General features: G+C 42.3%; 2 protein-coding genes across 4 annotated transcripts; both read right to left on the minus strand.

The window, feature by feature from the left end:
• Positions 1–314: 314 nt before the first annotated feature.
• ZC3H12B (zinc finger CCCH-type containing 12B) lies at positions 315–98730 on the minus strand. 3 transcript variants are annotated; one of them, XM_089685178.1, is made up of 6 exons: positions 98461–98730; positions 28833–29644; positions 25555–25694; positions 20487–20721; positions 10419–10525; positions 315–6014 (listed from the first exon to the last, which is right to left on the minus strand). In XM_089685178.1, the coding sequence occupies exons 2-6, from the start codon at positions 29477–29479 to the stop codon at positions 4582–4584; spliced, it is 2562 nt and encodes an 853-aa protein (XP_089541304.1). In that variant the 5' UTR covers positions 29480–29644; positions 98461–98730; the 3' UTR covers positions 315–4581. The 3 variants fall into 3 exon arrangements, with proteins under 3 accessions (XP_089541304.1, XP_089541305.1, XP_089541306.1); XM_089685179.1 differs by lacking the exon at positions 98461–98730 and adding an exon at positions 54116–54263; XM_089685180.1 differs by lacking the exon at positions 98461–98730 and adding an exon at positions 54056–54263.
• On the minus strand, positions 39491–41499 carry LOC149456254 (lamina-associated polypeptide 2, isoforms alpha/zeta-like). Its single transcript, XM_089685169.1, has one exon. It carries the CDS (start codon positions 41454–41456, stop codon positions 40329–40331), a length of 1128 nt encoding a protein of 375 aa, XP_089541295.1. The 5' UTR covers positions 41457–41499; the 3' UTR covers positions 39491–40328.
• Positions 98731–144179: the final 45449 nt, after the last annotated feature.

Below are 144179 nucleotides of genomic sequence, written 5' to 3' on the forward strand. Positions count from 1 at the left end.
CCACAAGAAAAGGGAACAAAGTTACAGTAACAAATCTTTAAGATGCACTAATATTCTCTTCAAATGAGAAAACACAACAGAGTAAACTCAGGTCTAACTAGTGTTAAATATCAAACCAATAGGCATATGTATATGTGGCAGAAAGTATACTGCCCACTTTCCACTCACTCAGTGCAAATACACAATGCAGAGCTAACACAAAACCCAGTAACTTACTGTACTTAAAAGTTGATTCCATGCAACAAAATCAAAAAATATAAAAATAACGCACACAGCACAGACCACGGTACAAACAACTGCAAAATACTGCTACATAAGCACTCAAGTGGAATTGAATTTAATAATGCTTTTTTTGCAGTGCACATTTTACAAAATACTACAAAAACTCCAAGTGCCTGTACTAAAATTCCTACTTAGGAACATAAAGTCAATAAAAAGTGTACCTGTCACCTGTAAACTGTAGAGGCTGCCATTTCTGGGATGTAGCAATGGTTAAGTGAATGGATTTAATGAACAAAAAAAATAAATAAAAAAAAAAGCACACAGTAGTTAGCCCACAGCAACCAAACACACTTCATTTTTCAGATATGACTTCAGTAAACTGAAATCAAGCTGGCTGCTATTGGCTACATCACTTTGATTTACATTCTGAATTAGCATTGCAAGTTTCAACAAGGTGAACAGGCTGCTTTATACCTGACTGAAGCTGCATGTTTCAGTCAATATTATATTTAAAGGCTACACCCACAATATGGCTGCTTCCACTGTATGGAGGAGATGGGTCCACTTTAATAAATACCAAGACAAGTTATGTAATGGATGCACAGGTTATCTGTGCATACTCTTAGTCATTTATATATATTTATATAATAAAGTGAATTTGAAAAGGTCTTGTTTCTTTATAAACTACATTGCCAAGTCATTAAGGAATTATTTAACCTCCTCACTGCGGCCTAATCCTGCACTTCAGGTAGAGAGCTGCAGGTACAATGGCAGTGAAGTGGCTTCCACACCATGGACTACAACAAAGTGACACATAGTGTCACAAACATAGCAGTGAAAATGCATTGCTGTAACTATTCTACACTTTTTTTTGTCTGTGTATACTTTTTTTTAGAAGGATAAATATATACATTTATTTATTTACATACACATTGTCCGCAGTTTTTTTTATACAATCAAGAAAAAAAGATACAATTTGTATCAACAAACAAAAGGTCAATTCTGGCTATGCAAGATGGATATTTCGGCTGCCCTTCGCCAATCCTGGAGAAAACTGGTACTACAAATCCTAACTTTTAAAAATACACTCACTCACTGTTGTTTTAAAGAAAATGTAAATAGAATTTAAAGCTGATCACCAATCCAAACTTTTTTTTATAGTTTAGGATATAATAGGGCTTTTAGATCATATTCATCATCTATTAGGATATTTTCATAATCCAATGCTGTTATAAAGAAGTCACTCTTTTCTCCTGTAGTAAAATTCAGAATCCAAAGAGCCTTAAAAAAGCATGTCTAGAGATCTGATTAGTTTTAATGCTGTTCATGAAACTTAAAAGATGGGGAGCAGGGTGGTTTAAATAGCACTAATTATTGGTAATTATTTCAGATATTTTAGATTTAAAATGTTTTCATGCTCTGGATGTGTTGTAAACATGTTTATTCCCATCAAAGAACAGCAAAATATATAGTTAGATATGAATAGAGGAATAAATTCACTAGGATTTGGCCTAAATTTCCATTGCAGTTACTACCTGTGTTTACTACACTTGTGCCTCCAACTGTCCAGTATAGTATGTTGCAGTGAGCACATCATTATTAAGGATCTCATTTCTGACTATTCATAAATGACAAAATTGTCTGCTTCTCACCAGCTGATTCATCCACACAGACTTGTGGAAACACAGCCTATAGATATCTGATGATTTGTGACCATTAACCAGGAATGGTAGCTTGCACAAACAGAGAAGTGAAAATCACAAGTATGAAGCACAACACTGGAGAGCAATACTGACCTCTGCACATATTAAAGTGAACATTTCAGAACATTTGCTATATGCCACAAAAAAGGCTCCTATTTAGAACTGAAGGTGCCGCTGCATTACTCTTCCAAGTTTTCACAATAAAATTGTAGGTTAGTTGTGACAGAAGAGCCATCCTGACGGGTTCACTTCAAATGCTCAGTTATATTGTTCATAAGAGGTATGCACAAAGTTCATACACTAACAGTATAGTTGTACATCAACGCCACTTTCACTTCTCAATGAGCCTCATGATTGAAAGCATCTGAAAAAGGGTGTTAAAACCACAACAAGTTTCTTAGTTCCCTCTTTACTGTGTTCCAGAGACATGAAAGGGAGCATACTTGTGGCCTTAGGCAACACAATTCTTACAGACACTTACTCAGGAGGCTCAATGTACTGTATGTACCACAGGTTCCCCTGTGAATAAAAATATGCAAAAGCTAACGCGGAGCAGCCGAAGACCCAATTCTCAAAAAGCCAGAGAAAACCCTGACGGCAGCCTGACGTTCTGTTTTGTTTCACAGTAAGAAACATTTAGGCAGTTATCACCTTCTCATGAAGAAACAAAAAGGGCAATCAGCTTGGCCCTTCTAAGCTTTCATGAAAAAAAAAAACTGAAGTCACCTAAAGCCCAAAGCAGTGGCTATGGTTTGGCTTCAAAACCTTAAAGTATTATACAATGGGGTTCATTAAAAAAATTAAATAAGGTATAGTGCTAAGGGTCAGCAACCTGAGTGCAGCAGAAGACCACCAAGAAAATGCCTGGTCTGGCAATGCTTTTTGCAGTGTTCCCCCTTACATCTATGTACATAGACCAAAAACAACCACGAAAAAGTGCAACTAATCCACTACCAAGTAGTGAATAAAGCCTGTATCTCAAACATATCCAGTACCTGCTGGAAAAGAACAGCAATGATAGTTACACCTTCCGTATATCTAACTAAAGTAAGGTCATGTACGGACACCAAATTACAATGTTGAGTGTCTCTGGTGAGTCATGTTTGACATCACTGACATTTACAAATAAATTGGTAGTAGAAAAAAAAAAAAATACCATACAAGACAAATTAACAAATGATAAAAAATATCCCTCCTATTGCAGGAATGACACCACAAGAGTTGTACTCCCTTACGGTCAGGTAAAGGACTCGTAAACCTCATAAACAGGCTTAGGTAAAAGAGCTAAACATAACATTTAAATATCATAAAAGCGTCCATATTTGTATGAACCCTCGAGAAATCCATCACTAAGTAAATTCTGTGCAACATGCTGTTAATATCTTTCATTTTAGGTTAAAGGAGGCCTACAAATGCTATTTTGTAATATTAATTAATGGGATTACCAGACATAGATCACCTGTTTCTGGGTAGTAGATAACCCAAAAACCACATTTATATATTAAAAAAACATATATTTTTCTAAAAATGTTATCAAAAGCTCTTATCCATACCAGCATTATAATTTGTTTATTAGCCATTTAACCATCTGGGTACTGGCAATAAATATCACTTGAAGCCCAGGTATGGCCAAACAAATAATAATGTGTTCAGAAATCAAAGTCTTAAGCTACATCTCCTCAGGAGCCATATCAATGGTATACTATCAGAATGGGTTTTTCTTTCAAGAAAAATGTCCAGATTTTTTCTTGCCCACAAAACGGACACATAGCTACATCAAAAAATATACAAACACATTTCTTTCTCTATTACAAAATACTACATGCATTTGGCCCATGAAATTTAAAGGCTTCCTTTGTATTTGGGCACCAAAAGCACAATTGTGATTAAGAGGCGCATGGCTATTACAAAATATTACTGAGGTACAACCGACTAGTGACCTGTCAAAAATTGTGCAAACAAAAAACACAAAACAAAGGTTCTGTTGTGCAAATATAAAATCTGTAGTACAGCTTTGTATTGCAACATGGTAATATATCTATGAACGCTAAAAGATACAAAAATATCTGAGCATTCAGCAATACATTTTCCCTGTGCAATAGCAACCTTCTTTTAAGCAAAGACAAGTTTTGTTGAACAATAAAGAAAAGGAACTACCTATGTACAAGGTTGTACTGATTGAAACTGCAAATACACATGTAAGCATGCAATATAATTGCTAACAATATGAACAGGTGTTTTTTGTGAACAGCTGAACTTAACATGATGCAAGCAACTTATGTGCTTTGATGATGTGCTGGGATCTCCAGCATTGGAGAGATTGACTGACCCTTCCATTCTCTTTATTAAGAATAGGAATCAGTGACTTAGCCTTCCAAGAAACTGAGGTTTAACCTGTCAAACAGGTCTAGCAGGGATAAATATATCTATACAGTAAAATATGCACTCCTTTTGGAATGCTGTAAAGATCATAACGTTTACGTTAAAAAAATAAATAAAAGTTTATAGTCTTTGTAAAGTTTAAGTGGTGGCAAGAAAAAGGAAAAAAAACTGGTCGATAGATTATCTGAGAAAGCTAAAATGTGAAAAACACTGCCAGGTTTTATTCAGGCAACTTGATCAATAGATACTATTGTCCAGGCTTTAAGGGATGATATTAACAGTGCTGTTGACCTGATCGTAACCTTGATACAATAATCGCTGCAAGCTGCTGGGCATCGGTCATGTGCGGGTTCTTCTCCATGACAGAGAGTACCACTGCTGGAGGAAAGATGTTACACAGGTTTTTGTAGGTCTGATACTGATGCTCTGGAATGATGTGTTGTCCTCTATGTTCACTGGCCATAACTGGCCAGTGAGGAGATCTCCAGAGCTGTTCCATCTTCTCAGGCATGCTTCTTACCATGACAGGTTCATAGCATGGCTGCATGAGACTATTACTAAGTGGGTATGAGTGGTAACCATAGGAGTCAGTGGGGCAAGGTAAAGGGTCCCAGCTAGCATGTTGTTCACGGCACAGTGGAGGTCTTCTTTGCCGCATGGGGTTACTCTCATAAAGACGGGAGTCCGATATACTATCCATTCTAGTCATGACCAGTGCTCTCCCAGGCTGAGCATTAGCGGAAGGGTGCATATTCTCTGGTGCTGGGTAATCTCCAGGACAGCTGGACCTTGCCCCAACAAGTGGATGTTGTATATGCAAAGCCAGATGTGAAGAGGACTGCTTGCGGGAATTTTGCATGGGCTCCTCTTGACCATAGCTCTGAACTCGTGTTAAAGCTTCATGGTAGCCATGTGCAAATGGCTGCAGCCTATTCTGTGGAGGTGGCCTTTGGGGTTTGATGTTGTCTTCAGGTCCAGGATCAGAGATGCCCAAATACAGGTCACTGTATGAAGAGTAGGAGTCACTGCTTGTGTGACTCATGCAGCTATCTGGACATGGGCTGGAGTTCCTTGAAAATACTGCTCTGTCCTGCTCTGTGCTGTAGTATTCAGAATTGTGCATACTGCTTATGCTCAAATTAGAGAAATCACTTAGCATTGAGTAGTAACCGTGGTCTCCCAGAGAGTCATATTTTGGATACTCTTCAGTGTAACTGACAGAATTGCCATGGCTATTAGTGACCAGTATTGGTGGATAGTGAACACTTGTCATGTGCTCCAAAGAGGATTTCTGATGGGAGAACTGTGATGATCCAGGCACAGGGCTGCTTGCTGAACGTGTGTTCAAAGCGTTGACAGCATGACTCTTAGGTGGAAGAGTTGGCACGCTCAAGGCAGATACAAGTGATGGCACAGAGTTGGCCTCTGATTTGCGGGCTGTTGAGAGCCTCTGTTCTGGCTCTACAGCTGCAGAACGAATACTAGGATCAGATTGTCTTTTAGGAGCAATTCTCTTCACTTCCATGGATCCATCTCCCTTGGAATTAGATGGCCCAGTCCCACATTTTACCAACGCACCTTCACTCATTGTCTTGACCGCTGACAGTTTTGCACTTATTCTGAGTTCATCGGCTACTGATCGCAGAGGCTGGTTTGCTCTCTCAGGGTGGTAGTATTTACATTTGTGTCCATACGTACATTTCTTCCCTGAAATAAATGAAGGGCATTACCAAGAGGCACATTGTTAAAATAACATTTGTTTTAATTCTGTTCTATTACAGTTATATACACTCACCAGCAGTAGTGTATTTATGTTTTGAGCTGCCATAGGCAACACAAAAATATACACACATACATACATATACACACACACACACACACACACACACACACACACATACACATATATTGTTCAATGATTCTATGAATTGGAAATTGTTCAATTATAAAGTGGCAATCAATGTTTGTCAGCATTCCCCCCTCTTAGCACACATTCTTCAACCCCTTCTCCAAGCACAAACATTCCTCCCAATCCCCCCTCCTGGCTCAAATCCCCCAAACCCTCCTACTAGCACATATCTCCCCCTCAAATCCCCATTACACTTCCTAGAAAAGGTGGAGAGGTAAGAGCCAGGAGGAGGTGCGCTGTGTTGTATTCTCTGGGCTTTCCCTCCTGTCAGAACAGCACTCATCCATGCAGCACATGAGACAGGATCACTGATAGATTGTTTGTGACCACCCCGTCTAACACAGTACACAAAAACACTGGTTAGGCACAAGTTAACCCCTTGATCGCCCTAGATGCTTAACCCCATCCCAGCCAGTGTCATTAATACAGTGACAGGGTATATATTTTTAGCACTGATCACTTTATTAGTGTCACTGGTTCGCACAAAGTGTCAGTTAGTGTCAGGCCATCCTCCGCAATATAGTAGTCCCACTGTAAATTGCTGATCGCTGGCATTACAAGTATTAAAAAAATAATTCCTATACACACACACACACACACCATAGTTTGTAGATGCTTATTAGGCTTTTTTCTTAGCAAAAATATGTAGAAGAATACATTCTGGCCTAAATTTATGAAGAAATTTGATTTCCTAAATTTTTTTTTATTGGATATGTTTTATAGAAGAATGTAAAAACAATTTTTTTTTTAAATTCGTCTTTTTTTTTTTTATTTATAGCGCACACCATAAAAAAACCCAGAGGTGATCATATTTATTTGTGGGGAAAAACAATATAAAATTGAATTTATGTACAGCACTGCATGACTGTGCTATTGTCAGTTAAAGTAGCACAGCGCCCTATCCCTATCGCAAAAAATGGCCTGGTCATGAAGGGGGGTAAATCTTTCGGAGGTCAAGTAGTTAAAGGGAAGCGATCATGGGCAAATATATTGAGCTGCCTTTGCACTCATTGCAGTGCTGCTCTATGCATTAGAAGAAACCATCCTGCACATACAAGAGGTGAAGAGGACCCTGTGGAGTCATGTATCTAATCAAACTTGACAAAAAGTTCTAACCCTTAACTGAGAATAAAAAAAAAAAATTGTACTTCCAGTAAAACCTTTTCTGGAACCCATTGAAGGACACGGGTTATAATAACACCTACAGTAGATTTGGAAACTGGCAATGACCACTAAAAGCCAGTACCTGTATATACCCTTCTCTGCACCTCAGTTTTATGAGATAGCAGTCCATGGGCCAAAAGCACAGCGGGACTGGACGGGACTTGTGTCCTCAATGGACACGAAGAAAAAGATTTGATAATAAGCATAAAAATCCTATCAAAACAGTAATTTACCAACAGAACATACATAAAACATGACATAACAGTTAGAAACAAAGACACAACTGAAGAGGGAATAGAACAGACCAGCAACAGTTAAATCAATACACAAGAAAATAATTCACTGGACTTAGACCCAGGATTAAAAAAAAAAAAAAAAAAAAAAATCCTAAACTTGGACAACGGGGAAAAAAAAAAAAAAAAAAGATTAACTGGTCAAAAAATGAAGTAGAGAAGGGCTAAGCATTATACTCTTAACTTTAGAAGTAGGGTAGGATGTTCGATAATGAAGAAAATGGCTGTGCTGCCACATCACCAGTCACAATGGATAGACAGAAGAAGAAACGTATCAAGCCCAGAGGGGAACCACTGCAGAAGCAATATCAAAGGGAAAAGTATACCAAGTGAACAAAACCCTTATGCAAAAAAGGGGGTTGGAAGGGCTGAGGAGACCCACCGTACAGGGAAGCACCCTCAAGGTGACACCCTATAAACAGGCAGAGACTGAGTATCTAGAACGTCTTGATCCAAAAGGTATCATCTGGATGCCTAGTCACCCTGACACAAAAAGGGGAGCCTGATGATGGATGAGATCCCCCAAAAGGGAAAAAACATAATAGAAAAGCAAAATTCTAGACACCCCACGCACTCTAAAGGAAGAAGGTGGCACACATTTTTGGGTCAGTAAAGAAGATAGCAAAAGGTCCATTGGAAGGGGACCTCTTTAGTGAGGGTCTAATCCAAACCATCTTGGTCTTTGATGAAACAAAGATGCCAGTAGAAGATCCATGAACCACTTAATTGCTCACACCTGTACACTCCCCATGAATCAGAGCAATTTTTACATTTTTGCTATGGACTGGTTTAACTTTAGTTACATCAATTAATTTTAGATAACTTTTACTCACGATTACAAAATGAATACATAAATTCGCATTTATGGCCTTGCAAAAAGTTTTTCTTTCCCCGCAATCTTTATTAAAAAAAAACAAAAAAAAAAACCCACCAGTGTTGGTTTAAAAAAACGTTACTATAGATAAAAAGTGTACATTTTATTCTGTACTTTGTCTTGTTTAAAGGATACACTTGCACTGCACTGTGTGTGATTATGCACTTAAGCACATTTGCGTTGATATGTATTTTTATGCTGCATTGAGTATTAAAATGATCCCAGAGAAGTTTCTAATGACAGTGTCAACAGAAGGTCAGAAGAGGCGACAACCCCGAATGGACAACTGAGTTAGATGTTCCTTGGACACATCAACAGCATCCCAGGCATATAGTTAAAGTGCCCTTTCCCATGTTACCGGACATTGAACGCCATGCAAGGAACAACCCTAGAATATCCAGACAGTTTCTCCATATGTCTAATAAAATTAGAACCTACGCTTTGAATGTCAGGGTCCTCTTTAAGGCACTTAATCCAAAGAGATAGTTTTTGAAATTTTTTTGAAAATTAAAATGATCAACACAGGATGCAAAGTCACCCCAGCTAAATCAAAGTGTGAATTCAACTGCCTGTCAGTGAAATCTCAAAAGCTTACACATCTGTTTGGTAGTAGGTTCATTAATGTGGATTACTAGAGCATCTATGGTGGGAAAAGACTGTTTCAAGAAGGAGAAGTTCCATAATCTTCTCTTGAGGGAGCCAGGATACTATGAGACTCCAGTCCTCAGAGAAATTAAACAGTGGGTGTAATGAAAAGATCTTTGCAGCTGTGGGAGCCTTAAAAGACCCTAGACCTGAAATAACAGGCTGATCTTCTAAATGCAAGGTAGCACATACTGCATCAATTAGGTTAAAAACAACCTCTTGTAAACCTAAGTCATCTGCAAGGTGCACAAGTACAGCCTATCTAGGAGTAGTCTGTGAAACTGGATTACAAAATGTTAACAGGGGCCTCTGGCAAGGTTTGAGTTGAAAATCCAGAAATGTCAAAGATAGGCTCTGTCAAGGATAGCACAGGAGCATGCTTAGAGCTTCTACAAGCAAAAAATCCAAAGTGGATACGGAGGTCCCTGTTTGCATGGTGGAGGCCCCGTAAAGGTGAAGAAGCTTCCAAAGAAGATGCTCCTCTAATAGGGAGCATACGTTCTAGACTGCAGACATCTGTTCCTTCCAGTCATATTTGATAAACACCCCAAAAACCAGCAAGTGAGTATAGGTTGGGGAAACATGTTGCAGCAGAACTGTTACCTGTGCTGATGAGGGTTACAGGTGGATGGAGGGGATAAAGTCACTCTAGTCTGGTAGTGGAAAGAGACTGAATGATCTATGCGGTGCTTCAGGAGCAACAGCAGGATGGTACTTCCTCAAAGCTGAATGACGGGAGAAAGAGTAGAGCTCGCACAACACTCCACCTAGCTGAGGACATTTGTGCTCTAACCCCCAGCCTTAACCAAGTTGATAGTTGAGGGCATTTTAAAATGGCATCAAACTGTGCCAACTGTAGGGCAAGCACATGATGCTTCAGCCGGACCAACTGTACTCACAAGTTTTCAGAGACTGGGTCAAACCAGAAGCTGTGCAACGGCTCTGGACCCGAAAAGCGTTCTGTGGCTAATACAGTCACTGAGATCTGAAAAGCACCACAATGAAGAGCTGGGGGCCCCAAAGGTGACATTCCAGGCTAGCCTTGACATTAATAAAAAACAAACATACATTCAGGATGGAATCCAACTTTAAAAACTCTTGGATCATCCAACTCCTAGATCAACTGCATGCATATTCTCAAATATAAGAAAACACAAATTCATGCTGTAAAAAAGCAAAAAACAGACACAAAACAACAACATATACAGTTAGCATTGTCTGCTTACCATAGGGACATGGTTGCTTCTTATGCTCAGGAACAACAGGCTTTTTACGCAGGAAATTTTCTAGACTGGGGCCATGCCTTCCTAGTGGATCATCTGGTGGCATAAACCTGGATATACAGTGGAAAGGATCACATAGTTCAAATTATACAAAGTATATACTACGCTTTGTAATGTGCAATTATTTTAGGAGGAATCAAACATAGCCTGGCACAAGGTCATGCAATAAAGTTATGCAGCCACCTTCAAGTGAATGGACACTGTAAAAAAAAAAAAAAAAAAAAAAGGCAGGAAGTCCCTCCCAGGCACAACCCCTCACAGTTAGGCAGGGTTTCAGTTTTTGTAGCAAGCCAAAAACCACAGGAGGATGAGGGGCGGGATCTCTGTGTCCCGTGATGTCTTCTAAGGAGGATTTTACAGGTAAAACCAAAATATCCCATTTTCTTTGTCATACATCATGGGACACAGATCACCTTCATATCTATTAAGATAAGGATGTCTCAAAAGCACTGAATATGATGGGAGGACAACATGGCAACTACCCCCAAACAACTAAACCAAAACTGGTTAGAACCTCACGCAGCAGCCTGCAAAACATTCCAACCAAAAAAAGGTAGAATCCTCTTACATCTACTTGGAAAAACTTTGTAAAAGTATGAAGTAAAGGGCAGGTAGCAGCTTTAAAAACTATGAGCTACCGAAGCCTGATGTCAAATAGCCCAGGAAGTATTCACACTCCTTGCAAAATGAACGGTCACCAAATATAGTAGAACGTTTCTCCTTTAGATTTTAAGCCTGAGAAATAAGCTGGCAGATTCATCAAGAAACGGTAGACTTGAAAGCTGCTTGACCCTTCCTTTGGCCTTCAGGAAGCACAAAAAGGGAATCTGATTGACAAATTGCAGTAGTCAACTTCAGGTAACACCTGACAACACAAACCACATTAAGAGTGTGACAAGCCCAGTCAACCAGTGTCTGCAGCTTAGAACAGAATGACAGAAACACAATGTCCTGGTTGAGATGGAACAGAGAAACCACCGTAGGCAGTTGCTGCTATTCAAAGATACAGTCTTGGCATGAGGATAGAGGACAGGAGGGAAAAGGAAACGCGTTGTGGACCGCCCCCCTTCAACTTATCACGTTCTTCTGTCTGTTCTACTGTCAGTGCTTACAGTGATAGGAGAGACACCGCTGATCTGTCATCTTTCAGAAGGCCCCTGACTGTTTCCATGCAGCTGCCATCAGTCCATCCAGATTGCTATGAGATGTTTTGTAGTTTCATTCTGACACTTGGAGCAGATTACAGGTTTTCTAGATGTAAGCGAGATTAGATTAAAAAGTGTTGTTTTATCTATACGCTAATCTGGCACCCTGCTTCGTTTTTGCTTGTTCATGAGGGATTTTCCAAATCCATTGGCTTGGAGCTGCCAGAGTGTGTGCTTTTCATCCACCATCCCAGCTGCCCATTTACCTGCTGTTGTAACTTTATGAACATCTTTCACTGTTTTTGGAGAGCAGATTGTGCTTAACCGTCACCCTATAGCAGAAATACTGCTACAGGGTGGCAGGGCTGCGTAAAATCACGTACAGTGAGGAACAGAAGTATTTGCGATTTTGCAATTTCTCCCACTTAGAAATCATGGAGGGGTCTGAAATTCACATTGTAGGTGCATTCCCACTCTGAGTGGGAGAACTTGCAAAATTGCAGGGTGTCAAATACTTCTGTTCCTCACTGTATATATACGTGATTTTGCATTTACGGGTAGGGGGGCGCGTGTGCCCTATCCACGCAACCATTGGCGGCTATGGCTGACAATCACTGGGTCCTGGTCAGAGATTCCCCACCGACACCCGGCGATCGCCGAGTATCATTGACTTGGGAGAGATCTGTATGTAAACAATACAGATCTCTCCAGTCAGCTCCAGCATACTGCTTTGTATTGCTCTGCCTAACAGAGCAATACTAAGCAGTGTGCTTACACTGTAATACACACAGCACACAGTTAACCCTTTGATTGCACCAAATGTTAACCCAGGGGTGTCAAACTCCATTTCATTGCGGGCTGTATCAGCATTATGATTGCTCTCAAAGGGCCAGTTGTATCTGGATGTCAAGAATCCCCACCCTCCCTAACATCACCATGCACACCCTTTAGGGGCAGAGCTGGGAAGCAGAAAGTGTAGGGTCTGGAAGAGGACCAGAGAAGGTGTGGAGCCAGTTACCAGAGTCTTCTGAATGCTGAGACCAGGGGAGGCGGAGATGAGGGAGTGCTGCAGCTGCACTGAGAGGTGCAGGATCTGGCAGAGGAGTTCTGTGCTCCTCTCTGCTGCTGACTGCTGTGGCAAAGTGGATGCAGAGACTAAGGAGGTACCATAGTTGCAGGAGAGATGCAAGAGCCACATGAAATGGCCTGGAGGGCCGGATTAGCCCGCGGGCCTTGTGTTAACCCCTTCCTGCCCAGTGCCACTAGTACAATGTCAGGGCTTTTTATTAGCACTGATCACTGTATTAGTGTCACTGGGGATGTCAGTGACAGTCATTTCCCCCCCAGTGTCAGAATGCCCACCGCAGTCCCGCTATAAGTTGCTGATCACCGACATTACTAGTATAAAAAAAACAAAAAAAAATACCAGTATCTATACCACCATTTGTAGACGCTATAACTTTAATGTAAATCAATTAATGTACACGTATTGGGATTTTTTTTAGCAAAGACATTTAGAATACATTTTGGCCTTAATTTATTGACAAAATGTGATTTTTGAAAAAGTTTTTACTGGACATGTATAATATCAAAAATTCAAAAATAGCTTTTTTCTCAAAATTGGTTGGCCTTTTTGTTTAGAGCACAAAAAAAACAAAAACAAAAAAAACAAAAAAAAAAAAAAAAACACACACAAACGATCAAATAGCACCAAAAGAAAGCTCCATTTGTGGGGAAAAAAGGACATCAATTTAATTTGCGTGCAGCGTTGCATGACCGCACAATTGTCAGTTAAAGTAACACAGCACCGCATCACAATAAATGGCCTGGTCAGGAAGGGGGGTAAATCCTCGAGTGCAAGTGGCAATATTACAAGTCTGTTTAGTTTTGGAACAATGAAAAATTTGAGTAGAAACCACAAAGTCTTTCGTCCTCTTAAACTGGAATGGTCACTCAATTATTCAAGATGATCAAGATTTTTATGAAGAGTAGATTTAAAGAAAACATTTAAAAAACAAAGCATGGAGGGGGGAAAAAACCTCTAAAACTTCCAGCTTGTAGCCACAAGCCACTATGTTGGAGGTCCACTCGTCCGCAATCTGTTGCCAAACCTCTGTGAAGGCCTGGAACGTCCCCCATCTGAGCATGTGGGGGCACCCCTTCATTGTGAAGAGGACTTCAGTTTAGCAGGCTTTGGAGGCCATGGTTTCTTATGAAACTGGAAATGGGGTTTTGACTGGAAGACAGAGGCCTAAGATTGGCAAAATGTAGTGGCAGGTTGTGGAACTTGGCTTAAGCGGCCCACAGAGATTTTCTTTCCTTCCTTCAACACAGCCCTTGTGTTCTGCCAACAGTGGAAGGGGAGCAGGGAGCCTTTCCTGCCGTCAGAACACAATGAATACAGTTAGCGGCTATAGTTGCTGGCAGTAATCAAATGTTAAAATATTGATAGAATAGACTTGGTTACAATTAGCCTGCCCATACCTGGATCGAATCTCAGCCGGTCCCTGCCGAACCAGCCAAATTTTGATCCAACTTTTGAGCATTAAAGTACTCTTGCCTAGAGCCCAGAGTCATTTCTGAATTAAACCATCCGGTAGGACCAGACAAATACGCTCCACATCAGGGATGCTGAATTTCTATCGCCTGATGCCCAGGACATGCAGTTCCGTCACTTGGCAGGTAGTTTTTCGTAACACTCAGCCCTGCTGCAGGTAAGCAGAAGGGCTTGTCAGTTCAAAGCATTCAAGCTGCTGCGCTGCCATCCAAATGCTTCCACACACCCCAGCAAAGTACCCTCTCAACGTATCCCGAGCCCTGCTTGCGCATCTGCCTGCTCAGGACCAACGTAGCGGGATGCCACTGGGTAGAGGGAAGGGAGGAGAGTAGACACACGTCTTCTCTTCTTGTTCCTGATCTGGAAGTGACATATGGCATTACTTCTGGGTCCCTGTTGACATTGCGATCTGCATTGCATTACATTCAGTGGAGCACAGGGGAGACATCCAGGGTCTTCTAGACCCTGGATGTCACTATAAAAGAGAACCTGTTACCAAAAAAAAATCATCACATAGGGGACTTTGATGGGGGAAAAAAAAAAAAAAAAGAAAAAAAAAAAAGGAAGGAATTTTTTTTTTTAAATTATAAAAAAAAAATATTTTACATCCAAGCACATAAAATCCTCCCCCCGCCCAAAAAAAAATGTTGAGACCCCCACCCGACATAATGCACGTTCAAACGTAAAATGCACACATTGGGGAGCTTGCACATGAAAACCTCAATTGTGATGCATATTACATATCGCCACGCATGCCGGAATTACAGAAATAATTCCAACACCAGACCATTTCCATAACGCTAAACTGATGCTCTATAGGGGGCTTTTAAGGCGGCTTTTTGCAGTAATATATGACAGAAAAAAAATGGAACATAATGTTTTGGGTGTTTTATGCAATGTTCATACCTAAAATAATTTTTTAAACGTGTGCAAACAAACGCAAACACAGCTCTGGCAACGAAAAGGTTAAAAAGGATAAGTTTACCTTCGGGAACATGTTACATGTTTTACCTGCTTTGTGTGACAGCAGTATGGGGAGACGTTTGCCGTAACAGCTGTCACTTTTTGAAAAAAAATCATGGCTGTATCATTCATTCACAGAGTTCTGTGAATAAATCACCTACAAGTACCAACAACATATGCAAATGACGGCTTGTAGTTCTCAATGAACTACCAGAGCGATGGTGAGGACTCTGGTACTGCATGGATTCTTCCTGTCAGTGTGAAACTGGCTGCTCGTTTGATGTACGGGCACACAGATTACACGGACAGTCTGCAGGAGTCCTACATTACACCCGTGATCTGCAGATTGCTAGTGCAATGTTTTCTAGGCTCCTATTAAAATAAATCAATAAAAATAGTAAATGCACATTTTTTTTACCTGCCAAAAGTGTGAATTTATTGTTTTTCTTTGTAAAAGGTGAACTTATCCTTTAAAGGAGAAGTACAGCCAAAGTCAACACAGTTTGTTCTGCATTTCTGTGACTTGTTGTCAGCTCACAGTGGGCTGAAGCCCACGATCAGCTGACATCACTGAGCCAGTCCAAGCTGGGGAAAGATCCCGACTTTAAAGTTGGCATTTACACCAAAGTCTGGAGTGGCACCTGGCTCAGCCTCTTAGCGAGCCGCTCCCTCCCTCTCCACAGCCCAGCACTCCAGTGAGCACAGGGGGGCTTAGAGCCGACAGAGGTCATTGGCAGTCATCGCTCTCTGCTCACGGTGGTGAGAACTCAGCGATCAGTGGTCATGTGATCGTCGAGGGAGCAACGAAGCTTGATTTGGCTACTCAGCATGCGCTTGTACTGAGCATCCAAGTGCTTCCGTGTGTGAGGGTAACCTAAAGGAATAAAGTTTTTTTTTCTTGACAGACAGGCAGGGAGGTGAGTAGGAGATAAACAGAGCAATGTCAAAAACATGAAGTTTGCAGCCATAAAGCTCCTTTCCTTTTTAAAGGCCCAGATATTCCTAAAAGCACTCCAGATTCAGGTTTGGTTAAAATCATTATTTCTTATCAGGACAAATAGATTGTTATATGGGACCCAGATTTAGTCCCTTGGATAAGTAGTTTTTTTTTTGGGGGGGGGGAGGGTTTATGTGTACGTCAAGACCTCAAGACTCAAAAGTTGCTCTATTGTTTCATGCATCCACTGAGAAGCGAACAGCAGACGGAAAATCCTCTATGTTTTGCTTGATTATTAGTAGAATTCCTCTAGTCACGTGATGAGACCAGATCTTAAAATGTTTTGTCACATGCCAACAGCTGCAATTGCTGGATGAAAAGCTGCTTCCACCAGCGCAAATGAGGCCTAGAATAAAGTCTCCATTTGTTTGTCTGAGGCATCCCTAAATACAGAGACCTTCTGGGAATGAGAGGGTCTTAATGATATAAGAGACTGCTGTATCCACTGAAGGCATATTCCATTTCTTAGTGAGCTCATTCTCCATGGTGTATTGCTGAGCAAACCTTTTTGGAGGAATGAACACATTGTCGGGGGAGCCCAGACTGCGTACAAAGAAATTCTTTAAAGGAGGATGAACAGGAAAGGACTAGGGATTTTGTGGTGCATGCCACAATCCCAATCCTGTATTTTTAGGAGTAAAGGAATCAGTAATTTAAATTAGTCTGAACAGCCACCATGAGAAAACTTGTGGACCCAACTGGACAGACCCAACTGGGAGATGGGCTTTTGGAGAGGAGAGCAGGCTAGCCTCTTGCCTACTGACCATGGGTCCTGGCATTTGAGGGGACTCTATTCTTTGGAAGGTGTGTGCCTGGGGGACCTTTGGAGTAGTTTTACTTCGGATTCAAATACATGTCTCCACGAAACACAAACTCTGAGAGCTGAAGGACCCGGATAAAGATTTAGGGTCTCTGTGCCCAAACCAGCATGGACTGCTTCAACCCCCCTCCTAGACTGCGAGCAGATGTTAATATAATCAGCTCAAAACAATCTGATGCTGAGGCATCCTACTTTAATCTGTTTATTAAGGTGTTGTGTTTACTGCTGTGTCTTTCTCCCATTGGTAATGGAGTTAAATGAATTACCTATTGTTTCTGTCTGTTGGCTAATTCTGCTGGAGGTTCCTACATGATAGGATTCGTCTTGTGCCAACCTTACCTAGTTATCTAATCATTGTGTGATGGTTATCCCAATGTGTAATATTTGTTTTTATTGTTCATGTGGGGTTCAATGTGCCCCTATTTTTGAAGTCATCTATTTTTTCGGTGCAATGCCCAGCTATACTACCTTGTTCCTGGGTCCCAGCGGCAAAGATGCAGTTCTCTGATGGAAGCACCCAGGTGGTCTGTCACACTTGGTTGGGAGCAGTGGGTCTACTTCCTCCCTATGGAGCAGTTTCAAACCATCACCAGGACGAAGTGTTCCAGGAGCCGCTCACCATGGAGGTGTAGTTCGAGTGGAGAAAGAAGTTCACCCAATATGGACAGCCTAGGTCTGCCTGGGACATACTGGAATTGAGAGACACAATCCACTGGGAGCTCTGGAGGGAGGTTGTCCAAGTGGAGCAAGACTGTTATAGAAAGGTCCTCTCTTTGACCATGGATCGGTACTGGCTGCAGCTGGACTTGTGTATATACCATTCCTAGGAGAGCATCCTCAGGAGGAATGGCTGATGGAGCTGGATAGGTTAGTGCAGGCAGAAATGGTGGTGGACGATGGGTACCAAACGCTGCAATGTTATGCCACCAAAGTGTGTCCGTGGCTGGAGAACAGCAATCCCATAAAAGGCTATGACTTTGGAGGCCTGGGATTGATATTTGAGGTCCTTCAGGAGGATCCACATTTTGGTAGTGCAGCACAGTGGAGATGGGAGGAGAACCAATATTTTAGGGAGTTTGGATTGAGTAGTGACTTGGACTTTATAGTCACACAAGAATGGGAGCTGGAACAAGCATATAAAAAGACTGTTTGACGAAACAGTATGCCCCCACATCCATAGGTGTTATAGATTATGAGTCACCAGCAGAAGAGCTGTCATCGGGGCAGAGCATTGCCAACCTCTTCTCAGTACCTTCAGCGACTCCAAGAGACTGGGGATTTGGTAAACTTTTCTGCTGAGGAGGAACAACCCAGTGAGCCTCCAGCAGAAGAGCTGACATCGAGGCTGCTGACCTCTGCCTACAACTGGTGGCCCTGGAGTATTTGTGCGAGGACACCGAATTTTCATTTTACCTCCCAACGAAAGAGCTGGCATAAGGGCAGAGCACCAATGACCTCTGCCCAGCACCACCAGCACTTTTGGAGCTCCAGGGATGGCAGCCTTTCTCCCCAGCAGCAGGCCAATACAGTGAAACTCCTAACCCCAGCTGAAGCACTGGCAGTGGGGAAGAGTACCGCCAGTCTCTGTCAATACACAGTCTCAGCAGAAGCACTGGCAACAGGACAGAGGGTCCAAGACGACTGCCCCACACCCCCAGCAGTTCCGGGGGTGCAGGGAGAGAAGGTGGCTGTTGTTCTTTCCCAGTGGCAGTTCGAGGATTCGGGAGAGGAGGTGGTCATCCTCCCCCTCAGTGGCAGACCCACAGTCTGGGAGAGGAGGTGGTCGTTCTCCCTCCCCAGCGGTAGTGTAGGAACTTGGGAGTGAAGGAAGTCATCCTTGCTCCACAGTGGGAGTCCTGGAGTCCAGAAGGACCAGTTAGTCTCCCCAGTGGCAATTCCACAGTCCAGGAGAGGAGGTGGTCATCCTCCCTTCCCAGCTGCAGATCCACAGTCTGGGAGCAAAAGAATCATCCTTTCTACCCAACAATCAGCCAGAGAATCCGTGCATCTGGAAGACAGTACCAGAGAAATGTTGTCTCAGCAGCCATATGAAGGTATAAGAGGAAGCCGTCCTTATTGCCCAGAGGCACATCCAGTCTGGGAGTGGAGGAAGCCATCCTTCCTCCCCAGCAGTCAGCAGAGGATGTGGGAGTCTTGAGCTTAAGCGCTTGCAACAGGGCAGAGTACCACTGGTCTCTGCCTAGCACCTCAGGTGTCATGTTTCCAGGGAGTCGGGGCACTTGGCCCCTCTCCCCAGCAGCAGACAGCCTTGGAACAGTAAAGGCCGTCCAGCTGGAGTTCTGGCAACTGGACAGAGGCACCTCTGCCCCACACCCACAGATGACAACTCCTCCCGGCGACAAAGAATGGAGACTGTGTTGGATTACTCTGTCCGACTAACAAACGTCCAAACCAGGTGGAGGTCTTGGACCTGGTTAGTCTACTTTTGAGGGGGGAGAAATGTGACAGACCCAACTAAAACAGGGAATTTGGAGGGGACTAGGGGCTAACCTTCAACCAACTGATTATGGCCCATGGAGGAGACTAGGGATTTTGTCTACTTCTGCCGGTCAGAGCATGGAAAAGAGCTCAGTTCAGCATCTGGAGAAAGCAGGTCATTCTCTAATGATGGACAATAACGTGATGAACACTTCGAGCAAAGCTTGGAGTAATTCTCTGAATAAAGACAATAAAGCTTCCATTCTGGAGTAAATGGAAAGGTGTAATATTAATCTTGTACAGGTTATTGGTCAGAGGAAATATGGTGGCCATCCTGCAGGCTGGGTTGGACATTCTCCTCAATTTGGGACAAATATTTATCAATAATCTCCTTTAAGAAATCTATGAAGATACATTAATTCCACTTTTTCAGACCGTTGGAATATTGTATGAGCTTTGTCTTATGATGAATTTTCTAGTGGACAGATTTAACAATTGAAAGCCAAACACCTGAAGAACAGCATGCGTAATACACTTTGTGTATTCAGGGTTGTGGTTACAGGCCTGAATCTGTTAATTAGATCACTGTTAGTACAGTACATCTAATGAAAAGCTAACAAAAACATGTCAATAAGTTCCATTATAATTAAACTCCAAATTTTGGTTACATCTTTCTGCACAATACCTTTTTACGGTCTTACTGAAAAAGTCAGATACTTTGGCAACTGGCAATATTGAATTGATTACCACACATGCATCAGAATCTCTGTATCCACATCTGTTTTGCATCCACATATAAAGCAAACTAATTGAGCTACAAATTTTGAATGATAAGCATGTGCTCATTCTATTATTTAATTTAGACGGCAAATTCCCACTCCCTTTACGCTAAATTTAAACTTTAACATACAGCTCAGAAATAACAATAATAATGTTAATAACAATGATATCAATAGTCACTGCCATCTCTTTTCATATTTCAAATATATTCCTTTTCTTTCCATATGGTATAGAAAAGCAATTAAAATTACAGACTTCAAAGTTCATGGATACAGGACAATGGCAATAATGCAGATCTGAAGATCCTTACTTGTCATTGACAAATGAATACATAAGAAGTCTCTCTTCAATAAACTTCTTCCACTCAGGCTTCTCATTTTGGAGGTCTCGGTAGTTGTCATTAGATACAATGATGCCATCAGAATCAAATGCCAGCTTGACTATGAAACGATCATCGTAGCAAACCACTCTGCGACCCTGCACCCGGCGAGATGGTGTAAACACAAGGATTTTCTCTTTCTCCAGCTTCCGGAGAACCTCCTGGTCTGTTAAGGGTGGCCCAAGAGAGATAGTTCATAATATAGAACATCCATTATTCATATACACAATAAAATGCTTATTTTTCATCACACAATCACATTTTTACCACTTTGAACTTAAAGAAAACCTGTAATTTGCCTATGCACTACACTCCACTGTGTTTGGCCACTGAAACCAAAGAAAAGATCAGAACTTCCTGGTGTTGAGAGGGACTCACTCCTCTTCCTTACTGCATTACAGTACTTGGCAAACAGCACTGTCACATGGTTGGTCCAAGCAAAGCAATGAGGAAGGGATGGGTGTGCCATTAAAGTGAACCTTTTGCTTTAACTTGCATGGCCAAAGCACAGATTTGCTTTAACTTCCTTGTATTCACATAGTTTTCAGCTATAATCTAAATAAATTAAATTTTTCCATGAACTTGCTGAACATACTTCATCCTAAATTACGTGTGAGCATTACTTTGTGCAACACATTCTGAGAAAAAAAGCAAGTTCATGACATAAAGCACTTCCAGATCACTATCATTCATATCTACAAATAGTAATAACTGCCAGTTTCCTCCTCATGATCCATTATTGTCATCTCTCTCATGTACTGGTAAATTATTTTTTTCTATTTTTAACCACTTTCCTGCTGTCCTGTAGCAGTATTTCTGCTACAGGGCAGCAGGGGTGCGCAAAATCATGTATATACATGATTTTGCATTTCCGGTTAGGGGGTGCGCCCTACCCGCACCGCCATTCTCAGTCTCGGCTGCCAATCATTGGGTCCCAGGCGGTGATTACTCGCCGGCACCCAGTGATTGCCAAGTATTACTGATGGGGGAGAGGACTGTAAACAATACAATTCTCTTCCCTGTCAGCTCCAGCACACTGAGCCATGCAAAGCAGTGTGCTTACAGTGGAAAGCACAGACACAGCCTCATATTAAAACACACACAGCACATAGTTAACCCTTTGCTCGCCCCAGATGTTAACCCCCTTCCTGCCTAGTGCCATTAGTACAGTGTAAGTGCTTTTTATTAGCACTGATCACAGTATTGGTATCACTGGGGATGTCAGCGACACAAAGTCAGTTCGCTCCAGTGTCAGAATGCCCGCCGCAGTCCCGCTATAAGTCGCTGATCGCTGCCATTACTAGTAAAAAAAAATAAAAAATATTTAAAAACAATTCCAGTATATCTACACAGCCATTTAACTTTCACGTATTGGGATTTTTTTTTTTAACAAAGACCTGTAGCAGAATACATTTTGCCCTAAATTGACAAAATTAGATTTTTAAAATCTAACACACAGGCAATCAAATGCCACCAAAAAAAAAAAAAAAAAAGCTCTATTTGTGGGGGAAAAAAAGGACATAAATTTAATTTTGATGCAGCGTTACATGACTATGCAATTGGCAGTTAAAGGAATGCAGCACCGTAACGCAAAAAATGGCCTGGTCAGGAAAGGAGGTAAATCCTCTGGAGGGAAAGTGATTAAAGAATATTTGGCAAGTCCATCTATATTTGTCAATTAAAATCTGGGTTGGGCTGGCATTTTAAACTTTGAACGCCCGCTTTGACGATTATATTCTGACCCTCACTGGCCTGCCTTCCTCCATGAAAAGCTCTGATTATTCCAAAGAAGCTTATGCACATGTCTTACAGTGCTTTTTCCCCCCCCATCATGATGTTTCATAAGTAAAATGTTAAAGTAGAACTATAGGCATTTTTTTTTTTTTTTGGATAGAGCAAGGGAGGCTTATAACCTGTCAGTGTTTTTTTTTTTTTTTTTTTTGCCATCTGTGTCCCATTGCGGAGGTTTCCCTTCACTTCCTGTCCCATAGCCAAACAGGGAGTGAGAGGAAATCCCTGCAAATTAACCTCCCTGGCGGTCTGATTATGTCAGTATTTTTGAATGTCAAAGCAGTACATTGTTTTACATGGAAATTTGTTGTTTTATATTGTAGGCTTGTAATCCTTAGGAATAACTCACTTAAATCTGTCCAAACAAGAGTCTAGTAAACAACCCAGGTATGATAATTCAATAATGTAGCCAAACCAAAAACACTTAAATTTGTCCAAACAAGGGTGCAATATTACTAGACACTGCATATTGGTTTAGTAAACCTCTCGGGTATGAAAAAGTTTGAAATATGGGACTGCACAAAGTTCAACGTTACAATCAGGACAATGGAACCTGGTTTTCTTTCCGATTTTTTTTCCACTGTCATCTCGCTTCGAGCAACAAACCACAAACATCTTTGTAGGTGCTGACTTTTTCTCGGTTGGTGCGATATAGTCCACAAAGTGACGACCAGTCAGGCGTTCTGGGTTGACAATGCCAACGATACAACAAACTCTATTCACAGCCATTGATGGTGTTTAGTGGTTCACAAAGATACGTTCGGCAATTTTCCAAATTAAGTCAGAATGAATCACAGGCTTGTCACTTTTTGTTTGTTTTTTTTTAGCAGAATGTAGGCATTCCACAAGCATTGCTCAAGAAGATGCCTGAAGATCTGCTTGTAGTACTTCATTTGCCATTTCCTCATTGCTGGGTAGAATGTCATTGCTTGGTTGGCTCTGTTGACACCTCCCATGTTGTTATTGTAGTCTATCACTACTTGTGGCTTCATGATTTCTTTCCCACCTTTTGTGCGTACCATAACAGTGGAGGGATTAAGAATTGTATTCATTAGGCACACATCATTTTTGTCACGCCATCGCAGTGCCCTCATTTTACCTTTCTGCCAGGACACCATTTCTCCAGTCTTAAGCTTCTTATTGCCAAACATTGGTGGCATGTCACGCCAGTTAGCCCTAACTATTCCATAGGCATCTGTTTTGTTTTGCAGAAAAAACTCAAAGTTCAGGAGATGTATAAAAGTTGTTGGTTGTTACCAAATAGCCCTGCTTTAGCAATGGCTCAATTAATGAAAGAACAGAAGATGTTGTTATTTCATAGTTGCTGTATTTTGGATTGAATTTTGTTCCTTTTCCAGTGTATATGACTGAATTCCAAATGTAGCCAGTTGATGATTCGCATAGCATGTAGGATTTTACGCCAAATCGTGCTCTCTTTGATGCAATGTATTGTACCCAGCTGAGCCTTCCCTTGTAGGCCATTAGACTTTCATCTATGCTGATATCTTTCTGGCACATAGCGCCATTGAAAATTCTTTACAATCATTTGAGATACTTCCCAAATTTTCTTTAGTTTTGGTCAGGGGCAGACTGACCATTTGGAAACTCGGGTACCGCCCGAGGGCCCAGAGTCAGTAGGGGGCCCCATGAGATGCCCCTGGTACCTTTATCATAGGCTTTTTTGAGTTTGGGCAAGGACACAGGGGCCCCATGATCCCCAATTGCCCAGGGGCCCCATGAGTTGTCAGTCCACCCCTGGTTTTGGTGCAGGATGAGTAGTTTCATGAAATTTTAAGTTGTTTTTGAAGTGTAAACATTTCATGATCAGGGAAAATTCGTACTCTGACATGACTGTGCCAAAGAATGGAGTGGAAAGTAATTTATTAATTGTCCAATAACACTTCTGCAGGAGTTTCTCCACCACTCCCTGAAGTATTATTAGGCCCATAAATGTCATCTTTGGTCACTGGTTCCCACTTTCTGCTTCTTGGAAACTTCCGATGAAGAGTAGTCAATTGTTGCTCTTGGTACCGGTTTGTCTCAGTAGCGATTTTTTCAATAACCTCATTGGTCAGATATAATTGTAAGTATGCCAAGATGTTGTCATGTTCAATGTCTACTTTCATACCAGATGCTCCAGTAAATGGGAATCTTGGGGGCACTGCCTGATCCATACCACAGTCAATAGAGCACCAAGTTCGCATATCACTGAGCTCAGTCGCAGAATTGTCGCTGTCCTCACTTTCAGTGTCTGATGATGAATTTCCCCATGAATCACTATCGCACAATTCTACAGGTGATTCTAATTCACTGTGTCTTCTAGCTGGTCTAAAACCACTTCTGACCTAAAAAGGGACACTTTTTGGATGCCATGGACGTTCTCAAGTTTCCAGGCAGAAAGAACGATAAAAGTGCAGGCAGGGCACTGGACAAAGCACTAGGAATAAAACTGAGGTGAAATGGTTTGATACAGTAATGTAATCCTAACAGATTACAATGTATCGTGTGTATGTCATATTTTTACTTTTTTGAATCTCCCGCCGGTTCCACCCCCCCGCGTCGTGACACTCGCAGGAAAGGAAACCCAGAAGACGAATGCCGACATCGGCCAGAGGACATGGCTGGAGGACATCGGGGGATCACAGGACAAGGTAAGAATCGGGGGAATCACACAAGAACCACTACAGTGTAATCCCGAGTGTGGCTCGGGGTTACCGCTTTTGGTACTGAAAATTAACCCCGAGCCACACTCGGGATTACTGCCAGGGAAGTTAAGGGAATTCCTTGGGGACCTCCAGGTCACCAGAACTAGTGTCCCCATTGGAAGACTTCCCCCTTATTACTTTTCTTTTTGAGACAACCCAAAATGTGGAATTTTCTTTTACTTTCAATGATAATGGTAAACAGGACAAATAAAGACGATGAATCTTGTTCTAATGCTTCTCCAATCAACCCAAAACGAAAAAAAAAAAAAAAAAAATTACTTTAAAATGTTTAATTGCTCAAAAGAGATTTTGAAACCCTAAAGTTGAGCAATCAAACCAGTAAGTCAGCTAGACTAGTTTTCAAAGTGCTCACAATTCAGTGAGTTAACATTTATTGTACATTTGTCATTTTAGCACAAACATTAGGGCATACATAAGAAGTGTTAAAATATTTAACTGGTTGGTAACTTATCCTAAAGGCAGAAATAATAAAAATAAAATACCTGTGATGGGGGCATCAGGTCGAGACTGCTCCTTCCGCCAAGCTGGTACAAAGACAGTAATGTCTTTATGGCCTTTCTCCAGAAACCATTCCACAGCCAGCTGTATTCCTCGGCATGAGAAGACCTCTTTATTGCCATGACTAAGTGAGGAGGACAGATAGAAAATGAACAAAAAAATGAAACATTCAAGAAACAAACAAACATACTCTTCTCCTTCACTCTGTGATATCAGCATTTCAGCTGTATGCGAATAGAGGTTGTTAGGTACAATTCCATCCACTACAACTGGTAAAAGGGAACCTATGGACTTGTAAATGAAAAAACAAAAAGAGGGCGCACTGACCTAGTGCATTATCGTTTAAAAATATTTATTGAGAGAAAAAGGTAAGTATCATACTCACAATGGACATAAAAAACACAGGCATATCACAGTGAACAAGGTGTTCAATCCAAACAGCATCTGAGTCCATACGATGGAACCCTGGATGACTAACTAGCTGACGCGTTTCAAGGACTCAGCCTCTTCCTCAGGGCTCTGAGGAAGAGGCTGAGTCCTCCAAAGGCATCAGCCAGTTGGTCATCCAGGGTTCCATCGTATGGACTCAGATGCTGTTTGGATTGAACACCTTGTTCACTGTGATATGCCTGTGTTTTTTATGTCCATTGTGAGTATGATACTTACCTTTTTCTCTCAATAAATATTTTTAAACGATAATGCACTAGGTCGGTGCGCCGTCTTTTTGTTTTTTCAATTGCATTTAGTGACTTTGGACCGCCCTGGTCTGTTGAGGGCAGCAAGCAGTGCATATTCCAGAACGTTCATATTGGTTCTGGCGAGTCCATTCCCAGCACAGGAGAAAAGTGTTTGCTGTGTTGGATATGGACTTGGTAAGCCAGATAAACCTGCTGCAGCTTTAGAAAACAATCAAATCCAGGTGGTTGCATGAATGCTTCATCCATATGTAAAGCTCCCCTACTAATGCATAAAGCCTGTTCACTATTACACAAATTACAATGAGCTTTAATAATCATCCCGTGGACCCCCTCACCATTTTAGCTACTGAAAAAAAAAAAAAAAAAAAAAAAAAAAAAAAAAAAAAGGATATACCAGATATGAAAAGCAGTGGTCCAAAATGCTCCCACACAGTGCTCAAACCAACAAAACTGCTCAGGGAGTGTGAAGTTTGTTGACTGGAGCACTGGGCAGAGGGATGTTGATCCACAGTGCTCTGTATTGAGCAGTGGTCTTGATCTTCAGCATGCTGCTTGCAAAAGAAATATTAGTAAAGGCTGAAGCATGCTAAAAGGTTAAAAATATAAAACCCACCAACACATCCTTTAGTGTTTTTGCAGCATGAACGGTGCTTTTAGTAGTGACCAAGTGGCTGCCTTAGTAAAATTGTTATTTACTTGTATACTTGTAGATTATCTTTTGTCCTTGGATATAAATTATAAAGAAGTCAAAACTAATAAGCTTGTAGGCTGGTAAATACTTCTGAATTTCTGTATTGTAAAATCAAAATACAGTTAACCAAATTAGCACTAACAGTAGGCAGAAATTAAATAGAACGCACAGTTTTTATATACTTAGATACACTGCAAATGTAAAAATAAGTCGGATGTAAAACTTTTTCAATGTGCTTTAAAGCCTGGTACATTAGTCATTCTGCAACAGTGTAGTAGTTAGCTTCCGGAAAGATTCCAATGGTATGACATTTTTAAAACTAATGTACATTAGAGAAAATAGCCTTTAAAAAACACAACATTTTAACTATACAAGCAAAAGAAGCCAGCTTGATATAATTCTTATTCTTTCATAAAACCGTGTTTCTAGGTTTAATTTGCAATTATAGTTGTAGATGGATGCAGCCATAAATGCTGAATAATATACAATAGCTGTGCTTCAATGCACCTTCTTACGGTGCAAGTCTATGGGAGCAGGCCAACATCTTGTTAGTTGGGTCCCATTCACATCTATGCAGGTGCATCGAATTGTGTTGAGCTTTGGGCAGCCCATTTATTTCAATAGGTTGCCCTATTTAAAAGAAAAAAAAAAAAATATGTGCATGACCCTTTTAGAAAATCATGCCATACCAAGAAGTATGGTAGTTTGTTACCATGCATTTTGGCATGTGCATTAGCAAGGGATGTGAGGGTGTCATTAAGTTCAATTTTGCACATGTTCCTACAAGGTAAAAATGTGAACCTTGCCTTTGGGGAGCAAAAATCCAAACGCACACAGTGTGAGGTATGTTCTTTTTCGTCTTCATGTTTTGATGTAGTGCAGTTTGGAGCAATGTTTACAGCATATAGAAGAGTGTTTTTTTTTTTTTTTAAATGCACATTACAGTGGTATGGTAACACAAGCAAAATGTATCGAAAATATGTGTAAATGTACATATTTGCCAGCTTGCGACAAATAATCAAATGCCTACTGAAGGGGTCCTGCACGACTCCGAAACAGTGCACTCTTTTGTGATTTGAGCATTCTTCAATAAAACTTCTCAGGCAACATTTGATGATCCGTGGTGTGCTGTGAAATATGTACATTGAACACTGGCAGGGGACCTGAGAAGAAGAAGATGGTGGCCTCTCTGTGCAAAGCCATTGTACACAGCAGGTAAGTATGTGTTTTTTTTTTCTAAATAACAAAAAAAAAACCTTTTAGAATCACTTTAAGAAAGATCCCAATAATAAAAAAATCCTTGCTTTTCCACCTGATCAGTGCTTCCAATGTAACAATCCCAAAGTTCCAGAGACAACCATACACCTCCACTATTCAGGACTAGTACAGTGTACTGAACTCCATCTGTAATATGGTAGACCTCATCCAATCACTACATGACCAAGCTTACAAATTCCAAGCCAGATTTCCTTTGTTTTGGTCTGGATAATGGAATAGTAACCAACATCTGTTGTCCATCCCCACCTTTCTAACCCCAATATAAACTGATCCACTAGGGAACCTCAGAATTTTAACCCCTTTCAGTACCCAAAGGCCTGAGAGTCTTGCTGTAAGACCTTTTGTTACCCATGTCGTCTTATACTGTAAAAACTCTCAATAAAACTTGAATTATGAAAATATAGGCGCTTGAATGTACCCTTACTCAGGAGCACAGTGACAGAATTGAGCAATTGAGGGTCCCCTCTAGTGTCTAATCAACAAATCTCTACTTTTATAAAAATAAAAAAAACTTAATTCCAAGGCAGACAAAATATTGGTGCAATTATTTAATGTTATTAGAAATTATCTTGTTGCAGTAAATAAGTATACCAACCTCATTGCTACATTACTTCCATCAATGACTATTGGTCTGAGGTTATCTGAATTGTCAACAATTTCATCTTCTAAAGAAAGTTCAGGACTTGTTATCTCTTTGGTGCAAGGACCTCTAGGTACAAGATTGCTACTCAAACTGCCTCCACTAGTCTGTGCTTCTGACTCTCCCTTATTGCCTAGCCTCACCAGCTCTGCCAGGACATCATTTATAAGAGCATCTGCCCCCAACTTGTTGAGGACAGCTTGGATTTGTTCCCCATTGTAGCCCAGCTTCAAGGCAAAGTCCATTTTTGCTTGATATTCTCTGTCTAGGCTGCTCTTAGCATCTTCTGACTTTGTTGCTTGTTCAAGGGGAACTTGAATACTGCTCTGAGAGAAGCTGGGACGGTCCAGACAAGGGGATCTGCAGAGTTGTCTATGTGGTTTACTGGAAATGTCCATGCCTTGAAAAAGGGTGTTAACGTAGCTGCTGAGGGCACTTTTTCCTCCCTGCTGTTCTGCTTCACTTTCAGAGCTGGTCCATTCATCAGATTCTCCACTGCAATCTCCCATCTCGTATTCCATCTCACTTGCAGCCGCCCGATCTTCTTTGGACGGCCTCTTCTTTTCCATTTCCAGTTTTCTGACCATGGACCAGGCCGTCATCACGTTTCCCAGATGACCAAAGATCACAAGGCTCCCCTTTTGCTTTATTAATGCAACCAGTTATGTGTATGTAAGGGCATTTTCAAGCAAGGGCACGATTATTTCCACGTCTGAAAACCAAACTGTTGCAGGATGATCTGTGATGCCAATAGATAAAATGTACTCCTGAAAAAAAATAAATAAAAAAAACCTTCATCAAAATGATCTGCAATAATCCTTATGTAACTTGAAATGCTTGACATTTAGATTTATTATGACTGAATGATGGCCAACTCAGATTTTAAAGGGAACATTTCTGTATAGAAATATGTAAGCTTTTAACAGTTTGCCCGATTTTACATTGAATTGAATTGTAAATTAATTTGAATTATGCTCCATCTATACCAGCATTACCCTGGCCTTTGCTAAGGCTGGGCAAACGAATAGAGTCACTCACCTTTCCCTCTTCTCAGCAGATTATGCTGACTTTTTGGCACTCAACTCCCCCACCAATTTTGTCATTAGACGTTAAGCAAAATACCCAGAAGTTCTGATTATTGGCAACTTGTTACTTATGCTGGCCATACACTTATTGATTTTCAGACATAAATATGTGTATGAAAATTCTTTGTATATTCGATGAATGGACGAATGTTGTTGAAAATTTCACTTGCTGTATTCAATTTTAAAATGAACGTACATTTCTGAATGAAAACCACATACATTGTCCAAAAATTTGTTCGATCCAGAAAAATTTTCTATTCTGCTCCTTCAAAATTTCCAGTCACCGTGGCAGAAAAATGAACGTCGATGTGACCTCAAGAACAATTAGAAAATTGAATGAACTTTCTTATGAAACATTTCAAATGGAAATCTGTACGTATATGGCCAGCAAAAAAAAGTCACCCTCTCCTATGTTACAGCACTGGTGACACAGCCCTCTGTACAGTCCGGAGGTTACGCTGGGCTTTTTTCCAAATCTTAGTGGACAGGTGACAAAAAAGGGAAATATATGCTGTTGTGGGTAGGGAGGACAAAGAAAAAGGTCAGTTTACGCAGGATTCAGCAAGCTATCTGCTTGTGGATCCCCTGCTGATTGGTATGGACCATGCTCTATGTGAAAGAGCTCTAAAATGGAAGAATAAAGTACCTTCAGCATACTGGAATGGTCTGACTCCCTAAACCAGGCATGTCCAAAGTCCGGCCCGCGGGCCATTTACGGCCCGGGGGTCGGTTTAATACGGCCCTCCAACAGCCCCTCCCTGCTCTGTGTAATGTGGCCCTCCCATGGCCCTCCCTTCTATGGCAGACAGTCTTCTGCTTGAGAGCAGAGGGCAGAGCGCATGCCTGACTGCGGCGCGTTCTCCCTGGTCTGTGTAAATGCGGCTGTCGCACGGCCCTCCCTTCTGTGGCAGACAGTCTTCTGCTTGAGAGCAGTGCGCATGCGTGACTGCGCCGCGCTGGGAGCGACAGAGGGCGGTGACGTCAGGGCCGGGCTTCCAGCGTGAAGTGTGTTTCTCTTCCCCTCCCGGCTGCCGAGCAGAGACTTCAGCTCCAGCTACCTTTTTCACCCTTCACATTAGTGCAGGTAAGTTTTTTTTAAATTTATTTTCAATACATTGTGAAAACTCAGCTGTCAGTTGATCTTAATGTTATGAAATAAAAAGTATGTCGTTTGCAATTAATTTGGCATAAAATAATTTATTTGCATTTAATTGTAATGGTTCAAAGAATGTTCGGAAAAATGTTCGGCCCTCCACCATGTTCACTTCATCCAATCTGGCCCTCTTTGAAAAAAGTTCGGACACCCCTGCCCTAAACTGTTCATTCATGTGTCCACTCGTTTCTTGCATACATTTCGTTTCTTACAGACACAGAAAAGAGAACTCTGTCCACACTACAAAAATTCCCCAAGCAAAAACCGCTGTAACCTCTTAAGAATTTCCCTTTTTTGCTATTCTAAACACGATATAAACCAGTTACCTGGTAACTCAATTTCCAGAAATCTTCCAGGATAGCACGAGTGTAGTTCCCCCCTTCCAAAACAGGAAACACAAGGCTCACAGACAATAAAAGAACAAGCTCAGACTCACTGCCTCAGTAATATTTAACCACCATATTTATTGGGCACTTTCACCCCCTTCCAGCCCAGGTCAAGTTTCAGAGTTCAGCACTGTCACATATTGAATGACAATTACTCAATCATGAAACACTGTACCCAAATTAAATTTTTTTTTTTTTTACTTCTACTGCTTCTGCTACTGTGTACTATTGTGATAGCTGTGATTGGCCACAGCTATCACATGGTACAGCTCCACTGTGATTGACCCAGCACCATGTGATCACTGTGACCAATCAGAGATCACAGTAGTAAACAATGGCTATGAATGACAAGCCATTGTTTGTTAAGAACCGACATGTGATTGCTGTGATTGGTACCAGCGCCATGCATAGTGGCCTAGTGGACACAGCGGGTCACAGATTGCATCGCTGCGTGGCCCCCGAGGGCGCACACGAGGTAGGACACCATACGACATCTGCCCAGGGCAACAGAACATTCACCCAGCTTTATTATTACAATAGGTTGTGTGGAAAGTGGCTAAGAACCAAAAGAAAATAGAATGTACTGTGAATAATTTTAAACCCCGAAACACTTAAATAATCAGAGGGATTTTCCTGCTGTCCTGGAAATTGAGTTACCAAGCAACCAGCTCTGTTTTCCCCAATTATCCTGTAGGATAGCATATGAGAAATAAGAAAGAAAATAACCTAACTAAAGTGGAACGTCTGTTTGCAGGACCCATTTCCCCAAGGCTTAGTCCTGAATGGACAGCATGGCAAACTTGTCATGCTGAACCAACCATATAAAAAAGAAAAAAACAAAAAAACAAAAAAAACAAACAAACAGGCAGCAGCTCTGAAGAGCTGTTCAGGCACCCCACCAGTTTTCTGTCCATGCTGAAGCCAAAGTCCTGTGAAATGACCTCTATTACCACTGGGTGGCTCGACTTTTGAAAGTTTGAACAGTATGTCCAGAAATTGTGTATCTGATCCACCTTTCTATGGTTTTCATCGACATCTTAGCAACTCTCTTGGGTCCTACAAATAGTACAAAAAGCAATTTTCAACAGTTTGGATTTCTTAAAGAGTTACTAAACCAAGGACCCTACATTCACCATACCTGGTCTCCCACAGTACACAGAACATGGAAGTGCAATTATTTTAGTAAATATAAACTGCTAAATACCTTTTCTCATCAGCAGTTAGAGCAGTCTTGTGACTTCTATCAGTGTCCAGTAGAACACTGGTTAAAGCTTGCAGGAGGAGTTTTCTTTCTACTCTAGGAGGATGCAGAACCCCTGACCTCTGTATGGGCAGTGTTGATTGGCCTTGTGCTGAGCACATGCATCTACCAAGAAAAAAAAAAACCTCTCTAGCAATACACACCAAAGTGAGCATGAGCAATGTCTCCACACGATATGCCTTATCCAGAGATAAGAGGAGGGCACTGAAAGAAGGGAAGTATCAGAGAAGTCAGGATCAAACAGTGTTTTTACAAAATGCAGAGGATTAACCCCTTCCACAGTGAGTATAAGTCCTCAGGCACACTGGACATTTTTACAGCTGCTGTTTTTGGCTTTTGACATTTTTTTCTACAGCCAGTAAACTCCCCAGCATGATATCCTATGTGTCCATGCACACAGACTGAAATCAACGTTTTTTGGCAGGGACAATTTTTGGCTGGAAAAAAAAACAAACAGGTCTAGTGGGTTTCTAGAGTTTTTTAGATGCAAAAATGCTTTAACGCTGACAAATGTGACACAACATGCTAATCGCGGCAAACCAGCATTTCTGGATGTTTGACGAAAAAAAACAAAACACTAAAAATGCGAAAAAACGTGACAAAACGCCACTAAACGCTAAAAAAACTCAGGTTTTTAACGTGACTTTACACAGTTAACGATACCGGCATTATCAAAACACCCAGTGTGCATGGATCCTAACAAACATGCTTTACTGCATATACAGACTGATTTTGCTGTTGTGAGTTTAGTAAAACTAAAATGTTCTGCAAACATCCAAGCACACCAAAGTTGCTTCCTATCCTTGGATGGGTTTGAATATAGGGAAGGAATTCCAATTTCCTTAGTCCAATGGATATGGAGCAAGTTTAAAACCCAGATCTACTAGAAGGACTATCGAATCCAAAAAAAACTGTGCAGTAGGTCTGCGAGAACTAGAATGTACCTTCCACTAAAACTCCTGATGTGGCCAAAAGCTACTAACAGTCTTAAAAACAGGGTGGATAAAAATTAATGATTTTTTGAAAAAAAGAAAAAAAAAAAAAAAATCAGATTTTTTTTTATTTAAATCTGATTTTTTAAATAAAATGCTTTTTGAGGAAAATATATTACCATCCAAAAGGTTATTCCATCATGAAATAAAGATTAGTTTTTTAATTATGTAGAATAAGGCTGTATATGTTTAATTTTTTTGGTAAATAAATTCCATTAATCCATTCACAATGACATGCTCTAACAAAAATATATCGTCATAATGACAAGAGGAAAAAACCTTATAATGTTAATAAAATACACACTAGGATCAATGGCAAAAAATTTATATATATATATATATATATATATATATATATATATATATATATATATATATATATATATATATATATATATATATATATATATATATATATATATAGGGATATCTAAATAGTCCTGATTAGCTGTTATCAATAAAACTATTGATATCCAATTCTATATTAAGTCCCTTGGGGCGCATACAGTCCATCTGGAATATCCATTTCGTTTCCATTTGCGAGACTGCTCTTTTTTTTTTTTTTTTTTTTTATTTATGCCTCTCCAATGGGCTTGTACAAGCCCATTGGAGAGGCATAAATAAAAAAAGAGCAGTCTCGCAAATGGAAACGAAATGGATATTCCAGATGGACTGTATGCGCCCCAAGGGACTTAATATAGAATTGGATATCAATAGTTTTATTGATAACAGCTAATCAGGACTATTTAGATATCCCTCTATATATATATATATATATATGAATTTTTTGCCATTGATCCTAGTGTGTATTTTATTTTATTAACATTATAAGGTTTTTTCCTCGTCATTATGACGATATATTTTTGTTATTTAGGTGATTTTAATATTAAATATTTTATCATTTTAACATTCTGCATGCACTAATGACCTATAGGTCTATAGGTGTATGTTATATTTTATATCTGTATTAATTATATATATTGTTGATTTATTCATTTATCACTGGTTTTAGATATAATTTTCATACATATGGGTACTTATGATGTGCTTATATTTATGTCTGGCAGACTTTATATATTTGCCAATATTTATGTATGCATGACCACCAGGTTTTTATATGAACTTTTTTAATTTAATTTTATTTTATGTGAATATATTTTTTATTCATATAAGGTATTTATATACTTACATTATTGTTGTCATGATAAATATGGGCTATATAACATGATTTTGGATCTGTTAATTAAGATCCATTTTTGTCTTTGCCCACAGTTATATTACCTTGGTTTGATTCCACACAGGTGATCTATAATGTTAAACTATGGATTGAATCATCCCTGGTGCTCATAGTATTTGACTGAATCATCCCTGGTGCTCACAGCATTTGTTTCTGCTGTTTGTTTCCGTGTACCCGATGAGAGGGCGTTTGCGCATGCGCCATCGGGTTGGGCTACAATAAAATGGCGCCCGTTGCGCGGACATCCAGCATAGGGAAGATGGCGCATGACGTATCGCGCATGCGCCATCGTTCGTATTTAAGCATTGTCATTTGCGTCCACCACTGTAAGCTGCACCCCTATGAGTACGAGCCTTCGCTCGAAACGCGTCAGAGAAAGCTACAGCAGGTTGGACGCCTCACCGCCGGCGCCACGAGGGGCCCCGGCGGCCATCTTTGATTTGCATCTGGGTCAGTACAATTTTTTGTATATTGGATTTCCTGCTATTCTGTGCCTATAATAAAGATACCTAAGGATATTACACTATGTGGCCCTTTCTATTTGAGTTCTGGTGGGAACCGGCCAGATCCACAGAAAAGCTGCATCTATCCGGGTACCAGGCCATGAAGGATATGCTGACCAGATCTGACCAGACCAGGATGATGACACAGGAGGTCCAGTGATATTATACACAAATGCGCATAAAGATTGCGTATCTGGTGAGTGCGCAATCTTTACATTTTTATCACCTGACGGTTCCTAATATTGGACGTCTGAGGATCATCCTGGATCTTAAGAGCACTCCTCCATTGGACTGTTTCACTTCCCTCACTTCATAGCCACCATTCAGTGGCTTTATTAGTACACAGTCACTGTTTATCATCATTGTTTATCGACTGTGTTTTATTTATTACTATTTGCTAGTTATATAGCGCTGCACCCCCCTTTTTTACATTTATGTCTTTGAAGGTTTGATACGGTGCCTTTTTTGGTGTACAGCTGCTGTTCATCATCATATTCATTCAAGCGCTCACTGATTTTTTGCTTTTCTTTAATATGAAAAGTTGTTATTGTAAAAATCTTCATCTACTTGCATATTAAAGTTATACCAGCAAGAATTAGTCTTTATGTAGAAAACTAGGATTTAAATCAAGCCTTACTGACTAGTGATTTAAATTGTGATTTAAATCAGTTTGATTTAAATCAAATCCACCCTGCTTAAAAATAATGTTTTTGTGCATGTAGTATACCAAAAGGGTGGCTGGATGCGCCCTATGATCACTATATATAAATTCTAATTTTGAAAATTGCCATTTAGTCACTGGGTCACGTGTTGGTACTTGGAAATGTAATAAATTAATGTTGACTGGAAGTTTTCTATGAGGAGCCTTGAACAGTCCATTCAGCATGACAACCCAAACAATTCTTTGGCCATAAAGTGCTGTAAGGAGTAGCCATTTTTTTTTAAGACACGGTCTACTGCATGGTAAATATAGCAATGAAAGGGAAAGAAAGGAAAGCCTATACGATGAAAGATGTCCAGTGCATGTGCTTAGGCCCTGGTGGCTGCAATATTGCACTCATGTCAAAAAATAAATAAATAAAAATAATAATATGGGGGGGGGGACCTTGAAGAATTTCACAATTAGGACTTAAAATCTCCCTGCAAGGCACTGGTAGCCTTTCCAGGGGAGCATATGTGGGGCCCTGGCTATATAACCAGGGCTTAAGAAGACAACAAAGTCAGAAACCAATGTATGAACCAAACCGTAACATACACATAAGTCCTACAGTGAGACCAAGTCACGATGCCATATCTACAGGCTGCAACGTGAACATGAACTACAGTTTAAGTATCATGTAAATGTTCTGTCTGCCACTGAAGCAAGCCTAACTGCTACCATGTTTATGTAACAAGTCATGAAAGAGGTTTATGCTATGGGTTTGGAGCACAGATGCTACAATAAGCACACAAGACTACACAACACCATATAAACTGCCTAGTGTTACATGTATTGCACTATTAACACGAAGAACATGCATGAAACCTCCACCGTAGTAATGTTGCATAAATACAACAATATGAGATGTAAAACCAGAGTTAGACTTACCGGTAACTCCTTTTCTACGAGTCTTCCAGGACAGCCATCTGAGACCTTGGGCTCCTCCCTCCGGGTCAGGAAACACACCATCCCCCATGCCTTTAAAAGGCGGGCCTCCGGGCCTCACATCCAGTTATTAAAAGAGAACTAGCGGAAGCCACTGAAAGACACAAATATAGGTAAATACAATTTTCATGCAGTCAACCTTAACTCTCTCGGTTGCACATTAGAAGGGTGGGAATTACCGGCTGTCCTGGAAGACTCGTAGAAAAGGAGTTACCGGTAACTCTAACTCTGGTTTTCTCCCTACGTCTTCCAGGACAGCCATCTGAGACGATAAACGAGAACTTACCCCCTTAGGGTGGGTCCACCGCCTGGAGGACCTTGCGTCCGAACGCCTGTTCCTTATCTGACAGGATATCCAAGCGATAATGCTTCACGAAGGTGGAAAACCTCGACCAAGTGGCTGCCTTACAGATTTCCTCCGGCGAAGCCCCGGCTCTCTCCGCCCAGGACGCTGCCAAGGATCTAGTTGAGTGGGCCTTAACAAAAGGAGGTTTAATCCCCAAAACCTTGTAAGATTCCCCAATAGCCAGCCTAAACCACCTGCCTATTGTGGCTTTAGATGCTGCTAACCCCTTTCTCTGCCCTGAAAACAAAACAAAAAGGGAATCAGATTTCCTAAATTCCCTGGACCTGTCTAAATAAATTACAAGACTCCTCTTTACATCCAGCAAACCTAGGCTGTCTTCCTCTTTACCTTCAGAGGAAGAACAAAAGGTCGGCAGAACAATATCCTGTGACCTGTGAAAAGAAGAGGATACTTTAGGAAGGAATCCCGGATCAGTCCTAAGCACCACCCTGTCCTTAAGAATGGTCAAGTAAGGCTCCCTAATTGGGAGCGCCTGAAGCTCACTCACCCTACGGGTCGATGTGATTGCTACCAAAAAAACTACCTTTAAGGTCAAAAACTTGAAAGCTGACTCCTCTAAAGGCTCAAAAGGTTCTCGAACCAAAGCCCTTAGGACCAGAGACAGATCCCAACTCGGACAACCTCCCACCTTAGCAGGCCTAGCCCTGGAGAGGGATCTAAAAAAATCAATTACAAAGGGATTTTGTTGCAAAGAGCACTGCAAAAAAATACTCAAAGCAGAAGCCTGTACTTTCAAGGTGCTGATCGAGAGTCCTCTATCTGCCCCCTCCTGAAAAAAATCCAAAACCATCGGAATGTCCAGGGGCCCTGGTCGGTCCGAAAACCACGAGGCAAATCTTTTCCAGACCTTGGAATAAATGGCTCTGGTTACCGGCTTGCGACAGCCCACCAAAGTCTTTATTACATGATCCGAGAACCCCCTGGCTCTGAGGATCTGTTCCTCAAGAACCAGGCCGTCAATCGCAACGTCTTGATTCGCGGATGCAAAAGCGGACCCTGCGCAATCAGATCTGCCCTTTCCGGCAAGGGATATGGGCAAGCTGACGCCAGCCTGTTCAGTAGGGAAAACCATGGCCTTCTCGGCCAAAAAGGAGCGATCAAGAGTAGATCCGACCTTTCCTCTAAAAATTTTTGCAGGACCACTGGAATCAGCCTGATTGGAGGGAACGCATAGGCCAGCCTGAAATCCCAGGTGGTCGACAGAGCGTCTATCCCCAAGCTCTGCTCTCGCGAGTTTAGGGTAAAGAACTGGTCGACCTTCCTGTTCTCCCGTGACGCAAAGAGATCCACTTCCGGTTTCCCCCACCTGGACACCAACTCCTGAAACACCTCTTGGTTGAGCGACCAATCGTCGTGGGAGAGTGGCCTTCGGCTCAGGAAATCCGCAAGCGAATTCTGAGAACCTTTTAAGTGTACCGCCGAAATTGAACGCAGATTCTGTTCTGCCCAGGTCAGAATATTGCCCGCGATCCTCTGCAGCGAAGGACTCCTTGTCCCCCCGTTTGTTCACATAAGCTACCGTTGCCATGTTGTCTGAACGAACCTGAACATGAAGGCCCCTCAAGCCTGCCTGAAAAACCTCCAAGGCTTTCCCGACCGCCAACAGCTCCCGCTGATTTGAGGGCTTTAAGGAGTCCTCCTGGGACCACCTCCCCTGGGCCGTTCTCCCTTGTAGATGAGCCCCCCAACCAAAACTGCTGGCGTCTGTGGTTACAATGAGTGGATCCGATGGCCTCCAATCCAGACCCCTGGTCAAGTTTCTCTCCGTTCGCCACCACCACAGAGATCTCTCGACTCTGGACAGAAGCCGGACCTGCCGCTCCAGCTCTGAGACATTTCCGTCCCATTCCTTCAACAAGAAGGCCTGGAGCGGTCTCTGGTGAAATCTTGCCCATGGAACCGCCGGAAAGCAGGATGTCATTAGACCCACTGCCCCTGCGACCTCCCTCACCGAAACCGTCAGGTTGCACTGCAACCCTAACAACACTCGATTCATCTTCTCGAACTTTTCCCGTGGCAGAAAAATCTTTTCCTCTACAGAAGAGATCTCGTACCCTAGGTAAACCACCCTCTGTGCAGGTACCAAAGACGACTTTTCCCTGTTGATAAGCCAGCCCAGACCTTGCAGGAGGTTCTGGACTACTGCTAGGTGCTCGAGCAACTGTTGCCGAGACCCGGCCACCAGAAGCAAGTCGTCCAGGTAAGGAACCACCAAGATTGATCTCAGCCTCAGAGGAACCAAAGCTTCTGCTAAAACCTTTGTAAAGATCCTGGGAGCTGACGCTAGACCGAAGGGCAAGGCCCGAAACTGCCAATGGAAGGTCTGCGACCCCATCCTTATGGCCAACCTCAGGAACTTCTGACTTGCCTGGTGGATGGGAATGTGAAAATAGGCATCTCTCAAGTCCACTGTGGCCATGAAGCACCCCCGGAACAGTATATTCTTTACCGAATATAACGACTCCATCCTGAAGCGTTTGTATGTTAGAGCCTGATTTAGGGAGCGTAGATTCAGGATTAACCTGAATTTTCCTGAAGGCTTTCCCACCACAAAGACGTGAGAGTAACACCCTGAACCCCGCTCGTTCTGAGGCACCTGCACCAGAACTTTCTGGTCCACCAATTCCCCTATAAGACCGCATAACGCCTGAGACTTCCTGCGGTCCCTGGGAAGATCTGTAACTAAGAACCTGTTTGGAGGGCAGTCCCCGAACTCTATCCGGTAGCCTCCCTGAATCAGGCTCCAAATGAAGGGGCTCGGGGATATAGAAGCCCACTGAGGGAGAAAGGACCCCAACCTTCCCCCTACCGGGCCATCCAAGTCATTGGGGCTTGGAGGATCCCTGAGGAGGATTGAATAATATCCCTCCCCGGCCTCTGTTTTTATGCCCTGTCCAATGCTTCTTTGGCTGAACTTCTCTATTCGGAAGCACTTGGGTTCTAGGCCGAAAGGGTTTCCTAGGAAAGACCTTTTTTCTGCTCTCTGGGAAGGCCCTCTTCCTATCTGCCGTACGCTCAAGAGCCTCCTCCAGGCCTGGGCCAAAAAGGTTATCCCCCGAAAATGGTAAAGCGCATAAACGCAACTTGGACGCTGAATCCCCCGCCCAGGTCTTTAGCCACAAAGCTCGCCTAGCGGAGTTAACCAGGGCTGAGGACCTGGCCGCAAGCTTGACCGATTCTGCCGAGGCGTCCGCCAAAAACCCCGCCGCTTTCAGAAGCAACGGAAGTGATTTTAGGATCTGCTGCCTCGAGGTTCCTGCCGCTAGGTGATTCTGTAGTTGGGCTAACCAGCACTCCAAATTTCTGGCCACACAAGTCGCCGACAGGGCTGGCTTCAAACTGACTGAAGAGGATTCCCAGGCTCTTCGCAACAAAACTTCCCCCCTCTTGTCCATAGGGTCCTTCAAGGCCCCCATGTCCTCAAAGGCCAGATCCGTCCTTTTCGAAATCCTGGACAAAGGGGCGTCTAATTTTGGAACCTTATTCCAGGGTTGTGAGGGGTCCTCGTCAAAGGGGAATCTCCTCTTTAGGGCACCGGAAAAGAAGGGCCTCCTCTCCGGGCTTTCCCACTCCTGTCTGATAGTTTCAACCAAGGAACTATGGACCGGAAAAACTCTGGCTTTTTTAGCATGAAGCCCCTGATACATGAGATCATGCTTCGACAAGGTCACTTCTTCCTCCTCTATCTCCAGAGTTTCATAAATAGCTTTCAAAAGCTCGTCCACCTCTTCTAGGGCCAACCTATACTTAGAGCCCGAAGAGGTGGGGGCTTCCTCCTCCTCGGACCCTGAACCTAACTGGGAGGATGTCCGAGATCGAGGAACGTCTTCCTCCTCATCCGGAACTACCTGCCGGGAGGGCATGATCCCCAATGCAGACTGCGAACCAATCTCCAAAGGAGACTGAACCCTATCCAGAAGGGACCTAAACGCCTGAAAAGTTGCCGACATATCCTCTTTAATAGAGGACAAAACTTTATGGCATGTAGTAAAAGATTCGTCTCTAACAAGACCATCAATGCAGTTGCGGCATAAAGGCTTCTCACCACCTGCGCCTAACTTGGCCGCACACACTGCACATCTCCTCTTTGGGGCCTGTACCGGGGTCCTGTCCTGTGTTTTAGTCTAAAGAAGAAATGACAAAAAACAAACAGAACTAGGCACTTGAAAGGAGCAAAATCCCAGGACCCCCACTGCATCCAGTACTGTGGAAAAATTGCAGCGTACCCCAACACCCACAACCTCGGGGACTTAAGGGACCTCCAAAAAACACCCCCCCCAGGAATATAGCATAAAGGGGAGCCTCCCCAAGCTTACCTGGGAGGAGCCGGTACCGGGACCTGGGTCAGCCTGAGAAGGTCCTGCTTCCATCATCCCCCTGGCGTGGAGACAGCGCCGCCGCTCCGCACGCCCACCGGCTTTTAATTCCCCTGGTGGTGCCTGCGCCTCTTGGAGATCGGAGCCGGCTCCGGCGCCCGGCGCTGACGTCACCGGCGGACTTCCGGCCTGTGGAGCGCATCCGCCCTGCTACTTCCGGTTGCTGGAACCGCGCCCAACCGGAAGTCCCGCCTCTCCCCTGCACATTCAACTGAATGCCGGGTCAGAGGAGAGGCCACGATCGGGGCGAGCCCCAGTGACATGCGGCAGCGCCGGTTACCCACCTGGGCCTGAAGGACACCACCAGATGCCAGCCCCACCACGTGGAAGGCACCGGGGACGGAGGTACAGACCGCACCACACCCTTCCAGGCCAGCCTTCCTGAGGGTGCGAGGATCACCCTGGCTCCTACGGCGTGCATCCTTCCGGCTCAGGAAACACAAAAAACTGGATGTGAGGCCCGGAGGCCCGCCTTTTAAAGGCATGGGGGATGGTGTGTTTCCTGACCCAGAGGGAGGAGCCCAAGGTCTCAGATGGCTGTCCTGGAAGACGTAGGGAGAAAAAACTAGTACGATTTTTTCTTTAACGAAGGTCTGCGGTGCGGTGCTTGTCAAATACCTGTAAACAAGTGAAACGTGCAATAGGTAAAGAATAGGACCAACCTCCAAAAGAGGAAGAGGTTCTGTATCCCATCTATTCCATGTAAACATTCATGAACAATGCAATATGAAAATAATCAAAATACCACATGCATTAGTGACTCCAACATAGCGAATATCAAAGACAGATAAAACATAATGCAGAAAACAAAGTTCGTGTTCAGGTGAATTCACATAAGAAAAACCCAAAAAATCATGAAGCAGCGTATGCAAATGTGGCAAAGCAGACAAGAACAAAATATCATATATACAGACTTATACTGCAGATAGTGAATTTCATATGCAAGGCCTTATCCACAGCATAGAGATAACCTAATTGAACCTCATCTAAAAGGCTTGATTCACAGCATAAAGAAAACCTTGCTAGAAGTCCTGCTACGTTTTCCTTTCCCTGTGTTTTCCTACAGCCAGTAAACTCCCCGTCATGTTATCTTATGTGTTCATGCATATATAGGCTTTTATCAGCATTTTTAGGCTTGAAAAAAAACTACTGCGCTTGAAGAGTTTTTCAGCTGTAAAAACGCCTTAAGGCTGAAAAATGCGGCTATTCAGCGTTTATGACTGTTTTTGAGAGAGTATAGTTTTGCCAAAAATGCTAATAAAACGCCAATGCAAAAACGCTAAAAATGCGGCATTCTACAGCTAACGCTACTGGTGTTTTTATAGCGTCCAGTGTGCATGAGGCCTCAGGATTAAGTGATACAATATGAATATAGACAAAGTAATATATCCATAAGTGAACTGACTCCAATATCCTGTATTTAAAGAATACAAGGAAAAAGAGCCTACTGCCGAAAGCTTGAAGTCAGGGTTTGTGGTATATTCATCCATAAAAGACCCAACAGTTAAAGTATACACGCAAGCAAGGTGGATGGGGGAATCCTCCCCACTGTGCTACTGTATTCTGATCAGTGCAGCAGACCATTTGACAGAAGATGATCTACCAAATCAACTTCATTCGAACAAGAAGGGCCACACACAGATCGAAATTCATCTGATGCCCTTTGAACATGCCAAATTTCAATCCACGTGTACCCACCTCTAGCAACATATATGTAAAATAAGTCATGCCACAAAGCAGACAATTACCACATATTATAAGTAAACCCTACCAGCTATCTACCAGCTATCTACCAGTATGTTACACATCTATCTTGTGGAGGACCTCTGGGGCTCCAGTTGATAGTAGGCAGAGGTTCAGCACACAAACTCCTAGACATGAACATAACTTAAAAGTCTTATCTGGAGCAGCAGTAAATATGAGTCACAAATATACATGTGATATAGAGATCGATCTCTCTCTCTCTCTCTCTCTCTCTCTCTCTCTTAGACAACCACTGCCTTGCTAAAGAAGCTGAGGGTAAAGGTGATGAACTGGCCAAGCATGTCTCCAAACCTAAACTCTATTGAGCATCTGTGGGGCATCCTCAAACAGGAGGTGGAGGAGCGCATGGTCTCTAACATCCACCAGCTCCATGATGTCGTCATGGAGGAGTGGAAGAGGACTCCAGTGGCAACCTGTGAAGCTTTGGTGAACTCCATGCCCAAGAGGGTTTTCAGTTAGGGGTGTACTCACTTTTGTTGCCAGTGATTTAGACATTAATGGCTCTGTGTTGAGTTATTTTGAGGGGACAGCAAATTTACACTTATACAAGCTGTACACTCACTACTTTACATTGTAGCAAAGTGTCATTTCTTCAGTGTTGGCACATGAAAAGATATAATAAAATATTTGCAAAAATGTGAGAGGTGTACTCACTTCTGGGAGGTACTGCTTGTATATATAGATTATACACACACACACACACACACACTGGATATAAAAAGTCTGCACACCCCTGGTAAAATGTCAGGTTTCTGTGATGTAAAAAAATGACAAAGAAAAATAATTTCTGAACTTTTTCCACCTTCAACGTGAACTGTATGACTCAATTGAAAAACAAAACGGAAAGTTTTTAGGAGAGGAAGTAAACATAAAAAACTAAAATAATGTGGTTGCACAAGTGTGCACACCCTCTTATAACTGGGGATGTAGTTGTGTTCAGAATTAAGGAATCACATTCAAAATCATATTAAAAATAGGAGTCATTACACACCTGCCATCATTTAAAGTGCCTCTGATTAACCCCAAATAAAGTTCAGCTGTTCTAGTAGGTCTTTCCTGACATTTTCTTAGTTGCATCCTACAGCAAAAGCCATAATACGCAAAGAGTTTCCAAAGCATCAGAGAGATCTCATTGTTAAAAGGTATCAGTCAGGAGAAGGATACAAAAGAATTTCCAAGGCATTAAAACAAGACAGTCATCATAAAGTCGTGAAGACAGTCCTCATAAAGTGGAAAAATTATGGCACAACAGTGACATTGCCAAGAACTGTACATCCCTCCAAAATTGATGAAAAGATGAGAAGAAAACTGGTCTGGGAGGCTGTCAAGAGGTCTACAGCAACATTAAAAGAGCTGAAGGAATACCTGGCAAGTACTGGCTGTGTGGTACATGTGACAACAATCTCCCGTATTCTTCATATGTCTGGGCTATGGGGTAGAGTGGCAAGCCGGAAGCCTTTTCTTACTAAGAAAAACATCAAGTAAATTTTGCAAAAACACACCTTCCCAAAAGCAAGTGGGAAAATGTGTTCTGGTCTGATGAAACCAAGGTTGAACTTTTTGGCCATAATAATTCATTCCAAAAGATATGTTTGGCGCAAAAACAACACTGCACATCACCAAAAGAACACCATACCCACAGTAAAGCATGGTGGTGGCAGCATCATGATTTGGGGTTGTTTTTCTATGGGGTGATCTGAAGAGGGCTGTGCACAGGAGATGTCCTCGCAATCTGACAGATTTGGAGTGTTTTTGCAAGGAAGAGTGGGCAAATATTGCCAAGTCAAGATGTGCCATGCTGATAAGACTCATACCCAAAAAGACTGAGTGCTGTAATAGAATCAAAAAGGCGCGTCAACAAAAGTATTAGTTTAAGGGTGTGCACACTTATGCAACCATATTATTTTTACTTGCCTCCACCTAAAAGATTTCAGTTTGTTGTTCAACTGAGTTGTACAGTTTATAGGTCACATTAAAGGTGGAAAAAGTTCTGAAATTATTTAGCTTTGTCTCATTTCTTTACATCATAGAAACCTGACATTTTTATAGGGGTGTGCAGACTTTTTATATCCCTGTACATGCACATACTAGGGCCAAATTTAGACAGAAGACAGTTAACCAGCAATTATGTTTTTGTGTGAGAGGAAATCTAAGTACCCAGAGGAACTACTGGAAAATTTGCATGAATGGGCTGTAACCCAAGTCCCAAAGCAAAAAAGAAAAGTGACGGCAGAAAGAGACAAGTGGTCCATCGAGTCTGCCCATTTATTTGTGTTTTTTTTTGTTGTGTTTTTTTTTTTTTAACTTTATACCTCTGTGTATTAAACCTATAGGTCACAAGAGTGCACTTCGTTCTGCACTCCTGTGATCCATGTTCAGCTGACAGCAAAGCTTCATTTTGCAGCCACCACTCGGTTTCCCCTCACCAACTGATCAGCTGTGTGATAGAAACAGAGCAGTTGAGAGCAATATTTTTTATTGTATTTATTTATGGATGTATTTTTTTTACACTGTACAGAGCCAGCCAGTGTCACCAAACTAGTGCAGCCAGCATCAGTGTTCCTGATCTCCCCAACACAGTTCCCAATGTCACTAGACCAACGTAACCAAGCAACAGGGTTCCTGATCTCCGCAACACTATTTCCCAGTGTTACCAGAACACTAGTGCAATCCAGCATGTGTTCCTGATCACTAGCCTCACCAGTCCCAGTGCCACCAGACCAGCATAAGACAGTAACATTCTTCCTGTTCACCACCACTCCAGTGCACCCAGAAACAGTGGTGCTGATTGTTAGTCAGTCACCAGACCACTGTGAGCCAACAGAAGTGTTCCTGATAACCAGCTACACCAGTCTTAGTGTGACGAGACCAGTGTAAACCAGCAATAGTGTTCCTAATTGCTGCTACAAGAGTCCCAGTGTCAGAAGACCAGTGTAAGCTAACAACATTGTTCCTGATTGCCGCCACACCAGTAGACCATCACTAGAGCCAGTGCAGTCAACAACATTGTCCCTAATCACTGCCACACCAGTGGAAATTTACCAGAGCCAATGCAACCAGCAACAGTGTTTAAAGTTGGTAGCCACACCTGTACCAGGAAAAGCCAGCAATGGTATTCTGAATGTCACCAGAACAGTGCAGTATCACCTTTGCCCACCACCTGAACTTACCCTGGCTTGTTTAGCAACCACATTTCTGCCTTTCACATGGAACTGACCCATCTACATGTCCCACTGACTACGTTCCTGCAAGCCTTCTTTCTTAGCCATCTTATGCAAGCAACTGCAATCCTAGAACTACTGGAGCTCTTAATGTCCAGCCTAAATCGGATGATCGATCCCTGTCCTATCCTGTCCTGTGTTGACAGTTACACAGGTACAGGAAGTGATGACATCTCTCTCTGGGACAGAATGTGCCCAGAGAGAAAAGAAGAATCAACAGAGTTATGAGTACAAGCACTACACAATTACAGTTGGAACACTCTAGAACACATTTAACCCCATGATCACCGCCCCTGCCCCCCCCATAGTTAACTCCTTCACTGCCCTGTCACCAGTGTCATTGGTACAGGTTTTTTTGCTGATCGCTATATTAGTGTAGCTGGCAACTTCAGATAGGGTTAGCGTCAATTAGCGCCCCTCACAGATAGCGTCGGATTGCCCATTAGTACACCAGTAATCACATTTAACCCCTTGAGTGCCAGGAACATACTCATACACACAATAAACCTTGCTCTCAGAATATACATAAGTCAGTGTGGGCAGCATTGTTAGATGAGATTTTTCATCCGCAGTTAAAAAAAGAGCATATATGCTGAAGCATGGGGGCGTGATGTGGCCAGTGTGTGGATGGCCCCTATGCTTCGCCATATATATTTTATAATATTTATTGGCACATTTCATGTGTGCCCACCATTAGAAGTGGGTGGATGCAGGGAGGTATATTCTAATGGTTGGCATACCACACACTTTTTTTGGCAGAGATTTCTTCTCTTTTTCATTCAGCCCACAGGCTGCATTGGAAAAAAATAAATAAATAAATAAAAAAAATGGAAGAACATAGCATATACACCCAACAAGGACCAGCGACGTACTGGTACATCACTGGACTTTGAGTGGTTATACCAGGATGATGTCTACAGCTGCAGTCATCATCCTGGTATTGTTTTGTTCAGCAGGCGATGGGCTTTCATGTGAAATCAATCCTAATGGCTAATTAGCTGCAGGATTGCTTCTACAATCAGTGGGAGAAGATGCACCCGCTGCCTTCCACGGCCTTCCCGAGCAGTCCCGTGCCATCGGGGGAACCTGAGAATGCAGCTGGTGTTTGTGCCAGCTGACCATAGAGCTGATCAGAGACCAGAATGGCTCCAACCATCTCTATAGTCTAAGAGACCAGAAGCCAGGAGCATTTCATCACTTCAGTTTCGCAGGATATAAACAGCGCCATTTGTAAATTGGGAAAGCATCTGATTGCATCGATCTTGGTGAGATTAGATAATGTAAGGGCAGAGGAGAGATCTAGAGTCTAATAGACTTCAGATTTCTCAAAAAAGAATATAGGACAATGTCTATTTAAATTATAGGGGATATTTGCATTCCCTGTGATAGCATTAAAAGTGATAAAAAAAAAAAAAGGGACAGTGTAAAATAAACAAAAAAAACAAAACCACAAGTGTTGACTCCATGTAGGTATGTAAACAGCGGTTGCACCATGCATGTGAAGTATCGCAGCAAACGTCAGGTCGAGGGCAGTAATTCTAGCACTAGACCTCCTTTGTAAATATAAATTGGTGAGCTGTAAAGCTTTTAAAGTGTCGCCTATCGATAATAAAAATGTATGTACTTTGATCAAATACCACCAAAAGAAAGCTCTATTTGTGTGAAAAAAAGGATATAAAATTGTTTGGGTACAGCATTGCACAACCGCACAATTACCAGTTGAAATAGCGCAGTGCCGAACAGCAAAAAATGGCTTGGTTAGGAAGGGGGGTAAATGGTTAAAAATAGCCATGCTAGGCCTGCGAGAACATCGATCTCATTGGTCAGTTTTCCGCATGTCCTCCAATGATCAGACATGTGCTGAAAGGGTCCTCTGAACAGTTGATCACTGGGAAGATCAAGAAAAGAAAGGAAAAGGGAAAGAAAAAGAAAAGAAAGGAAAGAAAAGAAAGAAAAAGAAAGAAAGAGGGAAGTGTTTATAATGTGTATACAATGTGTTTTCCCTTCATTTCTATTTTAAATTAAATGGGTTGTTTTACAAGGTAAGGATTTACATATACTTTAGTATTTTTATGATATCATATAAAAAGAGATAAACTCACAATTGGAAATGAGATGAAAAGCAAAACAAACAACAGTATTCACGATTTCCTCTAAAATCACATTCACTCATAAAGTACATTTAACAAACATGCTTCTGGAAGACTGGCAGTAAACAATTAAGGATTTTTCAAAATCATGTTGTACGTCTCAAAAAAGACGTCACAGGCGTTATTGATCAGCCTGTTTTATCAGAATCTATTACTGAAAAGCATCACAGCATCAGCCCACGTATTGAAATACTTGACATTTTCTACCAAGATATACCTCACAAGAGGCATTAATGGAACAAAGCTTTTGCCTCCTCATGTGGTCATTAACCACTTGGCAAGAACATTTGCCAGTCCATTATCCCTTACCCAAGAGTCTTCTTCTGCACAACTACAGGACTCTTTACAGTGTCCCCTCCATCTGTAGAGCAAGTGCTTATAGTAGAAACATGACAGAGTAAGAAAAAAAAAAGATATATATTTATATTTATTACACGCACACACATAAAAAAAAATTATATATATATAATTTATATTTTTTTTACACATACACACACACATGAAAAAAAAAAAAAAAAATTATATATATATTATGCTGTTGGTTACTTAAGTGTACTCCTTAAACCGGTTACCTTTAGCAGATGAATTTTGCATGCTGTCTACATTCTATCATCATCCTCAATGCATGCAATAGGGCACTATTAGAGCCGAATAGCCCGCCCCCATGGTTCTGATGGGTAGCCGATTCTCTCCTTCAGAGACTAAATGAGTAAAGTAAGGGAGGAAAGCTGGAGAAGTAAGTGGGGAATTTTAGTACTCATTTATCCATCCTAGCAACAAAAATTATAAGCAGGGTGGATAAAAATCGACAAATTAAAAAAAAATAAATAAAAAAAATCTGATTTTTTAAAATTTAAATCATCTAATTTTTTTGGAGTAAAAATCTATCTAAAGATAGTTTTGTATTTAAGATACATTAATAATTTAGCTTGTTCAGCATGAAACGGAGCTTAGTTATGTAGCATGAGGCTGTATATTATGCAATAATTACATTTTTGGTAAACTCATTCAATGAATGCAAGCTGAGAACATGCACTGCATTGATGCATTCACACAATTTCACAGCAACCATGAGAAAAAAAAACATGAAATAAAAGAAATTGAGTAGTTCTCCAGCTATGTGTGATTAACCTATTAACCTAAAATCGGTTCTGATATCATTCTTTTACTAACCTGACAGCTTATTATTCTGAAAAGGAAACCTTCATTTTGTTTGCAAATATTAAAGAGGCCAACTACCAGCAAGACTGAATCGGATTCCTTACATTTTAAGAGCACCTGTCATTTTAGATCCATCATGGCAGCGCCTGTTAGCAGGCATCCACTCACCTGCTGCCGCCACGTCCCTCACTTTGTGTCACTGCCGTATCACCAGCCATCCAAATATAGTGAATGGGACTGTCGGTGGGTCAACAGTGGGTCAGAGGAGGAGCCGCTGCGGGACAGAGATGACAGTTGCTCTTTAAAAAAGATGATATAAATTGAGTCTTTTCACTAATGATTCAAATCATGCTTTAAATCAACTTGATTTATATCAAATCCACCCTGATAAGTACAACTAAAAGCTCCTGCATGATTGTCTAAACAAGTCCCAAATCCATTTAATATGTGATACATAAGCTTTAACCTCCTCTGACTGAGCCACATCCTCCATGTGTGTCCCACATGTTTCCTCTATCAAACACTGCAGCTCAAAGTGGAAGGTTTTAGCAACAGAGGCCATGCTGCCAATTCAGAGAAGAGTGGACAGGACTATGTGTGGCCATGTGCTGAATGACAAGCTACAGGCTTGAGAAGCAACAGTGACAACACAGACATCCATGCCCCCTGCCACATTTTTTTCCATCTTGTTGTAGTATTAGTAGGTGTCTGCATGAGCTTGGTCACACTGCTCTGCATGAGATGGGTGCAGATATTTTCACACATACAACTACAATAATGTTGCAGATTTTTGTCCAATAACAGGCTGTCTTTGCAAGCAAAACTAAACAAAATTCTGAAACTGTGTGCAGTGACATGCAGTCTGTACAAAACAGATTGCAGAGGAGCAAGGTTGTAGGCAAGTATGATCTACTACAAAAGAACAAAGAAAAGCAAGGTGGGTGAGGGTGGGGGAATAAAAAAAAAAACATTTGGGGGCTTGTAGGGGGAATTGGCAACTGAAGACTTAGAACCATTTTTTATATCTCTCAGTTACTCCATTTGTAAAAAAAAATATTTTCCTGATAAATTTCCAGTACAATGGGCATTGATATACCCCCCCCCCTTCAGGTTTTTGTTACTGTGTCCCTATTAGAGAGTTTGGGATACTTTGTAATGAGGTGACAGTATTAAACTGAACAATGATAGGAAATCTAAATGAAGACATGGACAGAAGGTTCTATCGTACACTATTCATAAAGTTTTTTATGTTATTTTCCCTTCTGATGGAGTGTTTTTATTACAGGCTGTAGTAAAATACTGAATTTTGGCCACTAGATTAAGCTGAGTAGCACCATCTCTTTGTAATGAAAGATACAATGTCACAATTCTAGAGAACACTAAAGGGAATGAGCAAATAAATGTAACAATGTAACATGTATTTGTTACTTCCCTCTAGCGTTCTCAAGAATTGTTACATTGTATCTTTTACAGAGACATATGTATTTCCTATGCTCCATCTAGTGGCCACAATGCAGTATCTTACAACAACAACCTGCAACAACAAAAAAACAAACAAAATATTTGTTCAGAAGAGAAACTAGCCCAAAAAACATTTGTTTTTGCCCAATTTGCACAACGCACAATGCAGATTGGCTGGATGGAAGGCTATGCAATTTTTTTTAAATAAATAGACTCCACAAAGTTGTTCTAAAAAACAACAATGCTGTTCTGGCATCCTACGGTGCAGAACTCTAACTGGGGTTTTTGTTTTTAACACCCGGATTGTCAGTTATTATAACTTCTACTTAGATATTCTTGGTTCTATTCAATAACATTTGTTTTGTCTTTCAAAACATAGGACACTGTACACTGATACTTAGGTCCCCAATAAGAAAAGAAAATTAAACCTAAAGAACAAAAATGTAATATACAGCAGCTTACTAGTCCTTGGATGTGCTGCCTGCATTATGTTTCATTTTTTAAACACAGAAAAGTTTAGCAAATACCCATTGCTCTTTCCAGAAATGCAGTGTTCTTATCACTTCCTGTGAGCTGAACTGAAATCACAAACAATGATACCTTCATTCTAAACTATCTTGTAAAAACTACAAAATTACCCTGTCCCTCATGTAATAGAGATGGAGAAGAAGACATGTTTGGGATCCATATCTGATGAACGGCCTAGAGTGACAATGCTGCTTACAGTGGAGTGAGTGAGCGTTGTCACCCTAGAAGAGAAAGTGAAAATAAAAAGGGAAAAAAAAAAAACATCAGCCTCCATATCTAAGGACTTTTAAGATCCAATTTATTACAATTCTGATTTGGGGTTTAGATGCACTTTAAAGAGAATCTTCAGGACTACTGTACAGTTATATAGTTAAAATCAGACTACATCACTAAAGAGGAAGAGGAAATTGTGCCGTCCAACCTTACTTGCGCCCTACAGAAAATGCAAATTGGCTGGCTCTGGCTTTAGTATTTTCTGAATCATTAACCCAGAACTAGCATGTAATGTGACAGTGAAGTAGCTAATCCTGACATGTTACATGTTCGGGGACCAATGACTACACAGGATCAGCATGGCAGCCAGGTAACTAACAATTTCTGAAGCAATAGCACCCCACTCTCCTCTCAGCGCAGGTTCCCAATAATAAGGATGAAACATTTCAAAGGATAGTTTTTGCTCCTCCCAGGTACACATACTGTGAGCAATTTTTTTGTTTCACACAATTTGCATTTTAAAATAGAATTCAACCTTGAGCCTATAGACAAACACACACACAGAAATAATAAATGTTTCCTTGTATAGTTACAGCAAACCATTTCCTGCTACCAAGAAAACAATACTGGGAGATTTACACAACCATTTGCATAAGTCAAATCACAGAACTAGTTGCTGGTAACATAATGGGAAATAAATATTTGATATTTGTAACTTTCTAAAAGAAACTGGGTGTCCTGAGCTGCATAGCTTTGATCACAAAGTATGAGGACGTCCTTTTTCCTTTGCTTTTACAGTGTATGTAAACCCTGACAATCAATGTCTCTTACTTGCTCCCTTTGGTCTGTTTTAGGTTTTTGAATAAAACAAGACACCTGCTCATCCTACGAGAGATCCTGTGAGCTTGTAACTTCTTGTATTTAGCTGAAAATACTGATAAAATCCTAAACACTTCTTAGCCTTGTCTGAGTTTTCTCTGTGGACTACACATACAGACAAACTATGGAGATAAGATGAGAGGGAAGATGTTCTGTAGTCCAAATCAGGAGATGGCAGCCTAGGTGACAATACATCTCCTCCATAGATAGATACAGTCATCACACTAGAAGAGAACGTGTAATACAAGGCAGGATCACAGGGTGCAAGTAAAAGAAAACTAATCCTACTAATGCAGCCAGCATAATACAAGGACGGTAACTGCAAAGTATCCCACTTCTGTTCTTGGGTTTTGATACATTTTAAAGCTTACACAGTTCGAAATCACAGCGCAGGAATCAAATATGAATGTACTGATTTGTACAACTCCGGCATCATATTGGATGTATCTACTGCAAATCGAAGCATCAATAACCTTATGGACAATCTAGTTTCCAGGTCATTCCATGGAATTCCCATTACATTCCTCATACAGCACATATTATTAATTATGATGGATAATCTGTAGTAATAAACTAGCACACAGTTTTCTGAATCAGTCTACAAGGACTCTCTAGTAAAAAAGAAAACTGCCGTTTGCAAAAAGTGTTATAAACATCTATATTCTTCATATAGAAAATATTTGCAAACCCCACTACAGTAGTGGGAGCATCACCAGGGACAACCCTACCGGGGTAAGTACGGTAGCGGCATTGTGGTGTCAACGATCAGCACACTCTTGGGGGTCACATGACATACCCAGCTCGGGTCCTCTGTTGGGGAATGACAGGCCGGCCGTCTATAGGTCAGAGGGTTTACCTGCTCCTTCCTGTGTGCGGCTCCTGCCTGCTCTCCCCTCTGTGGCTGGACTGAGCTCGCTTTCTGCAGTCATACAGACGGAGGGATTCTGGGAGGAACAGGAAACTGTCATTGATCAGTCCTCCTGCCTTCCCTATTCTCCTCCACAGTCGTTCACCCTACAGCCGGGAGAGGGCGGGGCTAGATTAGAAGGGCGGCTCTGTCGGCTGATGAATGATGCCTAGACCCTATCACTGCAAAGGTCTCCGCCCTCTCTCATCTTAGAGGTTACCGCCCCCTCCCTCTCCTAGCCATATGGACTGGATCCTTGCAGTATCACCAGCCCCAGTAACCCCTTAGCGGACCGGGACACCGTCCATATGACAAGCGCTGTGAGCGGATGGACCCAGCTAGGAGGAAGCTGACAACATGGACTGACATCACTCACTTGTAGTCCGGCCTTCTCTATGACGTAACCGGGAGAGGAGAAGCTGGGAAATTCAGCGGACACTCGTGACCTGGCCGCTCCTCGCCCAGTTTTGGAGAAGCCCCACTCATGACTATTACACATTACCTTCTCATCAAGTCATAGAAAGAAAGGGACTATCCGCACCTGCAAATCATGTGACTAACCTCCTGTATACATGTGTAGCAGCTGGTGATGTCACCAACACATGGCCATCCACTGCCATCACACACCTTGGATTAGGTCACTATGTCTGCGGGGATGGGATTAACCACTTGTGCTCCTGAGGACTTACCCCCCTTAATGACCAGGCTTTTTTTGCTGTTTGGCGCTGCACTAATTCAAATGATAATTGCGCGGTCATGCAATGCTGTACCCAAACGAAATTTACGCCCTTTTTTTCACACAAATAGAGATTTCTTTTGATGGTATTTTATCTGTGCGCTTTTTATTTTTTGCGCTATAAAAAAAAAACGAAAATTTTGAAAAAAAACAATATTTTCTACTTTCAGCTATAAAAAATATATCGTAAACTCATAGTTAGTCATACATTTAAGCCAAAATGTATTCTGCTACATGTTTTTGGTAAAAAAAATCCCGTGCGTTAGCGGGTAAACTGGCGCTATCTGGGAGGGGCGCTAACACTATCGGAAGTCACCAGTGACACTAATACAGTGATCAGTAAAAATCTGTTCACTGTAATCCATGACACTGGTGACAGGGCAGTGAAGGGGTCAATGGGGGGGGGAGGGGGGCGATCAAGGGGTTAAATGGGATTACTGGTGTACTGGCGGGCAAACTGGCGCTATCTGGGAGGGGCGCTAACACTATTGGAAGTCGGCAGCGACACTGATACAGTGATCAGTAAAAATCGGCTCACTGATCAGTGACACTGGTGACAGGGCAGTGAAGGGGTTAACTGGGGGGGGGGAGATAAAGGGGTTAAATGGGATTACTGGTGTATTAGCAGGCAATCTGGCGCTATCTGGGAGGGGAGCTAACACTATCGGAAGTTGCCAGCAACACTGATACAGTGATCAGTAAAAATCGGTTCACTGATCAGTGACACTGGTGACAGGGCAGTGAAGGGGTTAACTGGGGGGGGGGATAAAGGGGTTAAATGGGATTACTGGTGTACTAGCGGGCAAACTGGCGCTATCTGGGAGGGGCGCTAACACAATCGGAAGTCGCCAGTGACACTGATACAGTGATCAGTAAAAATCGGTTCACTGATCAGTGACACTGGTGACAGGGCAGTGAAGGGGTTAACTGGGGAGGAGGGGCGATCAGGGGGTTAAATGTGTCCTAGGTGTGTTCTATCTGTGGGTATGTGCTGTTTTACTCACTGTTTGTATGTCTTCTTCTCTGTCTGGAACGGAATGTGTACAGGCAGAGAAGAATGACATCATATCCTGTCCTGTGTAAATGTCAATAGGACAGGGACCGATCATCTGATTTCAGCCAGACATCACTGGCTGAAATCGAATGATTGATCCCTCCGGGATCAAATGGTGTCACCCGCGGGTCGGCGGGAGCGTGCGCCCCCTACCGGCGAAAACGTCGGGAGCCTATTTTAAAACGTGCTTTTGCGCCCCAGTGCCGCCCTGCACAGGTATATATGCAGTGGCAGGGAGGCAAGTGGTTAAAGCAGTATTAAACCAAAAACTAAAATATTGCAGCTTTCCAATCAGAGTTGTGTTTTGGATTTTTTTTTTTTTTTTTTGCTTCCCCATTTTTACCTGGTGAGCTGACCAGAAACACACCTGTACTAGAGTGCCTTCACTCTGAATGAAGGAGCACAGGAGGCACAATAGCATTGTCAGTCTGGGGAGTGTTAAATGTATTAGCAGATTTAGATACATTAGCAAACTGCAGCTCCACCCCAGCTCACTAGTATGCATTGTATACTAGCACATTACGACAGACTTACCTAAAAAGCAGATCCCTCCAGTGACACACTGACAGGGCTTCCATCTTCACCCGTTCTGCCTTCCGGGTGCGCAGGCTCCAGCTGTTTAAATGGGCAAGCTACAATGACATCACTTTCGCACATGTGCACAGGAGTCACGGTTGTGGTACAGCTCTCTGAACAAACAGCATGCATTGCAGTGCCCATGTGTTGGTGATATCACCAGCTGCTACACATGTAAATACGGGGTTAGACACAAAAAAAAAACACTACATGATATGCAGGTGTGAAAGTGACTACATGTTTCACATTGAAAGAGGAAATAATATAACATTCTTTTGCTTCCGCTGTGTGATGAGACACCTAGCTAACCGGTAGCCTCACTTTTGTCATTCACTGCACGCGCTGCTAGTAATACGGAGTCATGTCAGAGCTTACTGAGCCTCAGAGGGCAATGTGAAGACTGGGATTGAGCTCTGCAGTCACTTTTGCAGCAGTTGTTTTCTTATTCTGGGTCAAATCCTGCAAAATGACCTTTTGTCTCTTTCGGTCAGCTGTCTGACAAATGTCAATCATGCTTATGCGACAACATTTTCCTGGAAACTGTATATGCCATCATAACCTTTGATACTGTACAGTGTGACACAGCAAATAAAGTGGAAACTTCAGTCACAGGCACCAACTAAGTGGGCACCTACAATTAGCCCTCTTTGAAGCTCTGACATGACTCCATATTACTAGCATGATGAAAGTGAAGTTTACCACCTATTAGATAGGTGTCTCATCACACAGTGGAAGCAAAAGAATGTTACATCACTTCCACTTTCAAGACGGAACACACCTGCAAATCATGCAATGTTTCCATTTTTTGTCTAACCCATGTATCTCCTAAATGCCTACCTACATGTAAGCTTTATTATAGGTTTACCTGTAGGTACAAGATAAAAAGCAGACATTACTACAACTTTTAGACCACTTTAAAGGGAATCCTGAGTCCCCTGCGCTAAAATGCTCATAGTCAAGAGAGGGCCCTGTTCACATCTGTGTGGCAGATTTGCAATTCTGCATGTGATTTTGGAATGCACTAAAAACATGCAACTCATTTTGGGTGCCATTTATTGATAATGGCACCCCCAAACACACTAAAGAAATAGCTGTTTTGTCTTGTGACAAAATGTCTTAATCAAAAATGTGCCAAAGTTGGCTCCAAACAGGATACAGTAGATACTATAGTGCATTTTGTAGAGCAGAGGGCAGATCATTGAAGTGAATGTTGTGACTCCAAAAGGGGAAAAAAGAGTGTGAAAAACAAGACACCCCCGTGTTGCTCAGATGTGAACAGGGCCTAAAATATATCCATAGAAAAAAAAACTTTTACATAAAGAGGGGGAACAGTTGGAATCCCTAAGAAGATTTAGTTTAGTTAGAACCCCTGTCATATTTTTAATTATTATATTTAAAGAAGACTTATGGGATACTAAAAAAACCAAACATACATACCTTCATGCTGCAGCATCTGACCCCTGGCAGCTCTAGGACTGAGAAAGAGGTGATCACATGACTGCTGATCACTTAGGTCACAGTCCACCCTGAATGGAGAGCAGTGGCTGTCAGTCACCAGTCTCTGTTCTGCTCTTCCAGCACAGACTGGAGCATTGGGCTGGAGAGGGGGCAGGGGCAGCTGGCTTCGGCTCTCAGCCAAGCACTGAGAGAATGAACCGGCTGTCAATCTGCATCTTGGTGGATTGTGACATTATTGATTATTGTCAGGATCCTTCCAGAGCCTGGAGCGACTCAGTAACGACGTCAGCCAACAGCAGACTTTAGCCCACTGTTGGTTGATTCTGTGTTACAGGAGAGCACAAGTAAATGTACTCCTGTGACCCACAAGAGAGGTATGGTCAAAAAATGTTTGACCATACTTCTGTTTTTATATATATATAATATAGGTCTTTATTACTGCCTGTGTACCTGTTATTAATTCTCTATAACTGTCCTGATCACCAGTGTCACCAGGAATGAAGGTGATGGTAAATCCAACAATTTGTGTTGCCACCAAAACAAGAATAGAGGGGGAAATGTCCAGTAGGATATCTTATTCCCATCATGACAACTGTCTAATAGGGGATCTACTCCGCATTGGAAATATATCCTCCTACTTCCTGTTGAGTCTACAGTGCAGGAAGTGGAGGGAAGTGTCCCTAGTGAGAAACAGATGGCAAAAAAACTACTAGGGTTAGGATACTGCCCTATACCATCTAAAATATGAAAAAAGTGCCTTTAGGCTAGGTTCACTCCGATCTTTTGGTGAATGAGTGCTTCTGCATGCTTTTCAAATCTAGCATTTTGTAAACACACTGTTTTGCATGTGACCCCGTAAAGAAAGCAGCACCCCCAGCCACTAGACACATGGGGGTTTATTTACTAAAGCTGGAGAGTGCAAAATCAGACTCCCTTCTGCATAGAAACCAATCCGCTTCTAACCTCAGCTTGTTCAATGAAGCTTTGGCAATGAAACCTGGAAGCTGATTGGTTTCTATGCAGAAGTGAGTCTGACTTCGCACTCTCCAGCTTTAGTAAATAAACCCCACGCTGTCTAGTGGCTCAAACAATAAGCATGGTGCTGCTGCTCCAAGCTGAGCCCACCAAGCTCAAATGTTCCCAACATCCGACAAAAGAGAACAGAGCAACACAGGTCAGCTAAATGTGAATATCGTGGAGGGTTATCAGCTGGCCCATGGAAGAGGAGAAAATAGGAAGGACCCAAGGACAAAGCTCTGGGGTACCCTAACAGAAAGAGGGAGAGGAGCAGAGGAGACCGAGTTGTGACACCTAAGGTCCACTGAGATAGGTAGGAGGAGAACTGAGAAAAAGCAAAGTCGTGGAGGCAAAGGGGGTAGAATTTATTGAAAAGGATTGGGTGATCAATTGTGTCAAAGGCTGCAGAAAGGTCTAGGAGTAGGAGTATGGAGTAATGGTCATTGATTTTAGCAGTTAGTAGGTCATTAGTGAGTTTTAGTAGAGCAGTTTCAGTGGATTGTTGCAGGCCAGTGTGTAGGGGGTCAAGAATGTTATCAGTGAGGTAGTAACTCGTGGTTGTGAACAAGGTGCTCAAAAAGCTTGGAGGCAAAAAGCAGCAGAGAGCTGGGTCTTAATTTGTTCAAACAGGTGTGGTCCAGTGAAATGTTTTTGGGAATGGGGGTAACCAGTGCATGTTGGAGAGAGCAGGGAAAGATGCCAGTTGACAGGAAGAGATTGAAGATTTACGTTAGAGAGTATAGGATAGAGCAGGAAAGGGGCCATAGTAGTTCTGAGGAGACAGGGTCCAGGGAAGATGTGGTGAGGTGGGCCTCAGAATGGAGTTTGGCAACATCCTCAGTGGTAACAGGGTTAGGAGTGTGTTATCAAGAGATCTCACCATGAATTTTATCAATCTGTTTTTGAAATGATTGGTAATCTCCTGGGCAGTAAGTTAAAGGGTAGATGTGGTGGATGAACTAGGGAATTAAGGGTGGAAAAGAGTTGACAAGGATTGGATACAAGGGTTTTGATGAGAGCTGTGTAGTAAGTTTGTTTAGCAGTGTGGAGGCAGGAGTTGTATTTGAGAAGGGCAAATTTGTAGATGATGAAGTCTTGCAGGGATTTCATTTTATGCCACAATCGCTCAAGAGCACAACTGTGTCTCTTGAGACTTCTGGTGATGCCTCTTTGGGTTTTAGCAGGCAAGGCTGAGGTGGCTGAGGATGAAGACGGGTACTTCAGAGAGGGAAAGTAGGGTAGCCATGAAGGGTAGTCATCCAGAAAGCATAACACTGGTCCAAGAGGCTGATAAATGATTGCAATCCTTAGACAAACGTGGGAAAAAGACAAATACAGTGTGCTTCAAAAGAGCTCAGGGACATAGAGGGACGTGTCTGAAGAACCTAGAAGGTGCTTTGTGGGGATTCTCCGAGTTTTTGAAGAATTTGAGGGATCAAAAAGAAGAGGTGGAAAGGCATGATCCAGGCTGAAGTTCCATTTTTGGGACAGGGCATCAATACCCCAGGAACTCTCCTTTTTCAGGGAGAAAATATTTTCTACTTTTCTGTTTGCTTTGAAAGCAAATAGGTCTACTGCTGGCATTCCCCATTTGCTGGTGAGCTGCAGAAACACTTTTTGCTTTAACTTCAATTCACTCTGGCGAAAATGTCTGCAACTTAAAAGTCCACTAAAACATTTTCTGGTCCCTTTATGTGGATTGAAGATGTAGCTGGTATGGATTTCTACCCACTCCAGAACATCTAGGGCCAACCTCAACAAGGGGAGAGAGCCGGTACCTCCTTGATGCTTTAGATATGCTACTGTGGTTGCATTGCCTGAACAGATCAGGACTTTATTGTCTTCCAGCAATGATTGGAAGGCTAGCAACCCCTTTTGTTACTGCCATCAAATCTCTCATGGTGGACAAGGTCTAAGCCCAAGTCTTGTTCCCTGAGTAAGCCTGTGAAGGGTATGTGCCCCCCAACCCCAGATGGTGTAATTTGTAGTGACCCTAAGTGGGAAATTCTGACTCCAATCTCTGCTCTTCCTTAAATTTGTTGGGTTCATCCAGCAGTCTAATGAAATCTGATGTTCCAAGGGTAGGAAAACCTCCTGATCCAATTAATTCTGTCTGCGGTTCCATAGGGATAACAAAAATGCTTGGAGGATTCTTGTGTGAGCCTGGGCCAAAGTAAGCACCAGGCTAAAGGCCATCATAAGACCCAACAGCTTCATTATGTGTCTCATGGATATCTTCAGTGATATCCTGACCAACCATGTCATGGTTGCAAACGTCTCAACCTTTTTCTCAGGTGGGAAAAATCTTTGGGCCAACAAGTCTATCTGATAACCCAGAAAAATTCTGGACTGGGCAGGAACTAATGAAGATTTTTCCTTGTAGAGCAGCCAACTTAGTTTTCTTAAGAGGTGAAGAACCATTTGTAAATGTTCTTCCAGCAACTGCTCTGTTGCCACAAATAAGAAGATATCGTCTAGGTATGATATGAGGGAAATGCTCTTCTGTCCCCAGCGCTGGCATCTTAATAGTGGGCACCTGGCTGTGACAGCTTGCGGTTTCGCAGCCGGGTGCCCATTACACATTTGTGAGCTGCACTGCACTGAACTGTCACATGTCCCAGAAGACTGCGTGGAGGGAAGGGGGGGGCGAGGAGAACGTCTGCTCCGATCGCCTAGATGATCCCGTTCCATCCCTCCTCAAAAGTGCCATTTTATTTACTGAAGCAGGGGAGGAGGTCTTACAATGGAACTTCCCCTTTTGAGTGAAGCTCCGCTTTAAAGTCCCACTCTTGGCTGCTGTTAAATTTATCTATTTATTATGGTCTCTCTGACATTGCATGAATTAAATGCCTTTCTGGCTAGGGTGGTAAGGAATAAGTACAAATAGTTACCCTGTTCCTCACTCCCCCCGCAGCTGACATTCTCCTCTGTTGGACAGGAGGAAGACTGCTGAAGCAAGGATGCAGTCCTGAACCTCCTTTTCTCAGGTCCCCTGCCAGTGCTCTCTGCTCCTCCTCCCTTCTGAGTGCCCCACAGCAAGCTGCTTGCTATGGGGGCACTTGTGTGGGCTTGATCTCAAGCGGGGCTGTGTGTGTCTATACTGAGAGAGTCTAGCCCCGCTCCCACTTCCTCCTCAAAGGATTATATTGCCTCTGAGTCCAGTGAGGAGGGAGAGAGCAAGAACAGTGCTACTACTCTAGGGCACAACGCTGGATCGAGATAGGTCTCAGGTCAGGGGTGTATTTACTGCAAGGCAAACAAGGCGTTTGCCTTGGGCATGCTTCGAGGGCCCCCCCAGCAGAAGTGACACACATGTGGCAGTGGCTCACACAAGCCAGTATGTTTGCAGGCTTGCAGCAGTCTTTGCTACATGGGGTATGATCTGCGAGAGGCTGCTGGAAGTGGAACGTGTCCGGTGTCCTACTCTCTTTCCCAGGCCAGATCACTGGCACGGGGGGGCATTATTTTTGTGTTGCCTAGGGCAGCACAAAAGTTAAACACACCACTGACGGTGTTCAGGGGGGGTGGGAGGGAGGATCATGGAAAGTTTTTTACCCCGATGCAGAGAATGTCAGAAGAACCTTATGCCTTTACAGCCACCTGAAATTAATTGTGAAGCCACATGCTTACTCCCATGTAAAACTTTTGCAGCTGTTTTAGATGCTAAAAATATCATTCATGTTTAGTGCTGCAATTGGCTCAAGTTTCTAGGTATTTTATGTTCAGAGAATATTAAACAAATACAGGATACATTCACCTCTATAAGGTATGCATTAGCCTACATATCTTAAATTAAACAGATATAAGAGACTAAAAAAAACATGAAACCATAACAACAGCAGAAAGTCTCTTCAAATTAGAAAAAAATGTATGGCAGTTTATATATAAATACAGTATTAAAACAGTAGCTAAAGCTTATCTAATTAAAAGGCTCATCAATATTTTATTGTAGTTAATTTGGCATGTACATGGAGAGCTACTCTTTATCTTTTTGAGATTCTTTTTTTTCAAATATATGTCATGATAGTGCACTGTAAAAACTACTTTAAGGAAAAAGAGAACAAAGCTTCACAACACCAGGTAGGGGAACACAAGTTATTAACACAGACATTAACTAGCAGCATTTTGCATTGCTCAAAGACGAAAAAAAAAATCATTGCCAAAATGGTTTAAATATGACAACTCATCTGATGTCTTAAAGCGATACTAAAGGTTCAGATTAAAAAAAAAAAAAAAAAAAAAAAATCTATACTTACCTGCTTTGTGCAGTGGTTTTGCACACAGCATCCCTGATCCTCCTCTTCTCGAGTCCCCTGCCAGCTCTCCTGGCTCCTCTGATCTGCTCTGGGGGCACTCATGTGAGCTAGGCTCCCTCACTCCCTCCTCACTAGCTTTGATTGCCTAATAAAAAGGAAGCAGAGAGTATTTGGAGGTGAAGGGAATGTAGCTGGATGCCACACCTACTGCCCGGCCAGGTGCATCACCTTACAAAAGGGCAGATACCTTTAACCAAGGATGCCTCAGAGAAAACGGCTTTCTCCAACCCAGAGGAGTCCCTCCAGTACAAAAGAATTTCCTTTGGCCTTTGGACTGCTCATATTTCAACAGGCAAGGGATCAGACATTATGCTCCCATCGAGAATTCACCTCAGTGTATTTGGATGACAGTGCCATTTTCAGTAGGAACTGGAAATCCGATTTGCCCAAAGTCCAGGTAGTGGAAGACAGTATGTCCCCATCGAGAATTCACCTCGGTGTATTTGGATGACATTGTAATTTTCATCAGGAACTGAAAATTTCATTTGCCCAAAGTCCAAGCAGTGTTAGACTCCCCGAGGAGGTGGAAGTGAGGGGGGGGTTGTGAATCCCAAAATGTGTGTAGTAGTCATAGAAAAAATGCAGTATATTGGGTATACTGTAGAAAGAGGGATGGCGAAGCCCCAAGTCAACAAGGCAGAGGCTATACAGTCTCTCAAGCAGGCAATGTGCCAACATCCAGTTCTGGTAACACCCAATTACTCAAAAAAATCTGCTGTTTAGACAGATGCCTCTGATGTGGAATTAGTAGCTGTTCTATTAGCAGGGCAGTCATGGAGAGGTGTTTCCCGTGGTTTTTCTCAGTCAAAAATTAACTGCAGCTGAGAAAAGCTACACAACAGCCAAACTTAAATGTTTGGCCATTAGATAGGCTCTGGCATTACCTCATAGGTAGGCACTTCAGGCTCACCTCCGAACATGCTCCCCTGAGGTGGCTGAGACAGAAAAAGGGGACAAATGCCATGATAACCCTTCTAGTTCCTTGCAATACAGGATTTCAGATTTGTGGTGGATCATAGATATGGGAAACCTTATTAGAACGTGGATGACCTTTCCTGGGTTCACTTTCTGGTCTCCACTGGTGCCTCTACCTCTTCCAGATTGAGGAAGAGAGGGAGAATATTTACTGGCAAAAAAGGATGCATCCTGGATGGCAGGAACATATTACCTTTTTGTGTGGTAAGCCCTAGGTCATTTACAGATGCAGCAAGGATTAACACAGGAGGGCTAATAAAGAGGAAGTAGAGAGGAGTTAGAGGTGGTGGAAATGTGACTGGATGCTATACTTACTGCAAAAAAAACCTGAGAAGAGACCCCTGCTCATGGCTGGGCTCTGTGGCCTTGACTGATTAGTTAGGAGTGACTTGCTGATGTAAACATTCCCCCTTTATGTTATTGAGGCTGTATTTGCCTGAAAAGGAAGTTTCCCTTCTGCTGTTACGGACTTGTGCTTGCTGCAGTGAAGCCTTTTTTTTTATTAAAAGTCTGTTTTGTTTTAATAAGCCTGTGTTATGCAGTCCCACTGCCCCCCCAAATGTCACTTAGCATGTATGGCCCCTTATAATTTACAATAAAACTTGAATGTTGACCTCAAAATAGAATGTACAGCGATCAATGTCAACATATAGAAATTGTAACTTGAACATAACAGTATTGCAAAAAAAAAAATATATATATATTTTTATATATATATATATATATATATATATATATATATATATATATATATTTTACAAGCCCAAGTACAAGTAGAGCTCCGTAAAGAAACCCCATACTTCCATCATCCTGATAATATCCTAAATTACAGAATCAGATTCAAGCTTTGTCGTCTCCTCACTGGCTTGGACTACAACATTACTATAACATCCAATAGTAAACATCTTTATTGGGAATAATGGCCAAGTCCATCTCTAGCTCAGTGAATTTAGTCAGGGCATGCAATATGTTATATGGCAGTGGAAGTGTGGCATTATAGAAGATGCCAGAATAGCAGCATGATATAATCACTACTCTTGCACTGTCAGATCAGGCAGTGAGAAGATGGCAAAGTCTGCAATTGATGTCTGCAGCTATATATATTGATGAGTGCAGGCAGTGGTAGGGTTATGGATTTTCTTGTAAAAAGTATACTTACCCTTTAAACAGAAAGAACCTGCATATGGAATTTTGAGTTATTTTGTATGCAAACTTATTGTTTATATTCATCCAAGCTGTCATACCTTCTAAAAATTGGGAATAAATCAAAAAGTGTGGGTGAACAAATACTATTCCAGTGGAGAGAGATTAAGCAGTGGGATGCCGTATGAATATGGTTAATCAATTTTTGATCATAGATAGTGAGTCATAAATTAAAGATAATAAATACTGAAATGGACCCATCTGGAAGATACGTCCAAAATTTTGTTCATGTTAAAGACTTAAGCCCAGTAAAATGTAATTTTAAAGGCATATTACCAAATACATAATATTTTATAATATAAATAACTGTATATGTTATATATGTATACAAATCAAACTCTTAGCCCTAGTTCACAATGGTGTGATTTCAGGTACAACATGCAATTTACAAACTGCACCTGAAGTTGCATCTACTGTATTTCTATGGCACTGTCTTAATCAGTGCAATTTGAAGTAGCGAGATTTAAAAAATAGTTCCTGCACTACTTTTTATCTTTTTCGCTGTGACTTGCATTGACTTCTGTTAAATGAAGTTGCAAGACACAGTAAAATCAGAAGTACAAAGCACACTGATCTGCGGCTTTGAAATCACACTACTTCACTTGAAGTAGCACGATTTCAGAGTTGCATTCAGTGTGAACCAGGGCTTATAGTCATTAGCCCATGTATGGGACCAGACCTAATGTAATTTGTTTTTTGTTTAGAAAAAGCATTAAATGATTGTGAGATCAATTTAGTAAATAGCAGTAGGATTAGGGTTTTGAAGATACAGGTAGTCAAATGTATCAATTATTTTAAAGCATGGGATGTTGGGAGTATTACATAACCCTCTGTCTCTAGTCTTCACTGTAGTACTTGCATAACAGCTTTTCCACAGTACATTTTATAACACTCCCTGTAGTCCTCAGTTCTAATAATCTAGGAATATTGGAGAATTACAGTGGGGAAAATAATTGACAGCTCTTTGCCCTTGATGAAGAAAGAAATTCTGTGGACAGGTGTCTTTTATACACATAATGAGTTGTCATTAGGAGCACCTTCTTAAAATTGACAGGACTAGTCTGTGCACCAAATGAGCACATAGCCAGTCTGTGGGAGCCAAAATTATTGTTGTTTGGTAGGGGATCAAATACATATTTTACTCACTGAACTGCAACTCAATTTATAACATTTGTATTGTGTTTTTTTAGGGATTTTTGGTTGATATTCTGCATCATTTGAAAAATACGCCTATGATAAAAATTATAGTCCATTCATTTCTTTGTAAGTGGGTAAACTTACAAAATCTGCAGGGGCTAAAATAATTATTTTCCCTACTGTATAGTTTATAAATTATTTCCTGTTTTGTTGAAATTAAAACAAATTGCTCATTGGCAATCATGTAGTGATGAAAGGGGAACTTCACCCTCTCAGTCAACATTGACTATTTTTAATCCTTATGCTGCTAGCATTAGTAAGTGGATAGGAAAGTATATCATATTTACTTGCTTTAAACTTTTTTTTTTACATTTCTTCCATTACTTCCTGGTTTCCATGCCTAGGAAGTGATGTCATACATCCCAGGAGTCCATAAGAGAGGAGGAGGGGTTTTCTCAGCTAAGCACACCCTCCTGCCTGCATGCCTAAGCTAAGGGCAGATAGATTCCAGGAAGTAAATGCTACATGAATCATATGCCCTTATTCAAGATGGCCACTGCCATAAATGCTATGGGGGTGTTTTTCAAAGTGATTTCTCAGCAAAATAAAGCATTTAGACATGGATCGATGGGTGAGTTTGCTTTGAATATTAAAACAATTAATTAAACAGCGTTTTTGGTTTGTGGTGCTCAGATACAGTGAAGTTCTGCTTTAAATGTAATCTAAATATAAGCCTCTTCCTAGTGGGATTGACAGCCACAATGCAGGTTTTTATACAGGTAGTGAGAGTGCACACAGCTGCCCAATTTTCACACAGGCCACAATCAGCTGTATTACACTGCCAGATTTAGGCAGCTAACATAGGCATCCTTTCCATAAATAACTAAATAAAAACCTAGCTTTTCTGGTTTGACAGTTCAAGTCCCTCTGAAAAAAGTTAAAATGTTAACCACAAAACAAAAAGGTTTGTACTCAGGGGGATACCACTGCAGTCTCCCCGCAGGGCAGCATAGCTTGGTTCTGGCTTAAAGGATTTAAATACAGGGTGATTTACTAAAGGCAAATAAGTTGTTCAGTTTCCAAGGGAATTTTTCATTAGCTTACTGAATGTGGTAACATTTCCCTTTACCAAGAATATCCAATTGCTTATGAGTAGAAAAAAAACAGTATTTTTGCTGGCAATATTGAAGCTCCATTCACATCTAGGAGTTTTTTATGGGAGGCAGAATTACAGCGATTCTGCCCGCGATCCGAAAACGCTGTGCAAAAATTACAAATCATACCACGCGTGTTCAGGTGCCATTCGTTTTCAGTGACTAATAAAATGTGGTGTGATTCTGCCATGCCTGTTGTGCAATAAATCACGCTGCAATCACGCAAACCGCATCACGCTAAGCTTGACGGCCCAAAAGAAGTTCTTGATCCTTTTTGGGTGACATGCTTCACACGATGCGGTTTGCTGAGATGGCAGCGCAGTTTGTTGTGCGACAATGGCTGCAGAATCTTACCCACGTTTAGGTGCCATTTAAAATGAATGGAATCTGAACAAGTGTGGTGCAATTTGTCAGTTTTGCAGGGCGTTTTGGGATTACGGATAGAAACGCCACGATACAAAACTCCTAGATGTGAACGGAGCCTGAATGATGGATATCAGAACTTCACCTCTTTCACTAAGCTAGGGGAAAAGTGCAGTGTGCACAGTCTGTCTTTAGTAACCTATTATTATTACAAGTATTACAGTATATAGCACCAACAATTTACACAGTGCATTACATATATATTGTACATTCACATCATCCCTTGCCCTCAAGAAACTTACAATCTAAGGTCCCTAACTCACATTCATACATACACATACGAAGGCCAATTTAGACAGGAGCCATTAACCGCCTCATGGATAAGGAAATGATGGGAGTGCAGTGGCTCTTTCATTCTGGGAGGGTGTCATATGACGTCCTCCCACCCTAGCTGCACATGCGTGCGGCGATCGGTGGTACGCTGTGTCCCTGGGACACAGCGGATCACCGATCGCAGTAAAGAGCTGATGACACAGACTCTATCATGTGATCAGCTGTGTCAAATCACAGATAAAAGGTGCCAAGTAGGCAAGTGGTTAAACTTACAAGCAAGTCTAAGAGGAAACCCACGCAGGCACAGGGCGACCATGCAAACTCTGGGCAGTTAGTGTCATGGTTGGGATTTGACCCAATGACACTTGAGCTTCTAGGTGGAAGTGCTAACCATTTAGCCGCTGTGCAGCCCTGTTCAATTAGCCCTTAGGCCTGAACTGGACTAAAGCTGGATACACACTATAAGAAAATCAGAAGAAAATGTCCGTACAAGGAACGATCGGTCGATTATCTGATTGTTAGTATAGTGCTTTTGACAGCCAATTCCAACTCTTCAGACGAAAAAAAGTGCAAGCTAGAAAATTTGAAGCTGCATGCAGGTAGATTTTGTTAGTCAATGGAAATGAGGTGCCTGTACGGACTCACCTTCATATCTGAGTTTGATAGTCATGCGGGGACGGGTGCTCGCCACTGTCTACATTCAGGACCACCCACCTATCCCTGCAAGCCTGTCAAACTTGGATATGTAGTTGAATTCATATAGCCACTGCATCACCATTGACTAACATAGGCTTCCTACACATAGCTCTGTGCTGCTCCAGACGCACTACCAAATGGCTCTTGTATGCTGTACAGGCCTCTGAGCCCATAGAATGTCAGCTTGCGATGCAGGTGAACTAGTCCCACCTGATCCAGACTCCCTGCTGTTTTCCAAATACAGTGGAACCTCAACCTACGAGCGAACTAACGTGCGAGTTTTCCGAGATACGAGCAGTCGCTCGGACGATTTTTTGCTTCAGCACGCGAGCAGAATTTTAAGATACGAGCTCGAGGCGCACGCAGCTCTAAGTGTATATTTTCGAGGCGCGCGCAGCTCAGAGGGTACGAGTCACAGCATCCCATCTCCGGGCCTTTCTCTCTCTCTCACTGTCTACACGTGATTGAAATCCCAACTTCTAACTTTGTTGTAACCATGGCACCAAAGAAAGCAAGTGGTAGTGCGAGTACCGAGAAGAGGAGGATGATGTCCCTCGAAATAAAGCTTGAAATCATCAAGAAGCATGAGCAAGGCATGCGAGTAAAGGAACTGGCCAAGCACTACGACCGTACAACGTCAACGATCTGCACCATCTTAAAGCAGAAGGAGTCCCTAAAGAAAATTAAGCCAGCCAAAGGTATCAAGATTATTTCAAAGCGCCGTACAGATGTGCATGAGAAGATGGAGAATCTGCTGTTGGTGTGGCTGACGGAAAAACAACTTGCCGGAGATACCGTCACCGAGGGAATAATCTGCGAGAAGGCGCGCAGTATTTTTTCAGATTTACAACAGCAAACCCCAGGCACTTCAACGGAGGAGGAATCCTTTAAAGCCAGTCGGGGCTGGTTTGAAAATTTTAAGAAAAGGACGGGGATTCACTCCGTTGTTAGGCATGGTGAGGCAGCAAGTGCTGATGTAAAGGCAGCAGAGGAGTTCGTGAAAACTTTTGCAGAATTCGTTGAGGAAGAAGGATACATCCCCCAGCAAATCTTCAACTGTGACGAGACAGGGCTGTTCTGGAAGAAGATGCCGAGGAGAACATACATCACCGAAGAGGAGAAGAGGATGCCAGGACACAAACCTATGAAGGATAGGTTGACCCTCGCTCTGTGTGCCAATGCGAGTGGTGACTGCAAAATAAAGCCGCTACTCGTATACCATTCGGAGAACCCCAGAGCCTTTAAAGCGCACAAGATAATAAAGGAGAAACTCCATGTTATGTGGAGGGCAAACCCTAAGGCGTGGGTCACCGGGCAGTTCTTTATCGACTGGGTAAACCTTGTGTTTGGTCCTTCGGTGAAGAAATATTTGAAGAACAACAACCTGCCCCTGCGAGCCCTTCTCGTCCTCGACAATGCTCCTGCACATCCACCACAGATCGAGGAAGAAATACTCGACGAGTATAATTTTGTGAAGGTTCTCTACCTTCCTCCAAACACCACCCCTATCCTCCAGCCAATGGACCAACAGGTAATATCAAATTTCAAGAAACTCTACACCAAGCACCTGTTTCGCCGTTGCTTTGAGGTGACGGAGAACACAAACCTCACCCTTCGAGAGTTTTGGAAGGAGCATTTTAACATAGCAATAGGCCTCAAAATCATCGATATTGCCTGGCAGGGGGTTACGAAAAGGACCTTGACCTCTGCTTGGAAGAAGCTGTGGCCTGAAAATGTGGCTGAAAGAGATTTTGAAGGGTTTGAGATTGAGGAAGAAGAGGAGCCAGTGGAGGAAGAGATCGTGTCCATTGGCAAGACTATAGGTCTGGAGGTGGATGAAAGAGACATCGAGGAACTCGTTGAGGAGCACTCCGAGGAACTTACGACTGACGAGTTAAAGGAGTTACAAGAGCAACGGCACACAGAAGCATTAACTGAAGCTACTTCGGAGGGAGAGGAGACAGAGCCGGAGACAATCAGTACAAAAGACCTCAAGGATATTTTGGCAATGTGGGAGAGGGTGGCAGGATTTGTTGAAAAGAACCATCCTGAAAAAATTGCAACGAGTCGTGCGACAGAGCTTTTCAATGACACGTGTCTACGTCGTTTCAGAAACATTCTCAAAGGGAGAATGAAACAGACTTCCTTAGACATGTTTCTTAAGAAAAGACCTTCAGCTCGAAGTGAGCAAAGTGTGGCAAAAAGGCCAAGAACTAGTGAAAGTGAAGAGAGTGATGAGAATTAAGCGAAAACAAAAATCATCTCCAAGGTAAGTAAATTGTATACAACCTTATTATATCTTCATATTTTCTTTCTATTTTGTTTTTATATAATATTAGTTATGTAAAAAGCTTTTTTCCTTATGAAATAACAAGAAAAATGACAAATATGAGGTGCCATTTTGAGGGTTGGAACGGATTACGGCCGTTTCCATTATTTCTTATGGGGAAAATTGATTTAACGAGCGAGCATTTTGAGTTACGAGCTCGGCCACGGAACGAATTAAACTCGTAAGTTGAGGTTCCACTGTACAGAAATTCTAATGGATTTGCTACATTTGGCTTTTGTTACTTGCTGTGCTTAAACTATCAAGCTGCCTGAACTGATGATTTCACTTTTGGATAGATATTAGTGCGTTCAATCACCCACTTGCTTTGTATATATATTGTATATACAGGTGAAACTCAAAAAATTTGAATATTGTGCAAACATTCATTTATTTCAGTAATGCAACTTAAAAGGTGAAAGTAATATATGAGATAGACTCATTACATGCAAAGCAAGATAGTGCAAGCCGTGATTTGTCATAATTGTGATGATTATGGCTTACAGATCATGAAAACCCCAAATCCACAATCTCAGAAAATGAGAATATTATATGCAATCAATAAAACAAGGATTGTACATAGAACAATATCTGACCTCTGAAAAGTATAAGCATGCATATGTACTCAGTACTTGGTTTGGGCTCCTTTTGCAGCAATTACTGCCTCAATGCGGCGTGGCATGGAAGCCATCAGCCTGTGGCACTGCGGAGGTGTTATGGAAGACCAGGATGCTTCAATAGCGGCCTTCAGCTCTTCTGCATTGTTCGATCTCATGTCTCTCATCTTTCTCTTGGCAATGCCCCATAGATTCTCTATGGGGTTCAGGTCAGGCGAGTTTGCTGGCCAATCAAGCACAGTAATCCCACGGTCATTGAACCAGGTTTTGGTGTTTTTGGCAGTGTGGGCAGATGCCAAGTCCTGCTGGAAAATGAAGTCAGCATCCCCATAAAGCTCATCTGCGGAAGGAAGCATGAAGTGCTCCAAAATCTCCTGGTAGATGACTGCGTTGACCCTGGACTTAATGAAGCACAGTGGACCAACACCAGCAGATGACATGGCTCCCCAAATCAACACAGACTGTGGAAACTTCACACTGGACTTCAAGCATCTTGCAGTGTGTGCCTCTCCATTCTTCCTCCATACTCTGGGTCCTTGGTTTCCAAATGAGATGCAAAAGTTGCTCTCATCAGAAAAGAGGACTTTGGACTACTGAGCAACAGACCAGGTCTGTTTTTCTTAAACCCAGGTAAGACGCTTCCTATGTTGTTTGTTGTTCAGGAGCAGCTTGACAAGAGGAATACGACATTTGAAGCCCATGTCCAGGATCCATCTGTGTGTGGTGGCTCTTGATGCACTGACTCCAGCCTCAGTCCACTCCTTGTGAAAGTCCACAACACTTTTGAATGGCCTTTTCCTGACAATCCTCTCCAGGCTGCGGTCATCCCTGCTGCTTGTGCACCTTTTTCTTCCACGCTTTTCCCTTCCACAAAACTTTCTATTAATGTGCTTTAATAGAGCACTTTGGGAACATCCAACTTCTTCTGCAATTACCTTTTGAGGTTTTCCCTCCTTATGGAGGGTGTCAATGATGGTTTTCTGCACAACTGTCAGGTCAGCAGTCTTTCCCATGATTGTGGTTCCTACTGCACCAGACTGAGAGACCATTTAAAGGCTCAGGAACCCTTTGCAGGTGTTATGGCTTAATTAGCTGATTAGAGTGGGACACTTTGAGCCGAGAATATTGTACCTTTTCACAATATTCTAACTTTCTGAGATTGTGGATTTGGGGTTTTCATGAGCTGTAAACCATAATCATCACAATTATGACAAATCACGGCTTGAACTATCTTGCTTTGCATGTAATGAGTCTATCTCATATATTAGTTTCACCTTTTAAGTTGCATTACTGAAATAAATGAACTTTTGCACGATATTCTAATTTTTTGAGTTTCACCTGTATAATATATATCGGAGTCCCCAGTTTTGTCCACCTGGTGTGGCCATTAAACATCAGTAATACAATGTTTCTAACTGTCCCTACTTAGATTCAAACCTGTTTTGGAAGCTGGCATGTGCACAGCCTACAGAATGTACACCCCGTGACCCTTTATAGGAGGGCTCTGTATGTGCCCTTGGTGAAATTACAAATAATTAGGAATAAATCCAAAATTCAGAACACAGTTATTATTTTTTGTTCCGCTCTGGATATAAAGGGATAGAGCCTCTGTCAGTTTTTTAAAATATATTTTTATCTGTGTTTCCATTGGGGAGATATTACCTCACTTCCATTCCTGATATAAGGTATTGGTAATATGTTTACAGATGAGAAGAAACTGGGATGAGACACATTATGAATAAACACTAGGGCTGTAACATTACCACTATGAAATGACAAAGAAAACTAACTTCAGCTATGAATGGTCATGTATACAGATAGAATATTAAAAAAAAGGATGAATGGCAGCAAGAAGCTTGTTCACCAACCTCTGCAAAGGTAGTGTTTTCTTAATAATGGACACTACAAACTGGGAGCAGGGAGGGGGTTGACACAGACGCCCAGTGCTTAGCAACCAAACCTTTCTACCTAAATACTCCCTTTTATGAAAGTCACGACTGACTCTTAAGACAGATACCATCATGCAGAGTAATCGTGTTTTCTCAATGTAGCCCAAACTGCACATCAATAAAAGCAGCACACCCTTATCCACTTCAGAAAATAATGTTTATCCCCAGCAAAAAAGAACTATGTTTTCAGAGGCTGTAAAAATCATTTAAAATGTCATGCAGCTTAAAAAAATGGAAATTATGTGCATGACATGGCCAGTAAGCAATAATGAATACATTTAAATTCTGCAATTAAACGTATTACAAAGTGCAATAAATGACCACTGGTATCTGGGAAAAGTAGGACATGTTCAGAAGTCATAGATAAAAGAACACAGAGATAAGAGATAATTCTTACTGATTGTCAACAATTGACTCCTGCAAACAGTGGAATCAGGCTAGGGTTGGGAATACAGCCATTCTAGAACCTGTCAGAAGGGCTTTGTCTTAGTGCCGATTCACAATGCTGTGAATTCTATGCGGATCAAAAAAGCATTATTTCCAATGAGGCTTGTTCATATATATGCAGTGCAAATTTGATCCGGTCCAAAAAAGGGACCTGTGCGAGTTTAGTGCGGGTGTGGTGCGAATTTCATCACTTGCTATGCCCAGTCCCCTCACAAATTGCATTCAATTTGCAGCTGTCACAGCAGAAATTGCACTGTGCTACCACACTGTGAAACTGCAAACTGGCACTGAAAGTTATTGCAGACAGTTTTATATTTGAGATTTTAGTATTTTTTAGGAACCTGCTTTAAAGCTGTTCAGCCTCAGTCCGCCCAGCTTTAATTAAATAACAGATATTGTTATAATCTCTGCACCAGCAGGTTAGCAATGTCATTTTTAAGCCGGTCATACATGATTCATACATGAATGAAATTCAGTTGGTTCGGCAGGGACCAGCTGAATTTTGATTCATGTATGGGCACCCTGGTTGTACACCAGTCAATCTATCAATCAACTTGTGTACATCCAGCCTATTGGGTTTTTCCTGAATGATTAGTGCTGCCGGCTATAGGCAGCAACACTAATCATTGTGTCCTGCCATGCACAGAAGGATCCCTGCTGGCAGAACACAATATCTCTGCAGGATACACACAGTCAGTGAGAAATTTTCTTTCCTTCCACCATGGCTGGCCATACATTACACAATTTTCTTTAGAAAATTGCTTTAGATTTACCAAAAACCATATAATATGAGGTCAAACCTAAACAACACTTTCAATTGTATCCAGTTAGGCAGGCCCTTGCACTACATAGTTTAAGATAAATCTAAAGGAAACTGGGTAGAAATTGGACAGAAAATTGTATAGTGTATGGCCAGCCTTAGACTCCTTTCAATCTAACGATTCGGATGACACAAACCCCTTAATCCTATGGGGAACCCACAAATGTTACATGTCCTTATCTGCCTGCGTTCCCAAATGAAAAAGAAAAATGAAAAGAAGAATACAGTCCAAATAGACTCCCTGCTAAATTAGATTAACACTTTGGAACAGAGTCACAACCTAACACTAGCACAATCAGTAGCAGTGGAAACCAAAATACACGGAGAGAAACATAAAGCGGATCTCCATCCAACACCATACCCCCTTTCCCCGTGATACACCCTCAGCACGCATATTAGTCATCCCCAAACGAGGGAAAGAATCCTACTGAACGTAGTAACTATTGCCTGATAGAACTGCTGAATACAGAGTTAAAGATATTCACAAAAAGTCTTGTGAATCACCTGCTTTAGGTTTTTCTACTAACCCTAATCCTTCCCAACCAAGCAAGTTTTACACCCCAAAGAGAGGCAAGGGACAATACCCTGCATATCTGATTCACCATGCAATCTTGTCCACTTGTCCTTCTTTTGACCAATGCTGAAAAAGCATTTGATGGCATGGACTGTCATTTTATCAAGCGTGACCTTACAAAATGGCAGCAAAGAACTTTTACATGGTTTGGTCATAAAATCATCAATTAACCACAAAGTAAAAAAATCATATACTTATATAGTGATGATATAGAATCTATCACAAAAACAGTTCATGTGAAACAAACTAAAGACTTTGTATTTATATACACAATGCCAAAAGTATTGGGACACCCCTCCAAATAATTGAATCCAGGTATTCCAATCACCTCCATGGCCACAGGTGTATAAAATGAAGCATCTAGGCATGCAGACTGCTTCTACAAACATTTGTGAAAGATTGGGACAGGAGCTCAGTGAATTCAAGCATGGTACTGTGATGGGTTGCCACCTGTGCAATAAGTCCATCCGTGACATTTCCTTGCTACTAAATATTCCACGCCCAACTATTAGTGGTATTATACCAAAGTGGAAGCAACTGGGAAGAACAGCAACTCAGCCATGAAGTGGTAGGCCACGTAAAATGACAGAGCAGGGTCAGCGCATGCTGAAGCGCACAGATTAGCACAACAACAGTGCGTAGAGATCTTCATGGAATGGGTTTACATGGCCAAGATGCTGCCTCCAAGCCTTACATCACCAAGTGCAATGCAAAGTATCGGATGCAGTGGTGTAAAGTACACTGCCACTGGACTCTAGAGCAGTGAAGATGTGTTCTCACGCTTCTCTGGCAATCCGATGGACGTGTCTCGGTTTGGCGGTTGCCAGGAGAACAGTATTTGCCTGACTGCATTGTGCCAAGTGTAAAGTTTGGTGGAGGGGGGGATTATGGTGTGGGGTTGTTTTTCAGGGGTTGGACTTGGCCGCTTAGTTCCAGTGAAGGGAACTCTTAAAGCGTCAGCATACCAAGACATTTTGGACAATTTCATGCTGCCAACTTTGTGAGAACAGTGCCTGACCTCAGTGGTGTATTTACCACAAGGCAAACAAGGCGTTTCCCTAGGGCAGACATTTTTAGGGTAGCGGCACTGCTCCCCAGAAGAAGGGACCTTGTGAGCAGAGGTGGACTGACTCATGCAGGAATGCCATCAGAGGGGTACCACCGGTACTCCTGCAGGTGGCCCAGACAGCAGGAGGAATGTGTGGTGGGGGAGGGCAGTTGCAGAACAATGCACTGTGTATCTCTCCCACAGGCAGCTGAAAGCAGGTTTCTCCCCCTTTCCCTCCCTCCAGCTTTCTCTGCTGGAGGAAGGGACAGACCTGGCCAGAACGAGGAGGTGCCCTGGTGTTCCTGAGTGGACGCTCTCCGCTGGGCTCCTTCTCCCGCCCGCACTCAGAGCTGGGACAAGGGGAAAGCCTGGAGCAGGGAGAGAAGAAGTGGACGAACACTGTTCTAACAGGAGGGAGAGCCCGGAAAACACAACACAGCGCACCTCCTCCTGGCTCTTTCCTCTCTACCTTTTCTAGGAAGTGTAATGGATATTTGGGGGGTAGTATTTGCTAGAAGGAGGAATGGGGGAAATATGTACTAGTAGGAGGGTTTGGGAGATATGAGCCGGGAAGGAGGATTGGGAGGAATGTTTGTGCTTGGAGGGGGGATGTATGCTAAGAGGGGGGAATGCTGACAAACACTGATTGCCACTTTACAATTGAACAATTTACAATTCATAGATAATCATTGAACAATATATATATGATCATTGAAATATATATAACTGTGAGAGAGAGTTCAATGATCATGTATATGTATATATATATATATATAAAAATATATATGTCACACACACACATTCATTGAACGCTCTCACTCTCTCATGGGGGGGAATGGACGCATGATTTTTGTGTTGCCTAGGGCAGCACAAAACCTAAATACACCACTGTATGCCACTATTATCTTTCGCACATATGCAATAACTGCAGTACTGTTGCTGTGTAAATTATGAAGTGCTTACACCTATGGTGATTTCATTTTTCCAATTGTGTCTGGTTTATATTTTCTGCTTTTGTAAAACTGATTATACACAAAAAAAAAAATTGTATTTCTTATACAGTATCTCTGTTTTTCAACATTAACTACTTTAGCTCTCTGGATGCAGCCACTTTTAAAGTGCAGGGGGGTTGCCACGGACAACCAATTTCTTCAGGATAGTGAACGGAAGGAGTTCGGCGAAGATCTGATCTACTGTATATAAAGCCGGAAGCACACAGTTCTGAGTGTTTCTAGATTTACAGCTGTCATTCTCGGGGATGCAGCTAATAAAGAATGATCTGTGCTTGATTCTCTATAGTGAAGGGCACGGAAGACAATAGATGAGAAATAAAAGTTCCTGCCCCCTTGTGATAGCAATAAAACTAAATGTTAAATGAGAATAAAAAAAGTAGCAAAAAATAAAAATAATACGTTCCCCACAACGAAATACTGTTGATATCACCACCCGGATGGCTTTTGCAACATGTTTCTGTGGTGAGGCTCAGAGAGGGGGCATCTCAAGTCTGTAAAAGTTATTTGTCACAACCCCAAACTGCCACATACAGTGCCTTGAAAAAGTATTCATACCCCTTGAAATTTTCTACATTTTGTCATGTTACAACCAAAAATGTAATTTATGTATTTTGTATTAATGTATTTTAATTACTAATTATTAAAATTAATGTATTTTATTGGTATTTTATGTGATAGACCAACACAATGGCTACGTTCACACTAGCGTTGTGTGCAGGTGGCAGAAAGGCGTTTGGGAAGCGTTTTTACCGCTTCCCAAACGCCTCGGGCAATTCTGCACATTGCAGCATACAGTGCTGTTCTAACGGGAGCATTAGCGGCGCGGCAAAACGGACGCCTGGGGTCGAGTCAGGAGGCGTTGAAGCCTCCTATTCTAGTCTATGGTGCCGCTCCGCAAATGCCTGGCTGGCGTTTGTGGTGCGGTTGCGGAGCGGTAACACCATTCAAACTTCATTATAGGCATTTGTGGGGCGTTTTTAACGCTTGGCAAACGCCTAGCAACCGCTGCTGAACCGTGCATGCGACGTTTGTGGAGCGTTAAAAAACGCTCCGCAAACGCCGTACCGGCGTTTGGCAAGAGTTGGTAATACAGTCAAGTGTGAACGAGCCCAAAGTGGCACATAATTGTGAAGTGAAAGGAAAATGATAAATGGTTTTCAAAATTTTTGACAAATAAATATCTGAAAAGTGTGACGTGCATTTGTATTCAGCCCCCTTTACTCTGATACTCCTAACTAAAATCTAGTGCAACCAATTGCCTTCAGAAGTCACCTAATTAGTAAATAGACTCCACCTGTGTGTGTAATTTAATCTCAATAGAAATACAGCTGTTCTGTGAAGCCCTCAGAGGTTTGTTAGAAAAGTTTAGTGAACAAACAGCATCATAAAGGCCAAAGAACACACCAGACAGGTCAGGGATAAAATTGTGGAGAAGCTTAAAACAGGGTTATATTATAAAAAATATCCCAAGCCTTGAACATTTCATGGAGCACTGTTCAATCCATCATCCAAAAATGGAAAGAGTATGGCACAACTACAATCCTACCAAGGCATGGCCGTCCACCTAAAGTGACAGGCCAGGCAAGGAGAGCATTAAATCAGAATAGAAGCCAAAGAGGCCCATGGTAACTCTGGAGGAGCTGCAGAGATCCACAGCTCAAGTGGGAGAATCTGCCCAGAGGACAACTATTAGTCGAGCACTCCATAAATCTGGCCTTTAAAGAAGAGTGGCAAGAAGAAAGCCATTGTTGAAAGGAAGCCTTAAGAAGTCCCGTTTGCAAGAAGCCATTTGGGGGACATAGCAAACATGTGGAAGAAGGTGCTCTGGTCAGATAAGAACAAAATTGAACTTTTTGGCCTAAAAGCAAAATGATATGTGTGGCAGAAAACTAACACTACACATCACCCTGAACACACCATCCCCATTGTGAAATATGGTGGCGGCAGCATCATGTTGTGGGGATGCTTTTCTTCAGCAAGGACAGGGAAGCTGGTCAGAGTTGATGGGAAGATAGATGGAGCCAAATAGATCAAAGCATATTCATGTGTTAGAAATGCCCAAAGTCCAGACTTAAATCCAATTGAGAATCTGTGGCAAGACTAGAAAATTGCTGTACACAGGAGCTCTCCATCTAATCTGACAGAGCTTGAGCTATTTTGCAAAGAAGAATGGGCAAAAATGTCACTCTCTAGATGTGCAAAGCTGGTAGACATCCCCCAAAAGACTTGCAGCTGTAATTGCAGTGAAAGGTGGTTGTACAAAGTATTGACTCTGGGGGGCTGAATACAAATACACTTTTCAGATATGTATTTGTCAAAAATGTTTTAAATCATTTACATTTTCCTTCCACTTCACAATTATGTGCCACTTTGTGTTAGTCTATCACATAAAATCCCAATAAAATACATTTATGTTTTTGGTTGTAACATCTCAAAATGTGGAAAATTTGAAGGGGGATAAATACTTTTATATGACTTTTATTATGAATACTGGCTTGGGAAAGGGATATAGGCTCAGAGATAAATAGGGAGGAATAGAGGGACTGGTCTTTGCGCATTCGCAAAGGCATTATGAATGACTCCCTTGTAGAAGGCTATAAGGTGTTCTGTTGGTACCTGGTTCCTGATCGCCTGTCAAAAATGTACCCCAGTTCCTCCCTGCTCTGTTTCCGAGGTTGTGGGCAAATAGGAACGATGTGTGATGGACTTGCCCCAAAGTTAGGAGGTTATTGATATGAGTTCATGCCCTGATTTTTTCGTTGACCATGACCAACATCATCAATTGCGCTTCTGAATGAAACAATAGCTGATGCATCCAGACCCATCCAAATTCCCATGTGCTTTATGTTCCTAGCACCTAAAATTGCAATTGCGACTGCCTGGAAAAGCCCAGTGGTGATGAAACACAAACCTTCCTGGATTACGATCAACGAGAAGATGGTTAGCATCTTACGTGATACCACGACTAGGTTTGAGAGCATCTGAACCCCGTGGATTAGTTACTTATAGATTCCATCTTAACATTACATCCCTCTTTGCTGGAAGGGGTGGGCCTGGCGTGTGGGCAACTTGAGTTCCTTTCCTTGTTCTTCCTCTCTTTTTCTCTTCACTTGCCCTTTGATGGACTATGTCCTTTTGTGATTTTGAAAGTAGCATCCTTCAAATTTGTATCTGTTGCTTCTTGCAACTATCTGGAGCAGAAATTATGTGTTAAGACTACTTGGACTGCTCTCAGGGGGTATATACCCCTTGACTTCTGTTTTTCCTGAGGTGTGGCGTTATCTCACTGAATAGGAAGACTGCACCTATAGTATAATATATATCCTTAATATGTGCCTTCTCTCATCTGTGTCTCGCCTGCGTTGCGAGCCCCCTCTTTCTGCAATTGCCATCATAGGTGTACGATTGTATTATTATGATCTTTATCTGTTAACTTTCAATAGAAATATTGAAAACAGAAAAAATAACAATAATTAAATTAATGAAAAAAAAAATGTAAAAGCAATCTTGTTGCCATGCGCACACCCACATAATGCATAGAGTGCGCACGTGTATGTAAGCAATGATTGCACCACACATGTTCTAAATCTCATGAACGAAGTGAAAACAATAATCCTAGGTACCTCATTTCCAGTTATCTCAAGATGATGAGCTAGAAAAGCATTTAAAGCACTATCTGCTGATAATTGTGGGAACTTGTAGTTTTCACATTGGAGAAACTTTCCTTAACTTCCTGTCTTATAGCCAAAACAGAAAGTGAGAGAAAATCCCTTCAAAGTGAGGGAAAACCAGAGAGTCACCAGAACTAGTGTCCTCATAGTGTCCCCACTCTGTTACTGCATTGTGTCCCCACTCTATTATTCCCCCCCTTCTCACTGTGTCTGTGCCCCCCCCCTCCCTCGCTGCTGTGTCTGAGCCAATGCACATTAATATTGGCCATGAAGCAGTCCATCATAGTAGTAAGGAAATAAGAATGTAAGGAGTGGGATTTAAAAGCCAGTTCCAGCGCTACCTGGCAGTGTCTTAGTATTACCTGTCAGAATGGCTGGCATTTGGCTGAATCTGAAGGCTTTCTGACGTTGCCTATCTTTCAGATAACAGTTCTATGATGCATGCATCCATTTAAGTTGGATAAAAGCTTAAATATTTACTGCAAGTATATCTTCCTGGTGAATATGCCCTGCTGCATTCCCAACAAAGGAGCCAGCCGCTTGAAAGGGGCACCAATCAAGGAATGCTTTGCATTTTCTTAATGAATGCAAAGAGTTCTCTGACTGGGTGAGGTAGAGAGGCGGGGCATTGACAACACACTCTCTACCTCGTCCCATCAAAGAATGCTTTGCATACACTGAGAAAATGCAAAGCATTCTCAGAATGGTGGACATGCTGATCGGTTGATCTTCTGTGTTCTGAATGCAGCTGTGCAGCACAGGACACGGAAGCAAGTAGAGATCACTGGAGTAGCAATGTCTACTACAAGGATTTACAGCTTCTCGAGAGATCCCACAGGTATGGTATAAACTAGACCAATGTAACCATGTAGAAAACACCATTTTTGCAATTCTTCTTTAAAGATTGTGTTAGGCAATGAAAAGAAGCAGCTATATGTTTTGTTTGCACTGAAGTAGAAGACAATGCCTGTTTGCTGTGTTTGCTGACAACAACAAAGTAGGCTTTGTTTATGGAAGTGTTGGAGATGCCTGTTTTCCCCTCTGATCTTGGAAACACGTATACAGTATATCATTGTGTAAAAACTGTCAGTTATATTAAAACCTTTGTTAAAAAAAAAAAAGGTATATAACCAATACGCTATGAATATGACAGATGATGGACTTGAAGCACAACCTACTGGTTATTTCTCGTTACTGCAAACACATCTAGCAACAGAGACTGATGAACTTTTCTATCAGTAAAAATGAAGCTGCAATTCTGAAACAAACATATACTATGTAAATTAAATCTAATGAAAAGTGAGAAACACAAAGTCATGATCTGGCAAACTTGCACTTGTGTGCTTTTCTTTGAAGAGCGTGTGTTCATTGAGTCAATCCTCACTTTTTAAAACAACAAAGATGTTTTACAAATAATGCTTCTGTGTTTTGCATACGCTAGTTAAGACCTTTACGATTAATTAAGGTAAAGAGAAGTCTCCAAATAAACGCCCCCACATCAGGTTCTGTGTGATCTGCCTCACATGCTCTCTCTCTCGGCGCTCCTAGTTCACCACAGCTCACCTCTCTCTCCTCCCACTGCCCTAATTATCTGCCAGAGTGAAGTAGGAGCATGAGACTCTTCCAATTTTCCCAGAATGCAGTGCTGCACACTTTAGTGACCATGGGGCACTATTCCTCCCCCCACTGACACTAATGATGGGGCACTATTCCTCGAACTGACACCAATGATGGGGTACTATTCCTCCCACTGACACCAATGATGGGGCACTATTCATCCCACTGACACCAATGATGGGGCACTATTCCTCGAACTGACACCAATGATGGGGTACTATTCCTCCCACTGACACCAATGATGGGGCACTATTCTTCCCACTGACACCAATGATGGGGCACTATTCCTCCCACTGACACCAATGATGGGGCACTATTCCTCCCACTGACACCAATGATGGGGCACTATTCCTCCCACTGACACCAATGATGGGGAACTATTCCTCCCACTGACACCAATGATGGGGAACTATTCCTCCCACTGACACCAATGATGGGGCACATTTCTTCCAACTGACACCAATGATGGGGCACTATTCCTCCCACTGACACTAATGATGGGGCATGATTCTTCCCACTGACACCAATGATGGAGCACTATTCCTCCCACTGACACCAATGATGGGGCACTATTCCTCCCACTGACACCAATGATGGGGCACTATTTTGCTCCATAAGACACACTTAGGGGGAAATGTCTGTGCGTCTTATGGAGCGGCCGGCCCAGTATTCCCGCCGCCGTTGTATGTCCGCAGTCTCTGGTCATCTCCTGTACTGTGTCCGCATTTGTTCATAGTTTTTTTTTTAAACTATAGTCCGGCCCTCCAACGGTCTGAGAGACAGTAAACTGGCCCCCTGTTTAAAAAGTTTGAGGACCCCTGCCTTAGAATCTACATTATTAAATAACATAACCTGGAAACAGAAGCACGAGTACCTGGCCGTCCTGATCAATAGACACATTTTTAGACATATACTGTAGATATTTTTATACACGAGTCCACTATAACAATGATGACCTCCTGAAATGTAGCAAATAGACTATTTCTTAAGAAAAAAAAAACCAACTGGAATATTTAACAGGAAAGAAATCCTGCCACCTGTGTCCTAATGCAGCAATGAGTCATCCTTTTGCTCAATGTTCAGGTAGGAACTACTAGAAGAGCACAAAGATGACTCACAGCATTGTCTGTCTGTGCTGAGATATATCTGCTATGTGGGGTATTCAGTGAGTACTGCTACTGTTCTGGGTTAAGCAAACAGAAAAGAAAAACAGATGTGCATCAAAATAGAAATGTTAGGGCATGCAACTCAAAAGCAAGTCAAATGCAATATGGTTTGTGTTGATTTGACTTGCTTCTGAGTTCTTTGTAGTCGGTTTATGAATTGCTTTGATTCGTTTCAAGCTATTTTTGCATTCACGTTGACCTGTTATGGTAAGGAAAGTAGTTCAAACACAAATGTCTATGTACACGAGCCCTAACAAGTGACGATTCTGGACAGGTTAAACAGGACATCCACCCAAGATTTTAAAACTGTGTTGGGTAGCAGCTAGCACACTTTTTTGGTACCAGAAAATTATTGGTTGGCCAAGGTTCCTGTACTAGTCATTTTTAAAGTATATGGCTTTTTTTGCCAAACATTCACTGGATTTTTCAGGATCTCCAGCCAACCACTGGATCCTACGGGGGTATTGGTGGACAGTGTGTCCCAAAAAACACTAGCTTTTCCCAGTCATTAGCTTTGGGTTGGAAGTATTCCAAAAGGTTGCGTTTTTAATAAAGCTGAGTGTTTCTGAACAGCAGAAAAGGTCTTCAGTGATATGTGTTATCCACTGTCTTAATCTAATTTGTTACTCCATGTACTTGCTGTAACAATTTAATTTACATGTGTTTTTAGGGCTCAAAAGTATAATTACTTCAGCTGACAAATCCAGACTTTTTATAAGAATAAATAAAACAATAAACCGCTGTTCAGTAACACAGCAGCAACAATACAGTTGCCAATTAAAATAGCCTGCAGCCAACTTCTGTTTGGCACTATGATAAAGCAGAAGCATAGTAGGCTGGCTATTTGGCTGCTGTAGGAGTGATGTAAGATGCTGATCTCCTAGCTGAGTCAGGGATGCTTCTGAAAAAGAGAAGCTAAGCTTTAGGTCTGTTCCCATGTTGAAAAGCTGTGGATCAAACACGGCCATGGTTTTCCTTTAAGGTTTTGGTGAGGTGAAATGTACCCCTGTAAAATGACCCTAATAGAAAATGCACTCATACTACTGCATACAGAGGTTGTAAAGGCTGAATTTTATTTTTTACATTTATGCATTCTATGCATGAAGGGAAAAACCTTTTATGTGCTGCTCCCCCCACAGCCCCCCCCCCAAATGCTCACCTGAGCCCCCTCTAAATCCAGTGATGTGCATGGGAGCATCAGCTGTCCCGGTTCTCCCTCTTCATTGGCTGAGACACAGCAATGGGAGCCAATTACTTCCACTGTTGTCAATCACAGCCAGTGAGCCAATAAGGGAAAAGTGGGGGGCAGGGCTGAGCCACAGCTCTATGTGTCTTATGGACACAGTGCGGGGTTTGGGAGTGAGCATGCACCAGTACCTCCATAGCAAGCGGCTTGCTATTGGTTGGCACTGGTCAAGGGGGAGGACCCAGGAGCACTGGGGGAAGGAGGGAGGGGGCAATAAGAAGAGGACAGGGGCTTCTCTGTGTTTGTGTTGTTATTTAAAAACAAAAAAACAAAATAAAATGAATCTTTAGAATTACTTTAAAGCACCCTGCTGAACACACTAAAAAGTCAAATACACTGCAAGCTGACAGTCCGTAAACTTTTGTGGAGAACTGCTAATGCTGTACACATGTGGGGATACTACTGAAGTTAAATACATATTTGAAAACAGCACATTGAGCATAAACGGACTTCTTTACTAGTGTCATGACCTTGTTTTATACACTGTTATATATATTCTCTCTAACAGAAAAAGATGACCAGTTCTTTTAAACAAGGCAGTTAGTAAGTGGTGGCTAACTGTACTGTTTCCTATGATGCAGTTTGACCATCCAGGAGTTAATCATGTGATCCTACTTCTCAAGATTGTGCAGCCTATTAATGCTATCTCTGTCTGCATCTCCCTTCTTCCTGCCACCCACATAAGTTGTAATAGGACAGGAATCTGTGACTTAGCACAATTGGGTTATACAGGCAGGGAGCGTGACTATGATTCAGTCCCCAGTGAGGAATCACTTCTATTGTTTAACCAAGGATGGGATTGCAGTGCATTGAGATGGAAGGTAGCTTAGGCCCCTAAAAAAGAAATGTTTTTTTTTAAACAGAAAGACAAAACTGAACACCTGATTCATGCCTCTGCAGTTCCTTAGCAGAGCACAAACTATACAGGAGCCTTTACTGGGCTTAGGCTCAGAATATGGACAATCAGTATGAATCCAAAGATCTGCCCCCCAGGTTGCCCCTGCTGCCTTTATTAAAATTAAACATTTTTGCATATGTACATTTTTTCCCATGGGATTTCAGTCCAATCAAGTGACATCATGGGGTTTATTTACTAAAGCTGGAGAGTCCAAAATCAGACTCCCTTCTGCATAGAAACCAATCAGCTTCTAACCTCAGCTTGTTCAATGAAGCTTTGGCAATGAAACCTGGAAGCTGATTGGTTTCTATGCAGAAGGGAGTCTGATTTTGGACTCTCCAGCTTTAGTAAATAAACCCCCATGAGTCCTCTTCCTCTGGTGGTGGGCAAGCCCAGAATGGTGCAGCATCATGATCACCACATGCCATACCAGCATCCTGATCACCACCATACACCACACCAGCGCCCTGATCATCGCCATACCGCGTATCAGCATTCTGATCACCCCATATGCCATACCTGCATCCTGATCACCACCATACCCCATACCAGCGTCCTGATCACCACCATACCCCATACCAGCGTCCTGATCACCACCATACCCCATACCAGCGTCCTGATCACCCCATATACCATACCAGCATCCTGATCACTGCCATACCAGCATCCTGATCGCCACCATACCTCATGCCAACATCCTGATCACTGCTATACCCCATACCAGTGTCCTAAAAATCGCCATACGTCATACCAGCCTCCTGATCCCTGCCATACTTCATATCAGTGTCCTGATCACTGCCAAACGTCATACCAGCATCTGGCAATTTAGGGTCTCACCTGAGCAATTTTCAAATATATACTCCATAGTTTGTAGACTCTATAACTTCACACAGACTAAATAATATACACTGTTTTATGTTATTCTTACCCCCCAAATGTAGCAGAATACATTTTGGCCTACATCCCTGAAGAAAGATTATTTAATTGCAAAATTATAAAACAAAAGCTAAGCAATGTTTTTATTTTTTAACCACTAGCCTACAGGGCACTTATACCCCCTTCCTGTTCAGACCAATTTCCAGCTTTCAGCGCTGTTGCACTTTGAATGACAATTGCGCAGGCATGCAACACTGTACCCATATGAAATTTTTATCATTTTTTTGCGACAGATAAAGCTTTATTTTGGTGGTATTTAATCACCTCTGGGTTTTTTTATTTTTTCTTAAACAAACCAAAAACCACTGAAAATTTTGAACAAAAATTTTTTTTTTCTTAGTTTTTGTTATAAAATTTTGTAAATAAGTGATTTTTCTCCTTCACTGATGTGCGCTAATGAGGCTGCACTAATGGGCACTGATAGGCTGCACTGATGGACACTGATAGGTTGCACTGATGGGCACTGGTAGGTGGCACTGATGGGCATTGACTGGCACTGTTAGGCGGCACTGACTGGCACTGTTAGGCGGCACTGATAAGCGGCACTGATGCGCACTGATAAGCGGCACTGATTGGCAGCACTGATAAGTGGCACTGATTGGCATTGATAGGTGGCATTGACTGGCACTGATAGGTGACACTGAAAGGCAGCTCAGATGGGCACTGATATGTGGCATTGATGTGCACTGGTAGGCACTGATGGGCACTGGCACGAGGCACTGATGAGCACTGACATAAGGCACTGCTGGGGCTACACTGATCATTGGGGCACACTGATCATCAGTGTACATGTCCCCTCTGCGGAAAGCCGATTACTGGCTCTCCTCTCCTCTCGAGCTGTCAGCGTGACAGCTCGAGAGGAGAGAAATGTCGATAACTGGCATTTCCCTGTTTACATGTGATCAGCTGTGATTGGACACAGCTGATCACATGACCGAGCCAACATCTTCGGCTCTTTCCATGATCGGTGATCCGCTGTGTCCGAGGGACACAGCGCACCACCGATCGCCGCGCTCCCAGAACGAGAGAACCACCTTGCGCCCATCATATTACTATATGGCGGGCAGGAGGTGGTTAAATTTCAGTATTTTTTCATTTATATAGCAACAGTGATTAAATACCACCAAAAGAAAGCTCTGTCTCAAAAAAAATATAAAAATCTTATATGGGTAGAGCGTTGCATGACTGAGTAATTGTCATTCAAAGTGTGACATCGCTTAAAACTGGACTGGAAGGGGGTGAAAGTATCCAGACTTGAAGTGGTTAAGTGTGGAAATCTGGGCATTTATAAAGCAATAATTTGTGGTAGCGCACCCCCACTCCTCTACCACCAAGTATTTTAGTAAAGTTCCCTTAAGGTGGTATTAAACCCAAAACCAAAATGTAATATATTGAAGGTTAACAATCATTAGATGTGGTGGCTGCATTAACTTTCTTTTTTAGGCTTTTTTTCCCCTCTGTTTTCACTTGGTGGTCTGGTCAGGTGTTCTCACTCTGGATGAATGAGCGCAGGGGCACGTTTGGACAACAGCAATGTTAATCTTAGAAGTACTAGCAGATTTACATTATATTGCCAAAAGTATTGGGACACCCCTCCAAATCATTGGATTCAGGAGTTCCAATCACCTCCGTGGCCACAGGTGTATAAAATCAAGCACCTAGGCATGCAGACTGCTTCTACAAACATTTGTGAAAGAATGGGTTGCTCTCAGGAGCTCAGTGAATTCAAACATGGTACTGTGATAGGTTGCCACCTGTGCAATAAGTCCATCCATGAAATTTCCTGGCTACTAAATATTCCAGTCAACTGTTAGTGATGTTATAACAAAGTGGAAGCAACTGGGAACAACAGCAACTCAGCCACGAAGTGGTAGGCCACGTAAAATGACACAGTGGGGTCAGCGCATGCTGAAGCGCACAGTGTGCGGAAGTTGCTAACTGTCTGCAGAGTCAATAGCTAAAGACCTTCAAACTACATGTGGCCTTTAGATTAGCATAACAATGCGTAGAGAGCTTCATGGAATGGGTTTTCATGACCGAGCAGCTGCATCCAAGCCTTACATCATTAAGTGCAATGCAAAGCGTCGGATGCAATGGTGTAAAGCACGCCACCACTGGACTCTAGAGCAGTGGAGACGTGTTCTCTGGAGTGACAAATCACACTTTAATTCTGAAACTGCTTAACAGAACGTTTGTAGTTAAAGAGTAACGCCTCTAAAATCAGATTTTCTCTGGTGCTAATAGAGCAAATTCATTCAAGGATATCTAGATATTGGGTAATGTGGGACAAGGTTTGATTCCATGTCATGTCTTAGGTGCAGTTATGACAAGTGATGAGCTTGTCTAAGAAGCCAACTTGTTTGTTGTAACCATCCTCTATTTTCTATAGGCCTCAAGTGTATTCAGTTTAGGAATATGGGGAGAAAGCTGAGGCCAGTGACAACAACAGTTGTCTTCTGGGGTGGGAATGATCAACAGCTGATCCTTGAGGAAATCAACACAGCTATCTTCACCCATTTAGAGAAATTTATTTTTGGTAGAGTTGCTTTTCAAAAGACATTACCAACTTTTTAAACACACTTATTTTTTATCAGGTTTTCTAGCAAAGAATGCTGTGAAAACGTCCATGCAAACAGCTAAAAACACATATATACTTATTTACTTGTCACAGGGTTGTAATTATTTACAGGTCATACATAGCTAAAGGATCTCTATTGCACTTCTAGTACTAGAGCAGAACGAGACACCTCCAGCTTCCCCACTGAACAATAAAGCAAAATCTAAGCACTGATGAGGCCATCCTTCTGCTTGGTCCACTCTCTTGCATTAACCTAACTGGATCCTAGTACTGGCACGCACTCTCCTAGCTTGGTACAAGTATATCATTATAGTACAATAACTACATTTAAAAAGACACTTATTTTTTAATGATTACATTTAATGAGTACATCTGCTATCCAGTGATGAAAGCAAATGTTTAGGGTTAAACTTAGGCAGTCCATACATTAGTCATTTTTTTTCGTTCAACCAGCGGGTTGAATGAAGAAAATAAAAAATTACCCCATTCCCCCATCCACACCCTCGAGGTGGAAGAGGGAATCCTTCCCACTGAGTTATTGTATTATGACAGCAGGGAGGCTTCCTCTCCATCAAAAATGGACTAATCACTACCACCGGCTATAGCCTGCAGCACTGACCGATTGGGAAAAACCCGACATGGTGATTGTTTAGTAGATCGATTTCTGTACAAACAACCTGCCCATACATGGATCACAATTTGACAGGCCCCCGCTGAACCAGTCAAATTTAGATCCATTTATGGCTGGCTCAATACTCTGAAACTAAACAGGTCAAGATTCTATCTGAACATAGTAGGCATATTCTCCGTGTGCTTATCGTTTTCCTCCCAGCCTCCAAAGACATGCTGGTAGTTTAATTGGTTTTTGCCTAAATTGGCCCTGGTATGTGTATGTATGTGTGATCAGGACCTTAGATAGTAAGATCCTTGAGGGCAGGGACTAATGTGAATGTACAATAGGAAAAATGCAGTGTAAGTTGTTAGTGCTACAAATACCTGTAATAAATAAAAAAAACTCCTGATAGAAATCAAATAAATACAAAATACGACAATATTGCACTTATTGGAAAAGTGCTTAGTTATTACAGTACTGCATTGTCCCTGGTTATTATAACTACAGTCTTATCTTTTCACAGATTTCACTACAGTTATTTCACTGGAGACTCTCCAGGTTTCTATGACTCAATCAACTTAGACTGACCTCAGGCAAAAGAACTTAACATGGCCATACACTAATAGATTTTCTAATGGACATTTGTATGAGTATTCTCAGTACATTCAATGACTTCATAAATGTCTTTTGAAAGTACTTCAAAATTTTGTTTGCTTAAACATTCAATTTTGGAATGAATGTCATTTCCGAAATGAAAGCCACATACACTGTTAAAATTTGTTCAAGTAATATTTTCCATCCCACCCCTTCAAACGTTGTCATCACTATGGTTAAAAACAAATGCTGGCTTGACCCCACTAATGATTCGAAAACCTTTCTGAAAATGGAAAATTTCAAACCAAATTCTACTAGTGTATGGCTTCTCCCTTCAGAAGATGACTACAACTCACAAACTTGAACAACGTCCTCAAATATTTCCTATTCCAAGATGCTGAGTACCATAACTACACACTTGTACAATTCACTCTTCCACAGGAAAATCAAAAGGATATATTGCTAATATAGGTTATAGACAGTACATACAACACCATTTCCTTTTTCATATACTTTCATACCCAAGATTCACAAAATCAGTACCGAGAGAAAATTATTATTATAGAAGAGAATTTTAAGAAATTTATAATTAGGAAAGTAAATCTCAAATGATTGAGCTATTGGAAAAATGTGACTTTTTTGTAAATAAAAATTCTAGTTATACACATTCCCAGCAGAGATCTATGTAAATAACTCCCGAGAATACCAAAGCAGAAGTCAATTGATAACTTACAGTAGAAGAGAAATTATTTATCATGGCCAAATTAAATGAGGGGGAGATAAGACGTAATCATGACATGGTACTTTAATAAAAAGTCACTCAAAGGTATTCAAGTCCATAAAGCAACATCGAATGGTCAGATGAGCGATTTTTACACTTTCTCTTCTGAAAGTTCAAATATAATTCTACAGTTGTAAGGCCAGTATTAGTGGCTAGCACCACAGAAAATCCATGATAAGTAACAGAATAAACAGAAGAGCAGTTTTCGCCACACTGTACAAATAAGCAAGGAATGGGACAGTTGACAGCATCGGAAAAGAAAGGTTGGCTGCAACAAAAAAAAAAATAAGACGATTGAGAAGGGAAAAGAGGGCTGCAGTATGAAGATTGAGATCATTCAGTATTAACAATAATTGATAAAGGTGTACAGTGACTGACTGCAATAAAGGCATCAAGTCATGCTAGGCACACACTATCAGTTAATATTCATTCAACCCAGCGGCCTGAAAGACAAAAAGCGGAGAAGCTCACTGTACTAACTATCCGATATTAGTACAGAGATCTCTCCGCTGAGCTATTGCATTCTGACGGGTGGACTGCCTGCCCTCCCCCCCATCAGAACACACCAGTCAGCGCTCGCAGCCATTGACTGAGAGCGCTGATCAGATGCTGATCAGCAGATGTTTTTTGGTCATGCCCTTCCAACAGAAGCTGGACGTTCGGCCGGCTTCTGTTGGACAGACTGCCGAACACAAGAATGTCTGGCCCATGTGTATGGAGGTTTAATCTGCAGCAAAATATGCAGAAAAATATCAGGTGTGGGGATTATTAGAAGAACAATATGATAAAAGAAAGAAGGGGTAGTCAATAGGAAACTACAGTATAGTAAGGAAGAACAGAAGGCAACTAAAGAACAAGAGAAAACAGTCAATGAACAACTAAAGAAGAATAAAAAGGTTAATTGTGACAGGCTGAGATGAGAAAGGGAGAGAAAGGCTAATCACTGTAGGGCTGATTTACTAAAACTGGAGAGTGAAAAATCTGGTGCAGCTCTGCATAGAAGCCAATCAGCTTCCAGTTGCTTGGGTTTTTTTTTTGTCAAAGCTTAACTGAACAATTTTAAGTTAGAAGCTGATTGGCTATCTTGCACAGCTGCACCAGATTTTGTGCTCTCCAGTTTTAGTAAATCAACCCCTGTGCATCTGAATGATCAGGACAGTCAGCAGATGAGCAAAATAAGGAGGAATAGGAAATAGAGGGCAGAGGTACAACTGATACAAGTAGGAAAGAAGTCTGATTTGTAGATGCCTGAAATGAGGAGAAAAGAGCAGTCCAAAAATGAGTGAAATACAGAAGAGGGAAGGGTCAGTTATTCCTGCCATTCAGGGGGCAGGAAAGAGGCAGCCACCAAAAGCAAACAATGAGGAATGGAAGGGACAGTCAATGGATGACTTAAATTAGGAGGAAAGGAAAGGATACTCAAAGGGTGACTGGAATGAGGAGGAAGGGAAGGGACAGTCTATGGATGACTGAAATAAAGAGGAAAGGACCGTCAATGGATGATTGGGAAGAGAAGGAAGGGCTACTAAATGGATGACTGAAATAAGGAGGGAAGAAGACAGTGAATGGATGACTGAAATGAGGGGGAACAGCTGTAAAGGGGTATTATACCCAAAACAAAAAAATTTAATATATTGCAATTTACCAGTCATTAAATGTGGTGGCTGCATTAGTTTTCTATTTTTTTTTAGAGTTTTCCCCTTCTCTTCTCACCTGGTGATCTGGAGAGTAAGGCCCCTTTCACACTGGTGGACTTTGCCAGCTGGATCCGCCTGCTCCACGGGGAATCTGTCCACTGATCCCTGCTGACAGTTCTGTGTCTGCTCTGCATGGGCGATCAGATGTAAGTGAACCATCTGCCCATTTACATTCACCGCTCCATAGAGGGCAATGGATGGCCTGATCAGGTCCGCCCATGTGTAAAAGGCCTAACACACCTCCTGTATTAAAGTGACTACACTCTGGATGAAGGAGCACATTGAGCACAGCAGACAGCCAGCATTGTTAGTCCTAGATGAACTAGCAGATTTAGAAACAACAAATTAAGCCAAACTCCAGCTCACATTTTATAAGCAGTTACAGTAAACTCTTTTTTTCCCCTTTTGAGATAAAACTTACATAAATAAAGCTGATCACAGTAAGCACCACTGTCAGTAGTAAATGGTTTGTCTAATCTCTCTAACTGCTAAATCTACAGGACAGCTTGTTCTTTTGAAAAAAAAAACAACTAATTTAATGGCTGGATCACCAGATGAAAATAGAAGAAAGGAAGCCTAAAAAGGAAAATGAAAGCAGCCATCACATCTAAGGATTAGTAAGCTGCAATATAATAAATGTTTGCTTTGGGTTTAATACGGCTTTCAGAGGAGGGAAAGGAGAAGCCATAAGGGATCTGGAAGAAGACAGAGTAGGTAGAGGGAAGGAGAAAAGCACTGGCCAGGTATAACTGCAAGAAGGAGGAAATAATAGCCAATGGTGGCTATAAAGAGTGAAAGGTGTTAGTGGGGGGGGGGGGGGGAGGGTGAGGTGTGTGAGTATGGAAGAGGTGGCTGGTGTGTCTACAGACAGTTATGCAGGCCATAGATGGGTCGAAAATCGGCCGATTTTTCGGCCGAAAATAAAATCGGCCGATTTTCGGATTGTTAGTGGGCTATTTGGTCGGCCGTTTTTCGGTATTTTGGCCGTTTTTTTTTTCTGTAAAGTTGGAAAAAAATCGGCCAATTTTGCCGATCGGCCGATTTTCGTGGCAATAGTGGGCAAATCGGCCGATTTTTTGCCGATAAAAAATCTGCGCATGAGCAGTGACCTGCAAGAGGAAGACAAAAAGAAGAAAAAGAAGAAGAGGAAGAGGATGAAGAAGAGGATGAAGAAGAAGAAGAGGAAGAAGAAGAAGATGAGGATGAAGAAGAAGAAGAAGAAGAGGATGAGGAAGAGGAAGAAGAAGAAGAAGAGGATGAGGATGAAGAAGAAGAAGAAGAGGATGAGGATGAAGAAGAAGAAGAAGAAGAGGATGAAGAAGAAGAAGAAGAAGAGGATGAGGATGAAGAAGAAGAAGAAGAAGAAGAAGAAGAGGATGAAGAAGAAGAAGAAGAAGAAGAGGATGAGGATGAAGAAGAAGAAGAAGAGGATGAGGATGAAGAAGAAGACGAAGAAGAAGAAGAAGATGAGGGTGAGGAAGAAGAAGAAGAGGATGAAGAAGAAGAAGAAGAGGATGAGGATGAAGAAGAGGATGAGGATGAAGAAGAAGAAGAAGAGGATGAGGATGAGGAAGAAGAAGAAGAAGAAGAGGATGAGGAAGAAGAAGAAGAGGATGAGGATGTAGAAGAAGAAGAAGAAGAAGAAGAAGAAGAGGATGAGGATGAAGAAGAAGAGGATGAGGATGAAGAAGAAGAAGAAGAAGAAGAGGATGAGGATGAGGATGAGGAAGAAGAAAAAGAAGAGGAGGATGAGTATGAAGAAGAAGAAGAGGATGAGGAAGAAGAAGAAGAAGAAGAGGAGGATGAGTATGAAGAAGAAGAGGATGAGGAAGAAGAAGAAGAAGAAGAAGAAGAAGAAGAGGAGGAGGGTGAGGATGAAGAAGAAGAAGAGGATGAGGATGAAGAAGAGGAGGAGGATGAAGAAGAAGAAGAAGAGGATGAGGAAGAAGAAGAAGAAGAAGAGGATGAGGATGTAGAAGAAGAAGAGGAAGAGGATTAAGAAGAAGAGGATGAGGATGATGAAGAAGAAGAGGATGAAGAGGAAGAAGAAGAAGAAGAAGAAGAGGAGGAGGAGGAAGATGAAGAAGAGGATGATGATGATGAAGAAGAAGAGGATGAGGATGAAGAAGAAGAGGATGAAGAAGAAGAAGATGAGGATGAGGAAGAAGAAAAGGATGAGGATGAGGAAGTAGAAGAAGAAGAAGAGGATGAGGATGAAGAAGAAGAGGATGAGGATGATGATGAAGAAGAAGAGGGCGAGGATGAGGAAGAAGAAGAAGAAGAGGAGGAGGAGGATGAAGATGATGAAGAAGAAGAAGAGGATGAGGATGATGAAGAAGAAGAGGATGAGGATGAAGAAGAAGAGGATGAGGATGAAGAAGATGAGGATGAGGAAGAAGAAGAAGAGGATGAGGATGTAGAAGAAGAAGAAGAAGAAGAAGAAGAAGAGGATGAGGATGAAGAAGATGAGGATGATGAAGAAGAGGATGATGAAGAAGAAGAAGAGGATGATGAAGAAGAAGAGGATGATGAAGAAGAAGAAGAAGAAGAGGATGAGGAAGAAGAAGAAGAAGAGGAGGATGAGTATGAAGAAGAAGAAGAGGATGAGGATGAGGAAGAGGAAGAAGAAGAAGAAGAGGGTGAGGATGAGTATGAAGAAGAAGAAGAGGGTGAGGATGAGGAAGAAGAAGAAGAGGGTGAGGATGAGGAAGAAGAAGAGGATGAAGAAGAAGAAGAAGAGGAGGATGAGGATGAAGAAGAAGAAGAATAGGATGAGGATGAGGAAGAAGAAGAAGAGGACGAGGATGTCGAAGAAGAAGAAGAGGATGAAGAAGAAGAGGATGAGGATGAAGAAGAAGAAGAGGATGAAGAAGAAGAGGATGAGGATGAAGAAGAAGAAGATGAGGATGAGGAAGAAGAAGAAGAAGAAGAAGAAGAAGAAGAAGAAGAGGATGAGGATGATGAAGAAGAAGAGGATGATGAAGAAGAAGAGGATGAGGATGAAGAAGAGGATGAGGAAGAAGAAGAGGATGAGGAGGAAGAAGAAGCAGAAGAAGAAGAAGAAGAAGAAGAGGATGAGGATGAGGAAGAAGAAGAAGAAGAGGATGATGATGAAGAAGAAGAAGAGGATGAGGATGAAGAAGAAGAAGTAGGATGAAAATAAGAAGAATTCCAGTCCAGCAAAAAGTGTCTCTGCAGAGAGCTCCGCTATTTCTGACAGTTCTTTGACATTTACAGCGGTTGCAACAATGTATCTATTTGTTTCCGAATAAAAACATCTGTATCCTAAATGGAAACAAATAGATACAATGTTTCAACCGCTGTAAATGTGAAGGAACTGTCAGAGAACTGTCAGAAATAGCGGAGCTCTCTGCAGGGACACTTTTTGCCGGCTGTAGAAGGGATGAAAATCGGACGATTTTTTTTACCATTGATGGTAACATCGGCCGTTTGAACGACCGAATTTTCGTTTTTTAAAAGAAAAATCTGCCGTTTTTCTCCCCATCTATGGCCTGCATTACGGGCTTTTTTTTACTAAAGCTGGCTCACTCAGAATCTGGTGCAGCTGTGCATGGAAACCAATCAGCTTCTAACCTCAGCTTGTTCAATTAAACTTTAGCAATAAAACCTGGAAGCTGATTGGTTTCTATGCAGAAGTGAGCCTGATTTTGCACGCCCCAGCTTTAGTAAATAACCCCCCTCCCCCCACAGTGCTGGTGATGAAGGGTGAGGGAAGGTAACCTGTGTGCAAACTCAGAACATAGGATGGAGCGTCTATATGAACAAACACCTGACCCTGATTACCTGACAGGGTGTCACCCACACTCAGGTCTGCTATAAGTGGGGGTGGGTGCATGAAAATAACAAGTAATGCACAGTCACATTGGGTGAGGAGGTGATGGGAAGGCTCCCCCAATACGCTCACCCTGGAGGGCTCCCCCATTACGCTCCCCCTGGAAGGCTTCCTCATTACGCTCACCCTGGAAGGCTCCCCCATTACGCTCACCCTGGAGGGCTCCCCCAATACGCTCCCCCTGGAAGGCTCCCCCAATACACTCACCCTGGAAGGCTCCCCCTGGAAGGCTCCCCCAATACACTCACCCTGGAAGGCTCCCCCTGGAAGGCTCCCCCAATACGCTCCCCCTGGAAGGCTCCCCCAATACACTCACCCTGGAAGGCTCCCCCTGGAAGGCTCCCCCAATACACTCACCCTGGAAGGCTCCCCCTGGAAGGCTCCCCCAATACGCTCCTCCTGGAAGGCTCCCCCAATACACTCACCCTGGAAGGCTCCCCCAATACGCTCCCCCTGGAAGGCTCCCCCAATAAACTCACCCTGGAAGGCTCCCCCTGGAAGGCTCCCCCAATACACTCACCCTGGAAGGCTCCCCCTGGAAGGCTCCCCCAATACACTCACCCTGGAAGGCTCCCCCTGGAAGGCTCCCCCAATACACTCACCCTGGAAGGCTCCCCCAATACACTCCCCCTGGAAGGCTCCCCCAATACGCTCCCCCTGGAAGGCTCCCCCAATACACTCACCCTGGAAGGCTCCCCCAATACACTCACCCTGGAGGGCTCCCCCAATACACTCACCCTGGAAGGCTCCCCCAATACACTCACCCTGGAAGGCTCCCCCTGGAAGGCTCCCCCAATACACTCACCCTGGAGGGCTCCCCCAATACACTCACCCCGCTCTCTCCTCATGCCGAGCTCCCTGTCCGCTCCTGTTGTCGGAGGAGAAGGCTTCCGCTCCAGTCCCGGCCGCACCTGGCTCTAGCCCAGCAATGTGAGGCCGGCACAGACCAGCCCTGGGTACAAGGGGCCACACACCGGCCTACACCGAGCTCCGGGCCTTGCCGCTCCCTCCTCCATCCCAGCCTGCCAGCAGCCCCCGGCCCCAGCACCGAGCGCTGCCCACACTGCTCACTCTGCTGACGAACAGCCTGTCACGGGAGAGCAGGGAGAAGAGGCGGGCTCATCCTCCTTCCACAGCGACTGGAGACAAGCGTCACCATGGCAACCGAGTGCCTGAGAGGATGCTGGAGGAAGGACAGTCCATGTGAGCATGGCACAGCGCTGGAAGAGGGATGGATGGATGGGGTGAGTAGGGCTTTCACCTCATCCCATTAACATTTAACACATATTAATTACACAGGTTCTGGGGCCAATTGATTGCAGGTAAGGCACTAGGTGAGTTTTATTACCACCTTAATCAGCCCCAGAAACTGTCATTAATATGTGATGAGGTGGCAACCCTAGGGGTGAGGCTAGCACTGCGGACCAGTGTCACAGATGGACTGTATCGGTGGCTGGCAGTGGCTGGGTGACAGTTGTGGTGAGTGGAGGAGGAAGGATCCACACTCTGACAGATCTCAGGCTGGAATTCCCCAGACAATGGGGGGAGGTAAAACACTGTGACAGCAGGCAGCTGAACTGAGTGATCCCACACAGTGACAGATCCAACACAACACACCACCACTGACACTGACACAGATCAGCAGGCACTAGAAGAGCAGGCTGTGGGAGCGTGATGATGCCATCACTCACTGACACACTGCACATGTGGTGGATATCTGGCCGGCAGGGTCACACTTACACAGACACAAGACATCAGAGTCAGACATCAAACAGAAAATTGATGTGCTAATCACAACAATGCCACAGACATGCCAAGACAATGAGATGAGAAGACAATAAATAATAAACTATGTGACAGTATGAAAGGCGAGGTGATCGATGGACGCTATGTGTCACCTCGCATGCGATCATATCTGGGAGATTAAGGTGGAGTCAGCTCCACCTCCACTGATGAATGATAAGAGGAGGGCTGGAACTGCACAGTAATCAGCAGCCACCAGTCGGCTTGCAGTAGGGGACTGAGTCTGAGAGGAACACTGGAAGGAGCTGCACCTCAGCTGCTACACTGGCCCCAGACACCCAGCATCTTCCTCTGTTCTTTCTTCCTCTCCTCTGCTGCCCCTTCTATCAGCTGAAGGATCATTCATGACGTGGCGGTGTCCCACAGAGAGAAAGTGCAGGCCTGTGCTGCTCCCAGGCACCCCTAGGTGGCAGTGCGCCTTAGGCTGGCCATACACTACAATTTTCTGTCCAATTTCTGCCCAATTTCTGCCCAATTTCCTTTAGATTTACCTTCAACAATGTAGTGCAAAAGCCTGCCTAATTGGATACAATTGAAAGTGTTGTTAGATTTGACCTCCTATTATATGGTTTTTGGTAAATCTAAACCAAAAATCTCAAGAAAATTGTATAATGTATAGCCAGCCTTAGGCGGCCGCCTAGTTTGCCTAATGGAAGCACCAGCCCTGCCTGCAGGCTTCCTCTCACGTCTGTCACTTAAGAAATCCTCATGCACACAGGGCTTTGATTTTCTCTTTCGAACGACTTTTACTCCTGGCAGGTACAGCAGCCTAAAAAATGCGCCTCAGGGCCAGTTCACACCAGAACGCAGTGCAGGAAACCTGGGTGTTGTGCATGTTTCTTGCACTGCATTCAAACACAACTGCAGTTGTGATCTGCAGCAGGTGTTGATATTAAGTTAATGACAACCCAAACGCAGGTCGTAAATGCATTGCATTTGCCTGCACCACATCGCAGGGTACAGAAGTACCATAAAATCCGGTTGCAATGCATTTTGAAAAGTAGCATATGCACTACTTTTGGTGGAGTTTGATTTCAGCACATGCAAAATAAATAGGACACAGCCATCACTTTGCAATTAAAGTGTTACTAAACCCATTACCTTGCATTCACTATATCTGATCTCCCACAGTACACAGAACATGGAAATGCAATTATTTTTGTAAATACAAACTGCTAAATACCTTTTCTCATCAGCAGTTAGAGCAGTCTTGTGACTTTAGCAGAGCACTGGTTAAAGCTTGTAGGAGGAGTTTTCATTTTCCCCTCATTGTTCTATGAGGCTGCATGACCCCTGACCCTCTTTCTGGACTGTACTGATCACATGCATCCTCCCAAAGAAAAAAAAAATTCTCTAGCCATACACTCTAAACTGAACATGTGCAAAGTGACTCCTAGAGCTCTGTGGAGCAGATGGATTGGGGACAGTAGAAGAAGGGGAGGATCAGAGAAGACAGGATCAAACAGCCTTTTTACACAATGCAGAGGATTACCCCTTAGGTTCCACAGTGAGTTTAACATGCATTCTTCATTGCATATACAGACTGATTTTACTGTCATGGGTTTAGTAACACTTTAATGCAAAAGTGGAGATATCCCAGCATATCCACTGGCAAGGGACAGTTGGCAAGTATCCATCAGCAGTGTAATATATAAACAATATGCAATATAAACAACAGTTACTTTAGACAATCCAATATAAGTTTACTTGAAAAATCTCCTTTCATGTAGTGAGTTTTGCCTGTGTGCTGGTCATCCCTGGCCATCCCTGTCCACAACTTCTTGGACTCCTTGTATGCCTTGCAGCTCCTCTTCTGCTGTTTACTTTCAATTTCTAAAGACTACATATCCCATGCAATTCCTGTACTGACTCCACCTCTTGAAACTCCTCCTCTCAGCGCCGCTGTAGTTCACAAGGCAGGCTCTGTGAGTTCTGGGACACAGCAGTGCCTATCAACAAAGCGTCTTAATATGTGGTACAGAATTCAAGGTAAAGAAATTATGTGCGGCTCTTCACAAAGTAAGTTAAAAAAATTCCAGATCATTCATAATAATAGGAGTGGGCTAGAAATAATTGAAATAAAATGTGGAAATGATTATATGATTTTACATTTTCACCATAGACTTGCTTTAACCCTTTCACTGCCATTTTTTTTGTGAAAAAAAAAACAATCATTTTAGGCCTGAAGATTAACTAAAAATTATGAACAGTTTTTTTGAAAGCAGGAACCCTGGAGAAATAAAAGAAAAAACAGTTTACCAAGCGCAAATTTTCAGTAAAAAATACACTGATGTTAATTTTGGTGTACACACAGTATATTATACAATTTTTGGTAAAGCATGAAAGATTAGGTTGGACCGAGTAAGTAGATACCCAATATGACAAGCCTTAAAATTGTGCCTACCCCTGAAGTGGAAACAACATAGAAATATGTCGATGACATCACAAGGGGGAAATGCCACCCGGAGACATCCCCAGGTGGCACCGTCTCTTAGTTTATTTAGCAGCAGGAGGCAGCAGAGCTGTGAGAGAGCAGGAGGCAATGGAGCTGTCAGACGGCAGGAGCCTTTGTTGGGAGCTGAGCAGTAGTGATGAGCATTGTGATTGATGATGGATCTACACAGGGGGACATTTGTTTTTATTTTTATAATAAAGGACTTATCAAAAACTGCCTCCTCTGCTTTTTTACACTACACTTTTTTTTCGGTGAATGAGTAGGTGTACCATGTACCCCATACTCATTCACATGGGGGGGGCGGTATCTGGGCACTTCCTTGTTAAAGGGGTTTCCAGATTCCAGCCCGCAGACCCCCACAACCACTGGTAAGGGTTGTGGGGAAGAGGCCCTTGTCCCCATCAACATGGGGACAAGGTGCTTTGGGGGGACAGAGCCCCATGCTGAGGATATGTGGCCTGATATGTTTCAGGACCTGCTGGGCTGCATGCTCGAATAAGGGTTTGGTATGGATTTGAGGGGGGAGCATGACCTTTTTTTTTAATTTTAGCATGGGGATCCCCCTCAAAATCTATATCCAGATCAGTTTTTATCTTAATTTGGTACTCCACTAGTGACTGGTCTCTGTTCTGAATGAACCCCATTTACAAACACAATCTGGTATCTATCTTTTCGACAACTGCCTTTCCACTGAACCACCCATTCCCAGCTTGTACAACGTTTGTATTAGACCATTATGTGGAACAGTATCATATGTTTTGCTGAAATCAGGATATGCTATGTCCTCAGCACCATCCTGGCCCAAAACATTAGTGATATAGTCAAAAAACTAAATCAGATTAGTCTGACATGATCTATCCTCGGTAAAACCATGCTACTTTGGGTCAAGCAGAATGTGTGTTTTTAAATGATCAATGAACCTTCTTTTTAAGAGTGATTCCATTAACTGGACTACAACCGATGTTAAACTCACTGGTCTGAAATTGCAATCTTCTGCCTTGCTGCCCTTCTTGTGGATAGGTACAATATTAGCTGTCCACCAGTTTGGGGGGAACTTCTGTTAGAAGAGATAGATTAACCACTTCCCAACTGGCCGTTGTATATAAACGGCCGGACGGTGGCAGTGCAGGGTCGGGTGGCCGTTTACAAACGGCCTCCCCGCACCCTGCTTGTGTACGCTCCCTGGGAGCGCGCAGCACCGCAATCTGGTGCCTGCTGTGTCCTCCGGACACAGTGAAACACCAATCGTCGGACGGGACCTTTGTACGAGGTCCCGATCATGTGATCACTGATTGTCCAATCAGTGATCACATGCAAAGTAGTAAGCAAGATGTCACTTGTGACATCATTGCTTACTATGTGTGAAATCTGTGAATGATCACAGAGGTCACATGGTACAAGGCTATTCACAACAGCCTTGTACCATGTGACAAGCTGTGACCAATCACAGCTCACTCAATACTTCTCAATGACTGCAAGAATGCAGACAGAGAGAAAGAGAAATGATTGCTTTTACATCCTATATGGGTGTAAAAGCAATCAGAGTAAAAAAAAAAAAATAAAATCTTCATCACCCCCCACAAGTAGTACAGTGTCACCATGGTGACACTGTACTGCTGAGGGTGACAGTATGTAATAAAAAAAATAAAAAATAATATAAAAAAATAAAATAAAAATGTAAACAAAAATGTTTAAAAATTATAATTTTTGGTTATAAACTAATTTGGATTTTTTTTTTTTTACTAAAAAGGTAACAGAATAAATTTTGGCCAAGATTTATGATGAAATATTATTTCTTTGCAAAATTTTATTAAAAAAACACTTTTTTCAAAATTTGTGGACATTTTCATTTACATAGCAAAAAAATAAAAATCCCAGCGGTGAATAAATACCACCAAAATAAAGCTTTATCTGTCTCCAAAAAATGGTAATAAATTCATTTGGGTACAGTGTTGCATGACGGCGCAATTGTCATTCAAAGTGTGATAGCGCTGAAAGCTGAAAAGTGCCCTGGTCAGGAAGGGGGTAAAAGTGTCCGGTCTGGAAGTGGTTAAAGCAGTAGTAAACTGCAGCAAAAAAAAAATGGCCCTGGGCAGTTTAAGTTATAATTTGCTAGTATCACTGCATACTAGCACATTATGACAGACGTTCCTGAAAGCTAAGCCCCACAGCGGCACAATGTCACCAATGTAGGCACTTCCATCTTCACCCAGTCTTCCTTCCGGGTTCGCGGGCTTTGGCAATATGAATGGCTGAGCCGTGATGATGTCACTCCCTTGCATGCGCACGGGAGTCACTGTTCATGGCACAGAGCTCTGAAGGAAACGTACAGTGTGCCATTTCTTCAGAGCGCATGCGCTGGTGACATCGACGGCTGCTTCTTTAGTAAATATCTCCTAAACGGTGCATGTCTAGGAGATACACTATATTGCCAAAAACCCTTATTAACCTGTAGTTTACACTAATGAGCCCTAATTAATTCCTTTTTCTTCTTCTCCATTCAATTATTATTTTCCTGCTGATTTTTTTTGTTAATTTCTATTTTATTAACTAATAATAATATTAATATTTGAACTTTTTTTTGTTTTTGTTTGCTTTTCAATTGTAAATAAATTTGCAATGTTTTGTATCAAAATCATAATTTTTGTTTCAATTTAAACAGGACAAATTACAAAATAAAATGTGCAGTTTCTATGTGCAGTAGCACTATTAATTTTTAAACTAACACTGCTTGAAAAGGAAGTGTGTTTTGTTACACTTTGTTATGTTTAATTGTATAAAGATTGTGAAAACAAAATCATTGTTGCAAAGCCTTGTTTGTCATAAAAAAAAAAAAACAATATGTGTATTACGTTTTGATCTTAAGTAATGACAAAGTTATTGCTGAATAAACAGGCAGAAATGTAAAAATTGCTCTGGTCCATATGGGGTGAACCGGTGTGAGAGGCGAAGTGGTTAAAGGATAAGTAAACCTTTCATAACATGTTACTATCTCCTTTTCTAATAGATGTAGCAATTCCTTCTCTTTCTGTGCTTTGGCAGCACTCAGTGGGGTTGATTTACTAAAGGCAAATAGTCTTTCAAGTGCACTGAAAGTGCAGCTGTTCTAGATCTGAGGGGAATATGCAAGGAAAATAAAAAAAAAACTGCATTTTGCTTGCACATGATTGGATGAAAGAAATCATCACAGCTTCGCCTCATTTCAAAACTTCCCCTCAGCTCTAAAGCAACTGCACTTGCAATGCACAGTATATTTACCTTTAGTAAATCAACTCCAATGTGTTTGTACTCCTTTTGAATATTTTTATACATGTCTCTATCAGTCATACTTTCCTTGAATTAGCTATATGCTGTTTTGTCTCCTTTTCTATAGTGCTTACCTCTTTAGTGAAGCATATTGTTTTTCTCTTACTTTTACTCTTACTAATTTTCCTGACATATAATCTAGTTACCTCCAGGATGGTAGAATTCAGTAGTGTCCACTGATTACTGACAGTTTTACTTCAACCTGTTAATTCATTATTTAGAAATTTCAGCAAAATTTGGCCTTTTTAAAATCCAAAGCTTTAATTTTTGTATATGATTTTTCAGTTCTTGGTTAACCACTTGCATACCGGGCACTTATACCCTCTTCCTGCCCAGGCCAATTTTCAGCTGTTGCACTTTGAATGACAATTGTGCGGTCATGCAACACTGTATCCATATGACATTTTTGCATTTTTTTTCCACACAAATAGAGATTTCTTTTGGTGGTATTTAATCGCCGCTTGGTGTTTTATTTTTTGCGCTGTAAACAAAAAAAGAGCAAACAAAAAAAGTTGTTTTTTTAATAAAATATTGCAAACAGGTAATTTTTATCCTTCACTGATGTGCATTGATGAGGCTGCACTGATGGGCAGGACTGATGGGCACTGATAGGCAGCACTGATGAGCACTGATAGGCAGCACTGAGGGGCAATGATAGGAGGAACTAATGAGCTGGCACTGATGCTGCTGCACTGATATGCAGCAATGATGGGCACTGATAGGTGGCACTGATGGGCACTGATAGGTGGCACTAGTGGACAGCACTGATGGGCACTGATGGGTGGCACTGCTGGGCACTGATGAGTGGCACTGCTGGGCACAGGTGGGTGGCACTGCTTGGCACAGGTAGGTGGCACTGATGGGCACATGTGGGTGGCATTGCTGGGCACAGGTGGGTAGCACTGGTGGGTGGCACTGCTGGGCACTGATCATCAGGGCACTAATCATCATGATGATCAGTGCCGATCTCTTTTCTGACAATTGCCGGTTCTCGGCAGTACTTTCCTCACACTGTGACAGCGCGAGGAAAGTGCAGCCGACAACCGGCAACTGCATTTATCTGGCGATCTGCTGTGTCATTGGACACAGCAATCGTGGAGATCACCGGGTGTGTGCCACTGGGGGCGCGTTCTGGGAGGATATCATGTGGCGACCTCCCAGAACTGGACAACAGCGCTGTAGCCGTCATTCGGCTATAGCCCGGTTGTCAAGTAGTTAAATATCAAACAAAACACATTGGTGACCACTAGTACCCAAATTTTTTCTCACTATAACATCAGACAATTAATCCCCATTTGTCAGTACTAGGTCTAGCTTCAGTGCCCAAAATGTATCATAGGAAACACTTCAAAAACCCCCACAGATCATAAATTTAGAGCTAACTGTGAATAATGACCCTAGAATTATTGCTCCCACTGCAGTGTGTGCGGAAATATGTAACATGCATAGTGCGATCAATATATTTGTACATAAGCTTCCCTTAACATGTGCATTTAGATACAGGAGTCAAGGGGGAAATCTCAAACATTTTTTTCAGAAGGAATTTTTAACTACTTCCCGACCGGCCGTTCTATATAAACGGCCGGACGGTGGCAGTGCAGGGTCGGGTGGCCGTTTATAAACGGCCTCCCCGCACCCTGCTTGTGCGCACTCCCTGGGAGTGCGCAGCACCGCGATCCGGTGCCCGCTGTGTCCTCCGGACACAGTGAAACACCGATCGTCGGACGGGACTGATTGGCCAATCAATGATCCCATGCAAAGTAGTAAGGAAGATGTCACTTCTGACATCATTGCTTACTACGTGTGAAATCTGTGAGTGATCACAGAGGTCACATGGTATAAGGCTATTCACAACAGCCTTGTACCATGTGACAAGCTGTGACCAATCACAGCTCACTCAGTACTTCTCAATGACTGCAAGAATGCAGACAGAGAGAAAGAGAAATGATTGCTTTTACATCCTATATCGGTGTAAAAGCAATCAGTGTAAAAAAAAAAAAAAAATCTTCATCACCCCCCACAAGTAGTACAGTGTCACCATGGTGACACTGTACTGATAAGGGTGACAGTATGTAAATAAAAACATATAAAAAAATAAAATAAAAATGTAAAAACATTTTTTAAAAATTATAATTTTTGGTTATAAACTAATTTGGATTTTTTTTTTTTACTAAAAAGATAACGGAATAAATTTTGGCCAAGATTTATGATGAAATATTATTTATTTGCAAAATTTTATAAAAAAAACCCACTTTTTTTCAGAATTTTTGGACTTTTTCATTTACATAGCAAAAAAAATAAAAAATCCCAGCGGTGAATAAATACCACCAAAATAAAGCTTTATCTGTCTCAAAAAAGTGGTAAAATATTCATTTGGGTACAGTGTTGCATGACCGCGCAATTGTCATTCAAAGTGTGATACAACTGAAAGCTGAAAATTGCCCTGGTCAGGAAGGGGGTAAAAGTGTCCAGTCTGGAAGTGGTTAATTTCTTAAATGTACCTTCAATTTTATACACTTTTTACTTCTTTTTTTTGCATTTAACTGTATTGTTATCACTAAAGTCTATGTGATAACATTTTTTACTGTGACAGATTCTGTTTACTGAAACCCTTGTTGTCTATGCTGCACAACACTGAAGTTAATGGTGTGCAGATTGCATTTGGCCACAGCAGCCAGGGAAAGTGACAGCAGAAATGTTGTCACTTCCATGTTCTTACTAACTGAGGAGATCAGCTTACTAATGTTCACTGGGCTCCCTCCCTTGTACCTGATGACAACTGCCATGCGGGCCCTGGGCTCTAAGGTGGGAGCTGAAACATGGCAGGGGCATTGTTGGGGGGGTAACATACTGGGGGCCCGATTGGATTGTAAGATTTACACACAACAGTCAGCAGTTTAAAAAAACCCTGCTTCTGTATGCTATGTCAGTAGTAGTTTCACTGTTCAACACTCAGATTTCCATGTTAGGCTACTTTCACAATGATTCACCGCAAAAACACAGCAAGAACGCTGTTTCTGAGCGATTTTTAAAGAGCACGTGACTTAAAACTGCACCAAAAATGTTTTTCAGAGTCATTTTTGAGGCGCTTTTCAAGCATTTTCCATTGATTTCAATGGGAAGAGATGTTTTTGGGGCATTTTATTTAACTCACCAAACATGCCCCAAAGATGCTGCAAGCAGGAGTTTTTACACCACTCCGCAAGCACAATGAATCAGTGTGAAAACATACATACATAGGGAAGCATTTTTCTTCAGCTGTTCAGGCGCTTTTTTTAAAGCAAAAACACTTGAAAAACACCTCAGTGTGAAAATAGTCTTACTGTAACTGTTCACATCTGACCGATGTGCTGTCACTCAACGTTTAGAAAAATTACAGGAGCTTCTTTAGTGTATAATTGCGTGTGTTTGGTCCCAATGCACTTCAAAAGAATCATGTGAAAACCACATGTAACATGCATTTGTCCTGAAATTTTGCACCTAACACCTGTCTCCTCTTAGTAACTAGCTTTTCATTGGTTAAAATAAAAATGCTCAAGACATACAAAAAAAAAAAAAAAAAAACCTCCAAAATTATACTCAAGCGTGGATCCAGGCTTCAGTCCAACTCCATGTTTTCTAAGCCACCACACTTATGCCCCCACCACAATACCTTAATTGACACAAAATTGTTTTTTTACATCAATTGTTCTAAAATATCCTGTATACTATAACCTTTTTTTCTTACCATGCTTTTCAAGCTTTTTTTTATCCTATGCATGTTCCCGTTCCTTTGCTGATGCACCTCACTACTATGAGAAGTGCTTGTGATTTCTGCCCACATGCTTCGCTCTATGTGTACTACAATTCTCATAGCATTGAATGCATCTGCACATATACAGTATGTGTTGTCCATATCTTGAAGCAGAGGTCTTGGATAAAAAGGAGCCTGCCCGTTCAGAGTGTCCTGTTGCTTGAGGCCATCTGCTCAGGGCACCTTGCAGAGGACAGGAGAGGAAGAGGTGGTGTCTGAGATGAAGTACCAGAGGTGACTCAGCAGGTCACGTTGAACACAGAGGATCTCAGATTGAGCCACTGTGCTCCTCCAGGGTTTACACAAGGCGCACAAGTGGCAGGATGTTATATGACGTCCATACTGAATAACAGAATACCCATCTTGCCATATTATTACAATAGGCAGGGCGGAAAATGGTTAAAGTGATAATAAAGCTGGAATTTTACTTTAACATCTTGAGCTCCAGAAGATGTTACCTCTTTATGAGCAGGCCATATTTTGCTATTTAGCACTGTGCTACTTTAACTGGTAATTGCGCAGTGCACTGCTGTACCCAACTTAACGTTACATACTTTTTTTCACATAAATAGAGCTTTCTTTTGGAGGTATTTGATAACCACTGGGTTTTTAGTTGCTATTATGTAAATAAAAAAAGACCAAAAATCTTCACAAAAACACAGCATCACTTTCTGCTATACTGTACATTATATCCAAAAAAAAATCAAATTTCTTCATAAATGTAGGCCAAAATGTATTCTGCTACATATATTAGGTGAAAAAAAAATACCAATAAGTGCATATTGATTCGCCTGTGTGAAAGTTATAGCATCTACAAACTATGGTATGTATACTGGATTTTTTCTTTTTATACTTGTAATGGCGGTGATCAGCGACCTATAGTGAGACTGTAATACTGATGCAGGAAATCTGACACTAACTGACACTGGCTGGGAGGTACACTAACTGACTAACTGACACTGATGTCACCAGTGACACTAATACGGTGATCAGTGATAATACTATACATTGTCGCTGTACTGGCTGGGAAGGGGTTAACCAATTTCCCGCCACCCTATAGTAAAAATACTGCTACAGGGCAGTGCAAAATCACATACACTCTATATAGCGCTTTCAATTTATGAAGCGCTTTATATATATATTGTACATTCACATTTAGTCCCTAACCCTCAAGGTGTGTACAATCTAAGGTCCCTAACTCACATTCATACATCACATACTAGGGCCAATTTAGACAGGAGCCAATTAACCTACTAGCATGTCTTCGGAGTGTGGGAGGAATCCAGAGTAACCATGGCTGGGATTCGAACCAACGACCCTAGTACTGCCAGGCGGAAGTGCTAACCATTTAGCCACTGTGTTGCCTACATGTAATGTACAATGCACCGTGAAAAAACTGCATCTTACAAACGTCCACACATAGAAGTCTTAGCACAGTTGGCTGTACAAATGTGTGGGGCCAGCACTGACATTCAGAATGTGAGTGGGACAATGAAAGAAGCTGTTTTAGGATTTTAAACTGGGCCAGATATGCCCATCACATGGCCACGTTCTGCCTTGCAGATTCTGAATTCAAGTGCATCGATTATGTGAAGACATTATAGTGTATCTGAGCCACAAATACAAATTGTAATATATTGCAGTGTACCTTTCCTTATAGCTTATTTATGGTCAAAATCTAAAATCATATATTCATTTTGACATTGTATTTCAATTATTTCTAGCCTACTCCTATCAATGTGAATGATCTTGAGGTTTGTAAATGTACACTTTGACATTCCCTAATCCCTACACATTTGCTTTTTTAAGTTCTGTGAAACTTATTCACTATAACCTGTTGATAGGCACTGCTGTGTCCCAGAACTCACAGAGCCTGCCTTCTGAACTACAGAGGTGCTGAGTGGAGGAGTTTCAGGAGGTAGGACTGTTTACAGGCAGCATGATACCATGAAATGTACACTGTGGTCCTTAGAAATGTGAAAAGTTTAAATTTGGAATAATTGTCATTTCGTTTCGGCAATGATCTCATGTCTAGAGGGATAGGCAGAAAAATGGTAATGAAGAGGTAAACATATTGTTTTTTGTATTACTTGTTCAAATGTTGTTTGATAGTTTGCATATTTGTTGCTTGGAAACCCTTAAATCAGGGGTAGGAAACCTCTGAGAGGTGGAGATCTACCTGAACAACATAAAAGAGATCAAAGATCACCGGGGTTCAGTGCCATTAAAAAAAAAGAAATTAACTAGCAAGGCCTAACCAAATAGTAAGGAAAATGTTGAAAAATATAATAAAACAAATGTCACTGTAAAAATGCAAACTTAGCCTACCTTAAAAAAGGACAGTGTTAGTTAGTAGGACAGTGGATGGTGTCAGTCTGTAGAGCAGTGGACAGTGTCAGTAGGGCAGAGGTTGGTGTCAGTCAGTAGAACAGTGGATGGTGTCAGTAGTGCAGTGGATGGTGTCAGTCTGTAGAGCAGTGGACAGTGTCAGTAGGGCAGAGGATGGTGTCAGTCAGTAGTACAGTAGATGGTGTCAGTCAGTAGAGCAGTGGACAGTGTCAGTAGGGCAGAGGATGGTGTCAGTAGGGCAGTGGATGGTGCCAGTAGTTTTTATTTTTACAATTTTATTTTTTATTATTTTTCACATTTTTTTAGGAGCCCTGTTGAAAGGGGTGCACTTGGGAGAGGGCCTTGGCAGCAGAAAAAAGGAGGAACAAGGAGGGGAGGGGCAGTGGAGGAGGCGTTTACTAAAAGCGATCCCCTGGATTTTCCTCCTGTAGCAACTGTACACTAGTGGGAGGGCAAGGAGGAGATGCTAGCTTTCAGCTGCTCCAGGAGGACAATAAAGGGCATCGACGGAAGGCAGGTATTTTAAAAACCTGATTCCCCAGCAAGTGGCTGGTGATTGATATTTTTTCTGCTCCTCCCTACCCTGGTGATGTTTGAAATTGTCTGGAAGGTGATCAAAGTTCTTTATCCACAATCGAAAAATCCTTTGTTGCAATCTTAGTTCAAAATTTTCTCTTTCATCCACATTCAGGGATTAGTTACAGTGCCATGGGCTGTAAACTGCTTCACAATATTGTGCACAGTGGACACAGGAATATTATAATCTGTTAATTTATACAGGTGAGTTTAATTACAAATTACAGGAGCATCACAATCTTAGAATGCAATTATTTCTCAAAATTTTGAGAAGGTTCCAAAAATTGTGTCTAGTCCATTTTTGGGGTTTTGTGTGGAATGTGTGCAGGAGTGCCAATATTTTTGGCCATGACTGTACTTTCTGACATGGCCTAGTTTATAAAGAATAACTAGATTTCCTAGAACAACTAGTAGGAATAAATTTCTGGGTTTTGCAATAATTTATTAAATACCCTTAGTTTATTAACTATGAAAAACATTACTTACAGCCGTATGGACAGGATCCTGTAATTCTCCTTTGAATGATTTCATAGATATTTATGTGACCAAAACAAATGCATGTTCATTAGTTATATGTTGCTTGCCAACTGTTTTGGAAGAAAATGTTAGTAATCATTTCAATATGGAATTATAAACATGTTTTGAAACCTTAAAAATACACACAAGGTGGTATCAAAGTTTCTAGACTAGTTTTGTAACAGGCTGACAGATGGCAGCACAAGGCTGCATGCACAGTCACAGGGAGCAGCGACCTTCATATGTCCGTGAGCTAAACGATATCATCCTGTGTACATTGGGAGCTGTGCAACTGGAGCTATTCTGACCACATTCATTACCACACCTGCTATTTCATCACAGACAGCAAGTTAGAACAAAGAGCAAATGTGAAATTCTGCATGAAACTGGGCATATCTACCACAGAGATGTTTGGCAATGAGTCGTTTGAGGTGCTTTGAGTGGCATGTGCGCTTCAAGAGTGGAAGAACATTATTGGAAGATGACAAGAGCTACATATAGTTACATAGTTACAGTTCTGGCTGAAAAAAGACAAAAGTCCATTCAGTTCAACCATAAAAAAAAAAAGTTATAATCCTACACCCACAGTTGATCCAGAGGAAGGTAAAAAAAAAACAGCAAAGCATGATCCAATTTGCTCCTGCAGGGGATAAAATTATTTCCGGATACCCCGAGAGGCAATTGGATATTCCCTGGACCAAGTTTACCTATAAATGTTAATATCCAGTTATATTCTGTGTATCCAAGAAAGAATTCAGGCCTTTTATAAAGCAATCCACTGAGCTGACCAGAACCAACTCTTGAGGGAGTCTATTCCACATTTTCTTACTGTGAAGAAACCTTTCTGTGTTTGGAGATTACATTTTTTTTTTCCTACAGATGTAGAGTGCCCCCTTGTCCTCTGTGATGACCTCAGGGTGTAAACTGTACACCGAGTTCACTATGTGAACCACTGATGTATTTATACATGTTGAATAAATTCAATTCCTCTAATCTTTCCTCATAGCTGAGCTCCTCCATGCCTCTTATCAGTTTGGTTGCCCTTCTCTGTACTTTCTCCAGTTCCCCAATGTTCTTTTTGTGAATTGGTGCCCAAAACTGAACTTCATATTCCAGATGAGGTCTTACTAAAAATTTGTACAGGGTAATATGATATCTCTCTCTCTGGAGTTTATACCTCTTTTAATACAAGAGAGGATTTTGCTCGCTTTAGAAACCGCAGCTTGGCATTGCATGCCATTATTAAGCTTGTGATCTACCAGAACTCCCAGATCCTTCTCCACCATTGATTCCCCCAGTTGTACCCCCCCTAGTATGTATGATGCATGCATATTCTTAGCCCCCAAGTGCATAATCTTACATTTATCAACATTAAACCTCATTTGCCACATAGTTGCCCAATTAAACAGTGCATTGAGGTCGGCTTGTAAGTTGGAGACATCCTGTAAGGACATTATTCCACTGCACAGCTTGGTGTCATCTGTAAAGGTTAAAATGGTATTTTTAATTCCCAGACCCTATATCGTTTATAAATATATTAAAAAGTAAGGGTCCCAACACTGAACCTTGGGGTACACCACTGACAGCCCTAGACCATTCAGAGTATGAATCATTAACCACTACTCTCTGAATACGATCTTTTCGCCAGTTTGCTATCCATTTACATACAGATTTTTCCAAGCCTGTAGACTTTACCTTACACATTAGCCGTGTGTGGGGAACTGTGTCAAACGCTTTTGAAAAATCCAAGTATATCACGTCCTTTACTACCCCTCTGTCCAAGGTTTTGCTCACCTCTTCATAAAAAGAAATCAGATTTGTTTGACAACTTCTCTCTTTCATGAATCCATGCTGTCTGTTGCTTAAAATATTTTTTTCCAGCAAGAACTCATTTATGTGGTCTTTTATTAAACTCTCCATTCCGAATTATAGAAGTTAAACTAACAGGTCTATAATTACTTGGTAAAGATTTTTACCCCTTTTTAAATATTGGCACCACATTGGCCTTATGCCAATCCAGTGGTACTATGCCAGTCATTAAAGAGTCCCTAAAAATTAGAAACAATGGCTTTGAAATCACAGCTCAATTCTTTAAGGACCCGTGGGTGTATGCCATCCAGTCCAGGTGCTTTATTCACCTTTATTCTGCTCAGAAAGACCCTCAACGAGCTCAACCTGTGAAAATGTCAAAACCATTCGTCAACTTGTACATGATGATTGTCGGAGAACAATCCACAACACTGCTGCCATTGTCTGTGTGTCATACTGAAACATCCAGTCAATCCTCATGTGTGCTTTGAACATGCGCCGTGTTTCTGTCAAGTTCGTCCTCAGGCTGCTGACCCAGGAGCAGAAGGAACATCACTTTGAAGTCTGCCAAGAACTCCATCAGCTTGCCTTAGATGACCCACCCTTCATGCTGAAGATCATTACCGGTGACAAAACTTGGGTGTACAAAATTCAACTTTGCTCTTTGTTCTAACTTGCTGTCCATGATGAAATAGCAGATGTGGTAACACATGTGGTCAGAATAGCACTAGTTGCACAGCTTCTGATGTACACAGGATGATATCTTTTGGCACACTGAAGGTCACTGCTCCCTATGACTGTGCTGCCATATGTTGACCTGTTACAAAACTAGTCTTGAAACTTTTTGACACCACCTCATATATCTCTATTGCTGAGTTCTCTGTACTTCATTTCCTGGGTCACCTGTACACCTTCCAGGCCATTATGGGGAGTTACCACTCTCCCTATTGGAGTATTACTTTATTTTAAATTATAGAGGGAAAATAGAAAATGCTAGACCATGCAAAGCTGGCAAGAACAATCAGAACTCCAAGTAGGGAAATAGAGAATTATTGGCAGGGAGATGTTGGAGGGGTCAGCAATGGCAGCCTTTAAAGTTCCTCAGCACAGATTTTGTTTTTAGGGAAAACAGATGTCCAGGTAATATACTTATGGAGAGAAGTCGCTTAAAGTGTAGAGCTCTTAAAGTGGAATTAAACCTAGAAAAAGAAAAAACACAGACAGTTATGATCTTTATGACAGAAAAGACCCTATTGGTCTCCCTCTTCCTGTCTATCAGCATTTATGCACACTGAGCCATGTATGTGCAGCTCATTGTACATTTACGGCACCATTCAAAACCCGGAAGAAAGACTGGCAGTGCCTGTACCTGACAGAACCTTCCTTTTGTATGCCCAGAACCTAATTTTAATAAAAGTGTGCAAGAATTGCCTTTACAAAGAAGATATTGGCAAGTGGCTGAATCCTTAAAGTGACGTTAAACCTCTGCTCATTTTTCTTATATTGGGCCCCAGAAGCTGTTAGCCATAATGTGCACAACATAACAGCACATTATCTTCTTTCTAAAGGCAATTCTTGCACACTTTTATTAAAAATAAGTTCCGGGCATACAAAAGGACTATCCAAGGAGGGGTTAATCAGCATTTCTCTTCTATAGGTAAAACAAAAGTTTTTGATCACGCAGTACAGGATAAAGGCATGTTCCTAGAATCCTGGATTATATGTTGCTATGTGCTTGAACGTTGGCAAACAGGACTGTAAGGACCCCACATGATTCCCTCCAGTCTTAAGTTTTTTGCTAGTGTCCTTAGGTGATGGATGCTCATTTTTTTCTGCTACCTACTTATTTTTGTTATGATTTCTGCTCCTCTGGCAATATATGCAGCTGCCAGATCAGTACCCTAGGCATGCCACTGGGACCATACATGAATCCTGTCAAAATGTTGGAAGACAAAGGGCCGGTCTATAACGTTGCTTTGGGAACTGGATCCTGCTTAAGGCCCCTTTACCATGGATGTTCTGATCAGTTCACCTGTCCGTTTTTCAGGCGGACCCGATTGGAACTGCCATTCTCCCCCATGGAGTGGCGGGTGTAAAAAAACAAGTGTCTGTTTACACTCGCTGATATCCAATCCCATCTGCTACAAATGAATGGATGGGGATCTGTGCCACTCCATTTGGCCAGTTCAGATGACAGTCAAGTGTAAATGGATATTAAACGATATAAACTCCCATAGGGGGGTGGGCTGTATTTGTGTCTGTTCTGCATAAGTGTAGCAGAAATGGACCTGTCATCTGTCTGCTCAGCGGGGATAAACAGACAGATCCCTGCTGAGCAAGAGGATCGCAGGCAGATTCCGTCCCATGTGAAAGGGGCTTTAGGCACTCCTTGTCATGCAGGACGTTGAGTTATCTACAGGGTTCCAAGTTCCTAAAGACCCCTTCTGGAGAGCATCCAATGCCCTAGACTTAATGAAAGTAGAAATGCCTGCAAGAATCCATCTTCAGTGATTCTACATCTATGTGCTTGTCCAATCTTTTCAATTCTAACTCTGGACAAAGATCTCCCATTTTCTTTACTGCTAGAAATAGTGTTGAACAGAACACTGTTCCCCTCTGGGAACTTGGCACTTCTGCAATTTCTAGCTTTTGTAACAAATTGTCTGTGTATTGAAACAGAATTTTCTGTTTTTCTGCAGAAGATGGTATTTTGGTTACCTGGAACTAATTAGAGGGAGGTCTTTTCTGGATTGTCTACTGATAGCCCACAGAAATAGGGAATGCTGTCCAAGGATCCTTTATGTTCTCTGTCCAGCCATGTGCAAAGAGCTTCACTCTGGATCTGACCAGCACATTCTGGACAGGCAAACTTTCCAAAAAATGTTTGCAACTTGGAAGGAGTCTTGGATTTTTGCAGTTTTAATAGAGCATAGAAGTTTGGGTGCCTCTGATTTCTCTTGTGCCAGAGATTAGGAAACTATTTTCTGACCTTTTGAGGCAGTCCTTTGGCTTTCTCCCAGCTGACTGCCTCTTTAACACTCTCTTGTGAAAAGCTGTATTAGAGAAAAATCTAATCCTGAAGAAATGCCGATCTCTTCATCATCTGAACCTTTCTCTGAATCTATTTTGATTGATTGACTCTGACTGGAAGTACTAGGTAACACAGCACTTAGTTGAAGAGCAGACACTTCTTAAAATTATTCTGTTACAAATTCTTTAGGGTGTTACCTCTCTTATATCCATCTCCTTCTCCCTGTGGCTTCAATAACGAGGTCAGACATACCATTTTGCCAGGTAGGGCCTTCTTAACAAGTTATTTCCCAAACGCGGCATAGGCATACTTACAATTACAGCCAACAAGCTGTACAGATAAGTGACAACCACCCCAATTTGGGGTGGCTCTGAGGAAGAGGGTTGCCCTCAAAACTTGTCAGCCATACCTTGACCTTGGGATGGCTCTCACCTTGACATCAGGGTCCATTGGTTCTTATCAGTCGTTGCACTAAGTGGCTTTCATTAGATATGCAAATTGTTATCACATGTTTGTGTGTTTTTATCTATCATACAATATATCTTTTTGGGATAAGGCAGGTGCGTTCTTGCGTTGTCTTTTTGCAGTTTTGTCTCGACTACCCCGGTCTTGCTCGAGAGCAGCAAGGCTTGGTCTATCCATTGGTCAACTCTGACACACACACACACACACTCACTGGAGCTTAATCAGGATCACTGCCTTTAGTCTTCCAAACCTATGCGCAGGATACAGTTTTATTGTTTATCTAGTGGATAAATAAGGGCAGGCTTGCCTGGAGGAACCCTACTTCTCCTTAAAAAGGCACAGGGACACAATGTACATCCAGCAAAAGCACAATGGCAGATGAAGGCATCCAATTTGTCCCCACGCCAAATTCAACCAACAAGCTGTGCAAATAAGTGGCAATCACCCTAATCTGTAACTAGCCTTTGCAGTAACGTGCACATGGAAGAGCTTTGCACATCACAAAGAACATAAAATTTACCAGCACACTTACCAGATTGCCTGCAATAAAACCAAATTGACCCTGTTTATGTGGGTCCCCAGCAACAGTGTTTCCATTCACCGTTACACAAGTCTCAGTGTCCCCAGACCAGTGCAGCAATCACAGTAGTAAACAATGGCTGCATGAATCACTATTACTGTAATCATTGAGATTCATAACAATGATCATATAGTACAGGGTTATTGACAGTAACTATATACCTCAATCTGTGATCCACTGTCTGAAGGACAATCGCGCTTCTGCACCCCCTTCAGGGCATGCATGAGTGGCTTGAGCAGGAGGACGTACAGGTATGTACTCCCAGAGTTTGCATGTTCTCCTTGTGCCTGCGTGTGTTTCCTCCAGTAACTCCGGTTTCCTTCCACAATCCAAAGACATTCTGGTAGGTTAATTGACTTCTGTCTAAATTGGCTCTAGTATGTGTATGTATGAATGTGAGTTAAGGACTTTAGATTGCTACTTGAGGGTTAGGGACTGATGTGAATGTACAATATATATAAAAGCACTGCGTAAATTGATGGCACTTTATAAGTACCTGTAATAAATAAATAAATGACACTTGTCCTGCTTCGGAACTGGTTAAGAACAATTTCCATCTGGGATGGTCTGGTAGCGCATCCATTCTTATCAGAATTCCTACAATCTATTTCCAACACTGTTGCTTTGCCAAGCGCCAGTCAGTGAATAACAAAATATCTGCTGTATCTTCTGAATGATTACTGAGGACTTTTTGTCTGAGACCCAGTTATGGGACACTGGAGTAATTCTGCTATTTGATGATATGGAAATTTGTTTTACCAAAGATTTTAGCATAAAGATATTCTGTTCAGACATTTTTTGAGTAATTAACTAATTCAGGTGTGGACACTTTCACCCCCTTCCAGTCCAGGCCAATTTTCAGCTATCAGCAATTTTCAGATTTCACTATCACACTTTGAGGGACAATTGCTCAGTCTTGCAACACTGTACCCATATAAAATGTTTATCATTTTTTTGGGACAGGTAGAACTTTCTTTTGGTGGTATTTGATCACCACAGTTGTTTTTATGTTTTACTATATAAATGAAAAAATACTGAACATTTTGAAAATAAATAATTGTTTGCTTATTTTTTGTTATAAATTTTGCAATTAAATAATTTTTCTTCATAAATTTAGGCCAAAATGTATTCTGCTTTTTGTGGGGTAAAAATAACCCAAAACAGTGTATAATATTTAGTCTGTGTGAAAGCTATAGAGTCTACAAACTATGGCATATAAATTTGAAAATTGACCAGCTGAGACCCTAAAATACCGGACGCTGGTATGACGTATGGCAGTGAGGTGATCAGGATGCTGGTGTGGGGTTAGGTGGTGATCAGGATGCTGGTATGGGGTATGGAGGTGATCAGAAAGCTGGTATGCAGTATGGTGGTGATCAGGACACCGATATGGGGTATGACGGTGATCAGGACACTGGCATGGGGTATGGTGGGGATCAGAACACTGGTATGGGTTATGGTGATGATCAGGAAACTGATATGTGGTATGGCAGTGATCAGGATGCTGTTATGGGGTAAGGCAGTGATCAGGGCACTGGTTTGGTGTGTGGCAGTGATCAGGATGCTGGTATGGAGTATGGCGGTGGTCAGGGTGCTGGTAAGGGGTATGCCGATGATCAGGGTGCTGGTATGGGGTATGGTGGTGATAAGGACACTGGTATGCAGTAGAGCGGTGTTCAGGACACTGGTATGGTGGGAACCAGGACATTGGTATGGTGTATGGCCATGTTATTGTGAGCACTGGGACAGGTGACAAGGCTGCATGTTTATTATTGACTAAGATGGGCAGTGATCAGAGACACTGGGGCAGTAATCAGGGACACTGGGGTTTGCTGGCACTGCAGTATATGAGTGTGCAAGCAGCCTGACAGACTTCTGCATCGCTTCTCTCTGCTCTCACAGTGAGAGCAGAAAGAAATGATCTTTTCTTTCACTTTCAGTGTTTACTATGTGATTGCTGTGATTGGTCACAGCAATCACATGGCAGAACACCATGTGATTTCCTGTGTCCGGGTGACATACCAATCGCTGGGCTCCTGGGTGTGTGCTCTGTGAGCCGCTCAGGAGCTGCCAATGTGGGCTGAAGTACAGGTATATACATACAGGGCTGTATTATAGGTAATGGGCAGACAGGAAGCTAAAACGTTTAAATGGTATAATGCTCTCCTACGGTCAGTCAATAAAAAGTTATTATTGTTGCCAACTTTTAATTGGTAACTCTTAACCACTTGAGCTCCAGAGGATTTACCCCCCTTAATGACCAGGCCTCTTTTTGCTACTCGGCGCTGCACTAATTCAACTGATAATTGTGCGGTCATGCAATGCTGCACCCAAACGAAATTTACGTCCTTTTTTTCACACAAATAGAGCTTTCTTTCGGTGGTATTTGATCACCTGTGCGCTTTTTATTTTTCACGCTATAAACAATAAAATGCCAAAAATTTTGAAGAAAAACAATATTTTTTATTTTCAGCTATAAAAAAAATATATAGTAAACTCAAAGTTGGTTATAAATTTAGGCCAAACTGTATTCTGCTACATGTTTTTGGTAAAAAAAATCCCAATAAGTGTATATTGATTGCTTTGTGTGGAAGTTATAGCGTCTACAAACTATAGTATAAATCAGTGGTTCTCAACCTTTCTAATTCCGCGACCCCTTAATACAGTTCCTCATGTTGTGGTGACCCCCAACCATAAAATTATTTTCGTTGCTACTTCATAACTGTAATTTTGCAGTGGGAGGACTAGCGCCCCATCACTAATGTCAGTGGGAGGAATAGTGCGCCATCGTTGGTGTCAGTGGGAGGAATAGTGCCCCATCGTTGGCGTCAGTGGGAGGAATAGTGCCCCATCGTTGGCGTCAGTGGGAGGAATAGTGCCCCATCGTTGGCGTCAGTGGGAGGAATAGTGCCCCATCGTTGGCGTCAGTGGGAGGAATAGTGCCCCATCATTGGCGTCAGTGGGAGGAATAGTGCCCCATCATTGGCGTCAGTGGGAGGAATAGTGCCCCATCATTGGCGTCAGTGGGAGGAATAGTGCCCCATCATTGGCGTCAGTGGGAGGAATAGTGCCCCATCATTGGCGTCAGTGGGAGGAATAGTGCTCCATCATTGGCGTCAGTGGGAGGAATAGTGCACAATCATTGGCGTCAGTGGGAGGAATAGTGCCCAATCATTGGCGTCAGTGGGAGGAATAGTGCCCCATCATTGGCGTCAGTGGGAGGAATAGTGCCCCATCGTGGGTGCCAGGGGGAGGAATAGTGCCCCATCGTGGGTGTCATTGGGAGGAATAGTGCCCCATCGTTGGTGTCAGTGGGGGGAGGAATAGTGCCCCATTGTTGGTGTCAGTGGGGGGAGGAATAGTGTCTCATCGTTGGTGTCAGTGAGTGGAGGAATAGTGTCTCATCGTTGGTGTCAGTGGGGGGAGGAATAGTGCCCCATCATTGGTATTAGTGACACAAATGATGGGGCACTATCCCTCCCACTGACACCAATGATACTTACCTTGCTGACACCTGCTCCAGCCTGGGCTCGCTCTCTCCCTCTCCCATCTACAGCCTGCATACCTGGCTGCAGCAGCAAAATTTGCACTTACCTGTCAGCTGTCTTCCTTCTCTGGCCTCTCTCTTCACTCGCTCCTGCAGCTCCCTCGATCTTCTTTGATCTACGCGCGCTGCCGCTCGGCTCCTCCTCTCCAAGCTCCACCTCCTCGTCGGTGATTGGCCGCCTGTGTGCCTCTACTGAGCTACAGTTCCGGTGGCCAATCAGCGGCGAGGAGGCGGTGACAGGGGCAGCATATCATCCCGCCCACACATCGCCGGAGACAGGAGCGGTGTCTCGGTTCCTAAGACCATCGGAAATATGTGTTTTCCGATGGTCTTAGGCGACCCCTGGGAAATGGTCGTTCGACCCCCAAAGGGGTTGCGACCCCCAGGTTGAGAACCGCTGGTATAAATACTGCAATTTACGCCATTTTTCTGCTATACAGCGCTGCGCTAGTTTAACGGACAATTGTGCGGTCATGCAATACGGTACATAAATGAAATTTACTTCCTTTTTTTCCCCACAAATTGAGCTTTCTTTTGGTGGTATTTGATCGGTTTTTATTTTTTGCGCTATAAAAAAAAAAAAAGGCTGACAATTTTGAGGAAAAAAAAACAATATTTTGGACTTTTTGCTATAAAACATGTCCAGTAAAAAAAAATTTAAAAATCAAATTTAGTCATACATTTCTGCCAAAATGCATTCTGCGACATGTCTTTGCTAAAAAAAAAACAATACGTGTAAATTAATTGGTTTACATGAAAGTTATAGCATTTACAAATGGCGGGAAAGATACTGGGATTTTTAGGGTTTTTTTTATACTAATAATGGCGGCGATCATCGAATTATGGCGGTGATCAGGGACTTATGGCGGCAATCAGGGACTTATGGCGGCGACCAGCGACTTATGGCAGGACTGCGGGACTGCGGTGGACATTCTGACATTGGGGGGTACTGACTTGGGGTCACTGACATCCCAAAAAACACTAATACAGTGATCAGTGCAAAAAAAACCCCAAAAAACTGACACTGTACTAATGGCAATGGGGAGGAAGGGGTTAACTTTATTTTGCAAGGAAGGGTTATAGGAGTGAGGGGAGTGTTTTACTAGGGGGCGGGGGTGTGTACTGGGCGGGACAAGGCTGATCGAGAAAGAGAAACTGTTCTTTCTTGATCAGCTCATCCTCGAGCTGACAGGGAAGTGACAGACAGCACAGCTACTGCAGCTGTCCTCTCTGTCACTGTTTGCCGCAGATCGCCGGAACATAGCCGCTAAGGAGTGGCTGTGACCCGGCGACTGACATCTGCGGCGGTGATCCGCGGGACAAATAGGGCGGCGGCGCGCCTCGTGCACGCCCCCTATTTGTTTACAAAACACACGTTTTAAAACGTGGTTTTGCCTGTGAGTGCCGCCCTGCCGCCGTACATGTACAGTGGCTGGGCGGCATGCGGTTAAATACAGTATTCCATAGAAACAAATGAGAATCCCCTTTGCTGAAAAGTCATAATAATGAGAAGGATTCAGATTGCTATGCACTTAAGAATAACTCTTCATTGAATAAGGCTGCTACCGTGCATGTGGTATAAAGTGCTATAAACAAAAAAAGGCCAAAGATTTTGAAGAAAAACAATATTTTTTTACTTTCAGCTATAAAAAATATATAGTAAACTCAAAGTTGGTTATAAATTTAGGCCAAAATGTATTCTGCTACATGTTTTTGGTAAAAAAAATCCCAATAAGTGTATATTGATTGCTTTGTGTGAAAGTTATAGCGTCTACAAACTATGGTATAGATAATGGAATTTACACCATTTTTGGCTATGCTAGTTTAACGGACAATTGCGCGGTCATGCAATGCGGTACATAAATGAAATTTACATCTTTTTTTCCCCACAAATTTGAGCTTTCTTTCGGTGGTATTTGATCGCCTGTGCAGTTTTTATTTTTTGCGCTATAAAAAAAAGGCTGACAATTTTGAGGAAAAAAAACAATATTTTGGACTTTTTGCTATAAAACATGTCCAGTAAAAAAAAATTTAAAAATCAAATTTAGTCATAAATTTCTGCCAAAATGCATTCTGCGACATGTTTTTGCTAAAAAAAAAAACCAATACGTGTAAATTAATTGGTTTACGTGAAAGTTATAGCGTTTACAAATGGCGGGAAAGATATTGGGAGTTTTTTTTTTATATACTAATAATGGCGGCGATCAGTGACTTATGGATACAGTGATCAGTGCAAAAAAAAAAACACTGACACTGTACTAATGGCATTGGGGAGGAAGGGGTTAAGTTTATTTTTCAGGGAAACGGTTAACTGTGTGAGGGGAGTGTTTTACTAGGGGGCGGGGGTGTGTACTGCATGGGACACTGCTGATCAGGAGAGAGAAACTCTTCTGTCCTGATCAGCTTGTCCTGGAGCCGTCAGGGAACTGACAGAAAGCACAGCTACTGCAGCTGTGCTCTCTGTCAGCGATTGCCACCGATCGCCGGGACGTAGCCAGTAACGACCGGCTATGACCCGGCGACTGACATCCACGGCTGTGATCGGCGGGACAGTTAGGGCGGCGGCGCGTCCCATACCTGTTTTAAAAACACACGTTTTAAAATGTGGTTTTGCCCAGCCGTGCCGCCCTGCCGCCATATTTATACAGTGGCTGGGCGGCATGTGGTTAATCAGCATATGGCTCTGGTGAGTTCATTTAATGTATCTGGTGGTGGATTTTGTCATGGTGAAATTATTTGGACACTGGAATTGAGTTGAAAATTATTTTTGTTTAAAGACACAAAAAGAAAAGGACTATCTGACACTGGTGTTTGGACTTTATTTGACACATATTACTCATATTTATGTTTCACAATATTTGGACACTCTGTATCATTTATATATTTAGTACTGTGGATGGTATTAGATTTTATTTTGATTATATGAGCACAAACCTATTATCTCACTGTAGTTGCAAGTATGCCTATGCTGTGTGTGATAAATAACCTGGTAATATGACAATTTTGTGAAAAAAAAAAAATCTTAATTTTCCAAATAATTGTGGGAAAAAATTACAACTTCCAAAAACTCACCATGCCTCTTACTAAATACTTTGGAATGTCTACTTTACAAAAAGGGGTCAGGTAAGGGGTATTTGTACTGTCCTGGCATGTTAGGGCCTCAAGGAATGAGATCAGTACAGCAGGTGTGATAAATTTTCAGTAATTGCTACCATAGCTTGTAGACCCTATAGCTTTCACACAGACCAAATAATATACACTGATTTGGGTTATTTTTACCAAAGAAATGTAGCAGTATAAATATATGAAGAAGAATTACTTGTTTGCAAAATTGTATAACAGAAACTAAGAAAAATACATTTTTCTGTTTCAAAATCTTTTTTTGTGTATAGCTAAAAAAACACCAAAAACCAGTGGTGATTAAATACCACCAAAAGAAAGCTCTATTTGTGTGAACAAAATGACGTAAATTTCATATGGGTACAGTGTTGCAGTCAGTGTGAGAGCAATGAAAGCTGAAAATCGGCCTGGGCACGGAGGGGGTATAGGTGCCCAGTAGGCAAGTGGTTAAAGCGGAACTAAGCCCTTCTATTCTTTAGGGCTCAATGACACCCTGTGGTTAAGCCATGTTATTCCCACCCTCAACCTCTTCCCTGTTGCTGCTGAGGCTGCGGCTAGGGGTGTATATATGTACTGGTACTGCCCACAGAGCACAGAACCATTCAAGGGAAGGGTGCCACACTGCAACCACTCACAAAGCATGTAGTTGCAGAGTAGTTGTCTGGTAATTAGGGTTTTAAAACAGGTGGAGAGTAGGCGATACAATGCCTCCTCACCCCTGTCTATTGCTGTCTGATGCGTGATCTGAACATAGATCGTGCTTCAGACAGCAAAACAAGTCTAAATGAGGCCTTGCAGCCAAGGAAGCTGCCATCTTAGCCTCTGTTTGATCTGTAGTTGCCATGGTGCCGCACATGTGATCAGATATGAAATTTGATGGTTTGACAGTTCATTTGAGAGACAAGCAACTGTGAGTTGTCATTCGTAGCATGCCTTGAATGTAATGGTTTTCAGAGACAATTAAATCAATGGGTTTAGATCCTCTTTAAATATAGTATCATGCTAAAGGAGCAGTGATTAGACCAGCTGCAGAATCATGTTCAACAACTGTAAGAAAGTATAACTGGAAAACAATGATGTGCCTGTGACCACATTTACAAATATCAGATCTGAATGGTGTAACGGCCAGATACTTTTCCACTCTAGAATATGCTAGTGCTCCCCATGTTTATTGTAACATTTGTGGCCGATATTATATGCACGTGACTGATATTTTTAAGAAAGGAAAACCTTCGGATAACACAGTTTTACCCAGCAATGCTGTCTGACTGTAATAAAATGTTTCATCACAAAAAGAAAAACCACATTGTTCATATTTGTGTGCCATTTTCATCACTGATAATCACTGTTCTCTCTACCTTACTATGTTTCTCCCTCTGTCTCTCTGGAGTCTGTTGCATAGCAACCATCCTGCCGCACAGAGCAGATACCTTACACCCACCCACTGAATCAAATGGTCTATTAAATTTAAGCTGTGTCTTCGTATAACACCGTTCACCCCCTCATTTGTATTGTGTTGGAAATCCTGGAATTTTCTAATTATTAAGTAAAAACATCTTGCTAAATAAAGGTTAGGTGTAATGTGTATACTTTTAAACTTGCCACACAATCAGAGTTTACAGTGTACTATACTCAGGATAAAAATGTGCGGAAATCATTACTTGTGCAGGGTTCTTTAAGCAAACCTGTACTTAGGAATACCTAGTAAATCTCCAGCAGGTTTTAAATGCAGGCACAAAGGGCTGCTGGCATGTACCTTCAGTTTTTGTATGAAACCCAGGGTGGTCAACTATGAAAAATCACATATTGCTTCCAATAATAACCCTTCAATGGTGATGTGCAAGGAAGGAACATGGGGGGCGCTTGACTTTGGGGTGAAACTTGAGATTTGCGTACTTGATTGTGGGGATCCTGGAGCACCCTAGAAAAAAACTTTTTGGTTTTAAAATGTATCCTCTTTATTATGTTCAGTACTGAAGAAAATAAAAAGTTATATTTTTTAATCAGGTAAATATGAAATATTGCATATGAACATTTTTGCTTTCAATCAGCTTACAGGTAAAGAGAACATGTATCCAGCACAGAGCTAGAAATTAAAATATTAGTGTTGAAATAAAAATATGAAATATATATATATATATTTTGTTTTATTAAAAACAAAAACCACACATAAAAAAAAAATAAAGAAATTTTTAAGTGTGAATCAAACAAAAGTCATTAAGAAAATCAAGCTCAATCAATAAAGTGTTCATTCAGTGAACCCTCTATGGATAGCGAAAAATATGTGCATCTGTCATCAATTGCCGTGCAAAGACGTCCTCCACCATATATCTGCTCACCTCACGCAGTGTGACCTCACATTATACAATGTTACAGTCTAACTGCACTTTTGGACCCATATGGACTCAGAAGATCAGCTTGCTGAATGAAGACTCCAAAGTAAGCTCCCTCCTGATAAGTGTCTTTGTATCAGCCGTATTCCTCATTTAAAAAGAACTCAACATAGTGCTTTATCCTTTTAAACTTTTATTCATCACTTAAAACATAAGAAATACACTCACGTTCCGGAGGTGTATTTTGCACCAGGTATGATGAAGATCCAGTGATGTACTGATTAAACACCAGATGGCAGTATCATCTCAGCAGCAGAGTCCTGTACATGCTCAAAACAGACACCATCCATAATGTAATACAAGGCAAAGCACGGGCCCACTTAATGAATGCTATTGCCTGCTGTAATGTCATTCCAAGAGCCGTTTGTAAAGTACTGCAAGCCGCTATCCCGATGAATGGCAACTCCATGTGACGCGTTTCGTCACTAGTCACGTGGCTTTATCAAGGGGATATGATCAATCCTTGATAAAGTCATGTGACTAGTGATGAAACGCGTCAATGAGGAGTGTGCGAATGACGTCACCACATTGCTATTCATCAGGATATCGGCTTTGTAGTATGCACTGGCCGTGGAAGGCGGAAGGCACTGGCCGTGGAAGGCGGAAGTGCACTCCTTTTTCACTGCTTGAAAAAGGAGTGCACTTCCGCCTTCCACGGCCAGTGCATGCTCCGAAACGCGTCACAGTGCACCCTGGGATCTGACGTCATCACCGCCACGCCGCCGCTACGTTCCAGCGTGCGTTCCATCCGGCTTTGAGGGAGGACGTGCATGAAGGCTGGCCTCACCGCTGTTCCCCCTCCAGCCACCACGCTGTTCCAGCCGAGAGCTGACCTCCCCACATCGCAGAGAGATGACGGCTCTTCACCCGGGTTACCACCCCACCGTTAACTATTGTTAACCATGGTTTTTATGCTTATGATTACTTCACACATGTGAGTGTTTCTACATTTAGACTTGAATTAAAAGACTTATTGCACTTAGAGGCGCTTCTCTCCTTTTTCTCATCTACAGAAGTTGCTACAGCTTATTTGGAAGCCTTGCCCTCAGTGCCACACGGAATCCTACGCTCTTCATACAGTAGCCACTAATACCACCATCACCCATACTACCATTTCCCAGGACTTTGCAGTGTTTGCGCTGTCACAACCCTTCCTCATTTTTATAGGAAAGAAAGCTGTTCACTTTACTGTGGAATTGGCACTTTACAAAGGAATTGTCCCCTTGCTTAGCAATTGTGATAAGCGTTCAGAAAAAATACCCAATTATGTGCAAGGAAAATTAAAAAAAAGACAAAAACAAAAAAACTATGTTTTGCTTGCACATGATTATTATTATACAGTATTTGTAAAGCGCCAACAGTTCACTCAGCGCTGTACATTACAAAGGGAGACCGAACATGCGACAGTACGAAAACAATACAATGTGATACACGAGGGGTTCGAGGGCCCTGCTCTTTTGAGCTTACAATCTAGGAGGGAGGGGATAGTGGTACAGGAGGAGATAGCTGTGGGGAATGGAGTGGTAGGAAGAGTGGAGGAGGTCGGCAATTAGCAGGGGGTGGGGTAGGCTTCCCTGAAGAGGTGGGTTTTCAGGGTGCACCTAAATAAGAGGAGAGTAGGTGATAGTCTGATGGATTGGAGTAGGGAGTTCCAGAGGATAGGTGATGTCCTGGAGAAATCCTGGAGGCGGGCATGGGAGGAGGAGACCAGGGAACTAGAGAGAAGGAGGTCTTGAGAAGAGCGGAGTGTGCGTGTTGGGTGGTACTTGGATATTAGGTCGGTGATGTAGTTTGGGGCAGTATGATGGACAGCTTTGTATGTCAGTGTTAGGATTTTGAATTTGATCCGTTGTGCAATCGGAAGCCAGTGGAAGGATTGGCAGAGGGGGGTGGCGGAAGCGGAGTGGTTGGTGAGGTGAATGAGTCTGGCTGCCGTATTCAGGATTGACTGAAGCGGGAATAGCCTGTGGCGAGGCAGGCCAGTAAGGAGGGAGTTGCAGTAATCGAGTCGTGATATGATGAGGAAGTGGATGAGCTGTTTAGTGGTTTCTGAGGTTAGGAACGTGCGGATTTTGGCGATGTTGCGGAGGTGGAGTCTGCATGAGTTTGTTAGTGATTGGACTTGGGGCTGGAAGGATAGGTTGGAGTCCAGAATGTCACCAAGTACTCTGGCCTGCGGGGCGGGCCTGATAGTGGCATTGTTGGAAGTGATGGAGAAGTCAGTGTGGGGTAGTGTGCGAGCTGGGGGGAAGACTAGGAGCTCGGTTTTGGAGAGGTTCAGTTTAAGGAAGTGGAGCGACATCCAGTCTGATATGTCGTTTAGTAGGTTTGTGATTCGGGCGGAGACAGAGGGGGTGAGGCGAGGGGTAGAGAGATAGATTTGTGTTTAGTCGGCATAGAGGTGGTAGTTGAAGCCGTGAGAGTATATGAGTTGGCCAAGGGAGGAGGTGTAGATGGAGAAGAGAAAGTGCCCGAGGACGGAGCCTTGAGGGACCCCAACAGAGAGGGGGAGCGAGGGGGAGGTGGTAGCGTTATAGGTAACGCTGAAGGAGCGTTGTGATAGGTAGGACGAGAGCCAGGAGAGAGCAGAATCTCTGAGGCCGAGGGAGTGTAGTTTTTTGAGGAGGAGGGGGTGGTCGACTGTGTTGAAGGCAGCGGAGAGGTCGAGGAGTAGGAGCACTGAACAGTGGCCATTAGCTTTGGCGGTTAGAAGGTCGTTGGAGAGTTTGAGTAAGGCAGTTTCGGTGGAGTGTAGGGGACGGAAACCAGACTGTAGGGGATCGAGGAAGTTGTTGTCGTTGAGGTGAGAGCTTAGGCGATTGTAGACTAAGCGCTCCAGGAGTTTGGATGAGAATGGGAGCAGGGAGATGGGCCTGAGGTTGTTCGGGTTGTTAGGGTCCAGGGAGGGCTTTTTAAGTATGGGAGTGATGTGCGCGTGCTTCAGAGGGGAGGGGAATGCGCCGCAAGAGAGGGAGAGATTAAAGATGTGGGTGAGGGAGCGTAAGATGGAGGGGGAGGGAGGTCGTAGGAGTTGTGAGGGTATAGGGTCGAGGGGGCAGGTGGTGAGGCGGACATCAGAAAAGACCTTGGTGACCTCCTCGATGGTAGTAAGGTCGAAGGTGTGGAGTGTGGAGGGCGCTTCAGTGTGAGGAATGTTAGGTGGGGTGGAGGTCAGAGCAGTGGTGAGGCCGAGGGAGAGGGGTGATGAGGGGGTAGCTGTATGAGAGGGGACGGGTTTGGAGGGAGTTTGAGAAGCGGCGATGTCCTTGTGAATTGTGTCAATCTTGTTTTTGAAGTGATTGGCCATCTCAAGGGCGGTGAGTGAGGTGCTGTGTGGAGGTGGGGGCAGAGAGAGTAGAGAGTTAAAGGTGGAGAAAAGTTGGCAAGGATTGGAGAAGAGGGTCTTGATGAGGGTCAGGAAGTAGGCTTGTTTGGCAGCGTGGAGGGCGGAGGTGTATGTGTGGAAGGCGGGTTTATAGCGGGTGAAGGCTTGTTGGGATCTGGTTTTGCGCCATAGTTGCTCCAGGGCACGATTGTGTCGTTTGAGAGTTTTGGTGTGATCAGTCTGCCAAGGCTGGAGCGGTCGGGGTCTGATGTTTTGTGTGGTTAAAGGTGCTAATGAGTCAAGGGTGGCTGATAGTGAGTTGTTATAGGCAGTCATAGCCAGGTCGGGGGCAGGACAGGGGGAGGATGCGGTCGTGGAGTTGATCAGCTGCAGAGTGGAGGGGGGCAGGGTTCAGGTTGCGGAGGTTACGGCTGGTAGTAGTATGGCATTTGGAGGGGTAGGGGTTTGAGGACGAGGAGAGAGAGAGAAGGTAATAAAGTTGTGGTTCGAGAGAGGGAAGGGGGTGTTAGTGAGGTTGTGGGGAGCGCAAAGGTGGGAGAAGACAAGGTCCAGGATATTTCCATCGGAGTGGGTGGTGGATTATATGCACTGTGTGAGTGCAAAGGAGGAGGCATGATTGGATGATGGAAATCAGCACACCTATCCTAAGGGAAAATTTCCCTGCAAAGTGATTAACCTATTTTCCTTTAGTAAATGTACCCCAAGGATTCAAATTTTGGCAACTGTTCAATTTCTATCCAGATTTCGATGTTCCAAATATTTTTTGTATTGTTAGTAAATAGGCGTAGAGATGAGGTTCACTAGATGGTTGTGAAAAATGCACAGTTCATTCCATATGTGATTATTGTAGCCTTGCACATACTGTATATCTCCTATATGGCTGCAATACCAGATTAAGAAATAATTAAGGCTTTTAAAGTGTCACCTATATGGATAATTTTAGGTACCATAGTTTGTTGTCATTTCACAGGCGTGCACAATTTTACATCTTAACATATTTTATATCTATTCACTCAGGGCACCATCATGTTTTAAATTTTACCAAAAAAAAGGGTATTATATAGTGATGCACCAATATATCGGCCACCAAAAATTATTGGCCAAAAACAGAGTTACCGGCGTTTTGCTAATAGAAAAAAGAAGGTGCCGATAATGATAACTGACTTCAATGCAAAATTGCATCCTATTGACCTTAATGCAAAATCATATCCCATTTACCTCAATGCAAAAATGTCCCTATTGACTTCAATGCAAAATCGCATCCCATTGACTTCAATGCAAAATCTTGTCCTATTGACTACAATGCAAACATGCCACCTATTGACTCCAATTAAAAATCATGTCCTTTTGACTTAAATGCCAAATTGCATCCCATTGACTTCAATGTAAAAACGTCTCCATTGACTTCAGTGCAAAAAAGCCTCTTTATAAGTTTTTCTTAATTTTATATACACTGCTCAAAAAATTAAAGGAACATTTTTTAATCAGACTGTAGCATCAAGTCAATTAAACTCCTGGGATATTGATCTGGTCAGTTAAGTAGCAAAGGGGGTTGTTAATCAGTTTCAGCTGTTTTGGTTTAATAAAATTAACGGGTGCACTCGATGGGCAACAATGAGATGACCCCCAAAACAGAAATGGTTTTACAAGTGGAGGCCACTGCCATTTTTTCCCTACTCAACTTTTCTGATAGAGTGAGGCAATACCCGGACCCTACAGAGGTTGCACAGGCAGTCCAACTCCTCCAGGATGGCACATCAATACGTGTCATTACCAGAAGGTTTGCTGTGTCTCCCAGCATAGTCTCAAGAGCATGGAGGAGATTCCAGGAGACAGGCAGTTACCCTAGGAGAGCTGGACAGGCACATAGAAGGTCCTTAACCCCTTCACGCCTAAGGGTAAAACAAATCTAAAAATGACTAAGCACAATTTTGCATGTGACATGTGTTAGTATGTTAGTACAACCGTACATATCACCACAACTACTTTGTACATACAGGTGAATTATACCTTGTTTTTTTCAGGACAAATTTCTTCAGCTCGACGATCGCAGCGATACCATCTATGTGTATGTTATTTGTTGTTTGTACCCGTAGTACCGCCCAGAAACAATAGTGCGCATTTTGTTTTTGTACTTTTTTTTTTACCTGAAACACACTGACACCAACACCAAATTTTTTTTTAATCCTGACCTTTGACCCTGACCCAAACACTAACCTTGGCACTGAACTAGATCAAACCTTGATCTAGGTATTTTTTCTTAATTTTATTTTTTAATATTTATCTTTTTTTTTTTACAAAATGTTTTCCCCCTATATGCCAGGAGTTAGAGAGATACAATGTATTCACAGAAAAAAAAAGGAGGCCAGGCTGTACAGTGACTGATCACTGTGATAGGCAATCAGAGGCTATCACAGCAATTATGTGACCTGGAATCTGGAGTTCTGGGTCCCGATCATAAGAACCGGACCCGGTGCTCTCAGTGACACCACGGTCTTTGTGCTGGGAGCGCTCCGTGCAGCGCGCTCCCACCACAAAGACAGGTACGCTCCATGCAGCGCACTCCCACCACAAAGACAGGTACGCAAATATGTGGCCCCATGGAAAAAAGCCCAGTTCTGTGAGGCTGCATATTTGTGTTACGTCGGCGTCAACGGGCTAACCAATCAGCAGGACCGGTATCTGCTCTTTTGTGCAAGGAGGAATAGGATGAGCACTGCCAGAGCCTTGACTTAAATATGAGTGCTGTAATCTTTATCTGAATATTGAGCTGTTTGCCTCAAAGTAAAACTAAACTGTATCTAAGCACCATAAACTGAAAATACTATTAAATTCATTTTTAATATTCAGAGCTAATTCACCCATCCATACATGTCTCCTTGCTTTGTTCGGTTGAGAAATCACTTTTAAAAGCAACCCGTAGCATTTCTTGGAAGACAACAAATACATCTCCTCTGGGACTTTCATGCAGCAACAAAAAATATGTATCAAGAAGTGTATCAAAAGGGTCCAAAAGATTAATACAAATCTGATTTATTTTAATTCCATCTAAAACAATTGCTTAGTTAAAAAAAAGGCTCTGATCATGTCTATACAACTAGATTATCATATGTGTATTCTTCCGTGTGCCATTGCACTATATTATCTAGTTGACAGAGTTAAAGAACATTTGTACACACAGAGGGAACAGTGTCAAGATGCAATACAATAAAACATAACTTTCCCCAGTAATCATTACCAACGAGATTCGTCAACAAACAAGTCTTCACCAGCGGAAAATGGAGAAATACCTGCATGTATGAACAAGGAAATACATACAAATAATAACAGCACCAACATATAGAGTCAGCATAGATAAGCAGGCACAATAGGAATATGTCAAAATGATTTACAGTTATCATTGAGGTATAAGGACTATTGGCGATGTCCAGGAGGTCAAATATTGTCTTGGGGGGGGGGGCCCAGAGAGCCAAAGCAGGGGCTAAATATGATCAGTGGCACACCTCCACAGCCCACCCTCCATAATTTGAGAATTTGAAAATATAAGAAACAAATAACCAATGCACTATTGAATTCTATGAAGTTCACAATACTGAGTCCAGGGTTAACTACCGCAGTTAATGCTTATTCTGAGGGTGTCAGGAAAGTTGACAATAGATGGAAAATAAGCGTACCCCAGAGCTGTAGGTGAGATCCCAAGCCTAAGTAAAGAATAATTCAAAAAGTAGTACCAGAGATCTTTTAAATAATATACACAAATATACATCCCCACAAACATCAACTGGGCAATTTGAGTACTAAACCTCAATGGCAGCGTACCATGAAACACCCTTGAGGACAGATAAAAGAAAGGATGCCGTTGTTCCCACAAACAAACAAAGAGAAGTCTGATACTATCCAAGACTTTAAACAGATTTGCATTAATGGTAACAGCTGTGGAGGAAGATGCCGAACGCACCACCCGCTCATCAAGATGACTCACCCAGCGTCCTCAACTGGTGGTATTGTGCGTCTGCGATGTTGTGACATCATGCACATTTCAGTTCACCAGACCACCCCCCGAGAGGAGACCAGAACTGACGTGCTGACATCACCGCACTGCGCACATCTGCGGTGAGCCACCACTGAGAGGACACTACCAGTGCAGACGTACGCCCCGCCTCAACCACTGTGAGGCAGGGGCAAATACAGAAGATCCCCCACATCCGCACTGGGGGAGACACACAGCCCACCCAAAGAGAGAAGGGTCCCCCACAAAACAAATTACCAAGACCAGAGAGCAAAAAAAAACCATATAAAGAGAAAAACACATCAAACCACTGAAGAATGTCTACAAAAGTATTAAACATAGTAGTTTTTTATCATATTATTTATGTATCATTCAGTACAGCAGTAGAGGATCCAAAATACACGTAACCAAACCGATCAAAAACACAAAGGAATTTTATATATATTATACAGGATTTATATAGTGCCAACAGTTTGCCAACAGTTTGCCAGCAGCGCTTTACAAAATTAAGGTAGACATTACAGCTGCAATACAATTTGGTACAAAGTGGAAACAGAAGGCCCCTCATTAGAGCTTACAATCTAGGATATATATATATATATATATACTGTATATATATATATTATCATTATTCTATCTTCCCTGAAAAAAATCCTTTAATAAAGGGTTTAGAAGTAATAGCATCACCTAATCAAAGAGGGTAAGTAGCCCTCAATTTGAATATCCATTTCTGTTTTAACTGCAGAAGAAATTTGTTCAAATCACCTTTTCTCTGTGTAATATGCACTTGATCAATAGCTGTAAATTTAATTCTAGGTTTGTGTGCATGTAACAAAGGTGCATGACTTCCAACAGGGAAATCTGGATTACAGACTTTCATACTATGAATGTACCTGTATATATGATGCCAAAATTCTGGTTTTCCCTATATAGGAAGCTCCACAGTCACATGTGAGCATGTAAACTACACCTTTTGTCTGGCAGTTTGCAAAATGTTGTAATTGTTCTCCAGTTGGCAATATGATATTATTTTTGCCTAACATATATGGACAATAAAAGCATATGTCATAGGAAAGGTCCCAGAATACCGGCAGTGATCAGCTGGGTTATCCCCTCTAAACTCACCTTTAACCAATCTGTCTTTGAGTGAAGTAGCTCATCTAAATGTGATAGCTGGTGTTTTACTTATAAACAGCTGGATACCAGGGTCTTGTGTTAGTATTGAGAACTTCAAAGAATGACCAATGTTTTTTTAAATTCTTTGAGTGTTTGGTTGTTAGTTAGCATAACATAAAATATTTTGTGTAGGTCCTTGTTTGTAGGATTTTGTTTTTTTCTTTCTGAAAGAGTAAATGATCTCTCAATGCTTTCATAGATCTAGGCTTTTCAAAGACAAGTCTTACTATAGCCTCTTTCCAATAGTCTGTTTTTCAAATTACTGGCCTCCATTTTAAAAGTAGATTCCTGAGAACAGTTGCGTCGCAGTCTGAAATATTGACTGTACGGAACTGCGTTAATAAGAGGCTGAGGATGAAAACTGTCCACATGGAGAATTGTATTGCCAGCCTTACTTTTACTGTACAGACTGCTAATCAGGCGTCCATCAGATTCCTTGGATATAGTTGTATGCAAGAAGTTAACTGCCTTAAAACTCTGAGACATGGTAAATTTTAAATTCAAATCATTATCATTTAGAGTGTTGAACCAATGAAGTAACAATTCCTCTGGCCCCTCCCACACAAGAAAGACATCATCAATGTACCTCTGCCATGTAGAGATATGGCAGGGGTACATCGCAAGACCCTTGTTACAGAGGAGAGATTGCTCCCACGCCCCCAGGCACAACATGTTCCCATCGCAACACCCTACACCTGGAGGTAGTGGGAGCCCTCAAACAGAAATAAATTGTGATTAAGGATTAATGCCAAACCTGAAATGATGATAAATTCATTGAAACACCAATTCTGAATGCCTCTCTGAGCGAGTATCTTTCTAATCATGGCCAGTCCTAAATAGTGATGTATGGAGCTGTACAGTGCTTCAACATCAAATAGTTACTATCAAGGCCTCAGATGAAACCGTGATAATCTCTATTAGTTGTAAAAAATGGATTGTATGTTTCACAAAAAATTGCAAAGCATGAACATGAGGTTGGAGATACAATAGATCTACCAGTAATGGTAGCAGACTTTTTGCGCAACTTGGGCAGACTATAAAATGTAGGGGTTTTCGGATAGGGAGTTCTAGTATATTCCCGCAAGTCTTTGGAAATAGCACCAACCTCCAAAGCCCTATCTACCAGTTCACAAAATTTTAAATTTAAGTTATCAACAATAGTGGAAGGTATAGGTCAATACCATTCTTTGTTTCTAAGAATGTTATAATGCATCGTTTTATACTGGGAGTTGTCCATGATAACTGCATTTCCTCCTTTATCATAAGATTTTATTGCGATAGACTTGAAGAGAAAATAATGCCTATTTCTCAGCTATAGATACATTATTGTACGTGGGAGTTACTATTGGAAGTTTTTCTATATCCTGAGGTACACATTTTAGCCATGGCCATCTTGAGTAAGGGCAGATGATCAGTGTAGCATTTACTTCCTGGAATCCATGTGTACTTAGCTCAGGTATGCAGGCAGGAGGGTCTGCTTAGCTAAGAAATGCCCTTCTCCCTTCCTCTAGATGAAAGAAAAAACTGCCTATGAAGAGGCCTGGGTTGTATGACATCATTTTTGGCCTAGGCCAGAAACCAGGAAGCAACGGAAGAAATTAAAAAAAAAAAGGTTAAAATAAGTAAATATAAATTACCTTCCTATCTATTACCAAACCTAGTGGCCTTAGGATTAAAAATAGTTAAAAGAAGTGTGTGGTTTCCATGAAAAAAAAAAAAAAATGTTGTCCCCCATCGCCTCTGTACTGAGAATTGAGCAAGTGCTTAGTTCTCAGGTCTGCTCTGAGCAGAGAGCAGTGACGGTCAGCCTCTCTGCTCTGCACCTCCATGGGATGTGAGGGGGATACTGGCTCAGTCTCTCAGCAACGCAGCCGAAAGGCTGACAAGGCTGCTGGTCCGGCTTCTGGGGGGATCCAGACCATATTGTCTGGATTTTTCCAGAGCCTGGGCTGGCTCTCTGAAGAACTGCACACCTGTGATGCATAGAAATATAGCCAAACAAGCTTTAGCCATACTTCTCCTTTAGTGATGTTGAGAGAATTTAGTTTCAGTACCAAGTACCATTCTCTTGGCAACCGCCAAAGCTAGGCACGTCCATTGGATTGCCAGACAGAGAAGCGTGATCCGACGCTTTGCATTGCACTTGGTGATGTAAGGCTTGAATGCAGCTGCTTGGCCATGGAAACCCATTCCATGAAGCTCTCTATGCACTGTCTTTAGCTATTGACTCTGCAGACAGTTGATGACTTCTGCACACTGTGCGCTTCAACATGTGCTGACCTTGCTTTGTCATTTTTCGTGGCCGAGTTGTTGTTGTTCCCAGTTGTTTCCACTTTGTTATAATACTACTAACAGTTGACTGTGGAATATTTAGTAGCAAGGAAATTTCACAGATGGACTTAGTACACAGGTGGCAACCTATCAAGGTACCATGCTTGAATTTACTGAGCTCCTGAGAGCGCCCCATTCTTTCAAACATGTTTGTAGAAGCAGTCTGCATGCCTAGATGCTTGATTTATATGCCTGTGGCCACGGTGGTAATTGGAACACCTAAATCCAATGATCTATCTATCTATCTATCTATCTATCTATCATGCTATTATCTGTAGGTCCAAGATCACCAAGACAGTGCTCGATGCTGCACACAGCTATGATATATCTAGCTTTTCCTTGTATCTTCAACTAAACACAAACTAAGCCATTCTTCTTTGCTCCTGGCTCATCTAAACAGCTGCCTTTGTAAGGGCCTTCCAGAATGTAAAGAAAAGTGAATTGTAGCATGTATCACATGTGTGTATGAGCCTACACTGTATACTCATCCTTAGAAGTATTGAAGGCATCCTGCTGTTGGAGGTGTGCTAGTAATGACAGAAGAAACACTGATGCTTTAAAAGCCAACTATTCTGTATGTATATAGCTTGTGCTACAGTGATTGCAAACGTATGTGTTGTTAGCTATTACAGGGCTGCAACTCCCACGACCAACTGGCTTACTAAAGGCTTCTGCTTCATGTTGTTTTCCTCAATATGTTGCATTTTGCATTTGCAATTCACTTTTGTATTTTGCTATTACCTTAAGTATTTTACTTAAAGCATATATATGATCAAAATATAAAATTATATCAATGTGTCTACCTCTGTGCTCAGTGTTTGTAAAACAAACCAAGTGCTCATGCAATAAATAAAGTTCAAAAAATGTAATTTCATAAAATATTGCAAAGGTCCTGTGCAAATGGGATAAAACAGACTTGTGTGGATCCGCTGCAAACTATTTACCGCAACTTTGGTGCATCATCACCTGAAAGGAGCACACACAATCTGCTTACCAAATGGAATAGACCACTTGTTAACTGCTTGATATTGACAGCCATTTTGTCTTCAAAATAATGCAGCTGGAGCACTACTTTTGCCCAGGAGCAGCATCCAGCTACTATATCCTCTCCAGTCCCAACCAGGTAACAGCTCTGTATATGCACAAAATAAAATGCTCTATAGTGCTTTACCAGAATGAACTGCACAGCTTTATTCAAAGTATCATACTTACAGCAGGAACAATATACAATGCAGCAACAAACTGTATACTACAAGCCAGATTCACACTCAACCCCAAAACGTAGCCATGTGGGATGATGTCACTGCCAAAGGCTCTGCCCTGACCAGTTTCGTTCACTAACCATCTTAAGGGGAAAGCAGATCTGTGCTTTGGTTGAACAGAAGTCAATCTACTGATTGTTTTCCTGATTGACTTCAGTTCATCTCAGGACAGGATATTTTCACTCGATCAGGCAATAGGCTGCAGTGCTGATCTGTTTATTTTGAGGGTGGGGGAGTCTCCTCCACTGTCAGAATACAAAGAAACAGTGGGGAAAGAGTAGCCGCGCCACCTGTAAGGATGTAATATTCTTAGTTTTATCTCTGATATGCAAGACACTGATTTGGGAGCTGGGGAGGGCTGAATGGAGCTGTCGGGAAAAGTGGCCTTTACTGTCCCCAGCTCTGGCCTGGCTGCTATACAGGCGACAGCCGCAGACATGGCAATGGAGGATGATGAGACCCTGGATAGGGGAGAACAACCCACTCTGAGTGATATCCTGAGAGCTGTGAATAAATGCACAGCCTCGGTGCAATTGGTGAAGGAGCAATTAGGGGGACTCACAGAGAAGGTATCCTTTTGAAGGACCTCCAAAAGATTCGAGAACGCACAACTGCGGCTGAAAGTCGCATTAGTGATTTGGAAGATCAAATGCCCCCACTGGTGGCTGAAACCCGTGCTACAACTCACCAATTACATGTTGTCACGGATAAAATGGATGACATTGAAAACAGATTGGAGGGCTACATTTTTGGTTTGTCAAGAAGTGACTCCAAAGGCTTCAAATTATGCTATGCTATACCCTCCTATTTTGCAGACCACTGTGAGAGGCCGAGTCCACTTGATGCAGCGCAATCGTTGAATGTAAAGGCCTCCCTCAAGATGTTGCATCAAGATGCTACGGGCTGGCAGTATACTCCTCTTGAGTCGAAGGCCCCCCCTTCCTTTTTCCCCCTTCCATCCGGTACATGCCTGGTGGTGGTTAAGAGCAACAAATATATGTGCGCTTTTACAATTTTTCTCCTTTATGTTCTTACTTACAAGCCAAGGGAACTTATCCTACTGCTTCTCACTATGGGATTTGTACACGGTTGAACGCTCCCCTGTATTCCAACTATTTGGGAGTGCAGATTTCTTTTCGAATTTGTACTATATGGTCCTCCCAATGCGTGCTGTTAGGCAGGGTGGACTGGGTTGCCTTGGGGTGGCTGTCATAGGTTCCACCCAGTCACTTCTACTGGTTGTTAATTGTTTCACAAACTTTGATCCCAGCACCATCGTGCTGGGGCCTGTTTTCAACCCTTTGTTCTTTGTTTTTATTGATGGATTATTATTATTATACAGGATTTATATAGCGCCAACAGTTTGCTCAGCGAGTTACAATATAAAATGGGAGACAATACAGCAACAATACAGTTCAATACAAGAGGGATAGGAGGGCCCTGCTCTCCTTGGAGCTTACAATCTAGGAGGGAGGGGCTAGTGGTACAAAAGGTAGTAACTGTGGGGGATGGACTGGTTTGAAGAGTAGAAGATTCCATTATTAGCTGAGGGCAGGATAGGCTTCCCTGAAGAGAGAGGTTTTCAGAGATCGCCTAAAAGTGAGCAGAGTAGGCGATAGTCTGATAAATTGGGGTAGAGAGTTCCAGAGGATGGGGTAAGCTCTGGAGAAGAGCATGGGAGTAGGAGACAAGGGAGCTAGAGAGTAGGAGGTCTTGGGAGGAGCGGAGAGTACGGTTTGGGTGATATTTAGAGACAAGATCAATGATGTAATTTGGGGCAGAGTTATAAATGGCTTTATACGTTATTGTTAATGTTTTGAATTTTATCCGTTGGGCAATGGGAAGCCAGTGGAGGGATTGGTAGAGAGGGGTGGCAGATACAGAACGGTTAGTAAGGTGGATAAGTCTGGCGGCAGCATTCATGATAGACTGAAGAGGGGATAGCCTGCGATGAGGTAGGCCAATGAGGAGTGAGTTACTATAGTCAAGGCAAGATATAACAAGGGAGTGAATAAGTTGCTTAGTGATTTCCAAGGTTAGGAACGGGCATATCTTGGAGATGTTGCGGAGGTGAAGTCTACAAGATTTGGACAGTGATTGGATTTGGGGGTAAAAGGACAGATGGGAGTCTAGGATTACACCTAGTACCCTAGCATGAGGGGAGGGACTGATGATTGTGTTATTGATCTTGATGGAGAAGTCAGTGAAGGGGGTACGGCTGGGGGGAATACTAAGAGCTCAGTTTTGGAAAGATTGAGTTTGAGGAAGTAGAGTGACATCCATGCCGATATGTCACTTAGTAGGTTAGTAATGCGAGAGGAGACTGAAGGGGTGAGGTGAGGGGGTAGAAAGATAGATTTGTGTGTCATCAGCATAGAGATGGTACTTAAAGCCATGGGAGTTTATCAAGTGACCAAGGGAGGAGGTGTAGATGGAGAAGAGAAGGGGTCGAAGGACAGAACCTTGAGGGACCCCTACAGAAATAGGGAGTGAAGAGGAGGAGGCAGCGTTATATGTAACACTGAAGGAGCGCTGCGATATGTAGGAGGAGAACCAGGAGAGAGCAGAGTCTCTAAGGCCAAGAGAGTGGAGTTTTTTGAGGAGGAGGGGATGGTCAACCGTATCTAAAGCCGCAGAGAGGTCAAGTAGTAAGAGTATGGAGTAGTTACCATTGGTTTTAGCAGTTAGTAGATCATTAGTGAGTTTTAGGAGGGCAGTTTCAGTGGAGTGTAGTGAGCGAAAGCCAGACTGTAAAGGGTCAAGAAGGTTGTTGTCGGTGAGGTGGGAGCTCAGGTGATTGTAGACTAAGCGTTCTAGGAGTTTAGAGGTAAATGACAGCAGGGAGATGGGTCTTAAGTTCAGGTTGGTGGGGTCCAGAAAGGGCTTTTTAAGTATGGGAGTGATGTGCGCATGCTTTAAAGGGGAGGGGAAGGCACCAGTAGAGAGGGAAATATTGAAGATGTGAGTGAGGGAGCATAGGATGGAAGAAGAGGGTGACCGTAGTAGTTGTGAGGGGACAGGATCCAGGAGGCAGGTAGTGAGACGGGCTTCAGAGAAAACCTTAGTGACCTCTTCGGTAGTAGCAAGGTCAAAAGAGGAAAGTGTTGAGGGAGGTTTAGTATAAGGTATGCTAAGTGGCAATCTCGTGAGCGAGGTACTGGGTGGAGGTGGAGAAAGTAGAGAGTTAAAAGTAGAGAAGAGACGACGAGGACTGGATGACAAGGTATTAATAAGAGTGACAAAGTAGGCTTGTTTGGCAGCATGAAAGGAGGAATTGTATGTTAAGAAAGCAAATTTATATAGGGTGAATGCTTGTTGAGATTTGGTTTTACACCACAATCGCTCCAGCGCATGTCAGGGAGCGAGGAGCCAGACACACAAGGAGGTGCAATTAAAGGTAGCTTTATTTACACAGAAACAAGGCAAGAGTCTATGCAAGTCCGACAGCAACAGCGGATGACTTGGTAGGACAGAAGTTCCCCTGCCGAGGTCGTCTTTCAGAATAATCAAGTCGAGAACCAGCGGGAATCGTAGCCAAAGCCGGGGTCAGAAGCCAGGAAGAATGGTCGCCAGAGCCAGGGTCAGAAGCCAGGAAGAATGTTCACCAGAGCCAGGGTCAGAAGCCAGGAAGAATGGTCGCCAGAGCCAGGGTCAGAAGCCAGGAAGAATGGTCACCAGAGCCGGGGTCAGAAGCCAGGAGGAGTCTTAGCCAAAGCCAAGTTGGTATCCAGGAGAGCAAAGAGTTAACTATACAGGAGCTTGCTTCTGTGCAACAGACAGGACACGAATGCAATGGACAGCTGCAAACAGCAGACTTAAATGTGATAAGCTGCCACCTCCTGGGAGGAGCCGCAGAGGGCTGAAAGCATAAAGGATCCCACAATGCTTTGCAGACCTAAGATGGATGCCAGCACATGGAGCAGCACAAGCCCTGAGGAAAGGTAGGACCTTGATAGCGCACAACTATGTCGTTTAAGATTTCTGGTGTCGTCAGTCTGCCAAGGTTGTAACGGTGGGGGCCTGATGCTTCATGTTGTTAGAGGAGCAAGTTAGTCTAATGTGGATGAAAACGAACTGTTGTAGACAGCAGTGGCCAGGGCAGGGCAGGACAGGGGAGAGATTCTGTCATAAAGGTGGCCAGTTGCAGAGTGGAAAGGAGCAGGGTTCAAGTTGTGAAGGTTTCTGTGGGTAATTGTTTGCTGCTTGAAGGGATAGGTGTTTGAAGACAAGGACACTGTGAAGGTGATGAGATTGTGATCAGAGAAAGGAAAGGGGGTGTTTGTGGGGTTGTAGAGAGTGCAAAGATGGGAGAAAACAAGGTCTAATGTATTCCCATCAGAGTGAGTGGAGGACTGTATGCACTGTGCTAATGCAAAAGATGAGGTCAGGTTGAAGAGTTAGGAGGTAGCCGGGTTGTTGACATTAAAAGGGATGTTAAAATCTCTGAGAATGATAGTGGGTAGTTCAGAGGAGAGAAGTAGGGTAGCCAGGCGGAGAGATCACCAAGAAAGCGGGACACCGGTCCAGGAGGACAATAGATCACTGCAATCCTCAGAGAAATAGGAGAAAACAGCCAGATGCAGTGAGTCTCGAAAGAAGAGAAGGATAGAGAGGGAGGGTTAGAGAGGACTTGAAAGGTGCTCAGTGGGGATAGAAGAAAACCAACTCCACCACCTTTCCAACC

Source organism: Staurois parvus, unplaced genomic scaffold, assembly GCF_062004578.1.
Source record: "Staurois parvus isolate SC_StPar_1 unplaced genomic scaffold, SC_StPar_1.0 ptg000365l, whole genome shotgun sequence".
Taxonomy (NCBI): Eukaryota; Metazoa; Chordata; class Amphibia; order Anura; family Ranidae; genus Staurois; species Staurois parvus.

Excerpts from the sequence above, each read along its gene's own strand:
- LOC149456254 (XM_089685169.1), bottom strand. The coding sequence starts at position 41,456 with ATGTCGGCAACTTTTCAGGCGTTTAGGTCCCTTCTGGATAGGGTTCAG.
- ZC3H12B (XM_089685178.1), bottom strand. The coding sequence starts at position 29,479 with ATGACGGCCTGGTCCATGGTCAGAAAACTGGAAATGGAAAAGAAGAGG. Across the intron at positions 25,695-28,832 it reads GGAAGTAATGTAGCAATGAG|TCATGGCAATAAAGAGGTCT; the intron begins GTTGGTATACTT and ends CTCCTCACTTAG. Across the intron at positions 6,015-10,418 it reads GAAGCAACCATGTCCCTATG|GGAAGAAATGTACGTATGGA; the intron begins GTAAGCAGACAA and ends CATTTATTTCAG.